This window comes from Geotrypetes seraphini, chromosome 10, assembly GCF_902459505.1.
Source record: "Geotrypetes seraphini chromosome 10, aGeoSer1.1, whole genome shotgun sequence".
Classification (NCBI taxonomy): Eukaryota; Metazoa; Chordata; class Amphibia; order Gymnophiona; family Dermophiidae; genus Geotrypetes; species Geotrypetes seraphini.
Window position 1 is genome coordinate 119099076 of NC_047093.1, and position 126344 is coordinate 119225419.

A 126344-nucleotide genomic window follows, 5' to 3' on the forward strand; every position below is an offset into this window, starting at 1 on the left:
AAAAAAAAAAAAAATTAGATCCCGATTGGCTGTTTAGATAGCCGTAGAATGCCATACCACTGCGTACATTGGGATGCCGTTTCTAGAAGCTGCCCTACATCCTGTCTGCTTATGCTTAATTTGAAAAACATCTAAAAGCTTTTCTTTCCAGAATTACTTGATAAAAGATGATTACTGACTCTTTTATTGTTCATATTCTTTCACTTGCAATTCCCAATTACCCCTAATTTATAAGAAGTGCCAAAAATTACACACACAATTTTGGTCATGGTACTCAAACTGAACACAAAATTTAATTGAATAATAGCTCTAATTGGTATTTTAACAAGTAGTTATTGACATTAATTAGAATTAAGGGTTATATGCCTAAATTTTACGCGCAAACAGGAACGGTGCAGCAATGGTGGATTGGGGTGTTTTTTAAATTACTTGTGTAATCTGGTGAAGCTTGATGAATGGTCAAACAATTGGCAACTAAGATTTAATGCTAAAAAATGTAGGATCATGCACTTAGGCTGCAAAAAACCAGGAGAATCGTATAGTATAGGAGGGTGAGGAACTTCTGTGCATGGAAGAATTGCGGGACTTGGGAATGATTGTGTCTGATGATCTCAAGGGGGCAAAACAGGTAGAAAAGGCAAGGTCAAAGCTAAGAAGATGCTTGGAGCATAATAAGAGGAATGGCCAGTAGGAAAAGGGAGGTGATAATGCCATTGTATAAATCCTTGGCGAGGCCGCATTTTTTTTTTTTTTTTTTATAATTCTTTATTCATTTTTAAACTTTCAGCAAGTGCACAATATAAGTAATACATAGATTTACTAACATCACTTGATAAATCTATCAAGATCATACAAAGGTATATATATCTAAACTCTTCTTCCCCCCTCCCTTTCCATACAATTATTTAATTGAATCAATCTTTGTCATATTTCTTTTTACATTTTTTTTTTTTTCATTTATATAACCCTCCCCTTTCCCTTCCAATCATAAATAATGTTAAGAAAATGGTGTTTATTCATTACAAAACAATGTCAATGGCCCACATATTTCATTAAACCTTTTATAATTTCCATTTTGTATTGCTATTGATTGTTCCATTCTATATATGTGACATAGTGAATTTCCACCAGAAAATTAAAATTAAGTCTTGTGTGATCTTTCCAATTTGTAGTAATATGTTGCATGGCAACTCCTGTCATAATCAATAAAAGTTTGTTATTACTTGCCGATATCTGACTCTTTTTCCTCATAGATATGCCAAATATCACAGTATCATAAGTTAATGCTACAGGATTATCTAATAAAGAATTTATTTGATCCCAGATCGAATTCCAAAAGGCTAATATATAGGGACAGAAAAAATAAAAGATGATCCAAAGTCCCTTTTATTTATAATTTTTCATTCTTACAATAATTTAATTTTACATAAACTTCAATTAATACATGAAAAATTGTGATTACAAATAATTCATCTTATCACATAAAATATAACCCTCCCCTTTCTTCATTTCTTAAATCCATATAATATACATTCCCACCCTTCCCCAACCTAATACAGTGGTGCCTCACACAACGAACTTAATTGGTTCCAGGAGCAAGTTTGTTATGTGAAACGTTCGTTATGTGAAACGCGTTTTCCCATAGGAATACATGTAAAAAAAAATAATTCGTTCTGCAGCATAAAATATGCTAAGATGACATAAAAAAAGATAAATTTTTGGTTATTATTTTTATTTAGATACATCTAAAAACATAATTGTTGTTTAAAACAACAACACATTTTTTAAATTTAAAGACAGACTAAGTAGAGTCTAATTTACAGTGAGAGAGGGCAGAGTCTCAGCGGCAAAAACTGGGACTTAACTGTTCATTTTTTTTTTTTTCTACCGTGTTTCCCCGATGATAAGGCAGGGCCATCAAATAAGGACAGCCCCCCCTTTTAGAAAAAAATGTAAATATAAGGCACCCCCCCCGCAAATAAGCCACCCACCGATACCTGCGCTTACCCGAATCGGGTGGTACGGTGGGTGACTCCGTGTGGTCCCTGGCACCCCCGACACGATCGGGGCAAGAGGGAGCTCAAGCCCTCTTGCCCCCCGACTCCCCGACACGATCGGGGCAAGAGGGAGCCCAAGCCCTCTTGCCCCCCCGACTCCCCGACACGATCGGAGCAAGAGGGAGCCCAAGCCCTCTTGCCCCCCCGACTCCCCGACACGATCGGGCAAGAGGGAGCCCAAGCCCTCTTGCCCCCCGACTCCCCGACACGATCGGGGCAAGAGGGAGCCCAAGCCCTCTTGCCCCCCCGACTCCCGACACGATCGGGGCAAGAAGGAGCCCAAGCCCTCTTGCCCCCCGACTCCCCGACACGATCGGGGCAAGAGGGAGCCCAAGCCCTCTTGCCCCCCCGACTCCCCGACACGATCGGGGCAAGAGGGAGCCCAAGCCCTCTTGCCCCGCCGATTCCCCAACTCCCCGACAATATCGGGGCCAGGAGGGAGCCCAAGTCCTCCTGGCCACGGCGACCCCCTAACCCCACCCTGCACTACATTACGGGCAGGAGGGATCCCAGGCCCTCCTAGCCCTCGACGCAAACCCCCCTCCCCCCAACGACCCGTCCCCCCCCAAGAACCTCCGACCCGCCCCCCCAGCCGACCCGCGACCCCCCTGGCCGACCCCCACGACACCCCCAACCCCCTTTCCCCGTACCTTTCTGTAGTTGGCCGGACAGACGGGAGCCAAACCCGCCTGTCCGGCAGGCAGCCAACGACGGAATGAGGGCCGGATATTGGCCCATCCGTCCCAAAGCTCCGGCCTACTGGTGGGGCCTAAGGCACCTGGGGCCAATCAGAATAGGCCCGGGAGCCATTAGGTCCCTCCTGGGGGCAGGGCCTGAGGCACATGGTCGGGTTGGGCCCATGTGCCTCAGGCCCCGCCCCCAGGAGGGACCTAAGGCTCCCGGGCCTATTCTGATTGGCCCAGGCGCCTTAGGCCCCACCAGTAGGCGGAGCTTTGGGACGGATGGGCCAATCCGGCCTCATTCCGTCGTTGGCTGCCTGCCGACAGGCGGGTTTGGCTCCCGTCTGTCCGGCCAACTACAGAAAGGTACGGGGAAGGGGGTTGGGGGTGTCGTGGGGGTCGGCCAGGGGGGTCGCGGGTCGGCTGGGGGGCGGTCGGAGGTTCTTGGGGGGGGGCGGTCGTTGGGGGGAGGGGGGTTTGCGTCGAGGGCAGGAGGGCCTGGGATCCCTCCTGCCCGTAATGTAGTGCAGGGTGGGGTTAGGGGGTCGCCGTGGCCAGGAGGACTTGGGCTCCCTCCTGGCCCGATATTGTCGGGGAGTTGGGGAATCGGCGGGGCAAGAGGGCTTGGGCTCCCTCTTGCCCCGATCGTGTCGGGGAGTACGGCGGGGCAAGAGGGCTTGGGCTCCCTTTTGCCCCGATCGTGTCGGGGAGAGTCGGGGGGGCAATGAGGGCTTGAGCTACCCTCTTGCCCCGATCGTGTCGGGGAGTCGGGGGGGCAAGAGGGCTTGGGCTCCCTCTTGCCCCGATCGTGTCGGGGAGTCGGGGGGGCAAGAGGGCTTGGGCTCCCTCTTGCCCCGATCGTGTCGGGGAGTCTGGGGGGGGGCAAGAGGGAGCCAGGCGGAGAGAGGGCAGTTAAGCGCAGTGCCTGCGCGGAAGGATGCAGCTCGGGCGACTTCGTTGTGTGAAACGAAGTTCGTTGTACGAATCAAGACATAAAGGTTCGTTGTGCGCAGCGTTCGCTGTGCGAGGCGTCCGTTATGCGAGGCACCACTGTATATCCATTACTATGTGCTATGAAACCTGATCATTGGAATATCGAGTCAATGGTTCCAAATTTTCTTAAAATTATGAATATTTCCCTGTTGTAATGCTATTGTTTTTTTCCATTTTGTATATATGACAGACTGAATTCCACCAATTAATTAATTAATTAGACTGACTTCTCACGACATGACCACCCGATATCCACCATCTTGAGAACTAATATTGGGTGGTACGTCGTGAGAAGTCAGTCTAATTAAGGGATTGTAGCCCCGAGGAAACCCCCTTTAGGGTGAAACATGTTGGCGTACTCATCCCTTGTCAACCACAACCACCTCGGTTAAGTTAAGTATTGATTCAAATACTATTTAAATACTATTTATTATATTATATTCAAGTTGCATATTCCTCAAAACTCATTAAGTTAAACATAAGTATCGACCCGGTGACGATTGGGTGCTTAAAGCCAAGGGTTATGATCTTTTATTGAACTCTTGGTTGCATCTCTGAGGGCTGTGAGATAAAGCAAGTTAAAAGTAAATAGAAGGTATTCAAGGGAGGTCTACAGCACCACCCCCATTTATGGTCTAGATTAGATAATAACATATACATTGGATCTGTGGCTCCTAAGCAGCAGCCTTGCCGATTGTGCTTTGCACATAATAAGGGCCATATGAGCCTTTTCAGAAACGTCACCTCTTCTTAAATTGATCCATTATAGTCCAATCTTTGTCCTAGGTCTAGTGGACTACTGCAATATCCTCTACCTACCATGCCCACAAACTTGATAAAACAACTACAGACTGTACAAAATACAGCCCTCAGACTGATCTATTCACTTGGAAAATTTGACCATATCACCAATTGCCTACCTAGATCTCACACGGGCTACATATACGAGCTCGAATTCAATTCAAATTATACTGTCTATTATTCAAAGCAATAAACGGTATTTCACCCACCTACCTAAACAATTCGCCTAAATCAGAACCTTACAACCAGACAAAGGAGAACTCAGACCCCATTCTCCTACCCCCAACTCAAAGGTACTCAGCGCAAGAAGATGTATGACAACCTCCTAGCGACGCAGGCAGCGAAACTAGACCCCTCTATCTCTAACCTGCTGACAGCAACAAGCGACTATAAATCATTTTGAAAAGAAATCAAAATCTTGCTGTTTAATAAATTTATCCAGATATCCTAACTCTCCCCCTCGTCCTTCCCTCCCTAGAAAATTTCCCCCCTTAAATTCCTACTCCTCTTGTAATTTCTCCTAAACTGTAATTTCCCTGAAAAAGTCCAGTTTTCTTCTGATGTAATCTTCAAACGTCTTCCTTTCTTACAATTTCTCCTCAAAGACTCAATTACATAACAAGCCCCCTAAATTGTAACTCTCCTGGAAATGTCCAGTTATCCTCTGAATGTAATCCGCCTAGAACTGCAAGGTACAGGCTGAATAGAAGTCACTAATGTAATGTAATTTGGTAAGTTGGACTACGCAAACTCATTTTTTAATAGTTTATCAAAGTGTGCCTTGCAGCATTTTCAGACTATCCAAAATCCTACCTTTATGCTCAGTTCTGATGCCCGTTCTTTAGAACATATTAGTTACCTATAGACTACCACACAAAGTGTAAAGTACTAATCTTGGCCTATAGGGCATTCTATACAGGCTTACCTCACTAACTCCCGATTGATTGATTCCATATATTCAAGGCAGTCCTCACAGTCACAGGACCAGAATTGTTGAGTAGTTCCATCATTTTTTTGTTTTTCTTTTTAGCACCTACTCTTTAAACTTGCTTCCTTTATACATTACTACTAAGTTTAAGAAGGTTCTTAAAACCTATTTTTTTTTCCATTGGCATATCAAAGAGCTAGGTATTTGGCACCTGATCTACAGTAGATGTACTGTGATGATATTTTATGCACGTGTAGCTTTTTATTCATTCCATTATATGTACTGTTTATTTGAATTTATGTCAATATTTGTGAACTGCTTTGATTAAATTTTATTTTTTTTATAAATCTTTATTCATTTTCAAAAATTACAACAAGTGTACAACATTCATTCAGAAATACCTTAATTCATCACTTGACATTCTTATTTGTATTACTTCAAATAAATAATTATATAAGAAACCCATCCCTCTTAGAGGCTTTCAGTTTGGCGAGAGCAATTCGAGGTTTTTTCTTGTTCCAAATGAATTCAGATATTTTCATATTTAGCCAATGAAATAATGATTTCCGGCATAACAGAGGGAGCATAGAAAGGATATAATTAATTTGAGGGGCCAGAGTCATTTTTACCCCACCAGGATAAAAAAAAAGTGGAGTCCATCGAGATGTAGTGTTTAGAACTAGATTTTTGACTTTAGATATATCTAAGATCAACGGTGGTCTTAACTTTCCTGATTTCTATCACTATTATATTGCTTCATTAGCCAAATATGGAGCTTACTGGCTCACTAACTCCTCCACTCAAAATCTTCCCACTCAAGATCTTCCTGCCTGGTTTGAAATGGAATGTTTTTTATGTACGCCTTTACACATCTCATGCTTACTAACGGTGTCAATACCAAGGCACTTAAAGAGATACTCTTTATTAGGTGCAACGCAGCATGCTCTTTATCTTATAGATACATTGACTGAAATCTCAGTTAATGTTAGTCCACTCATGTCCCTTTGAACAATCCCAAAATTCAAAATCACGACAAATCTCTATCATGGAAAAGGTGGCAGCGGGCAGGTATATGGTTTGTCCATCAATTGTCTACCTCAACTCGTTAATTCCATTCGATATACTGTGCTTTACATACTCGCTGCCTCCTTCTACTTATTCACAATGGCGTTCTCTCACTGGAGTGTTGCCTTCTTTGCATATACGATTTGACTATATGACTTCCAAAAATACTATTTACAACTGGTCTTCTCTGTCTCTATTAAAAGGCAAGGCGATATCATCCTTCTACAGTATTTTAAGAGATCACTCCTTCACTTTTTCACCTCACTCTATGAAGCACTGGGACGCTATACTTACCACTCCGCTTTCTGACATTGATTGGGAGCTTTTCTGGTCATCAACAAATCGCCCGCTTTTATCTTCTAGAGTATCACAATCAATGTACTTTCTTATGTGGCAGGCAATATGGACCCCACTTCGCATGTGGAAAGCTAACTTAAAGCAAGACTCTGTTTGCTGGAACTGTTTGAAAGAGGAAGGAACTCTTGATCATATGTTATTTCATTGTACTCTAGTCCGCTCTTTTTGGACCTACGTCTGGAACACCATACAATCTATTACTAACTGCTCAGAAGAAATCTCTATAGACATTGTAATCCTTCGCTCTCAACACCCATGTTTCACACAATCAAATTGTCCACCTAAACTCATTGATACCATGTTGGTGACTGCTCTCATGCACATTCTAAAAAATTGGAAATCACCTTCGCTATTAGATTATACCTTTTGGTGGAACTCTCTGAGTATGTATCATAGATTTGAATCCTATGCATATGAGAAGAGAGTTACATTCCGAACCTGCATGAACTTGAAATACAACAAATCTCCATGGTCATTCTTAGATTCCTATGTACGCTCATCTTCTTAGACACTCCTGTCATCCTTTTCTTCTCCTCTCTTCTCTCTTTCATTTTTCTTTCCTTTTTCTTTACTGCTCTCTCTCATCTTTATCTTATATATCCCTTACATACATTTTTAATAATTGGAGCCTTTGCTCCTATACAGTTAAACATAGATTTATATATTTTATATACAGAAAGCTTTATTTTGTTTCTATGTACTTTAAATGATTCTTGTATCCTTTAAAATACTTAATAAAAATTATTGAACTGGAAAAAAAAAAAAAAAAAAAAGAAACCCATCCCTCCCTCCCAGATACCAATTTGAATTACTCCAAATAAATAATTATATAAGAAGCCCACCCCTCCCGCCCATATACCAATAAATAACAATTATCAAATTTTAAATTTTAAAATAGGAACTATATCCAATGTCACAAATAGGTAAATACAATAAATTTTAGTCAATATCCTGACATATCAACCTCCCCTCTCCCAATCCTCTGGAGTAATGTGGAACATAAATTTGAAAGGATGACAAAGAATCATAGGCCAAAAGACAATTTTAGGCTAGACTGATAAGAAAATTTCTGATGTGCTATTCTAAGTCTAACAAGAATTTTTTTTTTTTTTAGTTTTAAATTCTTTATTCATTTTTGTATGTTACAACAAGTGCATCAATTAACCTCATATGAACTTAAAGATACACACTTGATTAACTCTCATATAAGCATAAAGTTTAACATTTCATTACAAATTAATATTTTATAAAATTTTAAATATTATGTAAGAAATCTAAAATTTATATCATTCTTATTGAATATAATAATCCCCCACCCCTCCCTCCCTATTCAATAATACATAAAATTTTTGGAATTCGATCTGGGATTAAATAAATTCTTTATTAGATAATCCTGTAGCATTAACTTATGATACTGTGATATTTGGCATATCTATGAGGAAAAAGAGTCAGATATCGGCAAGTAATAACAAACTTTTATTGATTATGACAGGAGTTGCCATGCAACATATTACTACAAATTAGAAAGATCACACAAGATTTAATTTTAATTTCTGGTGGAATTCACTATGTCACATATATAGAATGGAACGTTCAATAGCAATACAAAATGGAAATTATAAAAGGTTTAATGAAATATGGGGGCCATTGACATTGTTTTGTAATGAATAAACACCATTTTCTTAACATTATTTATGATTGGAAGGGAAAGGGGAGGGTTTATATAAATGAAAAAAAAAATAAAAATGTAAAAAAAGAAATATGACAAAGATTGATTCAATTAAATAATTGTATGGAAAGGGAGGGGGGAAGAAGGGTTTAGATATATATACCTTTGTTATGATCTTGATAGATTTATCAAGTGATGTTAGTAAATCTATGTATTACTTATATTGTGCACTTGTTGAAAGTTTAAAAATGAATAAAGAATTATAAAAAAAAAAAAAATATAATACATAAAATCATCCTTACTGTGAAAACTATTCAAATACTCATGTATTATATAATAACAAAAAGTAAAACCCACCCCTTTTCCCCCTAATCAAATATCTTATCATGGGAAAAGTTAATCATTCATTACAAATATCTGTTAATGGTCCGAGAATTTTTTGATGTGCTCTCCTAATCCTACATTCTATATCCTTGTTGACTGTCAGTGCTGGCCTGCAAAGAGGCTCATGCGCATGGCACTACAGAAAGTAACAAAGTGTGCAACAACCTTTGTAGAGTTATTAAAAATGTAACTGGATCAGGAAATAGCCTTCCATGGTACTTGTCTATAACCCAATGTAGAGCAGTAATCTCATTTGTTGGAAATATCACACCCTGTGTAGCACTACCTTCGCACTGAGTCCTCAGAGTTGATACTTGGAGCATAGTGTTCTGGGTACCTTCGGACTGTTTCTTGTCAATAGCCTCCTCTGCCACACCAATGTACTTCTGGAAAGAAGCTGTGCCTGTGGAAATAAAAAAGTTGTTGACATACCTCTGTGTTAGAGAAGTATGTGACCTGAACTGAGAATATTCATGAGACAAGGAAAGTACAATTTCTCTCACTCTTCAGAATAAAAAAGTATTTTGAAATACAGATGTTTGCCTAGCCTGGTTGCTCAAGTGGTACGTATTTTGCATTCCCATGCAGAAGGGTCACATTAGTAAGTATAAAGCAGAAACCTCAAAGGAGAGCTTTAAGGAAGATTCCAGTTTCCCAGCCTAAACATCCTTCAAGGCTATTTTGCCCTCCACAAAAAGGGTGGTCTTTTTGGTCACCGTTGCTACCAAAGTGTAATTTCAGTTTTCAAGCTCTTCTTGAGAAATGTGACATGGCCTGGCACCCTGCAAGGTTGTTAAGCTCATTGCCAGGTAATCTGTTCCCAATGGCTTACTAATTTTGATAAACTCTGTACTATAGCATACATTTGAAAGATATGGGAATAATTTTGTTAAATCCCTTATTAAAAGGAGAAGACCTGGATCCCATAATTTGTAGCTAATCTTCCAACCTTAACTAAAGTCATAAAAGCAATTGTTACATTACAGGTTCAGGAATATGTAGAACGTTTTGATTTGATGGATCCTTTTCAGTCAGTTCTTCTGGTGCTTATGTCTACAGTAAAAAATGACTTGATAAAAATCTGGGATTGTTGCTGATGCAATTAGATTTATCTGCAGCATTTGATTTAGTCAATCATGACCTTGCTTTGGGCTTTAATGAATAGGATGGGTATAGGAGGGAATATTTGGGAATGGTTGGAAGGTTTTCCCTTAAGAATAGAGGTCTTCGGGTAGTTGGCAAGAAAATCTTTCACAACAAAAGGAGATGGCCTAAGGAATTTTCCAGAGCTCTCCCCCTTTCTCAAATTCTTTTTAACTTATACATCAGAGACTTAGGTTTATTCCGCCAGGAAAAACATATTGACTATTTTTTCTATACTGATGATATTGTATTAATCTTTCCTGTATTATTTGACATGTCTTCAGTTAAGGTTTTGATGAATGATGTGTTTATGGTGGTTTATGTCCCAATTGAAGTTAAATTCAGATATGACAAATGTAGCTCCAAAATGCGGTTTGGTTGGATGTAGGCTTAACTAAGGATCAATAATATGATCATAAAATTATAGTGTAAATTTAAATTGTTGTGTAGAATGAAGTTTTATAGAGAGAAGTTTTCTGCAGGTTATAGTAAAGTCCTTAATACCTCATTGGATTATTGTAATGCTAGGCCTTCCCTCCAAACAATTATAGATTTTACAAAATGTTGCTGCTAAACTTATACTGTGGGGGAAATAGATTTGATCATGTTACTCCATTGCTACGAGAAATGCATTGGTTGCCAATTGAGGCAAGAATTGAATTTACGGCTTGCTTTTTATTTTTGATGGCTTTGATAACAGTATATCACTCAACTAGCACTTCCTGAAAATTGTGATTGGTACTACAATACCATCTTGTAAAGATTGCTCTCCTCTAGGACGAAAACACTGTTGGGACCTGGCGCCATCAGATGTTCTCCTAAAGTAGGTATCAATTAACCATACGACCACCCTAAAGCCTCAACCGAACTGGGAGACCCAGAACAAAAGTTAAAATCAAGATGAGACAAAGAGCTAGGGAGACACCATCTACCTGTCTGCTGGAGATAGAGATATTCTGGCTGACCAAGGAGCATAAGAATAGCCTTACTGAGTCGACCAATGGTCCATCAAGCCCAGTAGTCCGTTCTACGGTGGCCAATCCCGGTCTCTTAGTACCTAGCCAAAACCCAAGGAGTAGCAAACATTCTATGCTACCGATTCAGTGCATGCAGTGGTTTCCCACATGGTCTTTCCTTAATAACAGATTTATGGACTTTTCCTCCAGGAAATTGTCCACAAGATTTCTTAAAACCAGCTATGCTATCTGCTCTTACCACAACCTCTGGCAATGTGTTCCAGGCTTAACTATTCTCTGAATGAAAACATATTTCCTTCTTTTGGTTTTAAAGTATTTTCCTGTAACTTTAACGCGTGAACCCCTAGTCTTGTAATTTTTGACAGAGTGATAAATCGATCCACTTGTACCCGTTCTACTCCACTCAGGAGATGAGGTGTTTATTTTGGAGGGTTGGGTACAATGGGCCAACTCTGTTTGATAAAGTACAGTTACTAATGCTGATGTTCTCAACATTTTTCAGATAAATACTCATTATTGCTATTATTATGATCTCTTTTGGATTTGAAATTTGGTCATTATAGACCTCACAAGAAATTTTGTGAATGAAGCTATGCTATTGCTTGCTTTGAGGGCAGAACTTACGAAGACTGTAAGCCGGGTTCACACTGCAGTGACATAAACTGCAATTTCTTCTCATCCATCTCTACGTACAGGTTGGAGAGTACTGCTTCACCTGCCGGGCCATCTGTGTATCCTTATACAATTTCTTGGCATTGACCAATAAGCTTTTTCCGGGTTTGTTTTATGCGGGCAGATCCCTGTGCAGTCAGCAGTTCTGGATAAGTGCTACTTTGGCTCAGTAATCTACAAAGAACCAGAAAAAGAAACCAAACAACGGTCAACTTTTGTCCAGACCTTAGACTTAGTGGGGATGGGCGGACCCGCTATGCTAAGGCCTGATTGGTCCAGGCATCTAGAGCCTGGGCCAATCAGGCCTTAGGCTTCGGCGGGATGGGCCGGGAAGGGGCGGGCCCGCTTCATTTCGACGAGGCGTGCCTGCCGGCTCAAGACGTGCAAGACCCATCTAAGAACAGGTTTGGTGGAGTGGAGGTTTGGGGGTTGTTAGCGCCGGGGGGGGTGCATCTTCGGGCAGGAGGGATTGGACACCCTCCTGCCAGCGAAAGATATTGTCGGGGGGGCAGTCGGTAGTGTCGGGGGGCGGTCGGTAGTGTCGGGGGGGTTGCGTCTTCTGGCAGAGGGTTTGGGCACACCCTCCTGGTCAGGGGGCCACGGCCCGCTATACTTATAGCGGCAGAGAGACTCCCTTGCCGCGATAAGTGTAGCGGGCCGTGTCTAATCTAACCTGATTCTCTAACCCGCGTCTGTAACATGGACAGAATTTAGTTTAGGCCGATTCTGAATAGGACGCCTCTCCTGGGCGTCCTATACAGAATCAGGGCCTAGGTGTCTTGCGGGCCTCGCCTTCAATATAGGCGGCCTGCCTGGGGAGCATTTTTTTATTTTTATTTTTTTTATAATTTTTTATTCATTTTAAAACTTTCATCAAGTGTACAAAAATTGCAACACAATAATATAGATTTAACCACTTGTACATCTTATCATTATAACTTATAGTTGTAAATATAACCCTCCCTCTCCCATCCTGAAATCCTTTTAGTAATTTTTATTTTTCATGTAATAGAAACCCTCCCCCACCCCACCCTTATCTTACATATTAAATATAGAAATATTAGGAAAATGGCATCAATCATGACAAAAGGATGTTAATGGTTCCCAAATTTTAATGAAGTTTTTATAATTTCCATTTTGCACCGCTATTGATCTTTCCATTCTGTATATGTGGCAAACTGATTCCACCAAAATTTAAAATTGAGCCTACTATGGTCTTCCAGTTATTAGTAATATGTTGGATGGACTAGAGGGAGGGTGGGAAGGGGGTTACATTTATACTTATAGATTATAATGATAAGATGTTCAAGTGTTCATGCTAATTGTGTTTTATTATGAATATTTATTATGAATATTATGAATGGCTACTCTGGTCAAAATCAATAAATTAAAAAAACGTGCATCCGATTGGCTGATTAGGACAGCTGTAGGACGCCTACAGCTGCCTAAAATCGGGACGCACTTTTAGAGAATCAGGCCCCAAGTGAACAATATTACATCAGTTAAATCCTATACATCACTTGAAAATTATTCCTTATTATTATTTCAATACATATTTTAAATCCCTCCCACAAATAATCCTTTCCACAAATAATGTAAATCAAAACATATCATACATGTCTTTCCAATTTCTAGTAATATGCTGAATGGCAACTCCTGTCATTATTAATAAAAGTTTATTATTATTAGATGAAATTTGACTTTTTTTGCTCATGGACGTTCCAAATAGAATTGTATCGTATGATAGAGCTACATGATTTTCTAATAAGCCATTAATTTGGGACCAAATTGATTTCCAAAAGGGCATATACAGGGACAAAAATAATGTAGATGATCTAGAGTCCCTGCTTCCAGATTACAATGCCAGCATCTATTAGACTTAGAGCAATCCAACTTTTGTAATCTAACTGGGGTCCAAAATGCTCTATGTAACAAAAAGAACCAAGTTTGTCTCATAGATGCAGATACTGTACATCTCATTCTCCAAGACCAAATTCGTGGCCATTGAGGATGCAGAAATTTGATGCTTAATCTCAATGCTCCAAATTGTCTCTAAGACCAGTCTTAGTTTTTTTATTCATAAATCCAGATAGCAATTTATACCACACTGTGCGGCCTGGTGTCCGAGAAAAATTGGCTTGAAAGCATAAAAATTCCAGACTATACTGATTGTTAAGAATTTTTCCATTCAGGGAAACCCCTCCTGAATAGCCTGCTTCAGTTGCAACCATTTAAAACTTTGTGACTTATTTTAGGCCATATTATGTTGTAACTGCGAAAAATTCAAGCAGTTTTTCCATTTGAAATAACATCATTTAAAGTTTCGTATGCCTGCAATAATCCAATACTTCCAACAAATTTTAAAACCGCCAATTTTTTAATTAAAATCATATATTTAAAACCCTCCCCCCCACCCAATACTACATGATGTATAAATAATAGAAAAATGGCATTTAATCATGACAAAAAGATGTTAATGGCTCCCATATTTTAATTAAAATTTTTATAATTTCCATTCTGTACCGCTATTGATCTTTCCATTCTGTATATGTGACATACTGAATTTCCACAAAAAATTAAAATTAAGCCTACTATGATCTTTCCAGTTATTAGTAGTATGTTGGATGGACTAGAGGGAGGGTGGGAAGGGGGTTATATTTATACTTATAGATTATAATGATAAGATGTTCAAGTGTTCAATGCTAATTGTGTTATTATGAATATTGTAACACTTGATGAAAGTTTTTAAAATGAATAAAAAAAAAATTTTTTAAACCACAGCCAATTTTAATCTTGAAGTTTAGCCAAATGGATTGATTTGTTGATTTATGTATTGGGTCAGGTGTTAAATTATTGACACAACGTAAAGGTCTTTTCATGTATCTATCAATATTCTATTCTCTTTATATTTCCTAGGCAATTGTTACACTAATAAAATGAGAGAGATGTAAAGGAAACATGAGTCTCCATTCCAAATATAACCAGTCTGGGATGTTTTCCATGAGTTCTGGGAGGACCCAATACATACCCTGACGTAAAATATAGGTAAAACCCGACTAAACCACAATTAAGGGGCATTATCTCAACAAATACATCTTTGATGTGTTTACTGCACCCAAATTACAACTGTTGGTACCTTACAATACATATTCATTTCCACTCACCTTTGTTTGAATATGAGGGGCGGGAGCCATATTTGCAAAGGCCATTTGTGACACAGTGCGATGTTATTTGCAATAAGTCTCCGCTTCTCAAAGTTGACCAGACCTTCCACCATCGAATCATTCCCTGTGGGATTGGCACAACACTGAATCAATTACACCAGCACTGGCTAGGCAAGCAACTCATCTTCGTTTAGGATTAGTCCCACACAGTAGATGTCGAAAATGCCTGGGATTGTGAAAATGCACAAAAGCAAGATTTTCGGACGACCAAGCAGCCAGCATGCTTAGCAAACTGTTCACAGAGAGCATGAGCAGAGCAGAAGGGCACTCTAAAGAGTTACTGAAGTCAATGTCAGATCAGATGTCCAAGGGAAACACATTGCATGGTGAGCCCTCCAAAACCCACCCAAAACTCTACACCACAACAATAGCTCTTATGCCTGCAGGTGTCATCTTAATGTCGGTACAGTAGGTGTTTGGAGGGCTCACATACAATATAGCAAGTTATAGTGACAGTCTGACCAGGGACTTTTTAATGTGACATTCACTGCAGTAACCTTTAGAAGCAGTGTTCCCAAACCTGTCCTGGGGGACCCCCAGCCAGTCAGGTTTTCAAGATATGCCTAATGAATATGCATGAGAGAGTTTTGCATACCTGTCACTTCCATTATATGCAAATCTCTCTCAGTGCATATTCATTAGGGATAGCTAGAAAACCATGACTGCTGGGGGTCCCCCCAGAACAGGTTTGGGAACCACTGCTTTAGGAGTGTCCCTCTGCTATGGCTGTGGAGATGTATTATGAGCCATGTGAATCTGTAAGACAGACTGAAAAAGTACTCTTTTTTCCACATAGTGAGTGGTGGGAGGGGGGGTCGGTGACCACTGGGAGGAATAAGGGGGCCATGAATTATCTTTCCAGGGGTCATCTGATCAGTTTGGGCAGCAATGTTTATTAATCCTTATTCATTTTAAAACTGACATTTGTGTAAAATCTGATTATCTCTGCAGAATGTCCAAGTACCTAAACCCGACCAAAACGCCGCCTCTAAACATACTCCCTTAAGGTTTAGATGCACTGGAGAGAACGTGACCAGAAAGATGTCTAGAAACTCTGCTTTGAAATGCCAACATGGGACGGTTGACTAGTTAGATAGTCCAAATGCTGGTTTAGAGCTGCCTTATGGAAGTATCTTTTTTGAAAATGAGTCCCAAAATCTATAGCACATACCTGAAATTGCCAGTACAACCCACTAAACTGGCAGATTGTATAGGCAAAGATTAAGAGAATAGAATTTCCAAAACATTTCTGCCAATAAAACAATATATTCAATAGAGAAATGGGCTTTTCTAAAATTGTATTCCACAATGTAACATAAGAGTTAGTTTTGTATAACCTGTACATGTGTAACTTTAATCAGACTTAGAGGGAGATATTCTTGGAGGCAAGGCTGAGGAGATGTTTTGCGTTTATCTGCAGACTTCTAAAAATACAGTGGATACCTTGGAATCTGAAACGCCCCCAGATACCTCGAACAACTTGGAATCCAAACTAAAAATTCAAGCAAATTTTTGCCCCAGAATCCGTATTGTCTCTGCACAATGTATGTCTTGTGCCCTCTCGTTCTTGTAGTTGTCGAAAGTTTGAAGAATCTGTCCCCTCTCCACTTTCTCTATGCCCTTCGTGATCTTGTAAGTCTCTATCATATCCCCTCTAAGTCTCCGCTTCTCCAGCGAGAAAAGCCCCAGTCTCTCTAATCTTTCAGCGTAATGATATGGTTATTGTTTAATTTTAAGCAATTGATTTACTATACAATGTTTAAATTTAGTGCTGGCAGATCATATTTTGGTTAATATGATATTTTTCGTGTATTAACAATCCCGAGATAGTCAAAATATTTATGTGTTATAGTTATATAATTGGGATTTAGATTTTCAATATTTTTTGTTTTATGCACTGATGTTATTTTGCATTGGGGTTATTCTTTTACACTTGGCCTTTTTTTAATGTTTTTGTTTTTGAAGTGCCTTCACCTAGTTATTTCTGGTCTGCAGAAACTACAAAGGATTTCAATGTCATCCTGAGTCTACGTGCGTATTTGTGGCTGTGTGAGATACTGTACCTTCATGAAGAAAGAAGAGATCCTTCTTCACAAGTGGGAAGAGAGGAATCACTGGAGGCTGCATGCTCTGGGTTCTGAGGCTAATTGCGGTAATTTCTCATGTGTCCTGATGGACTGAGAGAAATCCTGGAGGTCTTCAAGATATATCTTATATTTGTTTGGCAATATTGCCCAAGTGCCTCTGAGCCGTGTGACCGAAGAATGAGTTAGATCCGCTGTAAACAGTTACAATGAAAAGAAGACAAAAATGATAATGCTGCAGCAATCTAACCTAGCTAATCACTTAATTTCCACATATCTACATGCAACAGTAGGAGAAAGTATGAATTATAGTGCTGTATACATATTTCTCCTGCCTGGTCCTAAAAGTTATCCTGTCCATTCCAGTGACAGCTTGCAACATCCTTTAGTTCAATAAAAACCAAGAAGCACATCAGTCCAAGATGAAGACATCTGATTTAATAACAAATATCCTTAGATGACACCTTGCAAATAGTACATTATTAGTGCAGTGGGTTTTCTTTCAGCTACCTGCATTCCTAGTAATTAGAACTGCAATTTTGATCTCATCTTTTTTCTCTGCGTGAGCTTTTCTGCACCTGATTTATGAAGGGGAGTTCAGGAGGAATTCAAAGGGCCTCACAGACATTATGGCAGCAGTAGCTGTCAGAGGCTCATGGTCAAGGCTTCTGGTAATTTCTGGAATTAGACCCAATTAGAAGCCAAGGTAATGGCATTGCATTGTGTCGCGTAGCGCAAATGCCATCTGGGGGGCGTGGCAGTATGGGACCTTTCTCGCCCCATGGAGCATTACTATCCATGTAGCCCATATTAGACTCTTATGGGAATCTACATCTCTGGCAGAGGGGGAATATATAAGAACCGGGCACAGGATACTGGTACCTGGCTACTCAAGCAAAGGTATTTTGTTTTGAACGATATAATCTGTATGAACAGCACTGACATTGATATGAACAGTGCTAATTTACCATCTGAATTTCCATCAACCTACCCTATATACTGTAGAGCAGGGGTTTCCAAAGTCCCTCCTTGAGGGCCGAATCCAGTCGGGTTTTCAGGATTTCCCCAATGAATATGCATTGAAAGCAATGCATGCACATAGATCTCATGCATATTCATTGGGAAAATCCTGAAAACCCGACTGGATTCGGCCCTCAAGGGCCCCTGCTATAGAGGGTAACATATTTTTGTGAATGGAGAAGAGGAGAAAAGGTAAAGGATATCCTGTGTAAATAAGTTGGAACAGTTTTTCTATTGAACCACATCTTTCATCGACTGAGAAAGTAAATTCAAGTTTGGAGTTTAACATCTGGTGTGTTCTACATTATTGTGTGAGTGGAGGGTCTGATGCTAGCTTGTTCAGCCCCCAGCTCTAATGTTGGTCCTGGCCCTGGTCTGGACAAATATAATGCTTTTGTGCCCCTCTTGCTATCATCTGGGCAAGATCTAGGCAACTGCCTAGCATCCCTTATAAGAAGGGGGCTTACATACATAGAGACAAAACTAAGCCAATCCAAATGGTATTGTAAATACTTTTCTGAATGGCATATGGATAGGTCAAAATGATATGCAATCTTTGCAGTTTGCTCTTCAGATTCTATACGCATCTTCCCCAACTCCTAATAACAAGAATGAGATGTTATTCACAGATCTTTCTGAGGCACAAAGGTTATCTTTTTGGCAATGCTGAGGGAGATGTACTTAGCAATTTCCTCCTACAGCCTTCATTCCCAGTTGCCTGAAGATTTATCCTCTATTCATAACCCTTTCCCATTCTCAACACTAGTTTAGTCATTGCAGTGATGGGCCTTGGCCACAGAAAATGCATCAGGGCTTTCTTTGGACCCCGGCATTGAATATTTAGCTTTATCACCACCGGCGGGCAGTCATAGTGCCGCCCATTGCCGGCAGAATATCAGGCCCTATGAGTTTTATTAAAATCTTCTTTATATTCAGTGTAATCTGTTCAAGAGTATAAAATCTTAAACTGGGTGCCCAAAATATACAGAATGTGCTGAATGATGATGCTCCCTCTAATTTTATGAATCATTTGCCCTCCAAAATCTCTTCAATCTTTGAACAAATCACTTTTAGAAGAGTCTTCTTATCAACAGATCAGGTTAGAGCAGGGGTAGGCCATTCCGGTCCTTGAGAGCTGGAGCCAGGTCAGGTTTTTAGGATATCCTCAATGAATATGTATGAGTTGGATTTGCATGCACAGCCTCCTTGTGATGCAAATCTATCTCATGCATATTTAGTGTGGATATCCTGAAAACCTGACCTGGCTCCGGCTCTCGAGGACTGGAATTGCCTACCCCTGGGTTATATTTAATGTTCTCAGACCTGTTTTATGGAATACTTGCCCCTTCAAATTAAGGAGGGTCTTGAGTCACGTCTCCTTTTGGATGTTGTTATAAGCTCACCTATTTAGGACGGTATTTTGTCAAGTTAGACTAGTTACAAAGAGCAAATGCTAGAGCAGTGGTTCCCAACCCTGTCCTGGAGGACCACCGGCCCAATTGGGTTTTCAGGCTAGCCCTAATGAATATGCATGAGAGAGATTTGCATATAATGGAAGTGACAGGCATGCAAATCTGCCCCATGCTAGCCTGAAAACCCGATTGGCCTGGTGGTCCTGCCAGGACAGGGTTGGGAACCACTGTGCTAGAGGATGCAGTTATGCCAGTGGCTGATACTATGATTCATCTTATTGATTATGACTTTAGTTGCCTTTTTTATTGTTGTTGAAATGTTTAAGTAGGTTTCAATTTTGCTTTGTCCAAGTTTAATTAATTTATTTGTTTTTCTGTCACCTGCTTGTGGGCTATAAATTTTTTAAATAAAGATGCTAGTTCTGACTGATCCAGTAGCTCAAAACTGAAAAAGAAATACAATTGCATTACAGTATCAAAGAGGTGACAGGCTACGGGCTCCTTTTATCAAGCCACACTAGCGGGGTTAGCGTGTCGGACATGTAATCACGCGCTAACCCCTGCGGCAAGCCAAGAAACTAACGCCTGGTCAATGGAGGTGTTAGCGACTAGTGCGGCAGGTGGTTTAACGCACGGTATTCTGCGCGCTAACCCCTACCGCGCCTTGATAAAAGGACCCCCGAGTCTTCATTTCAAAACTCCAATACTATATTAAGCTGGCGGGTAAACAAAATATGTGCGTACAATCCAAAAGTAACCAAATGAAATTATGCCATTTTGGATAGTTGGAGCTTGAAGACAAAGCTCCATCAAGATTAGGAGCAGGATTTTTGCCCTATCTCTCTCCTCCCCTTCTATCCAAACTACTTGAACATACTGTTCACTGCCATTGCCTGACTTCCTTTCATCTCAAGCTATTTTTGACTCACTTCAGTTAAGCCATTCCACAGAAACTGCCCTAGCTAAAGTCTCCAATAACCTGTTCCTGTCCAGATCCAAAGGCCTCTAATTTATCCTTATCCTTCTGGATTTATCTGCCGCTTTCGACACTGTTGATCACCACCTACTCCTTAATATGCTGTCCTCATTGGGATTCCAGGGTTCTGTTCTCTCCAGGTTTTCTTCCCATCTCTCCCATCATACTTTCAGTATATGCAATGGTGGATCCTCCTGTGCTGCTATCCCACTATCAATTGGTGTACCCTAAGGCTCTGTCCTGGGACCTCTTATTTCCCCCATCTATACTCATTCCCTTGGTGCTCTGATTTCCTCCCATGGTTTTATGCTGATGACTCCCCGATCTACCTCTCTACACGAGAAATCTCTACAGGAATCCAGGCTCAGGTCTTGGCCTGCCTGTTCAACACTGCTGCCTGGATGTCTCACCACCATCTAAAACTGAATATGATTGAGACAGAGCTCCTTATCTTTCTCCCTAAACCCATCTCCCCACACCCCCCTTTCTCTATTTCTGTGGAAATCATTCACCTCCTCCCTGTCTTGTCAGCTCACAACCTCGGGGTCATCTTCAACTCCTCTCTCTCCTTCTCCACTCAGATTCAACAAACTGCTAATGCTTGTTTTGTTTCCATTTATAATATTACCAAAATCTGACCTCTCCTTTCCGAGTACACTACCAAACCCATATCTACACTATCATGAACTCTCGCTTAGATTACTGCAACTTGTTTCTCTCATGTCTTCTACTCAACCATCTCTCTCCCTTTCAATACTCATATTCCATGAGAGCCGCCATGCTCACATTACCCCTCTCCTAAAGTCACTTCATTGGCTCGCCATCCATTTCCGAATATAGTTCAAACACCTCTTACTGACCCACAAGTGCATTCATTCTATAGCTTTTCAATATTTCTCCTTATCTACCTCTATTCTCCCCCTCCATGAACTCCGTTCATCTGGTAAGTCCCTCCTATCCATACCTTTCTCCTCTAACATTACCAGATTCCATCCCTTTTAGCTTGCTATGCTATATGCTTGGAACGGACAACCCAATTCATTATGTCAGAGCAGTCTGTAGCAATCCTCAAATCCAAGTTAAAAGCCTACTTTTGTAAGGCTGCTTTCAACTCCTAACTACCACTCACTGTAAGATACCTATGTCCATTGCTAGAAATTCCCCAACCCTTATAGGACCTGTATGTCTGTCCAAATTAGATTGTAAGCTCCTCTGAGCAGGGACCGTCTATTACATGAAAAATAATAGTAGTAGATATTCACCCAAGTTCTTGAAGCAGTCATTTATGACAAAACATGCAGAGTCGGGCCAAGTAGGGGAATTGCAAATGGACTTCGAATTGAAGATAAGTGATTTCTTGATTTTGGAAAGTGGAGCCTGATGAAAATAAAGGGCCCTCCTTCTAAAAATCATTGAATTTGTCACTTTTTTACATAATTTCATTTGGTTATTTTGGTGGCACTGGGGAGCTGGATTGTACACACATACCAAGTCCTCATTTAACATTGTACAAAATATTTCTGGTAATATTTGTCACTATTTAAGTTGCTTCTGGCATACTGTTTCAGGTTTCCTCTGTCTGAAAACTTCACTACCCCATGTTTAGGCTCTGGAGACCTGAGAAGTTATGAATCAACAAAATATAAATCAAAGAATAATACTCTACCCCATAATTGCAAATGCAGCGTTGAAATTCTTGCATTTCTTGCAATGCATGGCGATTTTAATAAAATGCTTGATGGTCTTCATTCTTCTTTTCTGGTTGGCTTCGCTCAGTGTTTCTGTCACCACCCAGATTGTCATGTTGTTACTGAGCTCCTCATATTTTTTCAGGTGAACATGCCCTGCTCTTGAGCCCAGCTTGAAAAGCTCCTCGATGTACTCCGTGGGGTCGATGTTTTGGAGCATTTTTAAATCCCTCACGGAGAGCTGGGTGGCCACCTCTACAGTACAGAGTTGGAGGAGAGACAGCTTGCTCTTTTTCAGAAGCTTCTGGGCAGCCTTATTTGAGCACAGACGCTCCATTTTGTTGTTGTTCTTCAGATAATACCTTTAGATGAAATGACAAAAAAAAAGACAGATCAAAACTTTCTTGATATCTACAGTACTGTGTAAGCTGTAAATCCCTTACCATTGTTTCCAGTAACTGGTTTTCCCAACATTCTAAAAAGTGATTTTGAAGGTGCAGAATAAAGTGGACAGGGTCATCGTTGCAAGTCCAGAGAAATGGTTTTGAAATTACACACAACCAGGTTTCTTGGTGGCCATAGAAAGCTAAGGTCAGATGCACTCACTCAGCTGCACTCCATGGGGTTTCTCTTTGTGGGACACAAGCCATAAGCATTGCTCGTGTAACTTACAGGACAGTAAGACAAACCCAGAGGCCGGTGGGAGGCCACTATAAAATCTACCTCTTTTGGGATCTACCAGGTACTTATGACCTGGTTTGGCCACCACTGGAAACAGGATTCTGGATTTGATGGGCTTTTGGTCTGCCCCAGTATGGCAACACTTATGTTCTTCACTTGGTTGTGCGAGTGCTTCTTTAATGACTTTTGGAAGGCAGCTTAGGAGGCAGATTCACTTATAAGCATATCGATAGTATGTGGTTCTAAGGTTATTGCCTCCCATTTACCATATTGTATTAATGCTTTACTGTACAATATACCTTTACCCTTTCTTATAGAATGAACTTAAAAACCTTCACAAACGTAGAAACCCAAAGTTACATCTGCTCTTTTCAGAGTGTAGATTTGTGCTTGTTAATGGAAGTGCGTCCGGAAATACGGGGAGAATCAGGAAGTCGCGGCAGTATGATGTAGGAGAATTAAACTGTTTGTGGAAGGTGGTAAATGGGGAGATTAGAAAAATCTTACACTTTTCTTTGTCCTTTTTAACAGGGGAGTACTTGATAAGGCCGCTAGACTTAGGCAAAACTTGTTGGACACATTCTCCCAGTCGGACGGACAATAAATTCAAAATGAGATAAGTGGATTGTTTAAAACATGTCCCTGTTGATTAAGAAGTTGATAGAGTTATAAAACTAATGGGGTATTGAAGAAATTTAGTGTAAAAGGAAAAAAAGGCTGATGACAAGGTGGGTATGTAAAGCTCGAAGCAATGAAAATTTATTTTTATTGTGGATTCAAAAGAAAATAATACAAACAGCAAAGACAACAGCCAACAATACAGAATTTGTGTACAGAAGAGTAGAAAACCTGCCACCTACCTACCCAAACCCTTCCCAGCCAATCAAATCCCAGAATGCAACCCCCCCTGGAAAAAAGAATACAGAAGGCGACCAAAAGGTCTCAAACAATCCAGAGCCCCATACTCTTGTGGCCCCTGGGCAGCCATACAAATTATCCTCCAAAAGAAGAACACATCCCACCCCCACAAAACAAAAAAGGGGGGTCCCATCCTGAGAGAGAGTCAGGTGCACCCCAGTTAATCTAAGCAAGAGGGTTCAAAAGGAGACTACGATCTCTAGGCGGTAAAGAAGCCAGGTAAGCTCCCCAAACAAGCAAGAAACTGTGCCGCCTACGAGGGTGACCCACCGCCTCTTGAGCCTCCCAAGGCCAAAGTATGCATCAGAGATCTCCAACTCCAAAAGGAAGGTGGATCAGAAACAGTCCAAGATTATAAGATACATTTGCGAGCAAGAAGGCACACCTTATGACACCATTGGGGACCCCCCTGAGGGAGCCCACTAAAAGCCCCAGGCATGTCTAAAACCAATTGCTCCACCATTCTCAAGATGGGACTGGTAAATAAATCCTGTACATAATGGACGATGGACTTCTAAAAAACTTGTACAGTCCAACAGTCCCAGAAAGAGTGAGCGAACGTATTTGGATCTCGGCCTCATTTCAAACAGAGAGAAGAAGCAATACCCTCAATTTTGTGTAATTGGACTTGTGTATAATAGGCCCTATAGGTCACTCAAACATAACACTCATGAAAACATGATCCCGTGATCAATCTAGGGACCCCACGGATGGCGCGCAAAACGTCCCAGTGGCTAAGGTGTTTATGAAGTTACTGACCCCAGCGCTCTGTAATCCGGGTGATATCTTTGGGGCTATCAAACAAAGAAAAGCCCTCTCAAATGCCGACACTGAAGTAGAGCAAACCGCCACTCTGGCAAAGAAAACCCAAAGCCGCTCCCCCATCGGCTATGCTAGCCGTTCCTTAGGCAAAGTGATAATATAATGTTTGACTTGACAGTAGGCAAAAGTATCTCCCCAACAACTACCCAATTGGGCATCAAAAGCAGCTAAGGGTTTCAATTCCCCCTCAGAGGTGAACAAGTGCTCCATGAGACTAATCCCTCGTTCAGCCCAACCAAGAATGCAGGGTTATCTCTGCCGGGCAAAAAGGCCAAATTCCCCCACAGTGAGATCTGATTAGTCACATAAGAAAATAAGAATTGCCGCTGCTGGGTCAGACAAGTGGTCCATCGTACCCAGCAGTTCACTCCTGCAGCGGCCCCTAGGTCAAGGACTTGAGCCCTAACTCAGTCTAGCCTTACCTGCATACGTTCTGATCTAGCAGGAACTTGTCTAACTTTGTCTTGAATCCCTGGAGGGTGTTTTCCCCCACGACAGCCTCAGGAAGAGCGTTCCAGTTTTCTACCACTCTCTGGGTGAAGAACTTCCTTACGTTTGTTCGGAATCTATCCCCTTTTAACTTTAGAGTGCCGTCTCGTTCTCCCTATCTTGGAGAGGGTGAGTAACCTTTATCTATCTACTAAGTCTATTCCTTTCATTATCTTGAATGTTTCGATCATGTCCCCTCTTTTCAAGGGCGAAGAGGCCCAATTTCTCTAATCTCTCACTGTACGGCGTCTCCTTTAGCCCCTTTACCATTTTAGTTGCTCTTCTCTGGACCCTTTCGAGTAGTACCGTGTCCTTCTTCATGTATGGCGTTCAGTGCTGGACGCAGTATTCCAGGTGGGGTTGCACCATGTCCTGGTACAGCGGCATGATAACCTTCTCTGATCTGTATGTGATCCCCTTCTTAATCATTCCAAGCATTCTGTTTGCCCTTTTCGTCGCCTCCACACATTGCGCAGACTGCTTCATCGACTTGTCGACCAGTACTCTCAAATCTCTTTCCTGGGAGGTTTCTCCGAGTACTACACCAGACATCCTGTATTCGTGTACAAGATTTTTGTTACCAACATACATCACCTTACACTTATCCACGTTAAACTTCATTTGCTATGTCGCGGCCCATTTCTCGAGCGTGTTTATGTCCTGTTGCAGGTCTTCGCAATCCTTCTGTGTCTTCACTACTCTGAATAACTTTGTATCATCTGCAAATTTAATCACCTCTCTCATCGTTCCAATTTCCAAGTCGTTTATAAATATGTTGATGAGCACAGGCCCATGCACCGAACCCTGCAGCACTCCACTGGTGACGCTTTTCCAGTCGAGTATTGTCCATTTACCTCTATTCTCTGTTTTCTATCCACCAACCAGTTTTTGATCCCCTTCTAGTTTACCTATCAAACTACCCCAGACCGCACACATTGATTTCAAAAGCACCCTCGAAAGAAACAGCACTGGTATCTCCTTAGTAAGCAAATGTAAGAGACTAGACACAGGGCAGGATTAATTTTTTGGTGGGCCCTAGGCACACAACTACAATGGGCCCCTGAACCTATCCCTTCATGGGCCTGCCCCCGGCCCCCACCCTACCCCCTCATTACCCTGGCTCCTCTCCACCTCTTCCCCCACCATGCCCCCCCCTCCTGTGAGAGTGGACCTCTGGATAACGTTCCAGAAGTCCAAGTAGCACCTTCTTCTGCCTTTTTCATCATTAAGTCCAGTAGAACTCACAGTTTTCAAAAGGTCACGGGCAGTGGTTCCTACATGCTAACCTGGAAGTCTTCCTTCTAATGCAAAATCCCAAAGTCAGAGGAAAGGCTTCCGGGTCAGCTGTGGGCAACTTGTAGAAACCGCTGCCCATGGCCTTTTGAAGACTGTGAGTTCAGCTGCACTGAATAATGAAGAAGGCAGTACTTGTACATCTGGAGCCGGGCCAGGAGGCAGGTACACTGTTGTCATTGGAGCAGGCAGCATTCTGTGCCCCCCTGAACTCTTTGGGCCCGAAGCACGTGCCTACTTGGCCTACCCTTTAATCCTGCCCTGACTAGACAAAGAGTGAGGGGCATAAAAAGCCAATTCAAAATCCAAGGGAGACTACTGATGTTACCCCTGTAACCAGTCGTTCAGATGATGCAATAGGCAAGTTTCATTTTAGCGGCCAAAATCAGGCAACCCTTGCCCCCCCTGCACCCAACCCCCCCCCCCCCCCCCCACACACACACACACACACACACTAAATAAGGGATGCAAATTTTCAGGTTATGAGAATGCCAACAGAAATGAGATAGTAAACGATTCAGACAATGAAGATCTTTCTTCAATAAACGAAGGGGCAATATTCGCAACACATACAACCAACGGGAAAATCACTAGGCATATCAGAGCTATATGGCCCATTAAGGTCAACGGAAGATCATCCTAGGCTACAAATTGGCGCGTGGTATCATCCAAGAGTTTAAGAATATTAAATGAATAATGATGTGCCATAGAGGTTGAAAGATAGACCCCTAGGTCCTGAAAGGAGCCCAAGGTCCAACGCAATGGGAAGGAATCACCCCACTGGGGCCAGGGAGGAAGGTAAAGCCTCAGATGTGACCAGATTGAGATGAAAACCAGTGTAATAACCATATTCCCTAATAGACTCCAAAAGAGCCTTCAAAGAAGGAACAGGGTCCGTCAGGTGAGCCAAAAGATCATCAGCAAATGCTGCAAGCTTAAAACTCTGAGTCCCAAGTTGAACTCCCTTAATATCCGAATTCGAATAAACATCATGTAGTAAGGGGGATAGGGGACAGCCCTGATGGGTTCCCCTATGAATCTCAAAGAGAGATGATCGACAGTTATTAACCCACATAGTAGCCTAGGGAGTAGCATAAAGCATGCGTATCGCTGAAACAAAGCGCCCCTGGAAACCGTACCTAGTCAGAGTAACAAACAAAAAATCCCAGTGTATGTAGTCAAACGCCTTCTCAGCATCAAAGCTAATAAGTAATAATAATAATAATTTCATTCTTATATACTGCCAAAGCCATATAAGTTCAAAGGAAGGTAACGTGGGTCTAGAACTATATTCTAAAGACGTCAAAATTTTCTGTAGGTTTTTAGCCACCGAAAGACCCTTAACAAAACCCACCTGAGACTCATGAAGAATAAGTGGCAACAGCTGAGTCAAACGATTAGCCAACTTCGGGAGGACTATGATCTGAGCCACATTAAGATGTTTGGGCATAGCTTCCGCATTGACCATCAGATTAAACATATTAGCAAGTGGGGTCACAATTTCCGGTTTCAGAAGTTTGTAAAACTCAGCTCTATAACAATCGATTCCAGGAGCTTTCAAAGTAGAGCTTTGCGTAATAGCCAGGTCTACATCCCCAGCATCAAAAGGCGCATTTAACCTCTCAAGCTACGCTTCAGTAATACATGGAAAAACGCCATCTAGATAGAGTTCCCCAGGGAGCACCAAATCCAGGGGTGGAGCATAAAGATTCACATAAAATTGGTGAAAAATATCACATATGGCAGCATTGCTAATAACCCAACCAGACCCTCCCTTGCCAAAGTTGCAAGATCTTCTTACAATCCTCCCACTGTGAAACCAAATGGGCCAAAATTTTCTCCTTTATTACCATGGGTATACAAGTAGTATTTATAATAGGCAAGGGCCCTTTGATGTAAGATCTCATTTAACGCTGTTTGCAGAGAGAGTAAGTTCTGTTTATTAACTGGAGTGGGATAAAGACCAAAGACCCGCCGAGCTCTCATCAGTTGTCCAGTTAAACGAAACAGCTCCCTATCTCTCGCCTTCCAAACCCTACTGACATAGCTGATGATGGCTCCTCGGAGAACCACCTTCACCATTTCCCAAAACAGAACCGGGTTCTCCACATGCCGACTATTTTGGTAGTGATAATCTTTCCACTCCTTCAGGAGGTACTGCAGAAAGTTAGGATCATCACAAAGCCATAGAGGATAGGCCCAGTGCCCCGGGGAACTAGGTCCAGTCTCCAGTATAGCCACACTCAGGCATGGTTCTAAATCGCATAGGGCCCAATCTCCATCCTTTGTACCTTTGAAAATAGAGAGCGAGAAATCAGCAAATTGTCAATACGAGATTGAATAGAGTGAACACAAGAAAAATGGGTATAATCCCACTCCCCCGGGTATAAGAGCAGCCAAACATCCAAAAGATCCAAAAGTTGACAGAGCTGGAGGAGACCCTAAGCCTCATTCACTAATCCACCAGCAGAAGGGTGAGATTTATCCAGGGAAGGATCCCAGGCAACATTAAAATCGCCCCCCAGAATCATTGGAAGATGAGCACGCGTCAAAAGTAAAGTCTTGAATCAGGGTTAAAAGGACTTATTATAAGTATTGGGAGCTTAAATACACCCCACCGGGAATGTAACCCCTGCGATCACCACCATACAAAAAGCATAATGCCCACCCATATCAATAGCTACTGGAGTAATCTGTGTTGCTACTGCTTTATGAAAAAGTATGGTCACTCTGCATTTCTTCCCGACCGCAGCTGCGATTATACACCATTCCATACACCCCCCTCTATAATTTAGCATGCTCTAAGTCAGTAAGGTGTGTCTCTTGAAGCATGGCGATATCTACTTTAAGTCTCTGTAGATTTTGTAGAATTTTTGCTTTTTTAATACGAGAATTAATACCTCCTACATTCCAGGTAACGAGTCCCACCATTCAACCATCATAAGATCATAAGAACATAAGCAGTGCCTCTGCCGGGTCAGACCACAGGTCCATCCTGCACAGCAGTCCGCTCCCGCGGCGGCCCAAAAATAGGTCAAGACTTGTCTGAATCATCAGAAGGGGCTCCCTTGCCACCTTGGTTTCTCATTTAAGTCCTGCCTTCCTATCGAAGTCCAAGCTCTCCGGTCTTGCACATGCACGACCAGGTTGGTTTATACTCATTACCTGATTAACTTCCTATATTTGTGTTACATCCCAGCTCCTCCCTCAGCATCCCACGATTCCTTTATCCCTCAGGAATCCATCCAATCCCTGTTTGAATCCTTGTACCGTACTCTGCCTGATCACTTCCTCCGGTAGCGCATTCCAAGTGTCCACGACCCTTTGGGTGAAAAAAAACTTCCTTGCATTTGTTCTGAACCTGTCTCCCTTCAGTTTCTCAGAATGCCCCCTCGTATTTGCTGTCCCTTTCAGTCTGAAGAATCTGTCCCTATCCACCTTCTCTATGCCCCTCATGATCTTGAAGGTCTCTATCTCCCCTGAGCCTCCTTTTCTCCAGAGAGAAGAGCCCCAGCCTATCCAGCCTCTCGGCGTATGAGCAGTGTTCCAGCCCTCTTACCATTTTCGTTGCTCTCCTTTGGACTCTCTCAAGTACCGCCATGTCCTTCTTGAGGTGCGGCGACCAATACTGAACGCAGTATTCCAGATGTGGACGCACCATCGCTCGATACAATGGCATGATGACTTCCCGTGTTCTGGTAGCTATGCCCTTCTTTATGATGCCCAGCATCCTGTTGGCTTTTTTCGAGGCTGCTGCGCACTGGGCAGATGGCTTCAGTGATGCATCCACCAGCACACCCAAGTCTCTCTCGAGTCTGCTGTCTCCCAACAATACCCCCCCTAATTTGTAGCTGAACAACGGGTTCTTTTTCCCTATATGCATGACCTTGCATTTGTCCACGTTGAAGCGCATCTGCCATTTGTTTGCCCAGTCTTCCAACTTGTCCAGGTCCCTTTGTAGGTCCTCACACTCCTCCCTGGTCCTAACTCTGCCGTACAGTTTTGTATCGTCTGCGAATTTTATAACCTCACACTTTGCCTCCTTTTCCAGGTCATTGATGAATATGTTAAAGAGTAAAGGCCCCAGCACCGATCCCTGTGGCACACCGCTCGTGACTCCCCGCCAGTCAGAATATTGACCCTTTACTCCAACCCTCTGCAGTCTACCCGACAGCCAGTGCTTGATCCATCTGTGCACATCCCCTCCCACCCCGTGGTTCCACAGCTTCTTAAGTAGCCTTTCATGTGGCACCTTGTCGAAAGCCTTTTGAAAGTCGAGGTAAATGATGTCTATGGGCTCCCCATTGTCCACCCGACTGCTTATTCCCTCAAAGAAGTACAGAAGGTTCGTTAGGCACTACCTTCCCTTACAGAATCCGTGCTGGCTTGTTCTCAGTAGGCCATTTCTCTCGATGTGCTCGCAAATGCCGTCCTTGATTATAGCTTCCACCATCTTCCCTATAATTGAAGTCAGGCTCACCGGCCTGTAGTTCCCGGGGTCACCCCTCGATCCCTTCTTGAAGATGGGTGTGACGTTTGCCAATTTCCAGTCCTCTGGCACCTCGCCAGTTTTCAAGGATAGGTTGCAAACATGTTGGATTGTGCCCGCTATTTCCTGTCTTAATTCCTTCAGAACCCTTGGGTGGATCCCGTCCGGGCCCGGTGATTTGCCGCATTTTAACCTGTCTATCTGTTTGAGGACATCCTCCCTACTTACCTCTATGTGCTCTAATTTTTCAGCCTGTTCCCCACTTATGAGCTCCTCTGAGTCTGGTATATTAGATGTGTCTTCGTTCGTGAAAACCAACGAGAAGAACGTGTTCAATCTCTCAGCTACCTCTTTATCCTCCTTAATCACTCCCTTCCTGTCCCCATCGTCCAACGGCCCTACCTCCTCTCTCGCTGGTCGCTTTCCCTTAATGAAACTGAAGAATGCCTTGAAGTTTTTCGCCTCCTTGGCCAGCCCCTCTTCGTATTTCCCTGTTGCTTTTCTAACCTCCCGGTGGCATTCCTTTTGGCATTTCCTGTGCGCCTGGTGATTTTCCATCTCCGGAAAGATACTTTTTTGTCCTTTATCGCCCTCTTTACTTCTATTGACATCCAAACCGGGTCCTTTGATCGCTTGTTCTTGCAGCCTTTCCTGAAATTGGGGACGTACATTCTCTGTGCTTCCTGCAGGGTGTTCCTGAATAGGGTCCAGGCGCTTCCCACAGTCTCCATCCTAGAGATGTTTCTGAGCTTCCTCCTCACCATTTCCCTCATAGCAACGTAGTTCCCTTTCTTGAAGTTCAGCGCAGTTGTTGCGGTCCTCCTAACTATGGGTGTCCCTCTTTCTAATGTGAATCTGATTGTGTTGTGATCACTGTTGCCTAGTGGTCCTCCCACTTCTACCCCTCTTGCAGGCCCCTCTAATCCGTTTAGGATGAGGTCAAGAGTAGTACCCCCTCGCGTCGGTTCTTTGACTAGTTGCTCCATGAAGCAGTCCTTCACAGCTTCTACGAATCCTGTCTCCCTAGTGCAGTTGGTGTGACCCGTACTCCAGTCTATCCCTGGGTAGTTGAAGTCCCCCATCACTGTTACACTTCCAGTCCTGCACTCCTGTCTCAATTCCGCTTCCAAGTCGTGTCCGACTCCCTCTGGCGTACCAGGTGGTCGATAGTACAGCCCCAGTTTTATGCCCGCACCCTTGCTTCCCGGTAATTTGACCCACAGCGATTCCAGCCCCTCTGCCTTCGTTGCCATATCCATCCCGACCGAGTGGATAGAGTCCTTTATATATAGTGCTATGCCTCCCCCCTTTTTGTGGGTCCTGTCCCTCCTATAGAGCTTGTACCCCGGCAGCGCTACATCCCATTGATTTTCCTCTGTCCACCAGGTTTCTACAATTCCAATTATATCATAAAAATGGATGAGGAAAACATGAAAAGTGAAGAAAAAAGGTTGATCGCCAAGATGCCGTCCCAGCCTGCGGCATCCAGCAATGAAACAACTAAGCCACTAAGCAAACTTCAGGGCTGCAACCGTGGAGTGAGCACTGAGGAAAAAATATCATCTCCCAGGATCAGACACTGCAGGAACAAAACAAAACAAAACAAAAAAGAAAAACAATCCTACCAAAAGAAAAACACCCCAACACCCCCCCCCCCCCTCACACACACACACACACACACAAATCTCCCAAATCGGTCCCTAAAGTCATTGCAACCCCCAATCGCCTTTTTTCCCCCGAAATATAGGCTTTTTCCAAATGAAAAGCAAATCCCGCACAAGGCCTCCCCCTACAGATCTCTCCCAAACCAAGCGATAAAAGCAAGTCCCCCCCCACCCCCACCCTCCAAACTCAAAAGAATGGAACATGGTCGAACCTGCATAGGGCTCAGCAAGTACAGTACCAAAAAGGGAAGGGAGAGGGCTTGGAGTCATAGAAATCCCTGACCAGGCTTTCCACTAGGATAAACCCCCATGCATCCAGTACTCCCTCATAGCACCCACCCCACAATCTCCTAGGGCACCATTAGAGCAGATACCCTTCCCTCCACCCCCATAAATTGAGAATTCATGTAAGTCCCCACACAGATGGAAGAATGGCTCAAATAATAGAGGGCTCCTCAGTAAATCTCCAGGTACGCAAAACTCACATGCAACAATCACCTCACAGTCTATTCCATCTCATACTCCCTCCCCCAGGTATTATCCAGGACCCTCCATCAAACACTAATCAAACAAGCCCGATCCCCAAGTGCACACATAACTAGCAATGAAAGTTTAATTTGAGCACTGAGTGACACCGCTGAAGCCAGCACAAACTGAATATGGAAGTGTAATTATTGAAATACTGCAAATTGCTCCTGGGAGTAGAAGTGGGAAAGTGTTATATAAAGGAAGGCAGATGCATAAACCATAGGCAGCGGAACACTTTTTTGTTGGGGGGGGGAGGGGGAACCAAAAGCTCTGTCCCAGACCCCGCCACCATAATAATAGCACTAATTGTAAATGCCATTTCTTCCATTAATTTTTCATATACACACAATATCATCTTAACAATACACAATGGTAACCACAAAATTAAACTGCACAAAGTGAACTCTTTTCCCCCTCCCCACCACTGCACAGCAGACTGGACATGGCCTATATTTGCAGTACTTACATTTGATGCAGGCCGCGATTCTGAAGCGGCACCATAATCTGACTGACATGCGACCGGTGCCGTGTTTTCAGAATCCGAGCCTTATTGTATAGTGAGTAGAAAACAAATTCTCCGAGGACAATCAGGACTATAAAATCCTCCTCTATGGGTGACATAACTGACAGAGCCCAGCATGGAAACCAGTACCCCAGCTACTTTTCTCTAGAAGCCTGTTCCCACCTGCCAACTTCATGCAGGACCTCCTCGGCCTAAACATTTCCGTGGAGCAGGCTGGGCCTGTTTTTTTTCCTCAGTTGCCTCAGTGTCAAATTTTTTCTCATCGTGCAAGTCCTGTTGAAATCATGCAGTTCTCTTTCATGAATTTTCTGGTAGTTCCTTAGGCAGGTTTTCCATCTTGCTTCAAGTTTTATTTCTTTGTTCTTTTAGCTTGATTAAGACCATTTATAGACCACTGTCTGTCTGCTGAGGCATTTTTGGACCAGCTCTGCCTCTCCTCTCCCGCCGCGTGTCTACCTTTTTTTTTTTTTTTTTAATCTTTATTCATTTTCATATCTTACAACAAGTATATAATATTCAGAGAATTCTTACAACTCACTTGACATTCTTATCTATTATTATCAAAAGCATATAAAAGAATCCCTCCCTCCCCCAAGCACTGCGGCCCCAGCGTCTGCTTTCTACTGTGGCCTGCCCTCTCTGAAAACTTCCTAAAGATAGACACGCGGCGTGTGGAGGAGTGGATGCCGGCAAAGGGGCAGAGACTGCCGACCAGCAGGCACGCTGGTTGGTAGAAAGGTGCCGCTCCCAGCCTCGCAAGAAGTGTTCCCCCACAGGATCCCCCCACAGGGCGAGCAATTTTGGGGGAGGCCATGGCCCCTGTGGTCTCCCCCATTAGACGCCTACGGCATAAACAATCCACTCCATTCCCTGCTCTCTTCTGTGTGCATAAAAGTACACTCGCAATTACAAAAACAGAAACATAGAAATATGATGGCAGATAAAGGCCAAATGGCCCATCCAATCTGCCCATCCACTATCTCCTCCTCTTCCTATAAGCTAAGGCTCTTGACACTTGCATTATGAGGTCATAGAATTTATTGTTTCCAAGTTTCCAAATTTATTAAAAATTTGTTATACCGCCATATCAAAATTTCTTAACGGTTTACAGAGCATTAAGCTCTTCACAGCTGCATTGTGAGGTCCTAGAGCTTTATGGTTATAGAAACATGATGCCAGATAAAGGCCAAATGGCCCATCCAGTCTACCCATCTGTAGCATCCAACATCTCCTCCTCTCCCACACTTTCTTGAAAGACACAGTCTTTACTTCCACTACCTGTACTGGGAGACTATTCCACGTATTTTCTGTAAACAACTCAGAACATTTTATGCACTAGAGCAAAATCCTGAAATTAAATAGACCATCACAAGGAAGTGAGAACTTTTAGACTCAGCTGGTGGCTAATTTGGTTCCTGGAGAGCTAGGAAAACCCTCCAGTTGGTAAGGGAGGGGAAAAGACTCCCAGAGCTTGAGTGAGCACATCAGAAACAAACAAGGCATCTTAGAGAAATGAATTCTTTATAATTGCCCCATATTACAAAAATATTTGCAGGATCTATCAAGAATGTTTTATCTAAACATGTACTAAATGTGCATAATCCAGGGAACGTCTGCACAGAGAAGCTTGGTGATATTGGTTCTGCGCCTAAAAATTTTATGTGAACAAATCCCAGGCAATTTTCTAAGATGTAATTTACTTGGATTTCAGCAAAGCCTTTGATACAGTTCCTCATAGGAGGCTGTTGAACAAACTTGAAGGGCTGAAGTTAGGACCCAAAGTGGTGAACTGGGTCAGAAACTGGCTGTCGGACAGACGCCAGAGGGTGGTGGTTAATGGAAGTCGCTCGAAGGAAGGAAAGGTGACTAGTGGAGTCCCTCAGGTATCAGTGCTGGGGCCAATCCTGTTCAATATGTTTGTGAGTGACATTGCTGAAGGGTTAGAAGGAAAAGTGTGCCTTTTTGCAGATGATACCAAGATTTGTAACAGAGTAGACACCGAAGAGGGAATGGAAAATATGAAAAAGGATCTGCAAAAGTTAGAGGAATGGTCTAATGCCTGGCAACTAAAATTCAATGCAAAGAAATGCAGAGTAATGCATTTGGGGATTAATAATAGGAAGGAACCGTATATGCTGGGAGGAGAGAAGCTGATATGCACTGGACGGGGAGAGGGACCTTGGGGTGATAGTGTCCGAAGATCTAAAGGTGAAAAAACAGTGTGACAAGGCAGTGGCTGCTGCCAGAAGGATGCTGGGCTGTATAAAGAGAGGCGTAGTCAGTAGAAGGAAGAAGGTGTTGATGCCCCTGTACAGGTCATTGGTAAGGCCCCACTTGGAGTATTGTGTTCAGTTTTGGAGACCGTATCTGGCAAAAGACGTAAGAAGACTTGAGGCGGTTCAGAGGAGGGCGACGAAAATGATAGGAGGCTTGCGCCAGAAGACGTATGAGGAGAGACTGGAAGCCCTGAATATGTATACCCTAGAGGAAAGGAGAGACAGGGGAGATATGATTCAGACGTTCAAATTCTTGAAGGGCATTAACGTAGAACAAAATCTTTTCCAGAGAAAGGAAAATGGTAAAACCAGAGGACATAATTTGAGGTTGAGGGGTGGTAGATTCAGGGGCAATGTTAGGAAATTTTACTTTACGGAGAGGGTAGTGGATGCCTGGAATGTGCTACCGAGTGAGTTGGTGGAGAGTAAAACTGTGACTGAGTTCAAAGAAGCGTGGGATGATTTAGAATCAGAAAATAATATTAAATATTGAACTAGGCCAGTATTGGGCAGACTTGCACAGTCTGTGTCTGTGTATGGCCGTTTGGTGGAGGATGGGCTGGGGAGGGCTTCAATGGCTGGGAGGGTGTAGATGGGCTGGAGTAAGTCTTAACAGAGATTTCGGCAGTTGGAACCCAAGCACAGTACCGGGTAAAGCTTGGGATTCTTGCCCAGAAATAGCTAAGAAGAAAAAAAAAAAAAAATTTAAATTGAATCAGGTTGGGCAGACTGGATGGACCATTCGGGTCTTTATCTGCCGTCATCTAATATGTTACTATGTAAGTGATTTCTGCACATAAAACTCTTCCCAGCAAAATGCCACATGAATTCTAGGACAGTCCCTGCAAGTAATGCTTCCCTTACCAGCTGATATACACCTACCTCTCATTCAGATGGAGCCTGTCTGCCAGTCCACAAAAGTTGTCTGGCAGACTCCCTTGCTTCACTCCATCAGGACTCACGGAAACTTTGGCTAGAGAATACGTTTCTGAGTCCTTCGTTAAGGCAAAATCATGCACCGCCTGGTTAGCCACTTCCTCAGCTCTAGTAGTTCTGCTGACCCAGATGTATCTATATTGGTCAGCTTTATAAACTTTGATGACATCTAGAGTATCTGCAAGAAAAATCCCACATTTGCATATGACGCATATATATCTGTTTAAAAATCCATTAGTAGATTTGCAAGTGATGCATTGACATTAATATAGGGGTAAATATTCAGCTGGCAGTGGTCAGTGTTTTGCTGACCACCGATGGCTTTTTGCCCAGATATTAAATACCAGGCCGCATCCAGGCTTTAAATATCCAGTTTTATGTGGCAGGCTAACACTTAACTAGTTAAGTGCAATATTCAGCATTTAACCGGCTAAGAAGAATCGCATAAAGATAGGGCTGTGCTTTATAGGGTCCTATATATACAACTATCTTAGCTAGTTAAAGTGCACTTAATCGGCCAACAGAAGACTCCACGACCAGAATGCGGCTTGGGTGCTAACCGGGCTCTCTCAGTGGTGCTGTTAGGTTATGTGCTGTTGAATATGCCTGGTGAGTCCCAGACAAGCAATTTAAATGGCCAGGAGCCATTTCCGCTATTTAAATTGTTCGGAATATCAACTGCAAAACATTTTGCAGAAGTTGTGTACTGCATGGGTACCTCTATTCCTGTCCAAAATAGGTAGAGAGAGCGTGAAGAAAGGTTGGGGAAGGCAGAATCTATTTTTAAAGCCCCATATGGCCTTCTGTGGTACTCAGGGACACAATGTAAATGCGTACGTAGCACCCACCCAGTGGCATACCAAGGGAGGGGGGGGGAAGTTCCGCCCCAGGTGCACACTTCAAGGGGGTGCACAGCCGACCAGGTCCGGAACCTCCCACGCTGCTCAAAATGGCACCTAAGCGCGGCTGCCATACTTATTCAAGAGCAGAGTCAGCGGCTGCGCTGAAGTGCAGGAAGGTCCCGCGATGACTACTTCTGCTGCCTCTGCTCCGGAAGAGGTAAGTGACATCGGGGGGGGAGGGGTGGACCGACAACCGCAGTCATCGTGGGACCTTGCCGCAACTCCCTGCGTCTGCTGGCCCAGCTCCCCTTCAACGTCACTTACCTTTTCCGGAGCAGAGGCAGCAGAAGTAGTCATTGCAGGACCTTGCTGATTTGGATGGAGAGAGAAAGGAGCATAGCAAGATGGTGAAGGGAGAGAAAGGGGGTCAGGGTGGTAAGGAAATGTGTGGAGGGTGAGAAAGGGGGTCAGGGTGGTAAGGAAGGGTGTGGAGGGTGAGAAAGGGGGTCAGGGTGGTATGGAAGCATGGTGAAGGGTGAGAAAGGGGGTCAGGGTGGTATGGAAGCATGGTGGAGGGAGAGAAAGGGGGCAGATGCTGATGGAATTGCAGGGAATGAGGAAAGAGACATAAGGGGGAAGGATACTGCATGGAATTGGGTTGGAGGAAGAGAAAGGGGGCAGATGCTGGTGGAAGTGGGAAGGGAGAGGAGAGAGTGAAATGCCAGACCATGGGAGTGTGGGAGAGGGAAGGGAGAGGAGAGGGATGCCAGACCATTGGAGGAGGGAAGGGAAGAAGATGGATGCCATACCAAAGGGGGTAAAGGGAGAGAAGGAAGGGGGAGGCATAAATTTTCTGGGAGGGGAATAGAAGGAGAGAAGATGCCATTTAGAAGGGGCAAAGAGAGGGTAGACAGTGGATGAAAGGAAGAGAGTGACAAGAAGATGAGGAAAGCAGAAACCAGTGAAGACAAGATAGAAAAAAATTCCATTAATTAATTAATTTATTTAGGGGAGATGCATCGCTATTTCTGTAGTGTTGCATTGTATGCAGAGTCCAGCTTCTTGGTGCTTCAGTTTAACCTTTGTCTACGTATTTTTATTCTATCTCCCCATTTACAAAACTGTAGAGCATTTTTTAGCATTGGCATCTGAGCTGTTACCACCATGGCTAAAAACTACACAACAGTTTTTTTAAAGGGGAAGGGGTTAGATTGTGATTACATACTAGGCGAAGGTGTTTTCTGTGTTCTGTGTGTTCGAAAAGACATGGTTTTCTGTTAGGATTGACTGTGTAGGATTGATCTGTACTAGTCTGACTTGTTTAGTTTTACAATGGATGTACTGATGTACTGCTCACTGCAATATGTAAGATACTGCCTTTTCCTAGGTACACTCTTGTGTGACATGTGGATTGTTACTAAAAATCATGTTTTTCATACAGATGGGGGGGGGGTCAAAAAATGATGAGACCCGGCTGTCATATATGCTAGGTACGTCATTGCATCCACCCCCCCCCCCCCACCCCATTAGGATTCACAAAGGGAGACCCCATATGTTTTCCCTTTCAGAATGTACCTCCAGGCCCATACATATAATAACTGCCTTCCTACTGCTCAGTATAATCCAATATTCTTGCCTCTTAAAGAAAACCAGCAAACGTGCAGTTCTAATTTTTCTTTCTGTACAAAACAATGAACCAAGGCAGAATTGATATCCTACCCCATGACAAGGAACACAGAGAACATAGACATTAACCTAACTTGTTTCAACCTCAGCAAAGCTAGAACGTTGAGGTAAACTCTATTTGAAACATTCCCTCTAAGTTGCGCATAAGTTCATCAACACCACCCCCCCAAAAAAAAAAAATCTTACTGTAGTGTATAGTGCAGTAATTTTGCAGTTTCAATTGTACTGGGCTTGCAGATCCCCCTGGGATTCCTGCGAAACCACTTTGCTCCCTGAGAATGAAACTGCAATACTGCTGCAGCATATACTTCCAACTGCCATGCAGCTCAGAAGGAATCACCCTCACGACCAAAGCATCATTGTTCCTCTTCTCTGTTATTCCTTCCCTCTCCCCATCCCAGGTACAACAACAGAACTATAATGTGTAATGACATGGGTTTTGTCGCCATCTAGTGAAATTGTTTGAAACTGCAGCAAAGAGTAACATTCTGATATTTTGTGCTACTACTTAACTGAGTAGTGAAAACTCCTATCTGGTTATATAGTACCAATTGGACTTCACTTGAATTTTTAGTGGCACATAACTGGACAGTGCAGAAGTGTTGATGGATACAGCCAATATTCATTCATACCCAGACAGCTAACTGGTTAACTTAGGACAGCCCAAAAGCTATTCTAACTTCCTCTTCTACAAAACTCTTCATCTTCCAGACCATGCTTCGAGTGGGTCTGGCCATCAGCAGTCTTTGACTCTAAGAAACAGTTCTGATGCCAGCTCTCCAGTTCCTGTCCTATGCATCGGGGGGGGGGGGGGGGGGTGTTGGCCTTCCTGGTGGAATGGGAGACCATCTTGTCCGAGCGCTGGGTCTTGGGCTCAAATTGGAGTTTCTCTCACAAAGTATTTTCTGGATTCTCCTGCAGGCCGCCCTGAGAAGGAGCTTTGGGTGCAGGCCATGGTCTGCAGACTCTTAAATCTTGTGGCAATTGAACCCATGCCAGAGTGTGATTTGGGTTCTGGGAGATACTCGATATACTTCATCGTTTCATAGAAAGGCTCCAAAGATTGGTGACCGATTCCGGATCTCAAAGTGGTCAATGCAGCGCTGAAGGTGCCCTGTTTCTGCATGGAGATGATGCATTCTTTCATTGCTTCGGTAGCCCCAGGAGGAGTTTATGGCCTCCTTGGACCTCTCGGAGGTGTATCTCCATATTCCCATCTTTCTGGCATACAGGAAGTTTCTGCAGTTTCATGTCCTGGAACAGCACTTTCAGTTTGCAGCTCTTCCCTCCGGTTTGGTGACGACACCCAGGGCTTTCATCAAGGTGATGGTGATGGTGGTGGCACGTCTCTGCTCCCTCAGTGTCTTGGTCCATCCGTATCTGGACTACTGGCTGCTCAGGGCTCCCTCTCTGGCCGAGGGGCTCCAGACGGTCCAGTAGATGGTTCACTTGCTGAAGCGTTTGGGCTAGGTGATCAACCTTCAGAAGAGTCACATGGAGCCCACCTAGGATTTGGGTACCAGGGGGTCTGCTTTCACCATGGGGCAGAACAAAGTATTCATCCCAATTTCTCATCAAGAGAAGCTTCGGAGAGTCATCAGAGACCTTCTGGTCACTCCGACCCCGACGGTTTGGCAGTATCTGCAAGTCCTGGTCTCATGATGGCAATGATCGATGTAGTTCCGTGGGCCAGAGCTAGACTATGTCCTCTGCAGGAGGCTCTGTTGTTCCAATGGAATATGCAGTGGGATCTGTTGCTTGCGCTACTGCCCTGGACGGTGGCGTCTTGCAGCAGAATGGAGTGGTGGTTGCGTCCCCTCTCACTGGCCAGGGACTTTCCGCTCTGGATATTGGATTGAGTGACCCTGTCAATGGACATGAGTCTCTCCCACTGGGGGGCAGTATGTATGTCTGTTCAGGTACAGGGCCAAAGGACACCCTTGGAGCTCAAGTGGTCGATCAATCGCCTGTAACTGAGGGCGATTCGGCTGGCCCTTCTCCATTTCCAGGATTATCTCCGTCATTGAGCTGTCTGAGTGTTCTTCGACAATGCCATGGCGGTGGCTTACATCAATTATCAGGGGGGGGGCATAAGGAGTCCCTCCCTGAACGTGGAGGCTCGGTTGATCTTTGGCTAGGTGGAGAGACATCTTGTAGCACTGTCCGCAGCTCACATGGCAAGTATGGACAACATTCAGGCAGACTTTCTCAGTCTCCAGATACTGGACCCCAGAGAATGGTCTCTCTCCCGGAGAGCGCTTGAGTGCATAGTAATAATAATAATAGTAATAATTTATTTCTTATATACCGCTATACCAGAAGTTCGAAGCGGTTCACAACAGGAATACATACACTCAATATTTGGCGTACGAAATAAAACAGTCATTCTGAAATACAATAAAACAATTGTTCTAAAATACAATAAAAATCAATGTAAAGTACATCTGTTCAAATCTAAAAAGTTAAAACAGTGGCATAGTATATAAACAGCTGTTAGAATTCATGATAAATTAGAACGATAACATAATTTAAGATTTAAAATTTATCAAACAAATGTGTCTTCAATAATTTTCTAAAATCAACATAAGAAGTGGCCTCAAGTATAAGTTTTCCAAGCCATGTATTCATTTTGGCTGCCTGGAATGTTAAAATTCTATCAACAAACTTCTTATATTGACATGATTTCAAAGATGGATAATTAAATAAATTTATGCTACGAGTGCTCTTATTGGAACAATTTAAAAGGAACTAATCTAATCTAATCTAATCTAAATCTTGGGTTTATATACCGCATCATCTCCGCAGATGGAGCTCGACACGGTTTACATGGTTAGGGAAGGAACGGAAATCCAATGGAATTAAATAGTATGAGAGAAGAGAGGTTGGTGTGAGAGTGCCCGGAGCGGGACGGGGTTACGTTCTGGAGAAGAGCCAGGAGAGGGGAGGGGAGACTGTTCCAGAGCTGAGTGATTCTGAAAGGGAGGGAAGAGCCAAGTTTACCAACAAGGGAGATGCCTTTTAAGGAGGGGTAGGATAGTTTTAATTTTTGAGTGGATCTAGTGGAGGTTGAATTTGAGGAATTCCAGGATAGAGGGATAAAAGGAGGAAGGATACCGTGGAGGATCTTGAAGGTTAGGCAGGCACATTTAAAGTAGACCCTGGAAATAACGGGAAGCCAGTGGAGTTTGGATAGGAGCGGTGTGACATGGTCAAATTTACTTTTTGAGAAGATAAGTTTGGCCGCGGTGTTCTGGATTAGTTGGAGTCTGTGGAGGCTTTTCTTTGTTAAGCTTAGGTAAATGGAATTGCAATAATCCAGTCTGGAGAGGATAATGGATTGTACGAGGACGGCGAAGTGTTTTTGGTGGAAGCAGGATCTCACTTTCCTCAGCATGTGAAGGCTGCAAAAGCATTTTTTTATCAGGGAGTTGAGGTGGTCGTTGAAGGATAATGATGAATCTATGGTGATGCCCAGAACTTTGCTAGAGAATTCCAGCTGTAGAGAGGAGCCTGTGAGCAGTGGGATGGAAGTGGGTAATTGATCAAGTTTAGGGCCGAGCCAGAGTAGTTTAGTTTTGGACTCGTTCAATTTCATTTGTACAGTGTGAGACCAGGATTGAAGTTTGGTTATGCAAGAAGAAATGTTAGCTACGAGATTGGTGAGGTTCGCGTCGGTCTCGATGAGGACCAGGATATCGTCGGCGTAAGTGTAGAGTGTTTCTAGGGGGGATAGGTGGAGAAGATTCAGGGAGGACATATAAATGTTGAAGAGGATGGGAGATAGGGGGGAGCCTTGTGGGACTCCACAAGTCGGTTTCCATGGGGAGGAAGAGGAACCATGTTTGGTGACAGTGTAAGAGCGAGAGCGTAAGAAGTTCGAGAACCAGTCAAGGACTGTAGAACTAATGCCTATCTCGGAGAGTAGGAAGATTAGAATGTCATGGTGGACAACGTCAAAGGCAGCAGAGAGGTCGAATTGAAGGAGAACAGCAAATTTTTTGTGAGAGTGAAGTTGTTGGATCTTCGAGATTAGGGAGGCCAGGAGGGTTTCGGTACTGAAGTTGGGTCTGAAGCCGTATTGATAGGGTAGGAGGACAGAGAATCTTTCCAGGTAGGCTGAGAGTTGGGAGGAGACGATGGACTCTAGCAATTTGGTTAGGAGCGGAATGTTTGCTATTGGGCGATAATTGGATGGGGAGGAGGGGTCTAGGTCAGCTTTCTTCAGTAGGGGGGTCAGTGCAATGCGTCCCATTTCAGGGGAGAAGAGGCCCGATGATAGGGCAGAATTTATGAGTATGGAGAGAGAAGAGATGGCCTGTGTGGGTATTTTCTCAAATAGATAGGATGGGAATGGATCCAAGGTGCAGTTACAGGATTTCAGTTTCAGGCAGAGTTTGAGGACCTGCGAATCGGATACTTGCTTAAAGGTAGACCAGGATCTGTTGACTGGGACGGGGGTGAGGACCTTTGTAGTAGGATCGGGGGAGGCGGGCACCAGAGGATTGTAGGAGACTACGGGAGGGAAGGAGCTTCTCAAGGCGGTGACCTTTTCATTGAAAAAGTTTGCTAGTAGGTCCACTGATGGGGAGGAGGGAAGTATGGAAGGGTTGGTGTTGGGAGTTAAGGAGCGCCAGATATTGAACAGCATACTGTTCTGGTTTTTTGAACTGGAGATCTTGTCACCATAGAAATTTTTCCTAGCTCTTTTGAGTGTATTGTTGTAGAGTTTAATGAGAGGCAAGATAATCTGGTAACATCCCAAAAACTGCTTTGTAACTAATACAGGCAAACTTGAAGAGAACTCTAGACTCCCCAGGCAACCAGTGGAGTTTTTGAAAGTAAGAGTACTCAGGGACACAAGAGGTGATGTGTTCCCATTTTTTTAAACCAAAGATGAGACAGACCGCAGTATTCTGGATCAGTCTCAATTTTTTAAGAATTTTTTTGTAGGCCCCTAGATATATAATGTTACAGTAATCCAAATACTCAAGATGGATGTTAGTACCGTATTTTCACGCATATAACGCGCACACGTGTACAACGCGCACACGGGTATAGCACGCAGGAACAAGGAATTATGTAAGAAAATTTTGGTATAGCGCGCCCACGCGTATACCGCGCATGCTGCTTGCCGCCCCGACTCTCCTCTCGCTGCCCTGCCCTTGAAGTCCTGTCCCCCCCTTGAAGGTCCGCCCCACCCTGAAAGCCTGATGCCCCACTACGAAGGACCGCTGCCCCCCCACCCTGAAGGACCGCTCACCCCCCCCCCCCCCCGATTTTTTTGTAGACCCCTAGATATATAATGTTACAGTAATCCAGATACTCAAGATGGATGTTAGTACACCTGTTGGGGGCCCCCGTGTTCGATCTCATGGTGAATGTGGCAAGCAAGGAGGCTGATGGGTTTTACAGTCATTGTTGGAAGCCAGCAGCGACTGCCTGGACACTTTGATGCAGCCCTTGCCCTGGGAGGGCCTTCTTTATGCCTTCCCTCCATGGCCCATGATAAGGCATCTGTTGTGTCGAATAGCAGAACACAGGGTCCGGTGATATTGTTGGCTCCTGATTGGACGAGGTAGCTGTGGTATGCTGACCTGGTTTGGCTTCAGTGGGGTTGAGGGCTGCGGTTGCCTTGATACCCTCGTCTCCACACACAAGTGCCGATCACTCAGCAGGACCCGGACCGCTTTGGACTTACAGCATGGCTCATCAGAGCGTGGTCTTGATGGCTCGGGACTATTCTTCTGTGGTGATTGCTACGTTGCTTCACAGTAAATGGAAGTCCACGGTGGTGGCCTCTGCGAAGGCTTGGTGGTGCTACCAAGCATGGTGTGTCAGCCGACATGAGGATCCTTCTTCTCCCTCATTTGCTCGGGTACTGCAGTTTCTACAGAATGGCCTGAAAAAGGGCCTTGCAGTAGCTTTACCCGGGTTCAGATTGCAGGTTTGTCCTCTCTGGGACCTCTTGCCTTAAGAGGCTCCTTTGCGGTTCATCCGGATGTGGTCCGTTTTCTTTGGGGCATGGTTCATCTGACTTTCCTCCAACGTGCAAAGCAATCATTTAAAAAAAAGCTTTCCATTCGATTGCTGAATTGAATCCTGCTGGTTCAATTGTATTCAGCTCAAATATAAAGCGCTGCTCTTGTCGTCTGAGGCGTCTTTTCATATCTCCCCCTCGAGAAGACACCACAGATTGCTGGGGACGCATTCTGGTTTAAGACTTTGAGGCCTTTTATTAAACAGTTATCCGTGCTCTTTGAACTGCCGGATATGAACAGTTAAAGACGTTTCTATAGTTTATTGGTTTTCATATGTTTCCCTTTTTTTCATTAAAGCCTCAAACAAGTGCCATGCCAACCAGTTTTCTCATTCAGAGGATAATGGACTTGTCTGCACAGTGAGATGGGTGTATTTACCTGAAGAACTGAAGAAATCCAGCAAGCTGCTGGTAGGGCTGAAGAGGTCAGGGCTGCTGGAGGACAGGGTGTTAACATTAGGCCTGCTCTGTTGGGCTCCAATTATACTTTCATCCTGAGAGAAGCTGATGCTGCCTTCACTGCAAAAACAATCAGGAGAGGGGTGAGCAAACTTTTAAAATGTATTTATTTATTCAATTTTCTATACCATTCTCCCAAGGGAGCTCAGAACGGTTTAAATTAATTTATTCAGGTACTTAAGCATTCTTCCCTGTCTGTCCCGGTGGGCTCACCATCTATCTAATGTACCTGGGGCAATGGAGGGATTAAGTGACTTGCCCAGGGTCACAAGGAGCAGTGTGGGTTTGAACCCACAACCCCAGGGTGCTGAGGCTGTAGCTTTAACCACTGCGCCATACACTTTCTCGAGCTGGGGCGCACTAAAGGTAGTGGCCAGGGCTGATGACATCACACGCATGCGCAGAGGCCCTCCAGACAGGCCCTGAAATGCCAGCAGGGAAATCTAACAAATATCAGCTGAGTATCCCCAACCACAGGAAGATGCAAGTCAGCTGATGCCCATGCCGGAGCCTCTCTTCCTGCCCAGTGTACTGCGGCACACTTGAAATCTCTGGAAACCCACCGTTTGCGCTACTCTGGCATAGGGTTACCATAATTGTGAAGCCAAAAAAAGGACACATAGCCCCACCTGTTGCCCCACTCCTCTCCTAAGTGGTTGCCTGCTGAGTGCAGTCAGGGTTGTAGCAAACTATAATTACATTCCATGCAACTTGCCCTCCATGTTGCCCCCATCCTTTATGTGCTGTGCCTTTGATATATCAGACTTTCAGTTGTGAGTCTATAAAAGGTTCATAGTCAAATGCGCGCAAGACAACAGCGCGCAGACAAACGGGCGCAAATCAAGTGAGCGCAAAGACAACTGAGCGCCACAACAACTCAATTGTCTTGCGCTGATTTGTCTTGGCGTTTTTGTCTGCGCGCTTTTGTCTTGCGCGCATTTGACCTGTCACCCTATAAAATACTGAATGGAATGGACCAACCCTTGAGTTGATAACCATGTGAAAATAACATTAACCAGTTCTCCAGCTGTAACAGATCCGAAGTATCAGGGGCAATTGGAAACACCAATTAAACACCAAAACAGCAGCCTCTGTGGGCTTTATTTCAATAATAACAATAACTTTATTCTTTTATACCGCCACTACCAGAAGTTCTAGGCGGTTTACACTAAGAGGAGTTGAACAATCAGCGAAGTGCAATCATTCAATAAAAATACAAACATTCAATAAAATACAAGTTATAATCTTAAAACCCCTAAAATTAGGTGATGAATTTATCGAACAGAGTGGACTTGACTAATTTTCAAAAAGAAGAGTAAGACGTGGCTTGATGGATACATTCACCTAACCAAGATTGCAGTTTACCTGCTTGAAACGTAAGGTCCTGTCTAAGAAAGTCTTATAACCCCAAAGCCTAGCCAGGGAAACTAGCTCTAGTCAGGGTCAGTACCTCTCCCTCCCAGCTTTATAAAAACATTCAACAAATGGTCACATATAGCAAACAGCCCCAGAGGTCTCAGTAACACATGCAGAGCACAAGTTATAGATTCTCAATCCTCTCCCCCCCCAAAAAAAAAAAAAAAAATCCTCTACTTATCTTAAATCGATAGCATCCATTCTATTGGAGTTTTTTTCTTGAGGTTCTGGCAGCCAATCCATAGCTTTCTCTTTTTCTCTTTCCCAGGGAACAGGTAATTGGGAGGAACTTCCTGCTACATCCTCCCTTTAGTTGCCCCTAATCTTAGGACAGAGAGCATTATTTTATTTTGTCCCAACTTCAGGCTAATTTAGGCAGAAGAACACTGGTGCACCTTCCCCGTGGCCCTCTTCGGTGACTCAGCAGCAGCGGCATTCAAGACAGGCTGCCGGCATCAGGGCCTTTCCTCTACAAGTCCTGCCTACTTTGTTTCAACTTCCTGTTTCTGCATAGGCGGGTCTCGCAGAGGGAAGGCCCTGTTGCCGGCAGCCTGTCTTGATCGATGCCACTGTATAGTCACTGGAAAGGGACGCAGAGAAGGGGGTGCAGGGGCAGGTGGAAGGGAGAGAAAGGAGCTCCGGAGCATGACACCAACCCCGGCTGGAATGATTTCTTTTTCAGTGCTGCTGCTGCCACCCCCGGAAATGCCGAAAACTGGACTAAAGAGGCAAATTGAAAAAGCCGCCTGGATGCCCAACGGAGTCCTCAAAAAGAAGACATATTTGGGGAAACTCAGACATCTGGTAACCACATTTAGCCTGCTTAAGAAAGCTTTTAGAAAGCCTGTCACAGATATCCATCTGATGCTACTAAAGCAGTGGTTTCCAACCCTACCTGGAGGATTACCACCCAAGTCAGGTTTTTGGAATAGCCCTAATAAATTTGCATAAGAGAGATTTGCTTGTAATGGAGGTGACAGGCATGCAAATCTGCTCCATGTTTATCATTAGGGTTCTGTTTTAACATTGTATGTATGTAATCATTTTGTAAACCGTTTTGATATAAAACAGTATAGAAATTTTTAAACTAAATAAATTCATTAGATCTAGCCTGAAAACCTGACTGGCTGGTGGCCACTATAGTAAAGAAACATCTCCCATCAGTTAAAGCCTTTCCTCCAAATCAATCTACAGAAGCACTAAGAGCAGAGGAGGAGCCTAATGGTTAGTGCAGCAGCCTGAGAGCCGGGAAACTGGGTTCAATTCCCACTTCAGCTCCTGTGACTCTGGACAAGTTGCTTAACCCTCTGTTGCCCCAGGTACAAAATAAGGACCTATTTAGCAGTATATAGAACAGTAGAACTTACCTAAATGGCCTTGCCTTGTCCAAGATATTTTCCTTTTCCTGCTCAATTCTGCTGAGTAGCTCCTTAAACACTGCAAATGGATTATACGTGCAAATTAATACCAAGGCCTTTTAAGTGAGCCTTCAAGAAAGGATGTACCTTTGAAATGAAGATGTATTAGGGCTTTGCTAATCTGACCCTCCTATAACTGCAGTGTCTAGTGGGATAGGACAGAAGTAATCCAAATCTTTTCTTGGCCCATCTGGTTCTGGGTGCTGCTGCTGCTGACCCTTGGCTGTAGTCTTGTGGTACTGCTAGGAGTCAGTCTTCACATAAGGGTACGTAGGGATTGGAACAGGGGACAGAGAGATTGGAACCAGAGGGTGGGGCATTGAATGGGGGGTGGGGGGGGGTAGGAAGATTAGAAAGGGAGGGTGCTCATGAGACAGGGATCAGAACCGGGGCTGGGGGGAGGGTTTTGGAGGACTTCATAGATCCCCTTATTTAGGTCCCAATCAATATTCAGCCAGGAGTATTTTATGTGGGTCCTGGCTGAATATTGTCTGGGACCCATATAAGTGGCAGTGGCCAGCATATAACCAGATCCTCAATACTGAAAACTGGACATGGAGGGGGGTATTTCCTTTTTTTCCCCCAATTCTTTATTCTTTTTAAAACTTACAATAAGTGTAAATAGTTTCTGGTGGAAATCTCTGTGTTATACATATAAGATGGAAAAAGCGTTAGCTATACAAAAAGGAAATTTTAATAAATTTCAGGAGGTATGGGGACCATTAATAGAATATAGTAATGAATAAATAACATTTTTCCCTTATTGGTACAATTGCAAAGTGAGGGGGGAGGGAGGGATTTCAAATCTTGTATTAATTGATTAGATTAATAGAAATGATTGTATATATATGAAATAGAAGGGATACGAGAGAGGGTTTAAATATTACTAAGTTCAATTGATTATGATAGAAAATCAAGTGATATTGTATAAGTTCAAATGTTAATTTCTAACGCACTTGTTGTAAGTTGTAAAAATGAATAAAGATTTTAAAAAGAAACAGTAAATACAACATTTTATAATCAAATACCACACTTAAAATTCTATACTTTTCCTTTTATAATTTTATAATTTCTTTTGTATGGTTCTATTCCCTTATGAAAATGTTGGTTGGGAGGGTTTTTTTTTAATGTTGTATGGATTCTGATTGATTATAAGTGCATATATGATTACTATTATTTGTATAAATTTTGTATTGCATTTTTGTTAGCTTTAGAAACTCAATAAAGATTTTTTGTAAAAACCCCAAAACTGGACATGGCCGGCGCCAGTTAGCACGTTTGAAAATCACTGACTGCTGCCAGTTGAATATTGACCAGGCTCTATCCATACTCCATCCCTGTGAAGACCCACCTACAAAGTACACGTAATTGCATCTAGGTGCATACTTATAGAAAACTCCATAGCCACAAACTGCTCATTTATACATATACATTCACCTAAACACATAAGTGACTTGAGTAATGGCATTTCTAATGCAATAAGTGTGTTATTCTGGACAGATGGGTTATATAATAATAAATAATAATAACTATATTCTTCTATACCGCCATTACCCAAGAGTTCTAGGCAGTTTACACCGTAAGAAATTGAACATACATGTCATAAAAAAATTTAAAAAAAACAAGATTAAAAGTAGTAAAATAATTACAATGTTAAAAAGACCTAATTATGTGATAAATTTGTCAAACAAAGCAGTGCTCACGAGCTATACAGAAGGAATCCACTCTGGTTTTTGAATTCTTCCTACTTCACAAAGGGCTCTGCTACCCCCTTCAGGATTTTCCTTTTGCACGTGAGCCGGAAGGAGTGTTTCTGATCTGCTCTGCTTATTTCTTTATTTTTGTTCAGTACTTTCACATATAACTAGAAAACTAGTTAAAACAAACTTGTTTAACCGATTTGTAACCTAAGAACTCATAAAGCCTTATCTCTGTATTCTACTTACATGTACTCGATGACCCTACATTGTGACTATTTCTCTGACTTTCTCTGATTACCTCTATAACCTATGTACATGAATTCGATGACTTTCATTGTAATTATTTCGTTGATTGTCCAGCTCTTCTTATTGTAAACCGCCTCAAACTACTATGGTTTTGGCGGTATATAAGAATAAAAGTATTATTATTATCATTATTATCTCCTTCTCCCTCCTCTCCTCTAAAGTATACATATTCAGGTCTTCCAATCTCTTTTTGCATGTCCTTTGGTGCAAGCTCCATACCATTTTCATCGCTTTTCTCTGGACCACTCAATTTCTTTTTACCGCCTTAGCCAGATACGGCCTCCAAAATTGAACACAGTTCTCCAGGTGGAGCCTCACCAATGACCTCTACAGGGGCATCAACTCCTCCTTTCTTCTGCTGGTTATGCCTCCCTCTATACAGCCCAGCATCCTTCTGGCTACAGCCACTGCCTTGTCACACTATTTTGTTGCCTTCAGATCCTCAGAAACGATTACTTAAAGGTCCCTCTCCCAGTCCATCTTTTTGTGCTGACAAATCCAGCTAGACATGGTGCATCAGTTTCCAAGTCCACGATTGCCAGATGGATCTGTAGGGCCATTTCGTCAGCATATATTGTTTATGGGAAGCAGTCTCCTGTTTCTGTAAAGGCACGTTTGACTAGAAGTGTAGCTTTGTTGTGGGCAGAAGCTTGTGCAGTCTCCCCCAAGGAGATTTGTAGGACAATGACTTGGTCCATTCTATATACATTTTCCAATTTTTACAGTGGATGTAGCGGCAAGGGAGGGCTCTGCTTTTTAGTCCTCAGTGTTATGAGCCAGCACAGTGATCCCACCCTAGATTTCTGGGACTGGTTTTGTACATCCCGTCCATCCAGAATGACACACCTAGAAAAAGCGAATAGGCTCTTACCTTGCTAATATCTAGTAGTTAGGTGTGTCATTCTGGACCTCCATCCTATCATTTACTGTACCTGCTTACTGTCAGAATGTTCATATTCAAACCTGACAGTTGGATGCCAGTCAGACCTTAATGGTATGAAGAATAGTCTAGTTCTAGGTCACTGGGGTATTTGAGCTCCATAAATGTTTCTGTTGGACATGCTTCTTGTGCTATCTATTTTGATTGTTCATTGTTTAACATGTTTATTATAATTTCAGAGCAGGACAAACTTGTTCTTTGGGGAGTTTCCCTGTACCCCTTCCTTCACATCTGTTTCTAGAAGGGGCTATTGCCTGCTTTGGAACTAACTGTAGGGGGCAGCAGAGCCCTCTCTGAAGTAGGAGGGATTCAAAAACTGGAGTGGATTCCTTCTGCATGGCTTGCGAGAACTGGGATATAACTCGTCCATCCAGAATGACACACCTATCTAGTAGAAAAGATATTAGCAAGCTAAGAACCTAATCTCTTTTTAAATACTCTCTTGCTGCTTACAACTATGTGGCTCCTTAATGAATTACCCAACAGAGTTTATGATTGACTGCATAATCTCTTTATTTGTTCATATGCAGTTTAAAATTTTATTGTCATATTTTTACATTTATTAAAATACTGTCTGGACCTTCAATCTAAGGTGTAATTTCTGTGAGATTTGAACTGGTATTTTATCAAGACATGGAAATCCTTATCACCCGGATTCTATATATGGCGATAAAAGATTCATACCAAATTTTGCACTTGATTATGAGATTCATGAACTTTTCAATTGCTTCATGAGCCACTTAATGCTAATAACTGAACGCTAAGAATAGCATTAATTGGGAGGAACAGGAGGATACAGAGTATAACAGGAATGGGGGAGGGGAAGAGCTGTTGAAATGCCACTTTAGGAGCTGAAGTCTGAACGTAACTTTCAGCTAAAAACACTCACCACCGATGTTGCTTTTGACAGTAATGGACAGATGTGTGTTGCTCATAAGGATTTCAAATGCGTTGGCATGCGTAATGTGTGTGAAGTCCTGCTCATTGACTTCTATGATCTGTTAGCAAAACAGAAGACATTTCAATGCTGGACATGTGGGGAACGATTTTACAGCTGCACACATGGATAAAAGACCCCGACATAGTTTTTTCTCTGTGCAGACTATTGGCTTTTCAAAGCGATTTAAGTGGCAGGAGGGGCTCCTGGCTGGTTAAAGGAAAGGGATTGGGACTTGTATACCACCTTTTTGTAGTTTTTACAGCTTTTACATACAAGTACTTCAAGCATTTTTCCTATCTGTTCCGGTGGGCTCATAATCTATCTAATGTTCCTGGGGCAGGAGCAGCATGGGGTTTGAACCCACAACCTCAGGGTGCTCCAGGCTGCTTAAATTGCTTGTGCTAGGCTAACAAAACTCAAGGCCAGCGATTTTGTGGATGGTTCGGGGATGGAGTCAGCACTTACATGGTTAAGTGCCAATATTCATTGGAGAGAGCTTCATGCAATAGGCATCCAATTGATTTCATACTGATTCTGATACAGCTCCAATTATAAATCATTGGAAGACCATGGGGCACACATTAGGCGATATTAAACAGTGTATTTCAATATATATTTAAAGCATTTATAATACAATTACCAAAGTGGCTCACAATTTACATACACAGTTATAACAAGCTGAATATAAAAGAGACAAAAGGCCGGCCAAGGGTTACAAACACTTTAGCATATTCATCATAAAAAGGGGTCTAAGATCATAAGCGAAAGAATGGATCTAGCTGAAAAACGCCTGCGCAAAGAGATAGGGTTTAAGCAGTTACTGCAAAACCTGCAGGCACCGATCATAGCATTCCATAGGACCGACCCAGACATAGAGAAACATGAGTTTTTGGTTCACACATATCGAATGTGTTCAATTTCCCTGTATCAAGTAACAAACGGTTTTCAAGTAGGGTAAGAGGGAAGTAATATAGAGTATTTTTTTTCATGCAATGCTTAAATACATCCCCTCCTCTTGTTCTTTTTTCTTAATTGTTCTCTTTCTTGCCTTTTACCTTTTGTTCCTGTTTGTCTCTGTTTTTAAAAGTCTTAAAAAGTTACAGTTTGGTGACGTAATGTCAGCTTAAACTTGTATTTTAGTTAAAGTTTGTTTTCTGAGGGCGTGGCTTAACGCGAACACAGGATGGAGGTGTGATCACGACGCTCCTCTATATCTGGGCAAAATTTTAAAATTATAATTCTCTTATTGCAGATTTTGAGATAAAAAACAAGTTTAAAATAAACTTAAAACTATTGCAGACCAATATTGAGTTCCTCCGATAAAATCGAGATAGATCCTGAGAGAGGAAAACTGAAAGAAAGATTGCCGGTTTTTCTCTCAGCGCTGGATTGACGCGGCAGATAACTGACAGAAAAGAAATCTATCAAATAGAAACAATCGGATAACAACGCTGTTATTAAAGTAAGATTTGAAAAGAAAGGAGACGGATTATCTCTGTATTAAGACAGCACGGAGGTAAGAAATAGCTGTTAAAAACTTGAACTGACTAACAGCTAAAGAGAAACGGATCTTGAAGTGAAATCGCTGTCAGATGAGATGATTTAATACAGCCCTCTCCTGCCGAAGATAAATTAAAACCTTAAAGGCATTGAATATTACTAGCTTTTAGAGGTATAGATACGGCACGGTAGAGAAGAGAACTGTTTCAAGAAATAAAACTGATTAACGTTTTAAAAAAAAAAAAGAACGATCCCAATGTGAAACAGTTGACAGTTGATTATCTAAACTATGACAGTTTAAGGCAGCCCTTTCTAGTCAGCGCTGAGTTGGAGCCCTGAGATAAAACTGGTCCTTTACCTGAAGCCAGTTTTCTTGTTCGTTTTTCCTCAGCGATGGTTCAACATTGGGACAGATAACAGATAAAAAGTTCTATAAACGCAAATAATTTATATTGCTGCTGATATTAAGGGAAGATTTGGAAAAAGTTAAAAGAAATACGTGATTATATTAATGCTGATTTGAATGCTGAGAGAGTGAAAGAAGGCTTATGAAGATTTAATTTGAAAAAGACATACAGCATTCTCAGGGGATTGAAAAAAGAAAACTGATAGAGAGAGGAATACTGGCATTTTCTCTCAATAATTAAGTGCCAAAGCACTGAAAACAAATAAATATCAGCTTATTAAAATAAAAGAAATTCTGAATTGAATATTGCTTTCCTCTGACAAAGCTGCGATTGGGCTTATGAGAGAGGAGACAGAGAAAAGGATCAACGGAACTTTAAACTTTAAAAAAAAAAACCGAAGCAACAAGACATCGAGGCAATTGAGAGACGCTGAGAAAAAACAGAAGACAGTTACTTCAAGTTGGTCAAAATAAGGGAAAATAACTCTATAAAGTGTTGCTCTCCTCAATCGGGGCTGCGATTGGGCTTGTGAGAGAAGAGGAAAAACTATTAAGAATTTTTTTTTTTTTTTTTTTGTCAGCGCTGAAAAATTAAAACTTGTGAAAGAAATTGACTAATCTGAGAGAGATCTAAGGGAAGGAAATGTTGTTGGACTGAATGTTCCCCTCCTTCATTGAGACAGTGAAAGTGAGAAAAGTAAAAGAAAAAAGGAAAGAATTTTCAAACTGACATAGGTAAAAGATAAAAGAAGGAGAAAAAAATCAAAAATAACCATCTAGCCAATATTAAAGAGATAAATAAACTAAAAAAGGAATATTCAAGATTGTGACAGATAACTGAGGAAAAGAAAAGGGCTTAAAAAGAAAATTTCTACTAAATCTTGGAAGTAAAGAGATTAAAAACCTAAGAAAACCCAAGAAAAAGAAAACAACAACATGGCAAGCACCAGACAAAACAAAAATGAGGCTGGTACATCTGCAAAAAGACAGAAACAAGACCAAATAACACCAAGCAAAATACCACTTCCTATCGAAGAATCAGACATATTAAGCAAAACAGAAGTTATGGAAGAACTAAGACAAATCAAACAAATGCTTAAGGAAACTATAACTAATATGTCGGAAATGAAAGAAGAAATTTTAAATATTCATAGACAAATGGAAGTTAACAACAAAAGAACAACTGAACTAGAATCAAAAATGGAAGCTATAGAATGTGAATCAAAAAGATGTAAAAACGACAGCCTGGAATTAAATAAATTAAAAGATCAACTGGAGGACTACGAGAATAGAGGAAGAAGGAAAAACATTAAACTTTTTGGAATACAAGAAAATTTAGAGGGAAAAAATACTATCCTTTTCCTTGAAAATTTAATTCCAAAAATACTACAGTTAGACTTGAAACAACCAATTGAAATAGAAAGGGTGCATAGAATCCCAATTAAAAATTTAGAAAACAAAGACAGACCAAGACCAATAATTTTCAAAATGCTGAGATACCAACAAGCACTAGAAATACTAAATGCTGCAAAAAAAGATAAAAACCTAAATTATAAAGGATCAAGAATATGGTTTTTACCAGACTTTGCCAAAAACACAGCAAATAAAAGAAAGAGACTACTAGACATGAGACCTCTACTAAAAGAAAAAGGATTTAAATATGGTCTATACTACCCGGCGAAAATGAGAGTATCATCTGGAGACAAATCCTTATATTTTGAGGATCCCGAAAAACTAAAAGATTTTCTCTCTAAACCAGAACCTATGATATTTTAACATAGAACATTAAGATGGTTTTGAGGACTCTATGAAAAATTAGAAAAATATGACATATCGAAATATCTGAAGAAAAGGAGGAAAACAATATAAAGAAAAGACAATAAAAATTATATGAAAGAAAGAACAAAATATAGGAAAATTATTAAATAATACACTACATATATGTTTAAAATAATTATATGTTGAAATCATAATACTAAGGAAATACAAATTAACATATTGTTAAATGGATAATGATACATTAATGAAATGTTATGGAAAATGATTAAAGATATAAAAGATCAATATAGATAGATAGAAGGGAAATTTGTTTAAATATTGAATATTGATTGCCTGGAATGGGGAGAATGTTCGGATTACAGTTCCAATGTGTATCCTTAAGCAGCCAATGTACTGGGTGGGAAAGGGAGGGACAAGGAGAATATTTACTAGAATAATTAAGGGAGATACATTAGGGTTAAATATGTGTGTCATGAAGAAAATTTTTTGGATATTAAATATGAAAGAGGAGAGGAAGAATAAGATAATGAAAAGTATTAAAATGTATAATGTCTTTTAAAATATATTCTATTAATGTCAATGGCCTGAATCATGTAATTAAAAGGAAAAAAGTATTAACATTTTTAAAAAAGCAAAATGCGGATATTTACTGTCTGCAAGAGACCCATCTTAATATGAAGGAATCACAGAAATTATCAGGTGGATGGATAAAGGAATGTTTTTTTGCTCCAGCAGTGGGTAAAAAAGCAGGGGTTGCAATTCTTATAAATAAAAAATGTATGGCCAATATAAAGGTAAAAAGTTCAGATCCACATGGAAGATGGATACATATCGATATAGGTATGGGAAATGATACCCTGACGTTATTTAATATATATGCCCCTAATTCGAATCAATCAGAATTTTTCAAAAAGCTACAAAATATGTTATTACCACTGGCTGCCTCTAATTTAGTGGTGGCTGGAGATTTTAATGCTGTAATGGATCCATTATTGGATAAAAAACCAGGTAAAAATATTAAATCTTTAGGTCTAGATAATTTAGTTTGATCATGTGATTTGAAGGATATATGGCGTATTCTTCATTTTAATGATCAGGAATATTCATTTTGTTCACAGGTTCATAAATCATTTTCAAGAATAGATTATATTTTTGTTTCAACAAATAAAGTGCAACAGGTGATTAAAGCCTCCATTGATCCTATTATCATTTCGGATCATGCGGGAATATGGATAGAATTACAATTAGATCAATTAGAAAATAATAGACCTCTTTGGAGATTTGATAATGCATTGCTTGTGGATGACAAATTTTTGGAAAATTTTAAAACACAAATTAATGATTTTTTTCAAACAAATTTAGTGGAAGATACATCTATAGAGAATGTATGGGATGCATTTAAAGCAACTATGAGGGGTAATATTATATCATATTCAGCTTTTATTAGGAAACAGATCAAAAAACAATATATAGAATTAGAAAAAGAAATAAAAATATTAGAAGCTAAATTGATAAGTAAATGGGAATATGAAGTTTTACAAGCTCTTTTGAAAACAAAAGGTAAATATAATGAATTAACTTCAAAAATGATAAGAAAAGATTTGTTTTCCAAGCAAACAGTGTATTATGGAAATTCCAATAAGGCGGGAAAATTATTGGCAAATTATCTTAAGGCAAAAAAAAGGAGAACTAATATTAATGGAATAAAAGATGATAATGGTATAATAACAAATCAAACAAATATAATATTAAAACAATTTTTAAATTTTTATAAGGACCTGTATTCTTCCGAACCTTATTTGGAGAAACAAAAAGATGGAAAAAAATTTTTAGATTTAATTAATGGACCTAAAATTCCTGATCATATAAAACGAAGTTTAGAAGAACCTATATCATTAAAAGAATTAGAAACAGCATTGAGATCTCTTAGAGTTGGATCCGCTCCAGGTGGTGATGGTTACACAGTAGAATTTTATAAAACATTTCAAAATATCCTTTCCCCACATTTATTAAAATTATATCAGACACAACTTATAAAAGGTAATATAAAAGGTACTATGGCTGAATCAATAATAATTGTTTTGCCTAAGCCAAATAAAGATCCTACTTTGGTTTCAAACTACAGGCCTATATCTTTGATAAATGTTGATAATAAACTTTTGGCGAAAATTTTGGCTTTGAGATTAGCTAAAGCTCTCCCACATATTATAGATATGCATCAAACGGGTTTCGTTGCTAAAAGACATTCCTCCAATAACTCTAGACTATTATTTCACATGCTAAACTTATCAAAAAAAATGGATGAACCGGCTTTTACAGTTTCATTAGATGCTGAAAAAGCATTTGATAGGGTAGAATGGAATTTTATGTATCAGGCTTTAGAATGGTTTGGTATAGGTTCTGGATTTATACAAATGGTAAAAACATTGTATAGCTTCCCGATTGCAAGATTAAATATTAATAATAAGATATCTGATGGTTTTCAATTACAGAGGGGAGTTAGACAAGGCTGTCCTTTATCTCCTTTGTTATTTGATGTTGTATTAGAACCCTTATTGTTAGCAATACAGCAAACGAGGGAGATACAAGGTATTCCATATTCAGATATGGAATATAAAATTTCGGCTTATGCGGATGATATTTTGCTTTATTTGAGAAATCCAGAGTCTACCTTATCTTCTTTATTGGAATTAATTGATAAGTTTGGCAAATTTTCAGGTTATAAAATTAATTGGAATAAATCTGAAATTATACCCTTGAATGTTCACTGTGTAAAAGGATTATTTGATACTTTTCCATTCATATGGAAAGAAGAAGGATTTAAATATCTAGGCATTCAAGTTAAAAAAACAATTGAAGATACTGTAAAAGAAAATGAAAAATATGTATTAAAAAAGTTACGGAGTTATGTGAGCAATGGAACCCATTACATATTTCTTGGTGGGGAAGAGTTCAAACTATTAAAATGATGATGTTGCCTGTAGTTTGCTACCAAATGAGTATGATACCTATTTATTTTCAGGGGTCCTTTTATAAAAAGCTTAATAGAATTTTAACAAAATTTCTTTGGCTTGGTAAGACACCTAGAATAGCTTTAGTAACCTTACAAAAATCAATTAAGGAGGGAGGGGTAAATTTTCCAAATTTCTATAGGTACCATCAAGCCTATATTCTACGTCAGGGTATGTATTGGATCCTCCCAGAACTTATAGATAATGCACCAGATTGGTTATATTTGGAATGGCGCCTTATGTTTCCCCTAAATTTAGTTCATTTACCAAGTATTAATATACCTAAAAGATACAAAGAAAATAAAATAATAATGGATACTTGGAAAACATTGAGATTTATTGATAAATTAACACCCATCCCAATATACAAATCAACTAATCAATCCATATGGATAAACTCCAAGATCAAAATTGGCGGAGCTCAAATCCTTTGGAAGAACTGGATTATTGCAGGCATTAGATCTCTAGATGATGTTATTTCAGAAGGTAAACTGCTGGATTTTTCACAATTGCAACATAGATTTGGTCTTAATAAAACACAAAGTTTTAAATGGTTGCAATTGAAGCAGGCCATTCAGGTTGGGTTCCCTGAATGGAAAACATTGAACAATCAATATAGTTTAAAGTTCTTATGCTTTAAAGCAGACTTCCTAGGACATCAAGCCGCATTGTGGTATAAATTAATATCTGGATATTTGAATAAAAAACCAAAAAATGGTCTAAGAGACATTTGGAGCATTGAGATTGGACATCAAATTAATGCATCTCAATGGCCACTAATTTGGTCTTGGAGAATGGGATGTACAGTGTCAGCATCTATGAGACAAACATGGTTCTTTTTATTACATAGAGCTTTTTGGACCCCTACTCGTTTGCAAAAATTAGACAGTTCTAAGTCTAATAGATGCTGGCACTGTAATCTAGAACCAGGGACATTAGATCATTTATTATATCATTGTCCTTATATTAAAATTTTTTGGAATTCAATTTGGCCACAAATTAATAAATTAATGGAAAATCATATTGCAATATCATATGATACAATTTTATTTGGAACAATGATGAGAATAAAAAGTCAAATTTCACCAGAAAATAATAAGCTTTTATTAATAATGACAGGGGTTGCCATTCAACATATAACTAACAATTGGAAAAATTACAACAACCTAAATTACACATTTTGGTGGAATACAATATGTCATATTTTTAAAATGGAAAGAACAATAGCAATACAAAAGGGGACATATACTAAATTTATAAAAATATGGGGGCCATTGACAAAATACTGTAATGAATAAATAATATGATGTTTTCTTCTTCTTTTCTTCTTTTAAGGATCTTTTTTATGACACACATAAAGGGGGGGTAAGAAAAATTAATTTATACATAGTATGTTATAATATATTATACAAAATGTAACGTATGAATAAAAGGTAATAAAAGGGGGGGGGAGGGAAATGGGACAAAATTTGTTTAGATTATATTGTATTAGATATAAAAAAGTTATTGAATATTTATCAATTGTATTCTAATATGTTGTATACTTTTTATAAAAATTTGAAAATTAAAATATTATATTAAAGTAATGAAAGGGAGGGGGGAGGGTGAGGGGGAAAATCAAATTCAGATATATAATGTATTAGATATAAAAGTGATAATATGCATTTATCAATTGTAATTTATTATTATGTACACTTTATGAAAAATTAGAAAATAAAAAATAATGGAAAAAAAAAAAATAAAGTTTGTTTTCTGTTTTTATGAATTTGTACACCGCCTAGAAGGCTGATTGGACGGTATAAGAAATTTTAAATAAATTTGAAACTTGAAATCCATTAGATGTCTATTGTGTGAAGCTCTCTCCAGTGATTAAGTTCCACATCAATGTGACATTTGTATAGTCACTACATATCTGACATCAGACACTGAGAAAAGAGAAGACAGTAATGCTGCTGAATGGGAAGGAAGCAAGTATGCTGGGATTGTCTCTGTTCCTTCTGTAACAGTCTTGTGCGATCACATTATTCATTATGATTATTGAAATGGTATTCTCAAGTTTGAAATAAAACTTTTTTCCCAGTTAAATTGCTTTAAATATTCATCCCTACATGCCTATCTCCAGAATCTAGGTCTAAGGGCTAGATTCACTAAGCAAACCGATTGTGTACCGATCGGTGTGCAAGCCCTTTGCGACCCGATTTCCCTCTGACCTGATTCACTAACCTCTCCTCCGATCCGATTCCGATCCGTGCATGCAAATGAGGAGAAACAGCATGCAAAGCAGGAAGGATGAGATTCACAAATTTTTTCCTAACGAAGTTCCTGATTGGCTGAGGCACCTCAGGCCCCTCCCAAGGGAGGATCCCGAAGCACCTGAGCCAAGCAGGGCTGCTTCTCCTGTCACTACTGTGAGGGCTCTAGTGATCCGTGCAGTCGGTTGGGGGCGTGCCAACAATTGTCCCCATTTGCATGCTGGTCTTTAGTGAATTCGTCGGTTTGCATGCAAACAGACATGGATCGGACACGAATCGGAGGTTAGTGAATCTAGCCCTAAGTATTTACACGAGCTCTATGGCTTGTGTAAGTTCTCACACCTAAGTGCATACATATGTATTTAACCATTAACACTACCATTCTATATTTTTCTTTTTAATACCTGGTCGCCACGCATTAATCCGGCCTCTGCTGTTATGGTACCAGATTCCACATTTTCTACAAAAATACCAAAGCCCTTATTATGTCCTCCTATGATGGTAAAATGAAGGGGGGAATTCCTTGATGTTTTCCGCAGCGTAATCTGCCTCCCCTTGGCTTTGGCACAGCATGCTACTTTCAGCAGCTTGAGATGTCCCATCATGTTCTGTGGATCAAAATATTTTTACAGCTAAAGCCAGGTTCCAAATACAGTAGGAAATAACTCCCCTCCTTCATCCAATCTCTAGTAAAATCACAGGCACAGATGTTCCAGTTAGCATATAAGTGCCAGTGAGAGGGATATTCGGTGGCACTGACTATATAATGCAGCCAAATAATTCCTCAGCACTATCTGGAGTATCCTGGAGCAGTCTGTGGGGCAAAGCCAGAGGTTATCCAGTTGCTGGCAATAACTCGATAACAACAAAAAAGCTGATTAACAATCTAAATAGCATCACTAACCGGACATTACTTAAGGGTTGGCTCTGAAACTAGATGTTCAGCATAAACCAGTATCTTCCCTTCCATCTCTTCCCCTCCGTGCTCTGGCATTTCCTCTTCTTCCTTTCCCTCCCTTCCTCATGGTCTGATTTCACTTTCTCTTCTCCTCTCCCTTCCCTTCTTTCTTTTTCCCCTCCAATTGGATAGCTTTCTTCCTTACATCTCCCTCCCTTCCTCCACCAATCATGTAGCATCTGTCCTTCCCAACTTCCAACCCAGCCATTTGTAAAATCTGAACCTCTAGAACCGCCTCCAGTCCTGCCCCCCCCCCCCGCCCCCCCCCCCCCCACTGCATGTGTGGATGCCCTCCTGCTCAACAGTGATTTGTTCTAAGCTTTTCAAAACCCGGACAAGGTTAGTCTGTCTGAACCCACCAAACCCTATTCCTAACCCCCACCCCACCCCAGTCCATGCAGCATCTGTCCTTCAGTGCCTTCCCAACCCCCCATACCAGCTTGTGCAGCAAATGTTCTTTCAAGCCCTGAGGGATCCTGTAGCAAAGCCTTTCTCTCCAGTTCCCAACCCCCCTCCCCCACCTACCTCCTCCCTGGCCGCTGTAATTTTAAATCTGCAGGCAGCAGTAATGAGGTAAGCCTGCTGCTGTTGACCTGCTCCTGAAGTCTTCATTTTGCAGCAACTTCCTGCTCCTGTATAGGAGGAATGCTGATGAAAGAAGGGTTCCGGTGCAGGCTGATGGCAGCAGGCTCATATTGTTGCTGCTGCCAGCTCTCTAAAGATTTAAAATTACAGTGACTGGGGAGGAGGTGTTGGGCGGGTAGGAATCGGGAAAGTCATACCTAACTCTTCTGACCTCCGACCAACAATTTTTGAGAGAGGCCCCCTTGTGCTCCCTTTGTTCCAACGCATATGCTTCCCACACCAACCCAGCCCATGAAGCATCTTATTCCCTCCTTTCACACGCGTCTCCTTTGGGTCCAGCTGCACTCGTTCTCTTCAGGCCTCTGGCAACATACCTTCCTACATGCAGCCGGCAGCTAACCTGAAATTCTTCCTTCTAACTCCACAGGATTCCCATTGCCCCCGCTCCCATGCAACTCTCTACTTCCTCTTCACTGGTCCCATCTACTTCCTGTTTTTGCAAAGGCAGGACCCAGCATAAAGGAAGGCCCAACACTGGGTAAAGGCCACTGGAAGGGGAAGTTTGGACACCGACCCTGGGACTAATCATTAAATTTCTTCATTCAAAACATTCTCATTCATAAACTATTGCTGTCTGTATAAGAAAAGAAGCATTTTTGGGGGGGAGGGGGCATAGTAGTGGGGCCCATAAATATATGTTTGCCAAAGACCCAATATAGTGTCAATCTGACCCTACATTTGGTGCAGTTTGCATACAGTATCACTTTAAGAAAAATTAAGGGAAGACCTATTATATTTATTCCCTAACTTTGGAAGCAGACAGCCTGCAGCATAGGGGAAGCAGATATTCTATTGATGGCTTGGTTAAGTGAAATATAATTTAAAAACTAACATTTTTTCCAGTGCAATAGGTGTCATTCTAGATGAGCGGGTTATCTTCCCATGACCATTACCATGAGCCATATCTAGAAGGAATTCACTCCAGATTTTTTCTATGTTCCTTCTACTTCAGTGGGAGCTCTACTGCCACCTGCAGTTTTTCCCTTCTACTTGCAAGCTGGAAGGAGTGTTTCTGTTCTGATCTCTCTCTTTTCTTATTTTATTTGGTATTTTTGTCCTATTTCAGTGATTTTCAGCTCTGCCTGCGTAGAGAAGAAGCAGGCTAAAGTCTGCAGCTGACAGGCCAATCCCTTGTAGTACCTGTTAGCCAGCCTATACTAGTATCTTTGGAGCTCAGGACATCACCACATTTAATCCTCATCTACTGTTTAGCAAGGGTTCGAGCACAGACTGCTAGGCATCTGTAGGAGGCTCAACGGTGTCTCGCAGGGTGCCGGTTGCATTTGTTGCCTCTCACCTTCTGTAAGCAAATCAATTAGTTACATGTGTGGGGGGGGGGTATGGTCAGGCTTCATGTCTAACTGGCAACACGAGGATCAGCATCAAAAAATGCATTTCCAGCTTGAGTCAGTGATTCTTCTCCTTTCCAGCTACTGTAAAGAGCTGAGGCAGGCTGCAGCACCTTTCCAGCCTCTGTTACAGCCTCTGAGGGGATTTGGGGATGTCTGAAATACAGGTTTGGGGGAGTTTCTGTATGTTTCCCTTTGTCCGCCCACCTGAGAAATCCTAATTTCACGGTTTTTTATATTTAGTAAGTGTGTTTTATTAGCATTTTTAGGTGTGACTTTCTTGATGGCAGCCATCTTGAATTTTTAGCAATCTCATTTTCAAAAGTTCCCTGCACTTCCAAAACTGCAATTTTTGCCTCAAACCTTGTTGGGATGGAGTCCTTGGGCTCTTCTAACCCAAATTCATGCCAGGATTGTGCAAAATGAGTACCTCAGTAGCCGTGTGGCATGGACCATAGAGGTGGGAGTGACCAGCTTAGCCTCTACTCTGCTTAATCAGGTGACCAAAAGGGTGGCTAGCCCATTGGGATGGTCTTTTCTGTTTTGGGGAGCCTGGAAATGCTGACTTCCACACAACAGGATGTGGATGCCCTGCAGCCCAAGAATCGCAAGCTACAGTCATCAAAGGGTGACTCCACATTCCAAGGTCCAGAGGCCTTCTCAGACTTTATGAAATTTTTGTGGAAAGCCTTTCATGAGAGCCATGGTTTTCCTGCACAGTCCAGTTGTACCTCAGACTTGTCTCCTTGCAGCATTGCATCCCAAGGCATCTCTTCTTCACAGTCTGCCACTGTTCAGGACTTGGAGACCTCTCTCCAGATGATGATGATCATTTTACAGATCCCTTATTTTGGGGGATGTTCTTCCCATGGTTGGTGACCTGGGAATGTGTACCAGCTCTGTAGATCCTGCTTTGGCTTTAGAATCAGGGGATAATCCCACAGTTCTGCATTTATTTAAGTCTTCAGCTTTACTAGGTCTTATTTTGGAGTCTCAGCATGAGAATGACATACCTATTACATTGGAAAGGAGATTATGTCCTTATCTTTGATAATCTCTTTTCTAGCAAACAGGTGTGTCATTCTAGACACCCCCCCCCCCCCGCTCTGTCCTTCTGCTCCTGCCTACTGTCTCATTCTGGTTATTCTTCTCCAAGTTTGTATCTTGGATGCCAGTCAGCCCTTTGGGCCCTGAAGAATTCTATATGTTTATAGTATCTACCAGGGCTCCTTTGATGTTTCTGTTGACTAGTCCTTGTTCATTGAGTGTTCAAGTATTATGTTTGAGCAGAACATTTGATTATTTTGGGAAATTTCCCATTTTTGTTCTTACTTCACGTTCTGTCTGTGGAAGTCTTGTTTACTTGGGTACTAACTGCAGGTGGCAGTAGAACTCCCAGTGAAGTAAGGGGATCACAGAAAAATCTGAAGTGGATTTCTTCCGCATATGGCTCATGGCCATAGGGAGATAACCCGCTTGTCTAGATCAGGGGTCTCCAAAGTCCCTCCTTGAGGGCCGAATCCAGTCGGGTTTTCAGGATTTCCCCAATGAAAAAGCATTGAAAGCAATGCATGCACATAGATCTCATGCATATTCATTGGGGAAATCCTGAAAATCCGACTGGATTCGGCCCTCAAGGAGGGACTTTGGAGACCCCTGGTCTAGACTGACACACCTATCTACTGGAAAAGATATCATCAAGGTAAGAACATAATCTCTTTATATTGCTGAAATGAAACATTTTCTTTGGGAGCGGAAGAGGAGTGAGACTGTGCTTTGTGTGGGGATGGGGGACCGATGGGCACAAGGTGGAGAGTATGACCAAAAACAGATACAATTTTGAATTACCGTATTTTCCAGATTTTTTTCAAATTCCTCCAAGAATTGCATCATGGTAGGATCCCTTTCAAAATCATTGAAATGATTGTTTACCCACAGTAGTACCACTCGTGCCACCTGTACAAAAAAAGACAAGAATAAAAAAATAAACTTAAAATATAAAGCATTATGTGTACTCTGCCCAGAGCTCGGAAAAAGCACCTTCTTACTAATGAGAAATGCTCAAAGTACGGTGCTTTGGAAGCATCCTACAAACATTGTATTTGGAAGCATCCAGTTATTTTTAACTTTTAGTAAGCACCTCTAGGACTCATTCAAGTGATGTGTATTTCCAGTAGTGGGAGGCTGCCCCCCACTGCAGTCTGATGGACAAGATGTATGATATTGTGGAAGGAACATGGTTTTCTGTGCTATTTTTGAGGAAAGCACGTGTGCTTCAATGGATACATTCCTCACCACCAACATCGCTTCAGTGGTATAATCAGATGCATGAACTTTTGCGTACGCAGCGACTCGTGGTGGAGGATAGTTCCAGTTCATGCTCAATTTATTTGACATACTGCAAATATAAAGCCAGGGTAAAATCTAAGCGGTTTAGAATAAAATGTTATTTGAAAAGGAAATGAAGAACAAAAACGAAAAATAAGAAGGGGACAAAATAGACAAAACACAAAATTCCGACAGGGATCGTCAGGCCAGAAAACAGATGTTAAGATGTTAAATGGGGAAAAATTGTTGTCCTTTGTGCATAAATTGTAATATTGAATGTTTGTAATAAGGTGTGTTTAATCATTACTTATGTATGCTTTTGACTTTGCTGACTTTAAATTAATATATACATTCAGCACTTCTATATGTACAGTCAGGGGCACTGAATGTATACATAATACAATCAATACTCCAGCCTAAACAATTAGCATATTCAAATAGTGGCTTAATATCACCACTAATCAGACAGGGGCCTATGTAGCATTAGGATGTGCCTAACCCATTACAGAATGCTAGTGGAAATCCAATTTAGGCCTGCCTTGTTGCCCTGTTCCCTTTAGTCCATGACCTGGATGGCCAGCAGCAGATCGATGGTCCTGAGGCAGAGGAACGAAACATAACTATGTCGGCCATATGTTCTCCTATCTATGACAAACAGTGACTGCAACAGGATAAGTTCACTTTATTAAAATATATATCATGTTACACATTAAAAACCTGAGTTAAAGGCACTTTGGATGCTGTGAAATGAAGAATGAAAAAATAAAAAAGGGACTGATAAAGATGTATGGCGGGAGGTTTTCTCTAATTAAAAAGAGCTAGGTGAGAGCCACTGTTGACTGGTCCTACTTAAAAACCATATATGAATTTAAAAAAAACCCCACAAAACATGAGTAGAGGATGTAACGTGATTGACAATTTTGAAAATACTGTGGAATTATTAATAACACTGGGAACTTTTTTGCACATATTAATTCTGGAAGTTTGGGTTTTTTTTACAGGCATGTGGGCTGTGGTGAGAGTGTGAAAAGGACAAGCTGAGGAGGAGAATAAAGAATAATGGTATAGACTGGGTGCGGAGATAAGGGAGAGAGAGAGGAGTATATGCTCTGAAGAACATTAGATGGTAGTTTATGGAGGCCATCCAAGTTCAGGGATAGGATTAGGAGGGACAGAGCAGTGAGTAAAGCCATTAGTGAGATGGCAACAGCATAGAGTGGTGAGGAAAAGAAGTGTGTGGTGGGGGGGGAGGGGGAGAGATAGTGCAGCTGGGTAGACGTGGCATTTAAAATGTGATGGGGACAAGATGTTGGAAAATAGTAATTTGCTCTCAAAATATTTTGAGAGATTCTGCTTGTTCAATATATATAACATGTAAAACATAAATGCTAGCTTTGTTCCACCACAATGTACAAACTAACCTTGTCCCGGAGGCTGTCCACCTTAAACCACTGTAGAAGTTTTTCCCCAACTTCCATTGGACTAAAGATAAAGGAGTATGTTAAGAGGAAATCTTCAATGTAAGTGGGGTCCATAATGGAATGATCTTCCATCAATTGCATGAGAAGAATTTCCGGTGTTCCCTATAAATAGAAAGAGTTGAGGATATTCTGTTGATGGATATACTACTGAAACCTAGAATTCTTTGACTTCTAGTGCATTAAACCTCCAGAGAAAATTTACACAAGAGGGTGAAATATAGTCATCTGGTTTACAATAGAGAAAGCCTTTGATCGCACAGGCCTGGACCTAAACAGTCTTTAATCTTGCAATGCCATCTTACAAAATTTCCTTAATAGCACTCAACCCACTGGAAGATTGATGATCCATAGAAAATTTTAGACTTGTAGTGCAATTTGCTTAAACAGTACCCTACACCAACAATTAGGAATGCACCTTGGCCCGGAGACCAAGTAACATTTAGGAAATGGAAGCTATAAATCCCACCAACCAAAGAGAAAAGTCCAAGAGGTACAAATTTGCCTAATAGTACCCAAATGATTATCTCACTATCAGACCCAAGCTACCTCAGCATCCCCCAGATCACTCTTTGGAACTATAAAACTGGTGAATGCCAGATCAGCTACTAATAAATCCCCCAGTGATCTATGATGTCATCTGTGAACAGGAGGTAGACATTTTAGGAATAATTGAAACATGGCTAGATGAAACCAGGAGAATACTACTGTATGAATTACTGTTCATGGCAAGAGGATTTAATGGCCAACATCAACCAAAACGAGATGGAATAAAGGGGTAATGGTCCTGACTCGGGACATCATCAAACTACAGAATTGCTATCCTCATCTAATTGAATCAGAATGCCTTTTAATCCAGCAGGAAGAAAAAACCCAATCTGTATGCTTATGACACATCATCTGAGCAAGAACTCCTCAATCTGATTATAAAGGTGACCTTGAGTTTTGCAGGCTGGGGACCATAGTAGACTTTAATCTACATATCAGAACCCCAGATACCATCACAGCTGTCTTCTTGGACATGATGACAGCACTAGGTTTCACATAATTAATTCTCCAACCTATAAAACAGGGAATTCTACCAGGTGGTTGGCATTCCAGAACACCGCAATAGTGGTATCAAAATAACATTGACAGACTTCCTAACCAAATTTTTCAGTGCAACAGGTGTGTCATTCTAGACAAGTGGATTATCTCCCCATGGCCTTGAGCCATATGCAGAAGGAATCCACTTGAAAATTTTTCTGTGATCTTCCAACTTCACTGTGAGTTCTACCACCACCTGCAGTTTTTTCCCTTCTGCCCGTGAGCCAGAATGATGTGTTTCTGTTCTGATCTCACTTTTTCTTATTTTATTCGACCTTTATCTCTTTTTTTCAGTCTTGGAGCTTTCACATTGATTTCAGCTCTGCCTGCATGGAGAAGAAGCAGATTCCAGTCTGCAGCTGACAGACCGATCCCTGGTGGTATCTGTTAACCTGGTGGCACAAGTATTATTGGAGGTCTATGCCAATGGTTCCTCATTGTTATGGGCCAGCACAGTCAGACTGCCCTAGATTCCTGAGACTTCTTTTGTATGTCCTACTTGTCTAGAATGACAAAACTATTGCACTGGAAAAAGTGATTATGTTCTTACCTTGATAATATCTTTTCCAGTAGATAGGTGTGTCATTCTTCTCTCGCCCTATCCTTCCTGCGCCTGCCTACTGTTTTATTCTATTCAAGCTTCTCCAAGTTGTATCTTGGATACCAAATTTCAAGTTTATTTAAAAATTTTATATACCGCCCAATTGGCCTTCTAGGCGGTGAACATTGTCTTAAATATTGGGCCCTGATGAATTCTGAATAATGTGTTTATATTCTCTACAGGGGTATCACTTCAGCTCCTTTGTTGCTTCTGTTGGCTGTTCTTCGTTCATTGAGTGTTCAAGTGTTTTTCTGATTGAGCAGAACAGTTGATTTGTTTGGGAAATTTCCCATTGTTGTCCTTACTTCACATGCTTTTCATGGAGCTCTTCTATGCTTGGGTACTAACTGCAGGTGGCGGGAGAGCTCCCAGTGAAGTTAGAGGATCATAGAAAAATTCCAGAGTGAATTCCTTCTGCATATGGCTCACGGCCATGGGGAGATAACCAACTTGTCTAGAATGACACATGTATTTACTGGAAAAACTATTATCAAGGTAAGGACATAATCTCTTTTTTCTGTGACTACCTGAAGCATATGGTTCCTCCCAGTATATAGAAGATCAGAGACAAGAAAATATGACTAATGAGAAATTCCTAGAGACCTTGATCTAACCCTATGGGGCTCATTTTCAAAAAAGTTAGATGTTTTATTTTTTTGTCCCTATATTTTAGCCTTTTGGAATTCGATATGGGGTCAAATAAATTCTTTATTAGAAAATCCTGTAGCATTAACTTATGATACTGTAATATTTGGCATTTCTATGAGAAAAAAGAGTCAGATATCGGCAAGTAATAACAAACTTTTATTGATTATGACAGGAGTTGCCATGCAACATATTACTAACAATTGGAAAGATCACAGCAGACTCAATTTTAATTTCTGGTGGAATTCACTATGTCATCTTTATAAAATGGAACGTTCAATAGCAATACAAAATGGAAATTATAAAAGTTTTAATAAAATATGGGAGCCATTAGAATTGTTTTGTAATGAATAAACACCATTTGTTTAACATAAGTTAGTAAGGGAGGGGAAGGGGGAAGGATTCTATAATTGAAGAAAAAGCTTAAAAGTAATAAGGAAACAAAAAGTTAAATGAATTAAGATAAAGAATATTGAAAGAGAGGGTGGGGGAGGGTTTCATATATATATACGATTGTTATTATCTTGATGGATTTATCAAGTGATATTGTTGAACCTATGTATCACTTTTTATTGTACACTTGTTGAATGATTAAAAATGAATAAAGAATTTAAAAAAAAAGATGTGATATTAAATTATATTAAGGTTTAATCAATAAATATGAATGTAATGTTTATATGATATTTTTTATTACAATATTTATTGGAAGGGTGGGTGGTGGAGGGAGTTAATTTATGTATTTAAGATTATAATAGAAAGAAATTCAAGTGATGTGTATAAGTTCAAATGATGTAATATTATGTACTTGATGTAAGATGAAAAAATGAATACAGAATTGGAAAAAAAAAAGTTAGACGTCCAAAAAATGGCATAAACCAAGTGCTAATTCTCGAAGCCAACTTTCTGGACATCTAGCTTGGCTTTTATGCTGCAGTGCATGCAAAATTCGAGGGGGCGTGTTAGAGGCGTGATATGCAGAATTGTTGGTGATCTCCTGCTGGACCTCCTCCTGGACTCCTCCTGCACTACTATTGAGGATAGTAGACAGCTGGAAAGAAGAAAAATATTCAAATGAGAAAATGTGCTTTAGCAGCTGATTCCAAGAAATGCACTGAACTATCTATAATAACCAGGTCCTTAATGGTCTCATCTACAAAATGCTTTGAACAGATTGAAGGGGATGCAAAGAAGAGGAATATTGGACATCGTGATGGAGGGAGAGATGTGGCATTGAAAAACATTTAATATGGTTTAATAGGCAAAGTGTACACCAAGATTTTACCTTTCGGATGGTAAGTGACTGGTTTGATCCTTCAGCCACACCATGCTGTGATTGGTCCACGGAGGTGTTTTTGATCTCTTCCTGGTCTGCAGAATTGTTGGTGATCTCCTGCTGGACCTCCTCCTGGACTCCTCCTGCACTACTATTGAGGAAAGTAGACAGCTGGAAAGAAGAAAAATATTCAAATGAGAAAATGTGCTTTAGCAGCTGATTCCAAGAAATGCACTGAACTATCTATAATAACCAGGTCCTTAATGGTCTCATCTACAAAATGCTTTGAACAGATTGAAGGGGATGCAAAGGGGAGGAATATTGGACATCATGATGGAGGGAGAGATGTGGCATTGAAAAACATTTTAATATGGTTTAATAAGCAAAGTGTACACCAAGATTTTACCTCTCGGATGGTAAGTGACTGGCTTGATCCTTCAGCCACACCATGCTGTGATTGGTCCATGGAGGTGTTTTTGATCTTTTCCTGGTCTGCAGAATTGTTGGTGATCTCCTGCTGGACCTCCTCCTGGACTCCTCCTGCACTACTATCGAGGATAGTAGACAGCTGGAAAGAAGAAAAATATTGAAATGAGAAAATGTGCTTTAGCAGCTGATTCCAAGAAATGCACTGAACTATCTATAATAACCAGGTCCTTAATGGTCTCATCTACAAAATGCTTTGAACAGATTGAAGGGGATGCAAAGAAGAGGAATATTGGACATCGTGATGGAGGGAGAGATGTGGCATTGAAAAACATTTTAATATGATTTAATAGGCAAAGTGTACACCAAGATTTTACCTCTCGGATGGTAAGTGACTGGCTTGATCCTTCAGCCACACCATGCTGTGATTGATCCACGGAGGTGTTTTTGATCTCTTCCTGGTCTACAGAATTGTTGGTGATCTCCTGCTGGACCTCCTCCAGGACTCCTCCTGCACTACTATTGAGGATAGTAGACAGCTAGAAAGAAGAAAAATATTGAAATGAGAAAATGTGCTATAGTAGCTGATTCCAAGAAATGCACTGAACTATCTATAATAACCAGGTCCTTAATGGTCTCATCTACAAAATGCTTTGAACAGATTGAAGGGGATGCAAAGGGGAGGAATATTGGACATCATGATGGAGGGAGAGATGTGGCACTGAAAAACATTTTAATATGGTTTAATAGGCAAAGTGTACACCAAGATTTTACCTCTCGGATGGTAAGTGACTGGCTTGATCCTTCAGCCACACCATGCTGTGATTGGTCCATGGAGGTGTTTTTGATCTTTTCCTGGTCTGCAGAATTGTTGGTGGTCTCCTGCTGGACCTCCTTCTGGACTCCTCCTGCACTACTATTGAGGATAGTAGACAGCTGGAAAGAAGAAAAATAGTCAGGTGCCTGCTAACTTGGCATTTTCAGGGGCACTATCCAGTTAAGTGCTGTTGAATATACTCACTTAACCACCTACAAGTCATTTAACTGGCCAGGAATTGTTTAAATCACCTTAAATATCGACCACATGATTATTTTTACACAGGTTAAATGAAAAGTAATGGTTCTATCTCCATAACATTTGTTTAAATGAAGATATTGTAATAAATTAAAAATAAAATCCCAAAATAATATTTGAAACATACTCTTTTATTACATATATTTACTTTTCTATATAGTTGTTAGCATTTGCCACACATTTCTGTCAACGAAGAGCAAGATTTTGAAAGCCATCACTACTGTATATCTTGTCTCTTCAGTTGCTAACAGTAATTTCAAGCTGAATAAATGCCCATAAAGATGTCACTTCACTTTCAAAAGAGATGGAAATCGTATGGCATTAAGTTGGAACCTTAAGGATGGGCAGAGCTGGGGATCTTGCTTTTCAGTGTGTCTAAAACAGGCTTTATGAGTGGATAAAAGATTTCTAAAACTATTCCCATAAAGAATACCCTCTTCCAAAACCAAAGAAGCAAGAAGCCAATGCATGTTTATGCAGAGGTATGCATAACTGGCTCTGCATCTCAGATACCCTGAGGCTCAGCACTTTCAAACTGTTCCTACAACTTACATAAGTAATTAATTCATTTTTTATCCTATTCTCCCTAAGAAGCTCGAACGGTTACTGGTTAACATACATAATTTTAAAATAAAAAACAAAGATATTATTTTCTAGGTGAATGTTGTAATAACAGAAACTCCTTACAAAATGGACCACAAGTGCTTCAAACATGACATCAGCATGGCTAAAACAATTTTTTTATCAAGATTTACACAAATTTGAGATAATATAAATCTCAAAGAATTGCAAGTTTTATTGTAAAAGCAAGCACAGATATTAGGATAGATATTTTACTTTATAATTTCTTAAAGAACAAATTACTGGAGTTAAAGGCAACAAACTATAGTTGTCAGTTCCTCAGTGTAGAATCTACAGCTCTTTTATCAAAATATTCCTGTTATCATTGTTTTCAAGCTATCAACAGCTTTGTGGTGACTTGCGTATAAGTTAGTTTCAAATGGATACGAGAAACAGCCACTTCAGAGTAGCTCCAGACCTGGGACTTAACTTTATCAAAAGCATTGAAACCTCTGCAAAGCACTTGCTAATGTGAAGAGTAAGGCTCCCATAAAATACATCAGAAGATATTAACTTACTCTAGAATGCAACAAACGCACAGAGTTAACCACTGATCTCAAGACGTATGCCATCTCCAAACTCCTAACAGCGTCTCAGTTGAGAATAACTCAGTAGTAAACAACCGTAGCAACCAATGCAGAATCTTTATATTCAATGTCTCAATCTAGAACCTACAACTCACATTCCAGAATGAAACACAATACATCATAGAGTATGCTAAAGAACCAAAGACAAGATTTATATTCCACTTATTGCTGAAATGATCTGCATCCAGTTAAATCGTATGTCAAAAGTATGTTCCCACCATAGGCAGACCCAATTTCCAGCAATAACTCTAGTCTTGGGAGATCCTGGTTGTTTTAGCAACTCTTAGAGCCAGAAACAAAAGTTGCTCTGCATTTTTTGAATTAAGCCTCGTCTTGATTTTTGATATGAAGACACAAGAGCCCATGTTATACTTTGTATTTATTTTAGGGTAATCACAAAGTATATTGATCTGCTCCTTGCTATAGCAGCATATGATAATCATCATTGCATATATTCAGCACTGCTATTCTGAGGACAGCAGTGCTGAAAATAAGTGGACACTCAACCTCCATAACTAACATGAAAAGCAAACATTGACTCCATTTGATTGCCTCACAAATTTGCTACTTTATAAATAACTCATGTCAATTGAATTAAAATAGGCAGTTGTTATTTTATCAAAGGAGAATCCATCATGCATTCAACTATTTTGGATAAATGCACACTATTGTAATATATTGTCAAATTGTATAGAACCGGTTAAGGATGCTTATGGAACACTGGTTGAAAAATACAGAAGGATGATTATTTTAGAAGTATTATTCCTGATTTACAGATGAAAATATCAATATTTACATAAGTAAATGGCATCCATGGCAAGCTGTCATTTTGGAAAGGTTTTGACTTAACTTTGGGTGTACTGGCTGTGTCTAGATATCCCTGTGTATAAAGCAGCCATATTGCTGAGGAACATACCATTTTATAATACATGATAATGCATATAGTAGCACATTTTAAACTGTGGTATTTAGAGCTGCTGTAAATCACGTAGAAACACCAAGTTGATGTTTCACTGATGGTGTCTAGATGAAAAGTGATTGTGAGTTATTTGCTTGGTTGCATCTCTGTCCATATAGAAACTTGATGGCAAATAAAGGCCAAATGGACCATCCAGTCTGCCCATCCACAGTAACCATTATCTCTTTCTCTCTGTAAGAGATCCCATGGGCCTATCCCAGGCATTCTTGAATTCAGATACAGTCTCTGTCTCTACCACATCTTCAAGGAGATGACTGTTCTATGCATCTACCACCCTTTCTGTATTTCCTTAGATTACTCCTGTGCCTATCACCTCTTAACTTCATTCTATGACCTCTCATTCCAGAGCTTCCTTTCAGATGAAAGAGACTTGACTCATGCACATTTATTCCACATGGGTATTTAAACATCTCTGTCATATCTTCCTGTTCCTGAAACTGATCTGGTTTCGGCAGAGGGGTGCATGCCCAGCTGGATGGCTCTGATCAATTAAGGGAGAGAAGGGATAACATGGGACAAAGGGAGAATAGAGGGGGGAGGAGGAGCACATTGGAACATGAGAGGAACATGGATTTGGGACAAAGGTTGGAAGGCAGGGAGGGGGACAAATTCAGGACACAGAAGAAAGGGAGGAGGCATGACCTTGGGACACAAGGGAGGGGATAGAAAGGGAGAATTGTTGGGGCTGAGTGTGTAAGTGAAAGGGAAAGATGGTGCACATGGGGAAAGGAAGAAAGAGGAAAATTGGGCATAGAGAGAGAGAGAGCAGAGTGAAGTAGAGATACATGGGGAAGAGAAGGATGAGAGGGAGAAATGTTGGATATGGTGGTGGAAAGGGAACAGGGAACAGAGGGACAGATTGAAGGGGATGCAAGGGGAAAGAATGTTGGACATAGTGATGGAGGGAGAGGTGTGACACTGAAAAACATTTTAACATGGTTTAATGAGCAGTTTACACCAAGATTTTACCTCTCGGATGGTAAGTGACTGGCTTGATCCTTCAGCCACACCATTCTGTGATTGTTCTACAGAGGTGTTTTTGATCTCTTCCTGGTCTGCAGAATTGTTGGTGATCTCCTGCTGGACCTCCTTCTGGACTCCTCCTGCACTACTATTGAGGATAGTAGACAGCTGGAAAGAAGAAAAAGAGTCAGGTGGCTGCTAAATTTGCATTTTCGGGGGCATTATCCAGTTAAGTGCTGTTGAATATGCTCAGTTAGCCACCTACAAGCCATTTAACTGGCCAGGAACTGTTTAAATCACCTTAAATATTGACCACATGATTATTTTTACACAGATTAAATGAAAAGTAATGGTTCTATCTCTATAACATTTGTTTAAATGAAGATATTGTAATAAATTAAAAATAAAACCCCAAAATAATATTTGAAACATACTCTTTTATTACATATATTTACTTTTCTATATAGATGTTAGCATTTGCCACACATTTCTGTCAACGAAGAGCAAGATTTTGAAAGCCATCACTACTGTATATCTTGTCTCTTCGGTTGCTAACAGTAATTTTAAGCTGAATAAAATGCCCATAAAGATGTCACTTCACTTTCAAAAGAGATGGAAATCAAATGGCATTAAGTTGGAACCTCAAGGATGGGCAGAGCTGGGGATCTTGCTTTTCAGTGTGTCTAAAACAGGCTTTATGAGTGGAAAAAAGATTTCTAAAACTATTCCCTTAAAGAATACCCTCTTCCAAAACCAAAGAAGCAAGAAGCCAATGCATGTCTATGCAGAGGTATGCATAACTGGCTCTGCATCTCAGATACCCTGAGGCTCAGCACTTTCAAACTGTCCCTAAAACTTACATAAGTAATTAATTCATTTTCTATTCTATTCTCCCTAAGAAGCTCGAACGGTTACAGGTTGACATACATATTTTTAAAATAAAAATCAAAGATATTATTTTCTAGGTGAATGTTGTAATAACAGAAACTCCTTACAAAATGGACCACAAGTGCTTCAAACATGACATCAGCATGGCTAAAACAATTTTTTAAATCAAGATTTACACAAATTTGAGATAATATAAATCTCAAAGAATTGCAAGTTTATTGGAAAAGCAAGCACAGATATTAGGATAGATATTTTACTTTATAATTTCTTAAAGAACAAATTACTGGAGTTAAAGGCAACAAACTATAGTTGTCAGTTCCTCTGTATAGAATCTACAGCTCTTTTATCAAAATATTCACATTATCATTGTTTTCAAGCTATCAACAGCTTTGTGGTGACTTGCGTATAAGTTAGTTTCAAATGGATACGAGAAACAGCCACTTCAGAGTAGCTCCAGACCTGGGACTTAACTTTATCAAAAGCATTGAAACCTCTGCAAAGCACTTGCTAATGTGAAGAGTAAGGCTCCCATAAAATACATCAGAAGATATTAACTTACTCTAGAATGCAACAAACGCACAGAGTTAACCACTGATCTCAAGACGTATGCCATCTCCAAACTCCTAACAGCGTCTCAGTTGAGAATAACTCAGTAGTAAACAACCGTAGCAACCAATGCAGAATCTTTATATTCAATGTCTCAATCTAGAACCTACAACTCACATTCCAGAATGAAACACAATACATCATAGAGTATGCTAAAGAACCAAAGACAAGATTTATATTCCACTTATTGCTGAAATGATCTGCATCCAGTTAAATCGTATGTCAAAAGTATGTTCCCACCATAGGCAGACCCAATTTCCAGAAAAATTAGAAAAGCAATACCTCTAGTCTTGGGAGATCCTGGTTGTTTTAGCAACTCTTAGAGCCAGAAACAAAAGTTGCTCTGCATTTTTTGAATTAAGGATGATTCCCAAAGCCTCGTCTTGATTTTTGATATGAAGACACAAGAGCCCATGTTATACTTTGTATGTATTTTAGGGTAATCACAAAGTATATTGATCTGCTCCTTGCTAGAGCAGAATATGATAATCATCATTGCATATATTCAGCACTGCTATTCTGAGGACAGCAGTGCTGAAAATAAGTGGACACTCAACCTCCATAACTAACATGAAAAGCAAACATTGACTCCATTTGATTGCCTCACAAATTTGCTACTTTATAAATAACTCATGTCAATTGAATTAAAATAGGCAGTTGTTATTTTATCAAAGGAGAATCCATCATGCATTCAACTATTTTGGATAAATGCACACTATTGTAATATATTGTCAAATTGTATAGAACCGGTTAAGGATGCTTATGGAACACTGGTTGAAAAATACAGAAGGATGATTATTTTAGAAGTATTATTCCTGATTTACAGATGAAAATATCAATATTTACATAAGTAAATGGCATCCATGGCAAGCTGTCATTTTGGAAAGGTTTTGACTTATCTTTGGGTGTACTGGCTGTGCCTAGATATCCCTGTGTATAAAGCTGAGGAACATACAATTTTATAATACATGATAATGCATATAGTAGCACATTTTAAACTGTGGTATTTAGAGCTGCTGTAAATCATGTAGAAACACCAAGTTGATGTTTAACTGATGGTGTCTAGATGAAAAGTGATTGTGAGTTATTTGCTTGGTTGTCATCTCTCTCCATATAGAAATATGATGGCAAATAAAGTACACTGTGGTAGACGAGGTGGACCTTCTCTGAATAACAGTGTGGTCCTGGTGTCTGTCTGCCTGCTTCATTACACAATTAAAAAAAAACAAAACATAAGAACATAAGAAATTGCCTCCGCTGGGTCAGACCAGGGGTCCATCACGCCCAGCAGTCCGCTCCCGCAGCGACCCATCAGGTCCATGACCTGTAAGTGATCCTTTGACTAAAACCTTCCAATCCTCATTATTCTTCCATCGATACCCTTTATGAACCTATCTCTACCTCTATCTATATCCCTCAATCCCCGTATCCTCAGGAATTTGTCCAATCCCTCTTTGAATCCCTTTAATGTACTCTGTCCTATCACAGCTTCCGGAAGTGCATTCCAGGTGTCCACCACCCTCTGAGTGAAGAAATATTTCTTAGCGTTGGTTCTAAACCTGTCCCCTTTCAATTTCTCCGAGTGTCCCCTTGTTCTTGTAGTTCCCAATAGGCTGAAGAATCTGTTCCTTTCCACCTTCTCCATGCTCTTCATGATCTTGTAAGTCTCTATCATGTCTCCTCTGAGTCTCCGCTTTTCCAGGGTGAAGAGCCCTTGCCTTTCTAGCCTCTCAAGGTATGAAAGGTTTTCCATACCTTTTATCATTCTTGTTGCTCTTTTCTGAACCCTCAAGTATCTCCATGTCCTTCTTTAGATACGGTGACCAATATTGGACGCAGTATTCCAGATGCAGTCGCACCATCGCGCGATACAGCGGCATGATGACTTCCTTCGTTCTGGTAGTAATACCCTTCTTAATACCCAACATTCTGTTTGCCTTCTTTGAGGCTGCTGCACATTGTGCCATTGACTTCATTGTTGTGTCCACCAACACATCCAAGTCTTTTTCAAGGTTACTTCCCTCTAGTACTAATCCCCCATTTGGTAGCTGAACATCGGGTTCTTTTTCCCTATATGCATGACCTTGCATTTCCCGACATTGAAGCTCATCTGCTATTTTTTTGCCTACTCCTCCAGTTTGTTCAGGTCCCTTTGTAGGTCCTCACATTCTTCCACAGTTCTAACCCTTCTACAGAGTTTAGTGTCATCCGCAAATTTTATAACATCACATTTCGTCCCCGTTTCTAGGTCATTAATAAATACATTGAACAGCAGCGGTCTGAGTACCGACCCCTGTGGAACTCCGCTTGTGACCCTCCTCCAGTCCGAGTAGTGGCCCTTCACTCCAACCCTTTGCTTTCTGCCTGCCAACCAGTGTTTAACCCATCTGTGTAAGTCCCCTTCCACCCCGTGGTTCCACAGCTTCCTAAGTAGCCGCTCATGGGGTACCTTGTCGAAGACCTTTTGGAAGTCGAGATAAATGATGTCTATGGGTTCCCCTTTGTCCATCTGGCTGTTTACCCCCTCAAAGAAGTGCAGTAAGTTTGTTAGGCACGATCTCCCTTTGCAGAAGCCATGTTGGCTCTCTTTCATTAGTCCATTTCTTTCTTTCATTAGTCCATTTCTTTCAATGTGCTCACAAATGCTGTCCTTTATCAGTGCTTCTACCATCTTGCCTGGAACCGATGTCAAACTTACCGGCCTGTAGTTTCCCGGGTCACCTCTCGATCCCTTTTTAAAGATAGGTGTAACATTTGCTATCTTCCAGTCCTCCGGGACTTCGCCAGTTTTCAAGGATAGGTTGCAAACTAGTTGGAGTATTTCCACTATTTCATTTCTTAGTTCTTTTAGTACCCTTGAGTGGATTCCGTCCGGGCCTGGTGATTTGTCGCTTTTCAATCTATCTATCTGTTGGAGGACATCCTCTCTTCGGGTTCTGGTACACTGGATGTGTCCTCGCTTGTGAAGACTGTTGAGAAGAACTTGTTTAACCTATCAGCTACCTCTTTTTCCTCCTTTATGACTCCCTTTCTGTCTCCATCATCCAAAGGTCCTACTTCCTCCCTTGCCAGTTGCTTCCCTTTAACATATTTGAAATTTTTTGCCTCCCCGGCTAGTCTTTCTTCGTATTCCCTTTTCGCTCTCCTAATCACTCGATGACATTCTTTTTGGCATTTCCTGTGTTCCTTCCAGTTTTCCCCAGTTTGGTCCTTTTTCCATTTTCTTGTCTCCTATCGCTTTCTTCACTTCATTTGTTATCCATACTGGGTCTTTTGTTCGGGGTTTTTTGCACCCTTTTCTAAATCTGGGGATGTACATAAGTTGTGCTTCTTGCACCGTGCCCTTGAATAGGGACCAGGCTTGCTCCACAGTTTCTATTTTCCTTGAGCTGTTTCTGAGGTTTTTTTCTCGCCATTAATCTCATAGCGTCATAGTTCCCTTTCTTGAAGTTTAGTGTTGACACTGTGGTTCTCTTCCCTCTTAATGTTCCTACTTCTAATTTGTACTGGATCATGTTGTGATCGCTGTTTCCTAGTGGTCCTACTACTTCCATTTCCTTCGCCAGTCCCTCTAGCCCATTGAGGATTAGTTTGAGAGTGGCATTCCTCTCGTTGGTTCCTTGACGAGCTGATCCATAAAGCAGTCCTTCACAGCCTCTAGGAATTCTGTTTCCCTCGCACAGTTCGAGTTTCCAATACTCCAGCCTATCCCGGGGTAGGTAAAATCCCCCATTACTATCACATTCCCATTTTTGCATTCCCGCCTCAATTCTGCTGCCAGTTCTTTGTTGTTTGCTTCTGTTTGTCCAGGCGGACGATACTACAGTTCCAATCTTATGTCAAAACCATTCCTTCCTGGTAATTTAACATATAATGATTCCAAGCCTTCCGCCTTTGTTTCCATATCCACTCTGGTTGAGTGAATGGTGTCTTTTATGTATAGTGCTATTCCTCCACCCTTCTTGTGAGTCCTGTCTCTTCTATAGAGTTTGTACCCTGGCAGTACTATGTCCCATTTTGTTATCCTCATTCCACCATGTTTCCGTGATTCCAATAATGTCTAGGTCCTCTTTTTTGGATGTGACTTCTAGTTCTCCCATTTTAGTCCTTAGGCTCCTCGCATTTGCATACAAGCAATTTAAGTCCTGGGGGTTTTTTTCCCCCCTGCTGGTTTTCCTTGTGATTTACTCCTCTTGCCATCCCCTTTTGGAGCTGCCAGTCCCTGATTTCTGTTCCTTTCTTCCTCTCGTTTTGGTGCCTCTTTTTCGTCCGGAATCCTAATTCTCAATTTCTCCTGTTCCTCTAGCTCTTTCTGTTTGCCCTTCTTATTGCATCTTCAGGCTACCATTGCAATGAATGCTTTTTTAATGATTCATGTGTATTTTCTGGTGTTTTGCCATCTTTTGCTCATTTGCTTTGAGACTGAGAACGGAAGGAGTCAGTATTTGAAAACAGCTCAAGAAATGGATTAGGTTCATACTCTTATCGCATATTTAGCAAACACCCTCTTCCCCAACTATGGAACGCAAATTAGTTTCTCATTAACAAACGGATGGAGAAAAATTTTAAAGGGCAAGAAAAAGGATTCATTCATTCACTTTTATTCAAAATCTGCCATTTTGCTTTAGTTTGTTTGCAGATGCTATTCCAGTCAGTGGTCATTGGAGGGCACCATTGCTTCAGGAATCAGTACTGCAGAAATGCTCAGTGCTGCCCTCCTGTGGCAAATGTCTAGCATACAGGATGAACCATTTATCCCCTACCTGAGCAGTTTCACCATCACTCCCAGTAGCATGGACTAAAAAAACAGGTGGGAAATATAAATCAATCAAAACTGGACCCGTTTAAGGAAAGGGAAACTGAAACCAAAGGATAAGAAATTGGAAAGTTGCAACCCAGGACTGGATTATGGGAGACACGGATCACAGCAAATATAGGAGTGGGAAAATGGAAAAACAGAAATGTATCTGCTAGAAACAGTTATCCTATTCATAGACAGCTACAAGGTGCTGAGGGTAGTAATTTTCAATGTCGAGAGATGCAATGAAATAACATCTCACATCTGCTGGGAACTTTGGTATCATTGGACTGGAAAAGCACTGGGGGGACCAACAACCCTAAGAGAATTTTTGAGAATGAAGAGGTTATGATCACCTGGGTCATCACCATTCTGACCAGTAAAAAGCTGGATGCAAAGAAACGACACAGTGGTGAAAGAGAAACCCCCCAGATGGGCATTAATCAGCAAAGTGTCTGCCCTTAGCCATAACTTTATAAGATGCAGGAAAAGAAAGAAGATCCTCAAGTACCAAGAGATACGGTCAGTATAGTTGCCAGATTTTACTCTAGGAAAATCTAGACCCCCTAGACCCCCCCTCCCCCACCCCCGTTTCATTGTTAAACCCCCCAGTCCTGCTGCCATAGCCTGTACAAAGCCAGGGATATGCAGTCACTTAAAATGAGATTTACCATTTTCAGGACAGGCAAGCTATAGAAATGATAAATAGTAAATAGTAGTGTTCATAATAAGTCTCAAGACCTTGGTAGTGGCGCGTTTTACATGAAGACTCTCGCCTCATAATTTGCTTGCATTGTCATTGGTCATGGAGAAAGTGTTTCAGGTCACAAATAACCTGATGTACTTTAATATTTGAAAAACATTTATATGAAGAATAAAGGCTTGTGCAACAGCTTTTGCTAAAGCTAAGTAATATTTTACAAGCCTTTAATATTTGAAAAAAACATTTATATGAAGAATAAAGTACATCGGGATATTTTTGACCTGAAACACTCTGCATGCAAGCAAATTGTGAGGCGAGAGTCTTCACGTGAAATAAGTACCTGCCAAGGTTTATTATAAGTCTGAGGAATTTATAACAGCATTGGCATCTCTGTGAGGAGACGGTTGAGCTTGGGTGCTTGAGGGGGAAGATGTCCTGGGTTACTTTTTTTCCTTCTTGCCATTTCTGGCTGTGCAGTCATATGAAAAGCAGAGGAGCAAGCCGAAGACGGAGCAAGAGGAGCTGAACAAAGCAGCCAAAGAGTCGCAAGTGAAAGGCTTTCTGGAGAAAGAAATGCCCATTGTCCTCAAATCTCTGAACCCTTTTACCGCAGTGTCAGGTACTGTGACTTAGAAAATTCAGATTATATCTTTCATGCTTGAAGCTGGCTTCGTATGCTATCCAACATCCCGAGGGGTATCCCATATTTGTACACATGTAACAAGGGCAAATTGGCTATGTGAAAATACACCCACTCATATAGTGTGCAGGGGGTGTACGCGGTACGTATAAACGTACGCATTCCATGCAAGAAAATATGCCACTTGGGCGCAAAAGCTTGGGCATCCTTGCTTGTATTCGATGTGGCAATGAATCCCCTGCCTGAACAGAGCTTGATGTACAGAACTTAATTCTGCTTCTTTGCTTATTTTAACTCATAGTTCCTCTTTTTTTTTCCAGATTGAACATGGCCAGTGCAAAAGTCTGCTTTAGTCAGCGAAGAGCCTGTCAATTCTTGCTTTTTGGGAGATTATATTGTATGGCAGCAGTGTGTGTGTTTAATATTTAGCTCACACCTTTTCAATAGTCGCTCAAACCAAGGTAAATGACGGCAGAGAGAGACCCGAATGGTCCATCCAGTCTGCCCAACCATTCACGCTCTCTAAATTAATCATTTAATTTAAATGGTCCTTTTCCTTAGATATTTTTTGGCCATAACACCAAATTGCATGTGGGTAGGTTTTTAGCATGAGGGAACAAGTAATCAATCAGTTGATAGGCTTTTTGATGACGGCGTCTAGTTGAAAATCCGCTGCCTTCTTTTTAGATTACAGATGATATTCAAACAATGACGGAAGCTTTGAAAAAGAACAGCAGTCAATCGTTTGGTAAGTTAATGTTTAATCTTGATGGGGTTATTTGAATAAATGATTCTTAATTAAAAAGATGACAGGCTCAACAATGAAATTACAGTATAATGCAGGCTGTTAAGAATCGGTTCTCTAAATATCTTTTTAGGTCTGTCTCAAAAATGTATGTGGCTGTTAAGACAGTAATACCAGACTGAGAAAATATCTAACCCCTGACGAAGCTTATGATTAGCGAAATGGCAGAGCTCCATTGAGTGCAGAGTGAACGCCAAGGGGCGCTAGGACTTTTAACATGTGGAATAGCGCACGCTACATTGTCGTGTGCGCTAGACCTTAATGCCAGCATTGAGCTGGCGTTCTAGAAGCGTAGCGTGCGGTAATTTCCCGCGTACGCTAAAAACGCTAGCGCACCTTTGTAAAAGGAGCCCTTAGTATCTCATGATGTACTACTGCCCAACCATTAAAGGATTTCAAGACACATTCATGTAGTATCTGAACAAATCATGATATTATTTTCCGATCAGTTTTATGAAATAAAGCTATGAGATGGCTCTTTATAAATCAAGAAGGGCTTTTCAGGTGATGCCAAAGCAACACACGGTCCAAAAATGCATAATTATATCTATATATATAGTACACTGTTCTTTACCTACTTGTATTGTCTTAAAAGCTGATATTTCAGTAGCAAGAAAAATGTTTTCAGCCCTCTGAAAATAGATGATTCAGGATCCATAAGAATATAATAAAAATGAGAATCAAATCTGCTTTTCTCCAGCCTTTCAAAGGAAGGCTTTGTTTGGAATCAAAACATTGGAGGTGATCTAATCTAACAAATTCTCTACTGATCTGGAGGGCTCAATTCTATTGTTTTCTTAGGTAACAAATATTTTTAACAAATCTTAACCTACATAAAATCATCATTTGTAAATAAATACTTTGGAGGCCTTCAGCCCCATCCTGCCTCTTCCTCAGTTTCACTTGGTTTCTGTTCACTGACTACATGTGATATTTTTGAGGGTTTCACCATTCTCCTTATTCCAAAATCGTGGGTTTGTGTTGGGTTTGAAACAACTGTTCTAATGCCACACAGGAGAAAGTGGCAAATGGCCTGGAGGAAACTAGGAGGTACAGACTTAGAATAATGGTGTGCAGAATATAACATTTTTTAAAAGCTTTTTCTCCTTCTTCTTCCCTCTCCTTACAGGGATATGGCAAGGCTGATCACTCTGTAACTGCAGAGAAACTGAAAAAAGTATACACAGACTATGACGTCACCTGTTCTGATGACAAGAAGTGAACAAACAAAAAAAAAACCTGACCTTTCCTTTTCATATATTTTAAACTTTTGTGTTAAAAAAATACCCAATAAATTTTTTTGCTTATTACACAATTTGTTTTCTTCCCCTGATTATACCACCCTGTCCGTCCCATTTATTACTTATTTGATTCCCATTTCAGGGCTTTGCTTCCTGTTCAAAGATCCAGCTGTGGAATCCTGGGTAGCATGTAGTATTCTCCCAGGTCCTTGGGGATCTCAACCAGCTACAGCAATGGTCAGGACTAGTGTGGGACATGCTGGTGCCGAGGGGAAAAAAATAAAGGAGAGCCCCCCCCAATACTCTTTTCTCCCTGCCTTTCCTCCAAGCTCCCCACTTGCTATTACTATCCCACCAACAGACCCTCCCCAAATACAGAACAAGGGATCACAAATTAGAAACAAAAAATATGTAGACAAAAGTCTTATGGTAAGACAAGTGTTTTCAGGAGCCAAGTCATGACCACCTCCCAAAGCTTGGCATCCAGTATTGCCTCAGATTATCCCACAAGGTGACTATTATTTCAGCAGTTTTGGTTCTCCTGGTTGTTGACCTTCTCCAGAAGCTGAAGGCATTTATCTTCTAGCACACGTGTCTGAGCCTCACTAGTAGTCAATCTTTCTTCTTGGCCACTGACCCTATCTTCAAGGCCTTGGAGCATATTGCCCTGTAGCTACACCATAATCAGTGGTCTCAATTCAGATGCGATCTTGCCTCCAGTTCCAGCTACTGCCTCTTTCACTGCTCCTGTCTTCAGAGTTATCAGACCCTTAGCGGTCATGCCCCACTCCAAATAGTGCCATTGTATAACTGAGCACAATCACCACAGTGTGCTGCTTCTTAGGTATCATTTGGGTAAGATTGGAATGGGAGGAAGCTTCACTTATTCCTGATAAATTGACGATGAAAGAGGAGTGAGGTCATCAAGCGTCCATTTAGCACCAAGGCATCATATAACACCCCCAACACCCAACATACCTAACATTCTGATGTCCACAGATACCATCCATTAACTGATGTGTTTTTCTGGCTGCTTTTCCTGACTGGACAACTCAGCTATTATTAATAATAATAATAATAATAATAATAACAGTTTATATACCGCAGGACTGAAGTTCTATGCGGTTTACAATGGTTAAAAGATGTTACAAATTAATTAGAATTAACAAAGTTAGAAGCTAGTTATTAACATCGCTAGAGATCAGTTATTGTGGAGTAGGATTATACAGGTTAGTTGCCTAAATACTTCAGGAACAGGTATGTTTTTAGGTGTTTCCTAAATTCTCCATAAGTAGTAAGCATGAGCAATTGTTCCAGATCTTTGCCCCATAATACCGCTTGATGTGAGAGAAGATATTGATGGTGTTTTTTAAATTTACATCCTTTAACCAGTGGGGAAACAAAATTCGAGTGTGAGCATCTCTTATGTCTGTTGTTTGAGAAAGAGAAGAGGTCAGTTATATATTTAGGGGCTAAACCGAATAGTGCCTTAAAGCAAAAGTATCCGAACTTAAACTTCACGCATGCCTCCATCAGTAGCCAATGTAGAAGTTGGTAGGAAGGTGTTACATGATCAAACTTCTTCAACCCTTGGGTTGTATTTTGTTTGGGTGCTTGCTTTGTCTTGGTTTGATTTGCTGTTATTTTCTCTGCTTGTTCCCTTTGAGAATTGTGGCCCGCTTTGATCTTTACTTAGTAACAGTGGTATATAACAGTGGTTCCCAACCCTGTCCTGGAGGACCACCAGGCCAATCGGGTTTTCAGGCTAGCCCTAATGAATATACAAGAGAGAGATTTGCATATAATAGAAGTGACAGGCTTGCAAATCTGCTCCATGCATATTCATTAGGGCTAGCCTGAAAACCCGATTGGCCTAGTGGGTCCTCCAGACAGGGTTGGGAACCACTGGTAAAGAAAGTTTGAACAAACAAATATAAACCCCTCCGATCCATCTAACCCAACCTCCTCTCCCTTTTATGAGATAATATTAACTAAATATAAAGTAAATATTAATCCTATTAAATATAAATCCTATTAAGTAAATATCTTATTAAGTCACATAACTTGGCTATAATAAAAAAATAAGTATGATTTTTTTAATGTATAATATTTTTATTGAAAATTTTAAATCAAGGAAATTTTATTAGCATTTTATATTCATATATACAGGAAATAAATACAATAATCATTAAGTAACAAACAATAACCACCTCCTCCCCCCTTTCCCCTCACATAGTAAATGGAATAAAACCTTTGAAACAAGTTGTGACATAAATTTTGTCTTATATGAAGATATTTTCTAAGAGAAGACCATTTTGCAACATACTGTAAAGATAACTTTTTATTTTCTTTTCTAAATACAACTCTGACTTAACAAGTCAAATATGAACAAATGCAAAAGTAACAAAATATACTACAGTGTAGATTATTAGGAGAAAAAAATGACATAACTAGTAGAAGACAACCCAGGAGAGAGCAAAATGATGGATTTAGTTAAATAGCAAGCCTATGATGGAAGAAGGCCTAAAGCCAGCCAGATATCTAAATAAGCAGTACAAGTGTCCTATCAGATGTCAGTTGGGACAACAAATTATCCGTTATTGATTAGATTAGACCCGGTCAAATATGTGGAGCAGTAATTTTCCAAGGGTTCCCAAATCTGTGTGAATTTATGTAGAGAGCCAGACTTTTCAGCTACAATTCTTTCATATAATTAAGCAAAGTACCACCATGAATTAAAAGTTCAGTTGGTAGGAAGTTTCCAGTTGGTTAGAAACCCCATTTATCAAAATTTGAACCTCCTAAATGGAAGTGTAGTTGGCCGTTGCCTCCTTTATTCTCCCCTGGATGAATGGAGTTTTAATATGGCTAAGCATCCTGACTTGAAAATACTCTCCTCTTTGTCAGATGTTGAAGGAAGATGGGGTAAGGCGAAAATACACGTTAAAGACACTATAATGGTTATCTTAAATATCTATGTTCCAAATATAGATAATCCTGTATTTTTTGATAATCTAGCAGATATTATTGCTGATGATGGTGGGTGGTGACTTTAACTTGACTCTACAACCTGCTATATAGACAGTTAAATACAATAAAAGTATAATGTGAATGATATTATACATCAACTCAATTTAATGGATTCATGGCCTGTTATGCATTCAAAAGACAAAGAGGGGCATAATAAAAAAACATGTCTAAGTCCCCTTTTGACCTAGGCCCTAAACGCTGAAAGTAGAAGCAGGGAAAATGTCCATTGTAAAAAAAAAAACGTCCAAAAGGAGGGATTTTTTAATAATGGCCTGCCTCAACGTTCAGCTGTTTAAATGCCTAACACAAGAGCTTTTAAGCAAAGGAGGAGCCAGTCCTTCGCCTAAAAGCTGGATACTGTAACCGGTGTCTGCCAAAAAGAACACCGGTTACAGAATCCACACCCCCCCCAGCAACGATCGCGGCAAGAGAGATGGCTCATCTCCCCTGCCGCAACCCACCCAACCCTCCCAAACATGACAGGGGCAGGAGGGAGCCCAAGCCCTCCTGCCCGAAAACCGCCACCCTCCCAGAGACTGGCACCCTCGCCGACACGATCAGGGCAGGAATGAGCCCGAGTCTTCCTGCCCCAGCGATCCCCCTACTCCCCACCCCTACTAAAATACAGGCAGGAGGGATCCCAGGCCCTCCTGTCCCAATGCAACCCCACCACGTCCAGCCCCCCCGAACCCCTGATCGCCCCCTGAACACCCCCCCACCCGCCGACCTGTGAGACACCCACTGAACACACGACCCCACCCTCACCCCTGACACTCCCCGCACCATAAGAACGTTAGCTGGACAGACGGGTTCCAAACCTCTCCATCTGGCAGGCCCACCATCCTCAGAATGGCGGGGCTTAGGGCCTGATTGGCCCAGGAGCCTCAAGCCCCACCCACAGGTGGGGCCTTAGGCGCCTGGGCTGACTGGCATAGGCCCAGTTGCTTTAGGCTCCTCCTGTGGGTGGGACCTTAGGCACATGGTCCCCCACATTAGCCCTCCGAACCCCCGATCGGCCCCCCGAACACCCCCCCATCTGCCGACCCAGAGGACCCCCCCGCCGACCTGCAACCTCACCCCCACCCCTGACACCCCCCGTACGTTAAGAACGTTGGCCAGACAGACGGGTCCTAAGTACGTATGTCCGGCAGGCCCACAATCCTCAGAATGGTGGGTCTTAGGGCCTGATTGGCCCTTGTGCCTCAAGCCCTGCCTACAGGTGGGGCCTTAGGCACATGGGCTGGGTTGGGCCCATGTGCCTAAGGCCCTGCCCACAGGAGGGGCCTAAGGCAACTGGGCCTATTCCGGTTGGTCCAGGTGCCTAAGGTCCCACCTGTGGGTGGGGCTTGAGGCACCTAGGCCAATCAGTCCCTAAAGCCCGCCATTCTGATGGCGGGTCTGCCAGTTGGACAGGGTCGTGGGGTCGGTGGGGAGTCTCGCAGGTTGGTGCATGGGGTGGTGTTCGGAGGCAATTGGGGGTCTGGGGGGGCCGGACATGGGGGGGCTGTGTCAGGGCAGGAGGGCCTTGGATCCCTCCTTCCCGTATTTTAGTGGGGGTGGAGGGTAGGAGGGTCTTTGAGGCAGGAAGGCTTGGGCTCCCTCCTGCGCCGATCGTGTCGGCGAGGGTGCCACTCTCCGTGGGCAGGAAGGCTTGGGCTCCCTCCTGCCCCGGTCGTGTTGGGGGGGGTGGATTGCTGCAGGAGAGATGGCTCATCTCTCCTGCCACGATAGCGATCGCCCCCCCCCCCCCCTCACTTCGGGGTGAGGATTGCAGCAGGTGAGGATTCTTCCTGCAATCATTGCTGGGGTGGTAGGCAGGTTGCCGGGGCCGCTGAGCTGATCACGGCAGCTTCCATCAGCTCAATGGCCCCTTTTCGGCCTGCTAGGTCGGCCTACCTCTCGCCCTTTCCCCTCCTCTAAAAATGCCTCTATTTGCTCTATGCGTTTAGAGGCAAGGGAAAGGCCTAAGCTGGTTTTAGATACATCTAAAACCAGCTTTGGTTATGGGTACTTGGATGATCAGGCTTTATGATCGTCCAAGTACCCATTTAGGCCACTTTTTAGACGGTTGGGTTTTTTTTTGATTATGAGCCCCAAAGCTTTTACCTTTATTTTGCCACCACATAATTCATACTTTCGTATTGACTACTTTTTGATCTCTAATTCTTTAATGGCATCAGTTATTAGTACTGACATATCCTCTATTTGTGTATTGGATCAGGCTATGATTCTACTACAATTGAATAATCCGATATTGAGGCCTAGCAGATCGGGATGGAGGTTTAATGCATTATTACTTTCTGAATCTGACTTCAAAGAACATATATAGTTGCTTTTAATATATATATTTTGATATTAATACTGTGGATAATGGTTTGGGATGTCTTCAAAACATATATTAGAGGAATGATCAATGCATATTCAACCAATCCCCCCAAAAAAAAGTAACAGAGAACTGCAAGAACTAGAGCTAAATTGTTAAATTGAAGAGTGAACATCAATCTTATCTTAATAAAGTAGAAACACTGGAATGTCTTAAAAAATGCATTTATCAGTATAATAAGGGCTGGGAATTTTGTATTTTTGAAGTCTGCTACTCGTCGAGGGGCGGATTCTGTCGGCAGAAAGGGTTGAGCATCTTCGTACCGGCAAACTTAGGGGCAGTGTTGGATGTTCCGGCAGTAGTGCACCCTCCTGCTGGTGATCTTCGAGGGGGCAATTGGGGGGCTGGCAGGAGGAGTTGGGTATCTTCCTGCCAGCGATCAACGGGGGGAAAGTTCTCTTGGCAGGAAGGGCTGAGCACCTTTCTGCTGATGATCTTAGTGGGGGCATAGGGGGGTCCGATAGTAGGGGATAGGTACCTTCCTGCCGGTGATCTTAGGGTGGGCCATTGAGGGGTCCGGCAGGAATTGGGCACCCTCCTGCAGGCGATCTTTGGAGGGCCTTTGGGGGGGTCAGCAGTTGCGGTGGGGGACCCTTCTGTCATTATCCTTGGGGGGACGGGTTCTGTCAGCACTTTCCTGCAAGCGATCTTAGGGGGCCTTTGGGGGGTCGGCAGGAGGGGTTGAGTACCCTCCTGCTATGATTATAGGGGGAGTGGGTTCGGTCGGCAGGAAGGGCTGAGCACCTACTTGCCGGTGATCCTAGAGGGGCATTGGAGGGTCCGGCAGGTGGGGTTGGGTACCTACCTGCCGGCGATCATCGTGGGGCGGATTCTGTCGGCAGAAGGGCTGAGTACCTTCCTGCCGGCAATCCTAGGTGCGGCATTGGGTAGTCCAGCAGGAGCTGTGCACCCTCTTGCCGGCGATCTTCAAGGGTGCCATTGGGGTGGTCGGCAGGAGGGTTTGGGTACCTTCCTGTCGGCGTTCCTTGGGGGGAGGGTTTTTTGGCAGGAAGGGCTGAGCACTTTCCTGCCGGCGATCCTACTAGGGCATTAGGGGGTCCGGAAGGAGGGGTTGGGTCCCTACCTGCCAGCAATCATCGAAGGGCAGATTCTGTCAGCAGAAAGGGCTGAGTACCTTTCTGCCGGCAATCTTAGGTGCGGCATTGGGTGGTCCGGCAAGAGTTGTGTACCCTCCTGCGGCGATCTTCAAGTGGGCCACTGGGGAGGTCGGCAGGAGGGATTGGGTACCTTCCTGCTGGCGTTCATCAGGTGAAGGGTTCTTATGGCAGGAAAGGCTGAGCACCTTCCTACCGGCGATCTTAGGGGAGGTGTTGGCGGGTCCGGAAGGAGGAGTTATGCATCCTACTGCCGGCGATCATCAGGGGGGCCATTGGAGGGGTCCGGCAGGAGGGGTTGGGTTCCTTCCTGCCAGCGATCATCAGGGTGTGGGTTCTGTAGGCAGGAAGGGATGAGCACCTTACTGCCAGCGATCTTAGGGGAGGCGTTGGGGGGTCCGGCTGGAGGGATTGGGTACCCTCCTTCCGCGATTGTCGGGGGTAGGTTCTGTTGGCAGGAAGGGCTGAGCACCTTCCTGCCAATAATCATAGGGGGGTGTTGGGTGGTCTGGAAGAGTTGAACACCCTTCTGCCACCGATCGTCAGAGGGGCCATTGGAGGGGTCCAGCAGGTGGGGTTGGGTACCTTCCTGGTGGTGTTCTTAGGGTGGGCCATTGTGGGGGTCAGCAGGAGGGATTGGATGCTCTCCTGCCGGTGATCAGAGAGGGGCATTGGGTGGTCCGGCAGGAGGAGTGGGGTGCCCTCCTGTCGCAATCACTGGGGGGGGGTTCTGTTAGCAGGAAGGGCTGAGCACCTTCCTGCCAGCGAACATAGGGGGAATTTGGGGGGTCGGCAGGAGGGATTGGCTATCTTCCAGCCGGAGATCGTCGGGGGGGGCGGGTTCTGTCGGCAGGAAGGGCTGAGCACCTTCCTGCCGGCAAACTTAGGGGGGGCGTTGGGGTGTCCGGCAGGAGCAGTTGGGTTACCCTCCTGCCGGCGATTGTCGGGGGACCATAGGAGTGGTCCGGCAGGAGGGGATGGGTACCCTCCTGCTGGTGATCTTAGGGGGGGCATTTGGGGGTCCGGTAGGAGTTGATGGGCACCCTCCTGCCGGCGAACTTCAGGGTGGCCATTGGGAGGGTCGGCAGAAGGGGTTGGGTACCTTCTTGCCAGCGATCATCGGGGAGTGGATTATGTTGGCAAGAAGGGCTGAGCACCCTCCTGCCAACGATTGTCAGGGGGGCAATGAAGGGGTCTGACAGGAGAGGTTGGGTACCTTCCTGGTGGTGTTCATAGAGGGGGGCCATTGTGGAGGTCAGCAGGAGGGATTGGGTCCCTCATGCCGGTGATCTTCGAGGGGGCCATGGGGGGGTCGGCAGGAGGGGTTGGGTACCTTCCTGCCGGCGATCATTGGGGGGTAGGTTCTGTTGGTAGGAAGGGCTGAGCAACTTCCTGCCAGCAATCTTAGGGGGTGGTTGGTGGGGTCCAACAGGAGGAGTTGGACACCCTCCTGCTTGTGATCTTCGGGGGGTCATTGGGGGGGTCAGCAGGAAGGATTGGGTACCTTTCTGCTGGCAATTGTCGAGGGGCGGATTCTGTCAGCAGAAAGGGTTAAGCATCATCCAACCGGCAAACTTAGGGGCAGCATTGGGTGGTCCGGAAGTAGTGCACCCTCCTGCTGGCGATCTTCGAGGGGGCATTGGGGGGGTTGGCAGGAGGGATTTGGTACCTTCCTGCCGGCGATCAAAAGGGGGAAAGTTCTGTTGGCAGGAAGGGCTGAGCACCTTCCTGCTGGCGATCTTAGGGGTGGTGTAGGGGGTTCCGGCATTAGGGGATGAGTACCTTACTGATGGCAATCTTAGGGGGAGGCTTTGGGGGGTCCGGCAGGAGGAGTTGGGCACCCTCCTGCTTGCGATCTTCGGGGTGGCCATGTGATATCAACAAGAGGTGATGGTTGCCTTCCTGCCAGCGATCGTTGGGGGGCATTGGGGGGTCAGGACAGAGGGGTAGGGTACTTTCCTGCTGGAGATCGTAGGGGAGGGGCGGGTTCTGTCGACAGGAAGGGCTGAGCACCTTCCTGCTGGCAACCTTAGGGGGAGTGTTGGGTGGTCCAGCAGGAGGAGTTGGCCATCGTCGGGGAGGCCATTGGAGTGGTACGGCAGGAAGGGTTGGGTACCTTTCTGGTGGTGTTCTTAGCGGGGAATTTGGGGGGTATGGCAGGAGGGGTTGTGTTCCTTCCTGCTGGTGTTCTTAGGGGGGGCGTTGGGGGTCCGATAGTAGAAGATGTGCACCCTCCTGCCGACGATCTTCGGGAGGGGCATTGGGGGGGTCGGCAGAATGGGTTGGGTACCTTCCTGCCAGCGATAATCGGGGGTGGGTTCTGTTGGCAGGAGGAATTGGGTACCCTCCTGCAGCGATTGTCGGGGGCAGGTTCTGTCAGCAGGAAGGACTGAGAACCTTCCTGCTGGCAATCTTAGGGGGGAAGTTAAGGGGTCTGGCAGAAGGAGTTGGGAACCCTTCTGCTTGCGATTTTAGGGGGGCCATGGTGGGAGGTCAGCAGGAGAGGTTGGGTACCCTCCTGCCGTGATTGTCATGGGGTGGTTTTTGTCGGCAGGAAGGGTTGAGCACCTTCTTGCCGGCGATCTTAGGGGGGCCATTGGAGGCAGCAGGAGGGGTTGGGTACCTTCCTGGTGGTGGTGTTAGGGGATGCCATTGTGGGGATCAGCAGGAGGGATTGGGTACCCTCCTGCTGGCAAACTTAGGGGTGGAGTTGTAGGGTCTGGCAGGAGGAGTTGGGCACCCTCCTGCCAGCGATATTTGGGGGGCCTTGGGAGGAGTCAGCAGAAGAGGTAGGGTACCCTCCTGCCGCGATTGTCATGGGGGTGGATTTTGTCGGCAGGAAGGGTTGAGCACCTTCCTGCTGGCGATCTTAGGGGGAGCCATTGGGGGGCAGCAGGAGGCATTGGGTACCTCCCTGGTGGTGTTGTTAGGGGCGGCCATTGGGGGGTCAGCAGGAGGGATTGGTACCCTCCTGCCTGTGATCTTAGGGGTGGAGTTGGGGGGGTCCGGCAGGAGGAGTTGGGCACCGTCCTGCAGGTGATATTCGGGGGCCGTGGGGGAGTCAGCAGGAGAGGTTGGATACCCTCCTGCCGCGATTGTCATGGGGGTGGTTTTTTTCAGCAGGAAGGGTTGAGCACATTCCTGCCGGCGATCATATGGGGCCATTGAGGGGCAGCAGGAGGGGTTGGGTACCTTCCTGGTGGTGTTGTTAGGGGGGTCATTTGGGGGTCAGCAGGAGGGATTGGTACCTTCCTGCCGGTGATCTTAGGGTGGGCCATTGGGGGGTCCAGCAGGAGTTGGGCACTCTCCTAAGAACATAAGAACATAAGTGGGAGCCTTCAGAAAAAGGACCCACAGATGGGACTGAGAGGAAAATCTTGGACAAAGGCACTGAGAGGAAATTTTTGGACAAAGGGACTGGGAGGGAACTTTTGGACAAAGGGACTGAGTGGAAATCTTCAGAAAAAGGGCCCACAGATGCAATGCAGGGGCCCAGTGCCCAAATGAATCTAACAGGCAGGGTCGAGAGAGAACAATGGGAGCCAGGGGACCATCCAAAAAAGGGGATCCTGGCTGGGGGCAGAACGGACACGCCACGGGAGGTGGATGACCGAGTAAAGGCAAGCCAGGTGGGAGCGCCGAGCCATGGAAAAAAAACAGCAGGGCGGGCGACAAATCAGGACCTATATTGCCTCTACACAAATGCGAGGAGCCTCAGGGCCAAAATGGGAGAGTTGGAAATTATAGCCAGTCAAAAAGCCTTAGACATAATTGGAATCACAGAAACGTGGTGGGCTGATGACAATAAATGGGATGTGGTCATACCAGGGTACAAACTCTACAGGAGAGACAGGACACACAAGAAGGGTGGAGGAATAGCGCTATACATAAAGGACTCCATACCCTCAACCAAAATGGAAACAGCAGTAAGGGCGGACGGCTTGGAATCAATATGGGTTAAGCTACCAGGAGGATCTGGAGCAGACATCAAATTGGGTCTATACTATCGTCCGCCTGGCCAATCGGAAGAAATCGACCGGGACCTGGAGACTGAACTGCGGCAGGTATGCAAGAATGGAAGTGTGGTGGTGATGGGGGACTTCAACTACCCTGGGATAGACTGTTTCCTGGAGCAGCTGGTCACGGAACCTACACGAGGAGAAGCTACTCTTGATCTAATCTTCAGTGGACTGGGGGGACCTGCAAAGGAAGTAGCAGTATTAGACCCACTGGGGAACAGCGATCATAACATGATCCAGTGCAGACTAGAACTGGGATCATCCAGGGTGAAAAGAACCACAACAACAGCGCTCAACTTCAGAAAAGGGAATTATGATGCAATGAGGAAAATGGTGGGGAAGAAACTCAACGGCAGCACAAGGAAGATAGAGTCCGTAGAAAGCGCCTGGACTCTGCTCAAGCGTACGGTGCACGAAGCACAGAACCTGTACGTCCCCAGGTTCAGAAAAGAGTGCAAGAAAAATCGAATAAAGAACCCAGCATGGATAACGGCTGCTGTAAAAAAGGCGATCAATGACAAGAAAGCATCGTTCAAAAAATGGAAACAGGACCAAACGCAGGCCAACCAAAAGGAACACAAGGAAAGCCAGAAGGAGTGCCACCGAGTGATTAGGAGAGCAAAGAAGGAATATGAAGAAAGACTAGCGGGAGAGGCAAAAAATTTCAAATCATTCTTCAGGTACATAAAGGGAAAGCAACCAGCGAGGGAGGAAGTGGGGCCCTTGGATGATGGGGATAGAAAGGGAGTAGTGAGGGAGGAAAAAGAAATAGCTGACAAGTTAAATGACTTCTTTACGTCGGTCTTCACGAGGGAGGACACATCCAACATTCCGGAACCAGAGGCAATAGAAAATGGAGATCAAGATAGCAAGCTGGTCCAACTAGAGGTGAGCCAGGAGGATGTCCTCAGGCAGATAGACAAGCTAAAGAGCGACAAGTCGCCAGGTCCGGACGGCATTCACCCAAGAGTGCTCAAGGAATTAAGGAATGAAATAGCAGAGACACTTCAGCAAATATGCAACCTATCCCTAAAAACTGGAGAGATCCCGGAGGACTGGAAAATAGCTAGTGTCACGCCCATTTTCAAGAAGGGTTCAAGGGGCGACCCGGGAAACTATAGGCCGGTGAGCCTCACATCGGTCCCGGGAAAGATGATGGAGGCGCTGATTAAGGACAGCATCTGTGATCATATAAAAAAAAATGGACAGCTAAGGTCGAGCCAGCATGGGTTCTGCAAGGGTAGGTCGTGCCTCACAAACTTGTTGTACTTCTTTGAGGGGGTAAATAGCCAGGTGGACAAAGGTGAACCCATAGACATAATTTACCTAGACTTCCAGAAAGCCTTCGATAAGGTACCACATGAGCGGTTGCTCAGGAAGCTATGGAATCACGGGGTGCGAGGGGAGGTCCACCGATGGATCAAAAACTGGCTGGCAGATAGAAAGCAGAGGGTTGGTGTAAAGGGCCACTACTCAGACTGGTAAGGGGTCACGAACGGGGTTCCTCAAGGGACCACTCCTGTTTAACATATTCATAGACGACCTGGAGGCGGGAACAAAATGTGAGGTCATCAAATTCGCAGATGACACCAAACTATTCAGCAAGGTTGAAACCACGGTAGATTGCGAGGATCTCCAAAGGGATCTTACGACACTGGAAGAATGGGCGAAAAAGTGGCAAATGAGCTTCAACGTAGGGAAATGCAAGGTCATGCATATAGGGAGAAGGAACCCGATGTTCACTTACAAAATGGGGGGATCAATGCTAGGGGTCAGTAAGCTGGAAAGAGACCTGGGAGTGATGGTAGACACGACATTGAAGGCGTCGGCACAGTGCGCCACAGCCTCGAGGAAAGCAAACCAAATGTTAGGTATCATTAAGAAGGGTATCTCGACCAGAACGAAGGAAGTCACTGTACCGGGCTATGGTGCGCCCGCATCTGGAATACTGTGTACAGTACTGGTCACCGTACCTCAAAAAGGACATGGCAATGCTTGAGGGAGTCCAGAGAAGAGCAACTAAACTGATTAAGGGTATGGAAAACCTTACATACACTGACAGACTGAAGAAGCTGGGGCTGTTCTCCCTGGAAAAGCGGAGACTCAGAGGAGATATGATAGAGACCTTCAAGATCCTGAGGGGCATCGAAAAGGTTGACAAGGACAGATTTTTCAATTTGAAAGAAACCACAAGAACAAGGGGACATTCGATGAAATTGAAGGGGGACAGGTTTAGAACAAACGCAAGGAAATTCTTTTTCACACAGAGGGTGGTGGACACATGGAACACCCTTCCGGAGGCCGTGATAGGAAATAGCACAGTACAGGGTTTCAAGGAAGACCTGGATAGGTTCCTGGAGGACAAAGGGATTGAGGGGTACAGATAAGAGCAGTGGAAGGTTTAGAGATAAGTGTAAGAGGTAGGTATAAAATTAGTCAGGGACAATATGCCTGATGGGCCGCCGCGTGAGCGGACCGCTGGGCGGGATGGAACTCTGGTCTGCCCCGGCGGAGGCAACTACTTATGTTCTTATGTTCTTATAAGAAGTTGCCTCCGCTGAGTCAGACTAGAGGTCCATCCTGCCCAGCGGTCCGCTCTCGCGGCGGCCCATCAGGCCTAATTGCCTGAACAGTGTCCCTGACTAATTTTATAACTGCCTCTAATCCTCTAATCCTATCCCTATTACCTACCTCTACTCCTATCTGTACCCCTTAATCCCTTTGTCCTCCAGGTACCTGTCCAGACCCTCTTTGAAGCCCTGTAGCTTGCTCCTGCTTATCACATCCTCCGGTAGCGCGTTCCATGTGTCCACCACCCCCTGAGTGAAAAAGAACTTCCTGGCGTTTGTTCTAAACCTTTCCCCTTTCAATTTCTCTGAGTGCCCCCTTGTACTTGTGGTTCCCCGTAATTTGAAAAATCTGTCCCTGTCTACCCTTTCTATGCCCTTCATGATCTTGAAGGTTTCTATCATGTCTCCTCTAAGTCTCCGCTTCTCCAGGGAGAAAAGCCCCAGCTTCTTCAGTCTGTCAGTATATGAGAGGTCTTCCATACCCTTTATTAGCTTAGTTGCTCTTTTCTGGACTCTCTCAAGAACCGCCATGTCCTTCTTGAGGGCGCACCATTGCACGATACAGTGGCAGGATGACTTCCTTCGTCCTGGTCGTGATACCCTTCTTAATGATGCCCAACATTCTGTTTGCCTTCCTTGAGGCTGTGGCGCACTGCGCCGACGCCTTCAATGATGTGTCTATCATCACTCCCAGGTCTCTTTCAAGGTTACTCACCCCTAGCGGTGATTTCCCCCATTTTTTAAGTGAACATCGGGTTCTTTTTCCCTACATGCATGACCTTGCATTTCCCTATGTTGAAGCTCATTTGCCACTTTTTGGCCCACTCTTCCAGCGCTGTCAGATCTTTTTGGAGATTTTTGCAGTCCTCCTTGCTTTCAACCCTGCTGTATAATTTGGTGTCATCCGCAAATTTAATAACCTCACATTTTGTTCCTGCTTCCAGGTCGTTAATAAATATATTGAACAGGAGCGTTCCCAGCACCGACCCCTGAGGAATTCCGCTCGTGACCCATTGCCAGTCTGAGTAATGGCCCTTTATTCCAACCCTCTGTTTCTTGTCCGCCAGCCAGTTTTTGATCCATCGGTGGACCTCCCCTTGCACCCCGTGGTTCCATAGATTCCTTAGCAGTCTTTCATGTGGTACCTTGTCGAAGGCTTTTTAGAAGTCAAGGTAAATGATGTCTATAGATTCCCCTTTATCCACCTGGCTGTTCACCCCCTCAAAGAAGTATAATAAGTTGGTGAGGCATGACCTGCCCTTGCAGAAGCCATGCTGGCTCGGCTTTAGCTGCCCAGTGTTTTCGATGTGTTCCCAGATGCAGTCTTTAATCAGCGCTTCCATCATCTTTCCCGGGACCGAGGTCAAGCTCACCGGCCTGTAGTTTCCTGGGTCTCCCCTTGAACCTTTCTTGTAGATGGGCGTGACATTTGCTATTTTCCAGTCTTCCGGAATCTCTCCAGTTTTTAAGGATAGGTTGCATATTTGTCTAAGTGGCTCAGCTATTTCGTTCCTTAGTTCCTTGAGTACCCTTGGGTGAATGCCGTCCGGACCTGGTGATTTGTCGCTCTTTAGCCTGTCTATCTGCCTGAGGACATCGACTTTGCTTACCTCAAGTTGGACCAGATTTTCATCCTGATCTCCTTTTACGATCTCCTCGGGTTCCGGAATGTTGGTTGTGTCCTCCCTTGTGAAGACTGAAGTGAAGAACTCATTTAGCCTGTCAGCTATCTCCTTTTCCTCTTTTACCACTCCCTTTCTGTCTCCATCATCCAAGGGTCCCACTTCATCCCTTGCTGGTTGCTTCCCCTTGACGTACCTGAAAAATGATTTGAAGTTTGTTGCTTCCCTTGCCAGTCTCTCTTCATATTCTCTTTTTGCTTTCCTAACCACTCGGTGACATTCCTTTTGGTGTTTTTTGTGCTCCTTTTGGTTGTCCTCTGATTTGTCCTTTTTCCATTTTTTGAATGATGCCTTCTTGTCACTTATCGCCCTTTTTACTGCATTTGTTATCCACACTGGGTTTTTTGTTCTATTTTTTTTGCACCCTTTCCTGAACTTGGGGACGCACAGGTTTTGTGCTTCGTGCACCATGCCCTTGAGTAAGGTCCAGGCTTTTTCTATGGACTCCATCTTCCTTGCAGTGTCGTTGAGTTTCTTTCCCACCATTTTCCTCATGGCATCATAATTCCCTTTTTTGAAGTTCAGTGCTGTTGTTGTAGTTCTTTTCACCTTTGATGATCCAATTTCTAGCCTGTACTGAATCGTGTTATGATCGCTGTTTCCTAGTGGGGCTAATACCACCAGCTCTTTAGTGGGTCCCCCATGTCCGGTGAAGATTAGATCAAGAGTGGCATCTCCCCGTGTTGGTTCCGTGATCAGTTGTTCCATGAAACAGTCCCTCGTGACCTCCAGGAATTTGGTCTCCCTCATGCAGTTTGAGTGCCCTATACTCCAGTCTATTCCCGGGTAGTTGAAGTCTCCCATCACCACCACACTTCCGCTTTTGCATACCTGCCCCAGTTCAGCCTCCAGATCCTGGTTGATTTCTTCCGTTTGTCCCGGTGGGCGATAGTACAGACCCAATTTTATGTCTGCTCCAGTTCCTCCGGATAGCTTAACCCATAGTGATTCCAAGTCATCCGCCTTTGCTATTGTTTCCATCCTGGTTGAATGTATGGAATCCCTTATATATAGTGCTATTCCTCCACCTTTTTTGTGTGGCCTATCTCTCCTGTAGAGTTTGAACCCTGGTAAAGCCACATCCCATTTATTGTCATCAGACCACCAGGCGATCATTGGAGGGGCGGTGGGGGACCCTTCTGTCATGATCCTTGGGGGTACGGGTTCTGTCAGCAGGAAGAGCAGAGCACTTTCCTGCAAGTGATCTTAGGGGGCCTTTGGGGGGTCGGTAGGAGGGGTTGAGTACCTTCCTGCCGTGATTATAGGGGGAGTGGGTTCGGTTGGCTGGAAGGGGTGAGCACTTTCCTGCCGGCGATCCTAGGGGGGCATTGGATGGTCCGGCAGAAGGGGTTGGGTACCTACCTGCCGGTGATCATCGTGGGGTGGATTCTGTCGGCAGAAGGGCTGAGTAAATTCATGCCGGCAATCCTAGGTGCGGCATTGGGTAGTCCAACAGAATTTGTGCTCCCTCCTGCCGGCGATCTTCTAGGGTGCCATTGGGGTGGTCGGCGGGAGGGGTTGGGTACCTTCCTGCCGGTGTTCCTTGGTGGGGAGGGTTTTCTGGCAGGAAGAGCTGAGCACTTTCCTGCCGGCGATCCTATGGGGACGTTGGGATGTCCGGCAGGAGGGGGTGGGTACCTACCTGCCGGCAATCATCGAAGGGCAGTTTCTGTCAGCAGAAAGGGCTGAGTACCTTCCTGCTGGCAATCTTAGGTGCGGCATTGGGTGGTCCGGCAAGAGTTGTGCACTCTCCTTCCGGCGATCTTCAAGGGGGCCATTAGGTGGGTCGGCAGGAGGGATTGGGTACCTTCCTGCTTGCATTCATCAGGGAAAGGAATGCATTCATCAGGGGGAGGGTTGTTTTAGCAGGAACGGCTGAGCACCTTCCTATTGGTGATCTTAGGGGGTCCGGAAGTAGGAGTTGGGCACCCTCCTGCTGCGATTGTCGGAGGTAGGTTCTGTTGGCAGGAAGGGCTGAGCACCTTCCTGCCAACAATCATAGGGGGGCGTTGGGGGTCTGGGACAAAGATTTGAACACCCTTCTGTCGGCGATCGTCAGGGGGGCCATTGGAGGGGTCCTGTCGGCAGGAAGGGTTGAGCACCTTCCTGCCAGCAATCTCAGGGGGGCATGTGGGGTCCGGCCGGAGGAGTTGGGAACCTTCCTGCTTGCGATCTTCGGGGGGCTGTGGGGGGTCAGTAAGAGGTGTTGGTTGCATTCCTTCCGGCAATCGTCGTGGGGGTTGTGTCGGCAGGAAGGGCTAAACACCGGCAATCTCAGGGGGGCATGTGGGGTCCGGCCGGAGGAGTTAGGTACCTTCCTGCTGGCGATCGTCGGGGGCGGGTTCTGTCGGCAGGAAGGGCTGAGTAACTTCCTGCCGGCAATCTTAGAGGGGGCATTGGGGGGTCTGGCAGGAGAAGTTGGGCACCCTCCTGCCGGCGATCGTTGGGGGGCCATTGGAGGGGTCCGGCAGGAGGGGTTGGGTACCTTCCTGCCCATGATCTTAGGGGGGTGTTGGCGGGTCCGGTCGGAGGAAATGAGCACCCTCTTGTTGGCAATCTTCGGGGGGGCCATTGGGGAGGTCGGCAGAAGGGGTTGGGTACCTTCCTGCCAGTGACCATCATGGGGTGGGTTCTGTCAGCAGGAAGGATTGAGCACCTTCCTGCTGGTGGTCTTAGGGGCGTCCATTGGGGGTCAGCAGGAGGGATTGGTACCCTCCTGCCGGTGATCTTAGGGTAAGCCATTGGGAGGTCCGGCAGGAGTTGGGCACACTCATGCAGGCGATCTTTGGAGGGTCATTGGAGAGTCAGCAGTTGCGGTGGGGGACCATTCTGTCACGATCCTTGGGGGGACGGGTTCTGTCAGCAGGAAGAGCAGAGCACTTTCCTGCAAGCGATCTTAGGGGGCCTTTGGGGGGTCGGCAGGAGGGGTTGAGTACCCTCCTGCTGTGATTATAGGGGGAGTGGGTTCGGTCGGCAGGAAGGGCTGAGCACCTTCCTGCCAGCCATCCTAGGGGGCATTGGGGGGTCCGGCAGGAGGGGTTGGGTACCTACCTGCCGGCGATCATTATGGGATGGATTCTGTCGGCAGAAGGGCTGAGTACCTTCCTGCCGGCAATCCAAGGTGAGGCATAGGGTAGCCCAGCAGGAGTTGTGCACCTTCCTGCCGGCGAACTTCAAGGGTGCCATTGGGGTGGTCGGCAGGAGGGGTTGGGTACCTTCCTGTCAGCGTTCCTTGGGGGGTGGTTTTTTTGGCAGGAAGGGCTGAGCACCTTCCTGCCGGCGATCCTACGGGGGCGTTGGGGGGTTTGGCAAGAGGGGTTGGGTACCTATCTGCCGGCAATCATCAAAGGGTAGTTTCTGTCAGCAGAAAGGGCTGAGTACCTTCCTGCCGGCAATCTTAGATGCGGCATTGGGTGGTCCGGCAAGAATTGTGCACCCTCCTGCCGGCGATCTTCATGGGGGCCATTGGGTGGGTCGGCAGGATGGATTGGGTACCTTCCTGCTGGCGTTCATCAGAGAGAGGGTTCTTTTGGCAGGAAGGGCTGAGCACCTTCCTACCGGCGATCTTAGGGGGGGCGTTGGGGAGTCTGGAAGGAGGAGTTGGGTACCCTCCTGCCGCGATTGTTGGGGGTAGGTTCTGTCGGCAGGAAGGGCTGAGCACCTACAATCATAGGGTGCATTGGGGTGTCTGGGAGGAAGAGTTGAACACCCTTCTGTTGGCGATCGTCAGTGGGGCCATTGGAGGGGTCTGGCAGGTGGGGTTGGGTACCTTCCTGGTGGTGTTCTTAGGGTGGGCCATTTGGGGGTCAGCAGGAGGGATTGGGTACTCCCCTGCCGGTGAACAAAGGGGGGGCATTGGGTGGTCCGGCAGGAGGGGTGGGGTGCCCTCCTGTCGCAATCATTGGGGGTGCGGGTTCTGTTAGCAGGAAGGGCTGAGCACCTTCCTGCTAGCGAACTTAGGGGTCCTTTGGGGGGTCGGCATGAGGGTTTGGGTATCTTCATGCCATAGATCGTCAGGGGGCAGGTTCTGTCGGCAGGAAGGGCTGAGCCCCTTCCTGCCGGCAATCTTAAGGGGGGCGTTGGGGTGTTGGGGTGTCGGGGGGGCCATTGGAGGGGTCGGCTGGAGGTATGGGTACTTTCCAGCCGGCAATCTTAGAGGACGTGTTGAAGGGTCCTTCCTTAGGGTGATAGTCGGGGGGTCCGGCAGGAGGGGTTGGGTACCTTACTGGTGGTGTTCTTAGGGGGGGCTATTGGGGTGTCAGCAGGAGGAATTGGGTACACACCTGCTGGTGATCTTAGAGGGGGCATTAGGGGGTCCGGTAGGAGCAGTTGGGCATCCTCCTGCCAGTGATCTTCGGGGGCCCTTGGGGAGGTCAGCAGGAGGTGTGGGGTACCCTACTGTCACGAACCTTGGGTGGGGGCAGGTTCTGTCAGCAGGAAGGTCAGAGCACCTTCCTGCCAGCGATCTTAGGGATCCATTGGGGGGTCGGCAGGAGGGGTTGGGTACCCTCGGCCAGATTATCGGGGGAGTTTGTTCTGTCGTCAGGAAGGGCTGAGCATCTTCATGCCAGCGATCCTAGGTTGGGCATTGGGGGTCCAGCAAGAGTGGTTGGGTACCTTCTTGCCGATGATCGACGAGGCACTCATCAATACACTCAGTAAACTTATTTTTTGTTTAGAACTCTGCTCAGAGACATGAAGGCTGATTACTCGGCCTCACCTACCAATCATTGCAGTGTTCAGAAAATTTTTTTTTGAAATTCTTATTAATAATGCGCTAGCCAGAAGGCTATGCTGAAAGTATAATGTTCTCATGAATCCTATAAATTATACAAAATGACTTAACTTTGAATAATGACTGGTTCCGACGTGCACGTTTCGTTGCTGCGTCAGGGAACCGACAATACAGCTAAGTTTAAAGCTGGTAGTGAAGTCACTGAAAGCAAGAAATAAATACTGTAAATAACAATTCTTTAAAGTAAATGCAAGTTATAAAATACTATAGCTCTATCTTATGGCTATTAACTGGAAGAGCACCAGTGAGTGAGCTCCAGTGAGTGAGCACCAGTGGAAGAGCACTGGTGAGTGTGCTCTTCCAGTTAATAGCCATAAGATAGAGCTATAGTATTTTATAACTTGCATTTACTTTAAAGAATTGTTATTTACAGTATTTATTTCTTGCTTTCAGTGACTTCACTACCAGCTTTAAACTTAGCTGTATTGTCGGTTCCCTGACGCAGCAACGAAACGTGCACGTCGGAACCAGTCATTATTCAAAGTTAAGTCATTTTGTATAATTTATAGGATTCATGAGAACATTTATACTTTCAGTATAGCCTTCTGGCTAGCGCATTATTAATATTCTGCCTTTCGAGTCTAGAGTCCTTTACAAATTCGCATGCTTCTGTTACAGGGCGGTAAATGGTTCCTCACCAAGTTACATCAACCCTCACTTCAACCTCTACCGCACCAACAAGAAATCCCGTCGTATTCAGCTGTTCGCCTTCCCCTCACCCAAACTTTGTCACTTCAAAAGATTCCTTGATAGAACTTTCGCCTTCCAAGCTGCCAAGCTGAACCCATGGCTAGCACAAATGATACTAGAGGCCCCCACTTACCTCGGTTTCAGAAAATCACTTAAAACTTACCTATTCCGCAAACAAGACCCAAACTGTTCCCCCCCCTGACAATATCTCCCCAATCTGGCCCCCTTATGAAGCCTTCCCCCCTTTTTTCCCCTCTTTTTTCCCCTCTTTCCGCATCCCCTGTCTAGTTCAAATAAAGCTGATAAATAATTGAAACTGTTATTCTGTAATTCAAATAACAAATCTGTAATTCTGACAAATAATTGTAAATCTGCCTGTCTAAGTAGACCCTAATGTAACTCAATGTAAACCGCCTTGAACTCGCATGGGTATGGCGGTATATAAAAATAAACTATTATTATTATTATTATTATTAATAAGAATTTCAAAAAAAAAATTTCTGAACACTGCAATGATTGGTAGGTGAGGCCGAGTAATCAGCCTTCATGTCTCTGAGCAGAGTTCTAAACAAAAAATAAGTTTACTGAGTGTATTGATGAGTGCGGTGACTTTATTTTGTTCTATTGATCTCTTTAGTCACTCGACAGTAACCTTGACTTGAAAGAGTTACCCCTGTATATCTTTTTCGATGATCGACGAAGGGCAGATTCTGTCGGCAGATAGGACTGAGCACCTTCCTGCCGGCAATCTTAGGTGCGGCATTGGGTGGTTCGGCAGGAATTGTGCACCCTCCTGCCGGCGATCTTCGAGGGTACAATTGGGGTAGGGTTGGCAGTAAGGGTTGGGTACCTTCCTGCTGGCGATCATCGGAGGGAGGGTTCTGTTGGTAGGAAAGGCTGAGCACCTTCATTCCAGCGATCTTAGGGGGGTCGTTGAGAGGTCTGGCTGGATGAGTTGGGTACCCTCCTGCTTGTGATCTTCGGGATGTTATTGGGGGGGTAAGAAGTCTAGAGGCGGATTCTGTCGGCAGAAAAGGTTGAGCACCTTCCTGCCAGCAATGTTCGAGGGGGCCATTGGGCGGTTGGCAGGAGGAGTTGGGTACCTTCCTGCCTGCAGTCAACGGTGGGGAAGGTACTGTTGGCAGGAAGGGCTGAGCATCTTCCTGCCGGTGATTTTTGGCCGGGCGTAGGGGGGTCAGGCAGTAGGGGAAGGGGTTCTTACTGCTGGTGATTTTAGGGGGAGGTGTTGGGGGGTCCGGCAGGAGGAGTTTAGCACCTTCCTGCTTGCGATCTTCGGGGGGGCCGTGGGGGTCTTCAAGAGGGGTTGGTTGCCTTCCTGCTGGTGACCGTCGGGGAGGCGGGTTCTGACAGCAGGAAGGCAGGGCTGAGCACCTTCCTGCCAGCAGTCTTAGGGGGGGCATTGGCGGGTCTGGCTGACGGGTTGGTTACCTTCCTACTGGCGATCGTAAGGGGGCGTGTTCTGTCGTCAGGAAGGGCTAAGCAACTTCCTGCTGGCAATCTTAGGGGGGCATTGGGGGATCCAGCAGGAGGGGTTGGGTACCTTCTTGCCGGCAATCAAAGGGGGGCTTTGGGTGGTCTGGCAGGAGGAGTTAAGCACTCTACTGCCGGTGAGCTTCGAGGGGCCGTTGGGGGTCAGCAGGAGGGTTGGGGTACCCTCCTGCCGTGATTATTTGGGGGGCGGGTAATGTCGGTAGGATGTGCTGATCACCTTCCTGCCAGCGATATTAGGGGGGCATTGGGGGGTCCGGCAGAAGGGGTTGTATTCCTTCCTGGTGGTGTTCTTAGGGAGGCATTGGGGGGTACAGGAGGAGTTGGGCACCCTCCTGCTAGAAATCTTCAGGGGGGCCATTGGGGGGTTAGCAGGAGGGGATGGGTACTTTCCTGCCAGCAATCATCGGGGGAGGGATTGGGTACTCTACTGCTGTTGATCTTAGGGGGGCATGTTCTGTCGGCAGTAAGGGCTGAGCACCCTCCTGCCGGTGATCGTCGGGCGGGCCTTAGGAGGGGTCGGCAGGAGGGGTTGGGTACCTTCCTGCCGGCAATCTTAGATGGGGTGTAGGCGGGCCCGGCAGGACGAGTTGGACACCCTCCAGTTGGCGATCTTCAGGGAGCCATCTACCAAAACAATAGACTCACTCCGTGTAATCAGCAAGTCAAACAATCACTCAGTGCAAAGTAATTCTTCTTTCAGTGGGAATTCTGACTCCACTTGCTCAAAACGAGTCCGTGGTCATGGAATTCTTCATTATTCCCTTACTGATAGAATTATTTTTTAGATATTTTTTAAATTTATATACTGTTATATATCATTTTTCAACTTTTTATAACTTTTTAAATGGATATAAAAGTGTAATCACTTATCTTCAATCTTTATCAATTCCCCTTTCCGACGCGTTTCGAAGTCCTTTATCAAGGTCGGGGGAACTACAAAGGTACATAAGGATATTATACCTTCTGCTAATTTAAAAGGCTAAAAAGTTTTGTAAATAACAGTCACTCACCGATAAGATAAGGTAATCTTACTCCAATATTCTGCCACCGGTTATCCGAAAAGATGGCCGCGGCGTTCATACTGAGTGTTCAAATAACCCCTCCCCTTACATCATACTCTCACCTAGCAACCAGCCCTACACAAATCGCGTCACTCAAACCACATCTGAACCACGGAGACTCACACTGTCATCAAGAATCCACCTGAGCCATCCAATCCGAGGCTTCATTCAGCCCGGAGGGGGCCATAGTTTGAAGTTGGAACATCCAGCGTAATTCCCTAAGATTTAAAGTACGCTCTATATTTCCTCCCTCCCACCCTACAGTAATCATGTCCATTACCCTCCATTTTAAATCTTTCAGACCATGTTTACATAACCTCCAGTGTCTAACTAAAGGGGAAGCTTCATAGCTCATATTCACCCTAGACTTATGCTCTGTTAATCGGATCTTCACAGCTCTAGTAGTGCGACCTACATAAAGTTTTGGGCAAGGGCATTGGATCAAATATATAACGTGATCAGAACTGCAATTCCTGTTATGTCTAGCAGTATATTGAGTGCCTAAAATCGGATGGATCCACTTATCCCCTGGCATCACAAACGGACATCATTGGCAACTACCACAGGGTTCATGACTCCCCCTAATTTTAGTCATATCCTCCCTCGGGATATAATGGCCCAAACTTTCCCCTAGATTTTTCCCCCGACGATAGGAGCATATAGGGTACTCTATCAGGGATGAGATAGCAAGTTGGACAATGTGCCAATGGTTCCGTATCATACGAGCTATTTCAGAAGCTTGGGAGGAGAAATTTTTGCACAAATGCTCCAGACTCCAGTTCTTCAGTATCATCAGTGGTATTAGTTACATTCGGTTTTAGCAACAATTCTCTTTGGGCATATTTAGCTCGTTTATATGCCTTCTGGACCACTTCAATCGGATATCCTCTTTCATAAAACCTTTTTTTCATTATCTTTGCTTGAAGTCTAAACTCACTTCTCAAACGAAGGAACTGGCTAATAGGGAGATTTTGTATTAATCCCTTAGGGTGGAAGCTATGGAATCTCAGTAGACTGTTGCGATCAGTTTCTTTACGGTAAATCGTTGTAGTTAATTTACCACCTGATTTCATAATTTTTAAATCTAAAAAATTAATCTGATTTTGATGAACAGTCATAGTAAATTGGATATTACTATCCACCTGATTCAGCCACTCCACAAAACTGTTTAGTTCTTCCATGGATGCAGACCACACACAGAGGATATCCTTGCTGGGGTTGAAAACCCACTCGCCGAGATTTCTGTCTTCCTCGCTGTCCCCGTGCATGCTGAAAACCCGCCTGGCCTCGTTGGCCTCTTATGGTAGAGCGTCCTCTACTCTGTCCACTACTTGAATTTGAGTCTGTGGATAGTTGATCATCATCGAAAGCCTGTTTATTACTTTGTGTGGGATTCCCTCTAAATAACCATAGATATACCTGGTTATGCATGTAATCACGTTCATCTCGCTTATATTTTTTGATCTTACTCTGTTTTATAGTATCACGATATTCCTCCATTTTTTGGTTATGGTCACTTTCCAGAACAGCATATACTTCAAAAATGTAAAGATCTGGAAAAGATTTCTGGACGATATCCTCTGTGTGTGGTCTGCATCCATGGAAGAACTAAACAGTTTTGTGGAGTGGCTGAATCAGGTGGATAGTAATATCCAATTTACTATGATTGTTCATCAAAATCAGATTAATTTTTTAGATTTAAAAATTATGAAATCAGGTGGTAAATTAATTACAATGATTTACCGTAAAGAAACTGATCGCAACAGTCTACTGAGATTCCATAGCTTCCACCCTAAGGGATTAATACAAAATCTCCCTATTAGGCAGTTCCTTCGTTTGAGAAGGATCTGTTACTCCTTGGATGAGTTTAGACTTCAAGCAAAGATAATGAAAAAAAGGTTTTATGAAAGAGGATATCCGATTGAAGTGGTCCAGAAGGCATATAAACGAGCTAAATATGCCCAAAGAGAATTGTTGCTAAAACCGAATGTAACTAATACCACTGATGATACTGAAGAACTGGAGTCTGTAGCATTCGTGCAAAATTTCTCCTCCCAAGCTCCTGAAATAGCTCATATGATACGGAACCATTGGCACATTGTCCAACTTGCTATCTCATCCCTGATAGAGTACCCTATATGCTCCTATCGTCGGGGGAAAAATCTAGGGGAAAGTTTGGGCCATTATATCCCGAGGGAGGATATGACTAAAATTAGGGGGAGTCATGAACCCTGTGGTAGTTGCCAATGGTGTCCGTTTGTGATGCCAGGGGATAAGTGGATCCATCCGATTTTAGGCACTCAATATACTGCTAGACATAACACGAATTGCAATTCTGATCACGTTATATATTTGATCCAATGCCCTTGCCCAAAACTTTATGTAGGTCGCACTACTAGAGCTGTGAAGATCCGATTAACAAAGCATAAGTCTAGGGTGAATATGAACTATGAAGCTTCCCCTTTAGTTAGACACTGGAGGTTATGTAAACATGGTCTGAAAGATTTAAAATGGAGGGTAATGGACATGATTACTGTAGGGTGGGAGGGAGGAAATATAGAGCGTACTTTAAATCTTAGGGAATTACGCTGGATGTTCCAACTTCAAACTATGGCCCCCTCCGGGCTGAATGAAGCCTCGGATTGGATGGCTCAGGTGGATTCTTGATGACAGTGTGAGTCTCCGTGGTTCAGATGTGGTTTGAGTGACGCGATTTGCGTCGGGCTGGTTGCTAGGTGAGAGTATGATGTAAGGGGAGGGGTTATTTAAACACTCAGTATGAACGCCGCGGCCATCTTTTCGGATAGCCGGTGGCAGAATATTGGAGTAAGATTACCTTATCTTATCGATGAGTGACTGTTATTTACAAAACTTTTTAGCCTTTTAAAATTAGCAGAAGGTATAATATCCTTATGTTCCTTTGTAGTTCCCCCGAACTTGATAAAGACTTCGAAACGCATCGGGAAGGGGAATTGATAAAGATTGAAGATAAGTGATTACACTTATATATCCATTTAAAAGTTATAAAAAGTTGAAAAATGATATATAACAGTATATAAATTTAAAAAATATCTAAAAAAATAATTCTATCAGTAAGGGAATAATGAAGAATTCCATGACCACAGACTCGTTTTGAGCAAGTGGAGTCAGAATTCCCACTGAAAGAAGAATTACTTTGCACTGAGTGATTGTTTGACTGGATCTTCAGGGAGGTCAGCAGGAGGGATTGGGTACCCTCCAGCCGCGATTGTCAGGGGGCTGGTTCTGTCGGAAGGAAGGGCTGAGCACCTTCCTGCTGGCGATCTTAGGGGGGCCGTTGGGGAGGTGAGCTGGAGGGGTTGGGTACCTTCATGTTGCGATTGTCAAGAGATGGTTTCTGTCAGCGATTTTAGGGGATGTTGGGGGTCCGGCAGTAGGGGTTGTGTACCTTCCTGGCACTGTTCTTACGGGGGGCCATGGAGGGGTCCGGCAGGAGGACTTGGGCACCCTCCTGCCGGCGTTCTTTGGGGCATCAGCAGGAGGGGTTGGGTACCTCCCTGCTGCGATCATTGGGGAGAGCGGGTTCTGTCGGCAGGAAATGTTGAGCACCTTCCTGTCGGTGATTTTAGGGGGGGCGTTTGGGAGTCCAGCAGGAGGGTTAAGTACCTTCCTGCCAGAGATCTTAGGTGGGGCTTTATGGGGACCAGCAGGAGGAGTTGGGCAACCTCCTGCTTGTGATCTTCGGAGGTCGTTGGGAGGGGGGGTAAGCAAGAAGGGTTGGGTACCTTCCTGCCGGCGATCGTCGAGGGGCGGATTCTGTCGGCATTAAGGGCTGAACACTTTCCTGCAGACATCTTAGGGGCAGCCTTGGGTTGTCTGGCAGGAGTTGTGCACCCTCCTGCCGGCGATCTTCGAGGGGGCCATTGGGTGGTCGGCAGGAGTGGTTAAGCATCTTTCTGCTGGCGATCTTAGGGGGCTTTGGAGGGTCCGGCAGGAGTTGGGCACTCTCCTGCCAGCGATCTTCGTGGGTCCATTGGGGGGGGTGTCAGCAGGAGGGGTTGGGTACCCTCCTTCCGTGATTGTTGGGAGGGCCGTTGGGGGGCCAGCAAGAGGAGTTGGGAACCCTCCTTCCAGCAATCTTAGGGGGAGCATTGGAGGGGTCGGTAGGAGGGGTTGAGTACCTTCCTGCCCATGATCTTAGGGGGGGCGTTGGGGGGGTCAGGCAGGAGGGGTTGGGTAACCTTCCTGGTGGTGTTCTTAGGGGGGCTTTGGGAGGGTCCAGGAGGAGTTGGGCACCCTACTGCTGGCAGTCTTCAGGGGGGGCATTGGGGAAGTCAGCAGGAGGGATTGGGTACCATCCTGTCATGATTGTCAGGGGGCAGATTCTGTCGGCAGGAAGGGCTGAGTACCTTTCTGCCGGCGATCTTAGGGGGGGTGTTGGGGAGTCTGGCAGGAGGGGTTGGGTACATTTATGCCTGTGATCTTAGGGGGGCATTGGGGGTCCGGCAGGAGATGGGCACCATCTTGCCGGCGATCTTCGGGCAGGGCCATTGGGGGGGGTCGGCAGAAGGGGTTGGGTACCTTCCTGCCAAATTTCATCAGCGAAGTGGGTTCTGTTGGCAGGAAGGGATGAGCACCTTCCTGACAGCGATCTTAGGGGGACATTGGAAGTCCGGCAGGAAAGGGTTGGGTACCCTCCTGGCGGTGTTCTTAGGGGGGCTTTGGGGATGTCCAGCAGGTAGAGTTGGGCACCCTCTTGCCGGCAATCTTCAGGGGGGCATTGGGGTGGTCAGCTGGAGGGGTTGGGTACCCTCTTGCTGTGATTGTCAGGGGGCGGGTTCTATCAGCAGGAGGAGCTAAGCACATTCCTGCTGACGATTTTAGGAGGAGTTGGGCACCCAACTGCCGGTTATCTTCTGGGGGCCATTAGGGGTTCAGCAGCAGGTATTTTGGTAACCTCTTGCCGCGATTGTGGGGGGCAGGTTTGTCAGCAGTAAAGGCTGAGCACATTGCTGCCGGCAATCTTAGGGGGGGCATTGGGGGGTCCGGCAGGAAGAGTTGGGCACCCTCCTGCTGGCGATCGTCAAGGGGGCTATTGGAGGGGTCGGCAGGAGGGGTTGAGTACCTTCCTGCTGTTGATCATAGGGGCTGATGCTGTTGGCAGGAACAGATAAGCACCTTCTTAGGGTGATCTTAGGGGTGTGCTGGGGGGGTCAGGCAGGAGGGGTTGGGTACCTTCCTGGTGGTGTTCTTAGGGGGGCATTGGGGTGTCAGGCAGAAGGGGTTGGGTAACCTTCCTGGCGGTGTTCTTAGGGGGGCGTTGGGGAGTCCATCAGGAGGAGTTGGGCACCCTCCTGCCGGCGATTGTCAGGGGGCCATTGGAGAGGACCAGCAGAAGGGGTTGGGTACCTTCCTGGTGGTGTTCTTAGGGGTGTTTGGGGGGGACCTGGCCAGAGGGGTTGGGTACCTTCCTGCCCATGATCTTAGGGGGGGAGTTGGGGGGTCTGGTAGGAGGAGATGGGCACCCTCCTTCCGGCTATCTTTAGAGGGGACCATTGGTGGGGTCGGCAGAAGGGGTTGGGTACCTTCCTGCCAGCAATCATCGGGGGTGGGTTCTGTCAGCAGGAAGGGATGAGCACCTTCCTGCCAGCAATCTTAGGGGGGGGCGTTGGGGGGTCCAGCAGGAAGGGTTGGGTACCCTCCTGCCACGATTGTCGGGGGGGAAGGTTCTGTCGGCAGGAAGGGCTGAGTATCTTTTTGCTGGCAATCTTAGGGGTGATGGGGGGTCTGGCAGGAGGAGTTGGGCACCCTCCTGCCTGATATCATCAGGGGGGCCATTGGAGGGGTCTGGCAGGATGGGTTGGGTACCTTCCTGGTGGTGTTCTTAGGGGGGCCATTCGGGGGGTCATCAGGAGTGGTTAGATACCATCCTGCCGCAATTGTCGGTGGGGCCGTTGGGGAGGTTAACAAGAGGGGTTGAGCACCTTCCTGCTGGCGATCTTCGGTGGGCCATTGAGGGGGGTTGGCAGGAGGGGTTAGGTACCTTCCTGCCGGCAATCTTGGAGGGGGCGTTTGGGGGTCCAGCAGGAGGAGTTGGGCACCCTCCTGCTTGCGATCTATGGGGGGCCAGGGGGGCAGCAGGAGGGTTTGGATACCCTCTTGCTGCAATTGTTGGGGGGTCAGACAGAGGGATTGAGAACCCTCTTGCTGCAATTGTTGAGGGGGCCACTGGGGGGGTCGGCAGGAAGGTTTTAGCACCTTCCTGCCAGCAATCTAAGGGGGAAATGGGGGGTCCGGCCGGAGGAGTTGGGTACCTTACTGCTGGCAATCAGCGGAGGGGCGGGTTCTGTCGGCAGGAAGGGCTGAGTACTTTCCTGCCGACAATCTTAGGGGGGTCTTTGGGGGGTCCGGCAGGAGATGTTGGGCACCCTCCTGCCGGCGATCGTCGGGGGGGCCATTGGAGGGGTTCGGCAGGAGGGGTTGGGTATCTTTCTGCTCGTGATCTTAGGAGGGCGTTGGCGGGTCAGATAGATGGGCACCCTCCTGCTGGCGATCTTCAGGGGGGCCATTGTGGGGGTCGGCAGAAGGGGTTGGGTACCTTCCTTCCAGTGATCATCAGGGGTGGGTTCTGTTGTCAGGAAGGGATGAGCACCTTCCTGCCGGCAAACTTAGGGGGGGTGTTGGGGGGCCGGCAGGAGGGGTTGGGTACCCTCATGCTGCGATTGTCGGGGGCAGGTTCTGTCAGCAGGAAGGGCTGAGCACCTTCCTGCCAACAATCTTAGGGGGGCGTTGGGGGGTCAGCATCCTCCTACCGGCGATCGTCAGGGAGGCCATTGGAGGGGTCCAGCAGAAGGGGTTGGGTACCTACCTGGTGGTGTTCTTATGTGGGGCCATTGGGAGGGTCAGCATGAGAGATTGGGTACTCTCCTGCTGGTGATCTTAGGGGGGCAGGTTCTGTCGGCAGGAAGGGCTGAGCATCTTCCTGCCGGTGATCTTAGGGGGGCCATTGGGGGGCAGCATGAGGGGTTGTGTACTCTCTTGCTGCGATTGTCCGGAGGGCCTTTGGGGGGTCAGCAGGAGGGGTTGTGTACCCTCCTGCTGCAATTGTCGTTGGGGTCGTTGGCGGGGTCGGCAGGAGGGGTTGGGTACCTTCCTGCTGACGATCTTCGGGGGTCCGTTAGGGGGTTCAGCTGGAGGGATGGCGTACCCTCCTGCCGCGATCATTGGGGAACGGTTGAGCACCTTCCTGCCGGCGATCTTAGTGAGGGCGTTGGAGGGTCAGCAGGAGGAGTTGGGCACCCTCCTGCTTGCTATCTTCGGGGGGCCTTGGGGGGGGTCGGCAGGAGGGGTTGAGCACCTTCCTGCCGGCGATCTTAGGGGGTGCGTTGGGTGGTCTGGCATGAGGGGTTGAGCACCTTCCTGCCGGCGATGTTAGGGGGGGCGTTGGTGGGTTCGGCAGGAGGAGTTGGTCACCCTCCTGCTGGCGATCTTCGGGGTAGTCCTTGGGGGGTTCCGGGGAGGGGGTTGCGCATTGTTAAACCCGAATCTGTAACCGGCGTCTGCAACATGGATGTCGGTTACAGAATCGGGTTAAGTTTGGGCGGGTGTAGGCCCGATTCTGTATAGGATGCTCGGACCGGCGTCCTTTACAGAATCTGGGCCTAAATCTCTGTTGTTTTTGTGGTGATTTTTTGCATAGATCAGACAAGTGTAGGATCACCAGAGCATGATCAGAAATGGCGATTGGCTATTTAAAAAAAGTCAATCGTTGAGTAGAAAGAATGAGGAGCAGAGAAGAACGTAAAATCATGCTCCTGAAGATTGTGCCAAGATTTGGATTTTCTATTAGTGATGGAAGATTTCCTGTCCATCTCCAATAATGTCTTTTTCATTATTAATAATTTCATCTAAAAAGACAGGATTGTCTATATTGGGACCATAGATATTTGTAACAGCAATTAAGGACCCCTAAATCTTTATAACAGCTTTGAAATCAATTTAAGGTCAGGTGTATTTCTTATTAGCATGACAACTCAACTGCAGGAGAGAACAAAGGCGGGCGTACCCAACGTTCTGGTATTTTTTTCGCTTCATAGTCTGGCAGGTGCATCTCTTAAAATAGGACAATGTCTGGCTGAAATTTAGAAAGATAGTCCGAGATTTTTTTCCCATTTGATAGGATTATTAAAACCCTTCAGTGTCATAATATCAAAGGAAAGATAACATCCATTCCATCAAAACTAAATAGTAAATGTTGCTATACCATGCTCTCTAACTTTGCTGAATTGGCATATAACAATAACATCAGTACAATACAAAATATAATTATTAATTAAGGACACAGAAACCCCAACTGGGCAGTAGTTGTCGGTCATAAAGTATAAGTAATAGTAAGTCACTGTTAAAGAACAAATCACAAACTGTGACTGAATACTGGCACATGTAAACATCATATTTTTCAATGGAAGTTGGAGAAACGTTACTTCTTGGCAGCTCTTTTTCTGTATTCTGGGTGTTGTCTTGCTGGTGAGTGACGCGCAAGATCCAGCTGGGTTTATTTGACTGACGTTCTCGGACGTCACAGTGTTGTCACCTGCAGCAGAAAGTGAAATAAAATCAAGATGGAAAAGCCAAAGGATAGAAACATAGAAAAAGATGGCAGATAAGGGCTGCGGCCCATCTAGTCTGCCCACCCTAATGACCCTCCCCTATTTAGCTCTGTGCAGAGATCCCACTGACGATCCCATTTCTTCTTAAAATCAGGCACGCTGCTTGCCTCGATCACCTGAAGTGGAAGTCTATTCCAACGATCAACCACTCTTTCGGTGAAAAAGTATTTCCTGGTGTCGCTGTGCAATTTCCCGCCCCTGATTTTCCATGGATGTCCTCTTGTCGCCGTCGGACCTTTGAAAAAGAAGATATCTTCTTCTACCTCGATACGGCCCGTGAGGTATTTGAACGTCTCGATCATGTCTCCCCTCTCTCTGCGTTCCTCGAGTGAGTATAGCCATAATTTATCCAGCCGTTCCTCGTATGGGAGATCCTTGAGTCCCGAGACCATCCGGGTGGCCATTCGCTGGACTGACTCAAGCCTCAGTACATCCTTGCGGTAATGAGGCCTCCAGAATTGTACGCAGTATTCCAGATGGGGCCTCACCATGGATCTATACAACGGCATAATGACTTCAGGCTTGCGGCTGACAAAACTCCTACGTATACATCCTATGATCTGCCTAGCCTTAGATGAAGTCCGCTCCACTTGATTGGCAGTCTTCATGTCTTCACTGATGATTACCCCTAAGTCCCGTTCTGCAACAGTTCTTGCTAGGATCTCGTCATTTAGGGTGTAAGTCTCGCGTGGATTTTGACTGCCAAGGTACATGACTTTGCATTTCTTGGCATTGAAACTCAGTTGCCAGGTCCTAGACCATTGCTCCAATAGGAGTAGGTCATGTTTCATATTGTCCGTTGTGCTCTTGCTTGTTATGTTACACAGTTTGGCGTCATCGGCGAATAACGTTATTTTACCGCGAAGCCCCTCAGCCAAGTCCCTTATAAAGATATTGAAAAGGATCGGGCCCAAGACCGAGCCCTGCGGCACTCCGCTGATCACTGCCATCGTTACGGAGGGGGTGCCGTTCACCACCACCCTATGAAGCCTACCACCAAGCCAGTCCCCAACCCATTTTGTCAAAGTGTCACCTAATCCTATAGAACTCATTTTGCACAACAACCTGCGGTGAGGGACACTATCAAATGCTTTGCTGAAGTCCAAGTATACAATGTCCAAGGACTTTCCAACATCGAGTTCCCTGTCACCCAGTCAAAGAAGCTGATCAAGTTGGATTGGCAGGATTTCCCCTAGGTAAATCCATGTTGACGGGGATCCCGTAGATTCTCCACATCCAGGATCTTATCTAATTGGTGTTTGATTAGAGTTTCCATTAGTTTGCTCACTATTGGTGTGAGACTCACTGGTCTGTAGTTCTCAGCCTCTGTCCTGCAACCTTTTTTGTGGAGTGGAATGACGTTAGCTGTTTTCCAGTCCAACGGGACTCTTCCTGTACTAAGGGAGAGATTGAAGAGCGCGGATAGTGGTTCCGCCAGGATGTCCCTTAACTCCCTGAGCACCCTGGGGTATAGGTTGTCTGGCCCCATTGCTTTGTTAACCTTGAGTTTTGACAACTCACAGTAGACACTGCTTGTTGTAAACTTGAAATTACTAAACGGGTCTACTGACCCATCCTTTTTTTGTAGCTGAGGGCCGGAACCTGGCGCCTCGCAGGTGAAGACCGAACTGAAGTATTCGTTTAACAGTTCAGCTTTTTCCGAGTCTGCTTCTACATAGGTCCCGTCTGGTTTCCTAAGGCGTACTATCCCGCATGTGCTGCGGTTTCTGTCGCTAATGTACCTGAAGAAGGATTTATCGCCCTTCTTGATGTTCTTTGCTAAAGTTTCCTCCATTCGGAATTTGGCCTCTCTAACTGCTGTTTTGACGGCTCTTGCCCTAGTCAAATAGACTTCTCTAGAGTCCTGAGATACTGTATGTTTGTAGGAGATGAACGCTTTTTTCTTCTCTTTTATGAGGTCCGAGATCTCCGCAGAGAACCATTGTGGCTTATTGTTCCTGCGCCGTTTGCTCACTGATTTTATATAGCGATTGGTTGCCTCCTGAATGGTAGCTTTCAGAGTCAACCACAGTTCCTCTACGTTATCTGTTCCTGCTTGGTTTTGTAGTGCTTGATGGATGAAATCCCCCATACCCTCAAAGTTGGCGTTCTTGAAGCTAAGGACCCTGGTCAATGTGTTAGTTTTGGCTAAACCCTTCCTGAGTTTGAACCATATCATATTGTGGTCGCTGGAGGCCAACTTGTCGCCCACTGAGACCTCAGTGACACTTTCACTATTGGTAAGCAATAGGTCCAGTATTGCCTGTTCCCTCGTTGGCTCCAATACCAGTTGCCTCAGTTTAGCTCCCTTCATAGAGTTCAATAGTCTCCTGCTGCTGCTGGATGCAGAGGAAAGTGTGTTCCAGTCCACATCAGGCATGTTGAAGTCTCCTAACAACACTGTATCCCCACGCAAGGTGATATTCTCTATGTCACCGATTAATTCTATATCTATGTCATCCTGTTGCCTTGGGGGTCTGTATACTAAGCCAAGATACAGGCATTTGTCATTCCCCCTGGTCAAATTTACCCAAAGGGATTCCCCTGTGTACCTGATATCTGTGATTCTGGTGACTTTAATATCATCCCTAGTGTATATTGCTACACCACCTCCCATTCTGCCCTCCCTGTCTTGGCGAAGAAGGTATCACCATGTCCCACCCGTGGGAGTCGGTGAGCCAGGTCTCAGATATCGCCACCACATCCAGGTCAGCGTTTCTCATTTCAGTCTCAAGTTCCAGGATCTTGTTGCCCAAACTATGGGCGTTGACGTACATAGCCCTCCATGTAGCATGTTTGCTATGCCTCCCTGGGGCTGTTCCTGCTTGAGCTGCGTGGACCTTTTCAGTACTACTTGTAGTTTGTGTACCTTCCCTAGACCCAGTATTGCAAAGTGTACCTACCCTAGGTTCGAAAGTGTTTGTACTCTGTGGGGGAATAACTGTTTGAGCTACTTTAATTCTTTTAGTACAGCTTGCAATGTGTGTACCCTCCCTAGACCTGGAATTACAGTATGAACCTACCTTAGACTTAGAAATGTGTGTACTCGCCCCATACTTAGAATGTGTTTACTCATCACAGTCCCAGACCCAGAATTGCGGTGTTTGCTTACCCCAGACTCAGAAAAGTATTGATGGCATAGCTCGTCAGATAGGTTGTTTGTGCTTGTACCCTCCCCCAACATACCTAGTTTAAGGCCTTGTTAAGTAGGCGGGCCAGTCGGTGTCCAAGGACGTTCTTCCCTCTTCTAGTCAAGTGTAGCCCATCTGGTCCCTGTAGTCCTAGTAGTGTCTCTCCATGTTTCAGGAACCCGAAGTTCATCTCCTTGCACCAATCTCGCAGCCAGTCGTTAGTCCTCTGGATGCGATCCTCCCTGGCTCTGCCCTTGCCCCTTACAGGGAGGATCGAGGAGAAGACCACCTGTCCATACATTCTCCTCAGCTTCTCACCCAGGGCTCTGAAGTCTGCCGGTATGCTATCCTGGGTGCTCCTGGCGGTGTCGTTTGTTCCGACGTGGATGAGGATCATGGGGAAGTGGTCCTGAGGCTTGATGAGTCTATCCAGGCAAGCGGTTACATCCCGGATCCTGGCCCCTGGCAAACAGCAAACCTCTCTTGATTGCAAGTCTGGTCTGCAGATTGGTCCCTCGGTGCTCCTCAGTAGCGAATCTCCAATGACAACCACTCTGCGCTTCTTATGGGTGGTTCGTCCTGGTGTCTCTGGAACTGGAATCTCCTGTTGATCATCTCTCTGTACCTCATTGTCAGGTTCGTCCTGTAGCAGTTGGAATCTGTTCTTCAGGGTGATCTGCGGGGTCGATGTAGAACAGCCCTGTGTGTGAGAGAAAGAGACAGAAGATGAGGAAGGTCTTCTGCGTTTTCCTGTGGAGGAAGTTACCAGTTGCCAAGAGTCAGCGTCCCCAGCCTCCTCCTGTATTCCGATGGTTGGTCTGGAGGTTTCAGGATTGGTAGTTTATTTGGGTGTCGCGGGTATGGTCACATTAGGTTCCTGTTTGGTGATCTGGGACAGTTCCTGGATGACATCGTCGATGAAGGTCTCGTCATCTCGAATGCTTCTTAAGCGCTGGACCTCTTCTCTCAGGTTCCTCAGCTCCAGTAAAAGGTTTCCATCTGGCTGATCCGTTACATCTGTCTGTGTAGCAACTGTAGACATTTTCAAGGGGATGGCCTCGGTCTGTACAGAGACCTCTGTACTCCGTCCTGGTTTCCCCTCCATCTGCACATGTGCCGTAGCCACCCCCTGGATATCCTCGGTGACTGTACTGCCTGTCTTGATTGAAGTCTTGCTACTTCTGGTTCTACCTGCCATTTTAGAAGGTGAAAATTATTTAGAAATCCCTTTTTTTTTAGATAGTTATAGTTTTTTGTTATAGGTTAGATAGTGTTGAGGTTATAGTTTTTTGTTATAGGTTAGATAGTGTTGAGGATATAGGTTAGCTAGTGTTGAGGTTTAAGAGATAGAGATAGTCAGTAGTAAGATGATTGTTAGTTAAGACTGTCTGTTTCTTAGTGGGCTAGGGAGGTCTAAATGGTTTGAGGAAAGTGACTGGTGAGGTCTGCCTGCTTAGAGTGAAGGTTGTAGGTGCTTGGTGGTTTGGTAGAGAGTGGAAGGATTTGGTAGGAAGTTGGTAGTTTAGATTGTAGTTAATTTGGTAATTAGTAGTTGTAGAAGCTCAAGTACAGATTAAAGTTGAAGGTTATTCGTTTGAGGCCCTTCTTGAGGCCCTTCACAAAGGCGCTCTCGCTAAGGCGAGCGCCTTTGCCGCTCGCCTTCGCCGCACGCCGAACGGCTGCGCACCGTTGGCTCGACCCCTTTTATGGGGGAGTCAGCTGGTGACGTCGGGGGGTGGGCGGATATATCTCTCGCCTCTTTCCCCTCGATTCTGCTAGGTCTGCTCCTGTCCTTCTGCTTTCTCCTCTGCCTGCTCGGCTGCTTTCACTCGCTCTCCTCTCCTTACTTTTGACCCCCTCTGCACAGTCTGCCTCTCTCTCCGCTTTCACTTGTTGACCTATTGCTGTCCCCAACAATTTAATATTATTGCTAAATAACCTCTATTACTTAATTAAATTAAGTGAAATAGGTCTCACTGATACTGCACTTAGTTGGTTTAATGATTTTTTAAAAACTGTAGTAATCATAGTAAATGAGTGTGTAATGAAGGTATACGTGTATCATTGAGCAGGGTACCACAAGGTTCTCCCTTATCACCAATCCTGTTCAACATTTTTATGAGCTCCTTGGGAGCTGTTTCTTTAGATCAAAATGAATGTCTTTACTTATTTGCGGATGAAATTTTTGTTTAGGTTCCTGTTCTTAAAGACCTAGTTAGCACCTATCCAAATATATGACTGTTTAACAAAGATTGGGCTTCTTCCTACTTATTGAAATGGAACATAAATAAACCTAAAGTTTATTTATTTAAATGCTTATTAATCACACCAACCATAGTTCTGAGTGATTGCCTATAAAATGTATACAATAAAATTGAATATAAACCCAAAACAGGTAAGAAGCAAGTGCCGTTGCTGCTCTGGTCTAGCCAGGGCTCCCTTTGGAACACTCTTGCTGCACCTCATGAAGGTCATGTGACTACAGACTTCCAGCTTGCTTCTTACCTGGATCTTGCACTGACCAGTGGGCGCCATAATGTACTGCTTTTCTTGCAAGACAAGTACTTTCCACGTATCTTTCACCCTAAGACTAGCAGGGACCCCTGAGGAAGATTTGTTTGTCGAAACACGGACCGTGTTTGGTCCAGTGTTCCAAGAAGACTAGGTCCTTAAGGTGTTAATGTGGATTGCTACATATTTATGCATTTTTAATAAAGTCCATCTCAGGAACATCGTCTCTCCACAGTGTTTCTTTGCTTTGCTTTAAAAGAGCATAGAGCAGTTTTTCTCTTTTCAGGTGGTTTTTATTTGGAATGCTTTTCTTCTGCACATTAAGGGCCTAATTCTTTTTTTTTCCAATTCTTTATTCATTTACATCTTACATCAAGAACACAATATTACATCAATTGAATCATATACATCACTTGAAATTCTTTCTATATATCATCTTAAATACATAAATTAACTCCCTCCCCCACCCACCCTTTTCACAAATATTGTAATCAAAAATATCATACATGTATTATATTAATAATATTGATTGAACCTATAATATAACAATACACCACCCCCTTCCCTAAAATTATAATATATACTTACAGTGTAAAAAGGCGTCTAATCATTACAATAAGTTATTAATGGCCCCCAAATCTTTTTAAAATTATTATAATTCCCTGATTCTGAATAAGAAGCCCGGTCTCAGCAGCCGCCTAAGGGTGTCCTATATAGAATCACTTCTGTCCTGATGGACAGACACCTAATTCCACCTAACCACCCCGATTCTCTAATTGGCATCTATGTCACAGGCGCCAGTTAGAGAATCTCGTTGCTGCTGAGCTGAGTACAGCAAGGGAATCTCCTTGTCGTGATCAGCTCAGCAGCCGTGGCAGGAAAACCCCTAGCAACAAAGTTGGCTAGCCGGAGGGATCCCACTCCCTCCTGCTGGAACCTCCCGCCCAAAGATCACCAGCAGGGAGATGCCCAGTAACTTCTGCTGGTACCTCCTCCTCCCTACCCCCCCAATATCCACAGCAGGAGGGATACCAACTCTTTCCTGCTAGCACCCCCCCCCCCCCAGAAAATCACCGGCAGGAGGGATGCCCAGTTCCTCCTGTTCGAAACTCCCGAACTCCCGAACATCACTGGTAGGAGGGATGCCCAAGCCCTTCTGCCAGAACTCCTTCCTACCAGTGATCTTTGGGGGTGGTGGGGGGGTTCCTGAAGGAGAGAGTGGGAATTACTCCTGCCGGTGATCTTTAGTGGGGTGCCAACAGGAGGAAGTAAGAATCCCTCCTGCTGGGGACATTCAGGGGGTGCTGGCAAGAGGGACTGGATATTTTTCCTGCTGGCTGACTTCACAGCTGGGAGGTTCCTGCTGTGGCCACTCAACTGATCGCAGCAGGGAGATTCCCTTACTGCGATCAGTTTAGCGGCCATGTATAATTGAAATGTCTACATTTTAGGTGTCTTTCGTGGCCCTAGGGAGGTATCTAAGACTGCTTAAGCTCACCCAAGGCCACTTCCAGGTAAAACCATGCCCATGTCCAGCCTTGGGCGAGCTTAAGCTTCCCTACATGTCTCTCTGACCAGCGACAGATGTCTATAATGTAGGTAGCCTGCCTCAGGGTATTTAAAAAAAAAAAAAATTAGATCCCGATTGGCTGTTTAGATAGCCGTAGAATGCCTACCACTGCGTACAATTGGGATGCCGTTTCTAGAATCTGCCCCTACATCTGTCTGCTTATGCTTAATTTTGAAAACATCTAAAAGCTTTTCTTTTCCAGAATTACTTGATAAAAGATGATTACCGTATTTTCGCGGATATAACGCGCACCTGTGTAAAACGCGCACAGGGGTATAGCGCGCAGAAATCACGATGATATGTACCAAAACTTTTCTATACCGCGCTCAGGCATATAACGCGCATGATGCCCGACGCTCCTTTCGCCCGCCCTGACTTTCCGTGCGCTGTCCCGACTCTCCGTTCACCCCCCTGACTTCCGTGCACTGCCCTGACTTTCCGTGCGCTGTCCCGACTCTCCGTTCACCCCCCCTGACTTTCCGTGCACTGTCCCCGCTTGAAGTCCTGTCCCCCCTTGAAGGTCTGTCCCCATCCTGAAAGCCTGATGCCCCCCCCCGACGTCCGATACATCCCCCCCCCGGCAGGACCACTCGCACCCTCACCCCGAAGGACCGCCGACTCCCCAACAATATCGGGCCAGGAGGGAGCCCAAACCCTCCTGGCCACGGCGACCCCCTAACCCCACCCCGCACTACATTACGGGCAGGAGGGATCCCAGGCCCTCCTGCCCTCGACGCAAACCCCCTCCCCCCAACGACCGCCCCCCCCCAAGAACCTCCGCCCGTCCCCCAGCCGACCCGCGACCCCCCTGGCCGACCCCCACGACACCCCCACCCGCCTTCCCCGTACCTTTGTGTAGTTGGGCCAGAAGGGAGCCCAAACTCTCCTGGCCACGGCGACCCCCTAACCCCACCCCGCACTACATTACGGGCAGGAGGGATCCCAGGCCCTCCTGCCCTCGAAGCAAACCCCCTCCCCCCAACGACCGCCCCCCCCCAAGAACCTCCGCCCGTCCCCCAGCCGACCCGCGACCCCCCTGGCCGACCCCCACGACCCCCCCACCCCCCTTCCCCGTACCTTTGGAAGTTGGCCGGACAGACGGGAGCCAAACCCGCCTGTCCGGCAGGCAGCCAACGAAGGAATGAGGCCGGATTGGCCCATCCGTCCTAAAGCTCCGCCTACTGGTGGGGCCTAAGGCGCGTGGGCCAATCAGAATAGGCCCTGGAGCCTTAGGTCCCACCTGGGGGCGCGGCCTGAGGCACATGGGCCAAACCCGACCATGTGTCTCAGGCCGCGCCCCCAGGTGGGACCTAAGGCTCCAGGGCCTATTCTGATTGGCCCACGCGCCTTAGGCCCCACCAGTAGGCGGAGCTTTAGGACGGATGGGCCAATCCGGCCTCATTTCTTCGTTGGCTGCCTGCCGGACAGGCGGGTTTGGCTCCCGTCTGTCCGGCCAACTTCCAAAGGTACGGGGAAGGGGGGTGGGGGGGT

General features: G+C 44.2%; 1 pseudogene; it reads right to left on the bottom strand.

The window, feature by feature from the left end:
- Positions 1-11674: 11674 nt before the first annotated feature.
- LOC117368552 lies at positions 11675-77956 on the bottom strand (annotated as a pseudogene).
- Between the last annotated feature and the right edge of the window lie 48388 nt (positions 77957-126344).